At 45.5% G+C, this 144179-nt stretch overlaps 1 protein-coding gene across 1 annotated transcript; it reads right to left on the bottom strand.

Annotated features, from left to right (window-relative positions):
* Positions 1-23479: 23479 nt before the first annotated feature.
* On the bottom strand, positions 23480-86342 carry MGST1 (microsomal glutathione S-transferase 1). The gene is made up of 4 exons (XM_069628382.1): positions 86227-86342; positions 76206-76354; positions 46579-46673; positions 23480-24760 (listed from the first exon to the last, which is right to left on the bottom strand). Exons 2-4 carry the CDS (start codon positions 76329-76331, stop codon positions 24514-24516), a joined length of 468 nt encoding a protein of 155 aa, XP_069484483.1. The 5' UTR covers positions 76332-76354; positions 86227-86342; the 3' UTR covers positions 23480-24513.
* Positions 86343-144179: the final 57837 nt, after the last annotated feature.

Below are 144179 nucleotides of genomic sequence, written 5' to 3'. Positions count from 1 at the left end.
CAAAACTGTGTGTGGTTCTCAGGACGGTGGTGTGTAAAAAAAGTCATCAAGTACTTTGGGCACATTTGCTTGCTCATCATTTATATTTTAAACATAGGTAATGTTAAGGAGGTGCAGTGTCTTTGAGGTAGCCACAGCTGGGCAGGATGTTGCAGGTTGTCTAATACTTGGACCTGATCAAGTGGTTGGGTTATCATGCTTGGTCCTAGAGGTACTCCTGCTCCAATTAATTATTAAGTATGGATCATAGATTTGGGTACAAAGCAGAAAATGCATGCAGAAATGGAAAGCTTGTGACAGGATGATGCTGTTGGAAATAGGGGAGATAAGTATACTTATACTTGTTGTGAAGGTCCTTCTGATGGCAGGCGCCTGCCTGTACAAGTATTCTATAATTGGCCCCATCTCTGCATAAAGTAGGTCTTCACATAATGAACTGCTGGGTTTAAGGAGACCCTTAGAGATAGGCCTATGACAATGACACACATAAGCCACCAGTTTCAATCTCGATGTATCTACATCAGATGGATGTTCTATTATAATGATAATGGTGTTTCATAAATCCGAGATTGAACAGTTGACTATCGCTAAAGAAAACAGCCTGCTCCTGTCGAAGGAATTGTGCATTTTTGGTTTCAGAAGTCTGTCAGCACAGTCTCTCAAGAAATAATTCTGATATGTCTAGTAAATGTCTAAGTACTAGACTTGTCTCTGTAAGGATAGGGACATGGAATGCGTTTTCTTCTGTTGTTATTGCCTTCAAACCTAGAACAGAATGAAGTGGTATGATAAGAGACTGCTTCATGGCATGTATCGTCCTGTCACTGCAATTCAGAACAATGTAAAGGTTCTTAAGTGCAGCGGTATATTTTGATTGCGGATCTTCTGTGGCTTAGGTTTTCAATTGTGTCTGCTTGTGAGTAATGCAATATCAATTTGTTTTCCTGATGTGGTTCACCTGCACAATAATGCTACTAATTCGGATAGTTTTTTTCAAGAATTTCAACAAACTCCTACCTTGATTGCTGAACATTGGCATGCAATCAAGGAGGTTGTAAAATCGAACACGGTCAGGTTAAGACATGTAGTCCCTAGACACTCTAAGGTTTACTATGCTCAGTTGTCTTTACAGTTTCTCAGCACTGCATTTTGATAATGTAGCGAGCCTGAGTAAAGGATGCACGTAACACATTTCGTCAGGATCACACAAAACATGTATTTATCTAATCCAGATGTTTCTTGAGTAATAAAAACACCTAAAGGGATTATACCTAAAGGAGCTATGTCCTAATCAAAACAATGTATGAGGGGATATTCACACACATGTGGCTTCTTTTCATAAAGTGCCTAACACCAAGTTCCTTTCTAAGTGTGTCCTTTTTAGTCTTGAGACACCCTACTTTGCAACCGAAGGTTCCAAAGGATATGCCCAGTGGAAAGATTGGTTTATTTTCATATGGAGTGCAAAAGCCCACTGGGTACCTCTATTCTAATAACACAACAGTTCCAATGATGGGTCAAAAGGTAAGTTCTAAACCTACTCTTGAAAGGTCTATCACTAAACAATAGTCAATAATAGCCAGAAGTATGCTTCTGAGAAGGCCTTCAGCCATTACTCACAGACTTCTTCTCACTCCCACCTCTCTGCTTTCACACTTTCCTCCAGGAGTTCTTCCTCTCACTTTTGTATCTTTCCCATAAGGCTTGCATCTGCCTTGTCACTGTTGCTTTTGGGCTTCTACTAGGCCAGTGGATTCTCAGCAGATCTCTCCTGGTCCTAGTTTTAACAACAGGCCCTTCCTAGACCTTGACTTCCAGACGGTTTCATAATAGGTCCTTCCTGGACCAGGGATTCTCGACACTTCCCTCCTGAATATTGGCTTAACAACTGGTTCCAAAACACGCCCCTCCTGATCTGTGATGTCCCAGTATTGTCCAACGGTCCTCTCTACACATTTGCTTCAGTGTCACCCCTTCAGTGTTTTATGAAACATTGCTACAAACAGTGAGGTTTCAGGCTAGGAAAAGATCAAGGGCCTGTGACAAACAGATATTGAAGTGTCATTTGTAATGCGTCCTGGGAGCAGTTCAGGTTCATTCCTCACTTGTGGCTAGCACATCACAGTCCCTGTATTTCTTAATACACAGAGAAACTATCACAGGGAAGAGGATATTAAAGTAAAAGCTCACTAACAATGACAAATATTGGCCTTGTCTTAGAGAATCTGGACATTTCTCAACTGTCTTTAGCCATCACTTTGTAAAATGTTTCTCATCTGCAGTTTGGCCTAAATGAAATGAGATTCTGGATTTCCAACGAACAATTATACTTGGAAGCTTCATTAAAGGTGGAAGTCTAGTGAGACCATAGTAAAAAGGCAAGCTGACTGAAACACTGATTGGTGTAGCACTTTTAACTAATCCTTCCCATTGGAAATACTTTTCCCAACTAAAGTACAGGTCATAGTGGAATCAGATATATCTTATAAATGAACTTGCGTGTAGGGTCTGTGACAAATCACAGGATTATGTCACTTCTCCCCAGGCAGGAGCCTTTCCCTATGAATCTAGGGAGGTGAACCAGCCACACAATATCCTCCCTAGGGATTGAGTCAAGCAGGACGTCACCGGGAGAGACGCCTCCTTGAGGACAAGGACTCTCGTTTCAAAGAGGAACTCCCTATGTTACTCACCCACAACACACTTCCAATAACTTCTATCCAAAGAAGACATGAAGAACGAATTAATGGTTGCTACTGTGGTGTAGAAACCTTAAATCCATATCCATATGAGGAGGAAAATGAATATGATACTTAGAAGAACAAGATGGTCAGAGTAATGCAGAGTACTCAGACAACAGAGAAAAATTACTTTGACACTCTGCCGGGAAAGGCCCAGCTACGTGTCATAAATGGAGGAGGAGAACTCCTGTAAGAGAGAAAAGCTCTGGAGATTCGAATCAGCTGTGAAAGGAGTGCTGAACCGGACTGGGACGTGCATCTTCCAAGCCTAGAAGCAAGCTAGTGAGTGAAGCCAACCTAACAAACCGAAGCAAAGTGAGAAGAGCTGAGTAAAGTAAACCTCAGATAACTTACTGAGTTCTAAGTGGTGGCATGACCGAGAGTCGGTGGACTGCTAAGTTCAATACAAACGCTGACACCAGAGACCAGTTTACAGCACTGAGCAGGCATAGAGGAAGAGACAGAAGCCAGCAGCCAACCTGACAAACCAAAGCAAGGATCCCATCCTGATTGCAGGCCCGGTGACGCTAATCCCAAGTGAGAGAGGTAACGGATAAGGCGGGAAACCCGGGAGGGATATCGGATAAAACAAGTAAAATAATCACACTCGTCCCATTGAAGACCTGAACTTAATATTCCCTAAGGAGAGTGGGAAGCCATACAAGAACATTCATACTAATGAAAGAACAGTAAAAGCCAAGATAATCATTACTGGTACCTTAATACTCTTCCCAGTAATACTAAAGAAGTGGAGAAAAGCAAGAATCATTACTGGTACCTTCATACTCATCCTAGTAAAGCCAAAGAGGTGGAGACAAGTGAGAATCATTACTAGTGCCCTCAAACTAGTCCCAGTAAGACTAAAGAAGTGGAACCAAGTGAGAATCATTCCTGGAACATTCATACTCATCCCAGTAACTCTTGAGTGAAAGAGGAAAATGAGAGTTCTTTTGGGAGTCCTTGTAGCTGGCCAAGCCAGGGAAAAGAGTGGACACTGTGTAGAGAAGAAGCACCATTGAAAAAGACTCAGAGACAACTTGAAACACAGGAACAAAAAAGCTTCAGGGTTCTTTTGCATCCATCTTCTATTCCCAAAATACAAAAACTCCAACCTAGAGAGGAAAAGACCCATCTGCATCTTTATTTAGAAATGTGACATCCCAAAACCAAATGAAGATCCCACCACATTACAGAAAAATATGTTTGGACTCAGCTTGATAATGGGAGCAAGGAATGTGCCATTCACCAGAGACAGCATTCTTGAGATGGAAAGAGTCCCCCAAGGGACTGATACAATGTATTCATGGAGATATTCAAGATGACCCCTTTACTTCAATATTTTTGACCATCTTGGGAGAAACCTTCCATATAGAGGCAGCCATTATCCCCAACCCATCGAAGATGTAATTCTGGGCAGTAATGTCCCACAAGTCCATCGGTGGTTGAGCGCCAAACAGAAGTCTACAACTTATCTAATATTTTTAACCAATTAAATACAATCCCAAACTACAATAATCAGATCAGGGATAGAAACAGATCTCCCTGTAGAGGAACTGATAATCAATACCAACTCTATAACTTTGTGGTGAACAACTAATCTGTGATGCCATCTCAAGAGCTTGCTATTCTCCCTTACCCTCTTCGAAACCATCTAGCAGTTATTCAGAAGGACCCATCTGGAATGAGGAAATACGTAAGAACTCCAATGGCGAAGAGGAAGTCAAGCTTTCAATGAAAAGGGTATGTGACCAATAACAGGATTCATTCCCTTCTCTCCAGGGGCAAGCCTTTCCCTGTGAGGCTAGGGAGGTGCGCTTACAATGCAATGTCCTCCCTAGGGGTAGAGGCAAGGAGGATATCTCTTGGAGAGACGTGACCCTTAGGGACAAGACTCCTGTTTAGAAGAGGAACTCCCTAAATTACTCAACCGCAACCCCCATCCAACAATTTATATCCAAAGAAGAGATGAAGAAAAATTAATGTTTGTTACTGTGGTGTTCAAACCTTGAATCCATGTGGGAAGGAAAATGAATATGATACTGAGAAGAAGATTGTTCAAGTAACACAAAATGCTCAGACAACAGAGAAAAGGCACTTTGACACTCTCCCGGGGAAGGCCCAGCTACGCACCATTAATGGAGGAGGAGAAATCCTGTCAGAGACTGAAGCCAGGAAATTCAAATCAGCTGTGCAAGGAGAGTTGTACCAGACCAGCACCTGCAGTTTCCAAGCATGGAAGCAAGCTGGGGATTGAAGGCACCCTGATGAACCAAAGCAAAGTGAAAGCTGAGGGAAGCAAACCTTAGATAGGTTACTGAGTCCTAAGTAGTGGTGTGACTGAGAATCAGTGGACTGCTAAGTCCAATAGCAACTAAGAGAGCACAGACCTGTTCAATGCACAGCGTGGGCATAGAGGAAGAGAGAGAGAAGCAGAGAAGCCAAAAGTCAACCCGACGAACTGAAGCAAGGATCCCATTCTGATCACAGGCCCGGTGATGCTAACCCCAAGTGAGAGAGGTAACAGGGAAGGAATACCCGGGAGGGATATCGAATATAACAAGCATACTAATCATACTTGTCCCAGTGAGGGCCTCAACTTTATATTCCCTAAGGAGAGTGGGAAGTCATATAAGGACATTCATACTAATGAGAGAACAGTAAAGTGCCAAGAGAATCATTACTGATACATTCATACTTGTCCCAAAAAAATCAAAGAAGTAGAGAAAAGCATGAATCATTACTGTTACCTTCATACTCATCCCAGTAAGGCCAAAGTGATGGAGAGAAGTTAGAATCATTACTGGTACCCTCATACTCGTCCCAGTAAGACTAAAGAAGTGGAAACAATTGAGAATTATTACTGGAACATTCATACTCGTCTCCATAAGGCCAAATAAGTAAAGACAAGTGAGAATCGTTATTGGATTTGTCATCCCTTTCAGAGTAAATTTTAAGTGAAAACGTAAAGTAAGTGTTCTTTTGACAGACCTGAGCGGACATTGTGTAGAGAAGAAGAACCAATTGTGGTAAATAAAGAGTGAGAGAAGAATAAACTCAGACGGGGAAAACAAGGTGTTAAGGACACGATACAGAAATGGAAGAGCCCTATTTCTGAACCTTATGAACTGGTCAAAGTAGTTGCCAAGAACGACCTACGAATAAGTTACTAAAGTAAATGTGCTGAAAAGCATACCACAGACGAAGGGAGTCATTTTCCTGTGCCTAAGTTGTTTTGATAGTGGTAGGGACTGAACAGTTTAGCTTTAGACAAACAACAGATCTTCCTTTTGGACTCACCGATGACTGAGGAGAACCCTACCTAGTTTGTGTTAGGTACGGAAAACCCATAGATTAGGGGCAGTTAGGTCTTTACATCTTTTCATTTGGTTGAATAAAGTCCTTCAACAGAATATATCAGTCTCTGTCCTTCTTCTGACCCACCACTGGTGGCAAGGATCATTAAACATGTGTGTACCTATACTAAGGTGTGGAGGCCTCCGATATGCTTTCTTTCAGTATCAGCTCCATACTGATGCTGTTGATCTTACTGACCCTGTGACACCTGGAATTCCCATGAAGAGCTTGTTTTTCTTGCACTCATACTGCCCTGGCTTAAATAAATAGTACTTACTGTCCTTCGCTTTGAATCCATTATCTTTTTATGGACCCAAGAGGCACATGTAAGATGGTACTATTAGACCCCACAGGTGATATCCCACTCCTTGCCACCTAACAATGCTTCTAGATTTTGTGTTTACAGCCTTGAGCACTTTGACTTTTCTAAACCAGGACTGTTGGTGGTGTCTGAAAACCATAATTATAATCTTCCATTTTGCATATCTTCTCAGTTCGGAGATCACTTGGGGTGTGAATCGCTAGATTCCCTGACAACCTTGACTTTATTTAAATTGTAGTATATCCTATCAATGTCCTTGTGTGTGTACTGGCTTTAATGAAATGTCATATTTTATTATGCTGGGTTATGAATAATATTTTCTAGTATGTCACTGGTTTCGGCCCTTACAAAACTCTCTCCGATTAATTGCTCTTGAACCTCGTACACTTTGAACTGTACTGGCCTGGGATAACTTGGGATTCCTTCCCTTAAGTAAAGGTTTGGAATAGTTGAACAAGTTGATTTATAGTCAAATGAAAACCTTGTTGGACTCTTACCTTTAAGACTACTAAAAGGTCTTGTGAGATGGAAACGTAATCAATTATAATACTTTATGCTATCACATCCAATGAGCTCAATGGTAGTTATGATGCCTTTCTTCACACGCCATTGGCTTTGTTTTAGCATTTAGACTGCTTATTATTTTCTTCAAATAAAAAAGAAAATACTTTACAGCATGTTTTCCAAATACAAGGGTAATTGTAAAAGCAATTAGGTAAAAAAGTTAAACAGTGAATTGCGGCAAGTTACAAAGATTACACCAAAGTGATTTGGTATGGTATTTTGAGATTTAATACAGGACAGCCTGACACGTGTTTCGAGCGAAAGCTCTTCCTCTGAGGCTGTACATACATAATCAAACAAAGTTAAGTTGAGAATTACAGTGTAGTTATCGGATATGGTAATGGCTTATTTGTTTTTTGCTTTTAAAATGTTGTTTATAATTTTGTGTCATACCAAAATGCTTTATTTCTTCAATTTTTATATGCATTTGCTTATATATTGGGTTTTAAAACCGCCCTTTATGATGGTTCTTATGGTTTGGACTGGCATTACGTGAATATTCCTTATAACTACACTGTAATTCTCAACTTAACTTTGTTTAATTATGTATGTACAGCCTCAGAGGAAGAGCTTTCCGTCGAAACACGTGTCAGGCTGTCCTGTATTAAATCTCAAAATACCATACCAAATCACTTTGGTGTAATCTTTGTAACTTGGCGCAATTCACTGTTTAACTTTTTACCTAATTGTTTCTGTGGGTAACCAGGTCAAGGTACCCGCAACTCAACAGTTAAACGCTGCCTGTGTTAAAACCTTGATACTTTTGGCATTAGCGCTGGGTCCTTTTGTGGCCTTTTTGACCATTTCATTTGTAATTGTAAAAGCAGCCATAAGCCCATATTCCCAATCGAAGAGCAGAAAATACAATTAACTGGGCTTGTAACAAACATTTCATTCTGTTAGTGGCAATGATTCCTCAATACTGGTAAGTGTAATTAACTTTGTAAAAACAAAAGTCAATGGGCCTCATTACGACCCTGTCGGACCGGAAATAATAGTGGCGGTAAATACGCCACCACCGTTGTTTCCGAACCGGCTGATTCCGAGTTTTGCAGGCAGGAGGTGTCACTCCCGCCAGATCTGGCCTGGCGGTAGTAACACCTCCCGCCTGCAGACGGAAATGGAAACACCAGCTCCATCATAGACGGAACCAGTGTTTCCATTGTCCCCATCCCATGGGACTCCATGGAAATGGTCCCATGTGACTCCATGGAAATGGAGCTTAACAGAATTCTGCCTCCAGAATTACCGCGTCACTGGGGTTGTAATGCCCCAGTGATTCCGGCAATCCCGGAGACGGAATGGAATTACCGGTCCGGCGGCAGGCTGCTGGATTTTCCGGCACAGTTACCACCGGACTCTTAATGAGACCCGTTATGTGTGTAATCAAACAAATGCAGTGTCTTTGGCTTTGAAAAAGAATAAGAGAAATGCATGGAATTGCAGCAGATATATTCGTATTCACTATAGGCCGTTGCAGGTAAGCCGTGCACTAGGGAATGATATCTCAATTCTAAACAGATCTTCTCTTCATTCGGGTTTAATAGGATATCCTCCCCTGTCTAGAATTGAAAAATCACGCCCTAGTGCATGGCTTACTTGCAATGGACTATAGACCATATATTTTGTTTTTTTTAATTTTTATTGAAAAAAATAAAATGAAATATATAAAAATAGAGCATATACTCCAGTGGGTATTTCAATTGAATTCAGACCATTCCCCCTCAGTAGCACAGAAACCCAGATAATACAGTGTACATGCACAAGAATGAGGAGGGTGTACACCAACAAATTGGTGTTATCAGTAATGGTATGATAAGGGAATTAGGGCCAGTTAAAACCTTTGCGGAAATGCTCATGCACCCTCAAATCCTGTTTGGGGTATGAAGTAGTTGATTGGCTAAGTGAGACTACTCCGACATCACTAAGGGACATTGAGTGTATTCTGGGTTTAGAAGATACATTGTATACGATTAGGCGTAGAGTATCTAACCTAGCAAAGGTGGCAGGAGATCAGTTTAGTGACATGCATTTCATGAAAGTACTAAGATGTAAGATTGCTGGACTTGACTTGAAGGCAATTTCTATAAGGAGGACTTGTGTGATTTTGTGATGACATGTCATATAATACACTTACAGGAAACGTGGATGCTCTCAGACCTATGCATGTAGGGATATGCAGAATTCCACATTCCTGCAATGAAGGAATTAAGGGCAAGGGAAAGTGGGGGCTAGTGACATGGTTAGACGCAAGAATCAATTTTGATATTAAGTCACGTAATACAGGCTGGCTGGACGTCCAGGAGCAATACAAACACTTCCACTCTCCTTTCAAAATTTTATAATGGGTCAGGAAGTTCAAAAGGGCCCATAGCTACGAAATCTGCAGAGTCACAGAGAATATGAGGAAAGACTGCAAAAGAAAATTGCATATTTTATTAATAGGGGATATTAACCTGCAATTTGAGCCCTTAGGGATCTTTGATGGCATCCTTGAGAAAGAGGGCTTTGCTTCTGCAATACCGACCATAAATCTGTTTAACCTAAAATAGAGCACAGCCAAGCACTAGAAACAGCCCAAATACTTTAGAATCTAGAAATGAGGGCATCTAATGGCAGGTTGGTGGTTTAGGTGTGTTTGACCATCTGAGAACTGATCGCGGCAAACTGTTTGAAAAAAACAGCCTGCATGTGATCAGTTCTCAGAGGTTCAAACGTACTCGCACAAATCCCCCACCCCTAACCCCCCTTCCCTACTTACCTGTTCGCTCGCCACCTGGTTGACGGCATCCCTGTGGCGTCAGATCTGTCCCTCAAACGTGGGTCGGATCCACCGCTGCAAGTTCCCTTTTTCTTTTTTCTTTTTTTTTTTTTTCGGTCCCCTTCCTCCAATATTGAGGAAGCGGGTGAACTCCTGCAACCTCCCCAAGGCTAATACATACCGATCATAGGAACGGGGTACACCCCTGCAACCCCCCTCCACATGTTCGGTATGTATTTGCCAATTTGTACGTTTTTATTCAGTCAAATGGTACAGGCCAAATTTGGTCAAAATAACCATTCGGCTGAATGAAAACGAACATATTTCCTAATACCAGATGGGCTGGCGATCAAACTGCACGGTCAACCTGTGCATTTATTAATAAATACTGATGTATAGATTATGTATTGGTGGCAATTAGGGACTGGTACCATTTAAACATTTATGAAATCATTGACCGAGTAGAGAGTAACTATCAACCACTCAGTCTCCATATCGATCCAACAGGATGGTTCGTTATGAAAAACCCAGCCAACAGTAGTCCCCAAAGGTAGCATAACAATAACAGGTAATGCTAGACGATCAATTCAATGGACATACATGGGGGCTAATAATATTTTACAGCTCTTATATGATGGGATGCTTGTCTTGACTGAGAACATTTTAACCATTGTGAAAATAGGGGGGTTTTAAGGGTCTATGATGAGCTGGTGAAACGAAGCGGCTCATTCCTAACCAACACAAGGAAAACAGTGAAAATGAAAGACTATATCAGCAGAATTGGTACAATAAATAAAGTAGGGACATAAAACAGGAATTACTCACTGCAGTAAAAAATCCAGAAACTGTGCCAAAGATTGAGATCTGTAAGAGGAGGGCCAATTATAAAACATTAATAAACAAGAAAAAGAAGGAGAATGAGAAAGGTAAATGGGCTGGCCCCCAGGCCCCCAGGATGCCGTTGTGGAGCAAAATAGTGTTACATTCGGGGGACTGGTTAACCTAGGCAACACAGATGGAAGAAATATGATGCACGGCAATATCAGTGAGTATAGCAATTCTCTTAGTTATACTCAGAAAATAGAAAATTCCCTACTGGCCAATGTGATAAATATTGTAATAAATATGATAAAACCAGTGAAGTACTTCACTTGGCCATCAATTAGGTTTGAGTGGCTATAGTTAGTCAAAAGAGAGGAAAGTCTCTGGGGCCTGACAAAACCCTGTCGAGTTATATAAAGAGGAACAAGATGTGTGACCCCATTCAGTGTCATGTTTTTAGTACAGCCATGGAACTATCCCAAGTACCAGCATCCTGGACAAAGCCTGAAATCGTCACATTTTTTTAAAAAGGAAACAAGAGAAATCCAGCAAATTATCGGCCCATTTCACTGCTGGGTGCAGGGGGAAACATATTAACAATGTTTAACAATCCAGGTCCTGGATAGTGGAGTGTGTAATTAATAACCTTATACAGGCATTTTTAGTCCGGGTCTGGATCAGCAGGTGTGGCCTCTCTTCTGCTCCTCTCGTGACATGTTTGAACCGAGAACTGTTTCGGGTTACTTCCTTTTCTCCATTGGCGGCCGTTATCATGGTCCCTTTCACAGCAAAAACCTGTAGTGGCTCGGGTGAGAACTGGGAGTCTGTCTTTTTTCTTACAACCTGTTGTAACCACACTTCATCTTCTATTTGGAACTCCTTTGTTTGCGCCCTCCTCCTTTTGTCTATCTGTTCCTGTGTTTTTTCTTTTGTTTCTTCGTCTCTTTTGATGACTTCCTGGTCTGCCTCAGGTCATGATGTTGGGTTGTTGACCAGTCTGGTTCTGACTTGGTATTTCACCATGAGTTTTGTTGGTGGCCTCATGAGGCGTATTTCGATAGTCCCTCAGCATTCTGCATAGAGCTTGATGCGGGTCAGTCCCTTCTATGCATTCCCTTTGTATGGTCTTTTTAATGGATGCCATAAATCTTTCTGCCATACCATTGGCTTGAGGCCATCTTGGTGTTACTCTTTGGTGGCGAAATCCCATATGTTTTGCGAACACCCAAAACTCATGTCCGCTGAAGGGCACGCCGTTGTCTGATTTTATCGTGTTCGGTATTCCCCACTCACTGAAGACTTCGTCGAACGTGGCAGCTACGTGGGCAAACGCTGTGGATTTGACATGTTTTACGATAGGGAACCTGGAGTGTTCGTCAATGAATAGTAGTAGGTAATCTCCCACCTCAAGTGGGGCGTAGAAGTCAACTACGACTCTTTCCCATGGGTGGTCTGGAATTGTGGTCACTCTGAGTGGCACTGGGGGTTCTGGTTTCGCAGTGCATTGGCATGCTGTGCAGTTCTTGACCCATCGGTCGACCATATTGTCCATGAAGGGGAACCAGAAGTTGCACCTTAATTGTCTTTTCGTGTTTTCCGCCCTTCTTTGGCCTTTGTGGGCAGTTTGATGACATCCAATCGCAGTGTAGTGGAAAAGACTATCTTGCATCCCCTTAATAGAATGGACTTGACCTGGACTGCTAGTTCGGTATGTACTCTGGCCAGTCTCTCGAGCTCATCTCTGCATGCACCCGGGTTCCTTTGGACTGCTCTGCGGAAGTCTTTCCATTTATTGTTTTCCGTCATACTAATTGCTAGAGCCATGGAGGGGTCTGCTGCTGAAGCTGCAGCAATGGCTTCAATGGAGACGGCAGGGGGTAGCTCGTTGGCAGTGACATAGCTGATATATTCTGAGTCACCTGGCCTTGGAGTTGGACTGCCAAACGGGTGCTTTGAGAGGTTATCTGCAGGATTGTTCTTGCCCCCTGGTCTGTGGATGATGTCAAAGTCGTATTCTTGCAAGCGGATTCCCCACCGTTCAATCCTGGGGGGCATCTTTGTTCGTGGATTGCCGAAGAGGGATAATAAGGCTTGATGATCTGTGATCAAGGTGAATTTCTTTCCAATAATGAAATTATGAAAATGTTTGCATGCCCAGACGGCCGCCAGGCTTTCTTTCTCTGCCTGGGAATATGCTGATTCTGGAGCAGCTAATGCCCTTCTGGCATAGGCAACCACATGCCTCGGATGAGTGTCTTGTCCACTGGTCTGGGCAAGGATGGCACCCAGACCCATCGGGCTAGCATCTACGACTATTTCAGTGTGGCATTCAGGGCCAAAGTATGCAAGTTTCCTGGCTTCAGCAAGAGATTGTTTGATGATGTCGAAAGCATATTGGCACTCTCTGGTCCAGTTGAATGTGTCGTCTTTTTTGTAGTAAGTGTCTGAGGGGTTCGGTTATGTTTGCAAAATGTGATATGTATCGAGCGCAGTATCCGGCCATTCCTAGGAATGATCTGACATCAGCAACTTGACTAGGTTTTTGCAGATGAAAGATTGTCGAGAGTTTGTCGGGGTCAGGGGTCATCCCGTCAGCCGAAAAGATGTGGCCAAAGAACTTGAGCTTGGCCTTACTGAAGCGACACTTCTCAATGTTAAGGGTTAGTCCGGCCTCCTGCACTGCCTTCCACGTGGCTCGAAGGGTCTCATCCAGTTCACTGCGTGACCTTCCAAACCCAAGAATGTCATCACTATAATTTAGGGTCCCCTTGATGGGTCATATTATCTGCTGAATGGTTTCATGAAAGATTTCGGCAGCCGAGGAGATTCCAAAGTTTAACCGCTTATAGCGGAATAGTCCATCATGTGACGCAAAAGTAGTGATAGGTCATGACTCGGGGTGGAGCACAAGCTGGTGGTACCCCTGATTTAGATCTAACTTAGAAAAGAGTACGGCTTTATTCAGTTGGACGATCATATCCTCAGTTTTTGGTCCTGGGTGACGCTCTCATTGTATGGCGTTGTTGGAAACTCTCATGTCTACGCACAACCGTAGACAGCCACCCTCTTTTTGGACGATTACAAGAGGGGAGACCCATGGCGTTGAACCAGTGGCTGGTTCAATGATGTCATCGCATAGAAGTTGGTTCAGCTCTTTTGAGACCGCTTCTTGTCGGTGGAACCCGACTCTGCGTGGATGTTGTAGGACTGGGCAGACTGCTGGGTCAATGTGCAATTTGATTGGTGGGCCTTTAATTCTGCCTAGGCCTTGACACAGTCGTGGAATTTCTTTCACAATCTCCTCCTTCGTGATGGTAGCAGTGACAGGAGATTCCAGATCCATGTTGCATACATGTCCCTGTTTCCTAGTATGGGGTGCTAATGAACTGATAATGTCACCGTCCAGGACAGGTATGTTGATTAACCCTAGACAGGAGGCAGTTCTGCAGCTCAGCAGACATCGTCCTTTGGTGGGGCTCCGGATGACATGATTTGTCACCGAACGTGAGCTGTCTTTTGAATGATTCCACACTGTGCAAGGGGGCATCTGCGCCCCATTGATATATCTTAGAGGTTGTTGGGGTTAGTATGGGTTTGCTTTGGAGTAGTTGGAATTCTTTCTCACCCATTATGTTCAATGTCGCTCCAGAGTCAATCAGAAAACAGAATTGTTTGTTGAAGATGTCTATCTGTATTCTGTGTGCCTCATGTGCCTCCTCTTCGTCCATGATGAGGTTTACGAACTCATCCTGGGCATACAGGTCGTAGTGGTCCCCTTCATTGTCAGGGTTTCCCTGTGCTCCGAGGTGAAGTCCTTGTCGCAGCGGCTGTGGGCCGTCGTACTCGTCGCACATTTGCGTATTTGGTTCCTGTGTCTCATATTCTTGGCTGTCGACCTCAGGATATATTTCTTCTACCACTCTCACATATCTCCTCGGCCCTTGCTGGTATGGCTGTGACTGGTGAGATTGATTCAGAAATAGCCTTTGGAATGTCCTGTATTGCGGAGCTGCACTCATGCGTGGTGTGGGAAACGGTTTTCCTTCTCTACATACAGATTGAAAATGTCCTTCTCTGACGCAATTACCGCACTTTCGGGAGAGAGCGGGGCATGACCCGGCATGTGGGAATGATATCCCACACCTGTAACATTGTCTTTGCATGCGTGGGGTCGATGTGCTGCCGGGGGCGCTAAATCTTTTATTTCCTTTGATGTCGCTTGCATGGATTGCTGCTATATCACTTCTATCTTGCTGGTTGACTGCAGTGCTTGTCATATGTGTGGCTTGTTTCTCCACCCTCGCTAGTATTCATGCCATCTCACTCACTTCTTCAATGGTGGCAGGTTTTTTGAGAAGTTGTTTCTGTAATGCTGGTGAAACACACCCTTCAATTACTCTTAAGCGAATTGCTTCATCTAGCGAAAATGCACCAAATTGACAATGCGCACCTTTGACTCTGAGCCTTGTGATGAACTCATCCACTGTTTCATTGCTGCACTGCGTGCACTGGTTGAAGATGTATCTTCCTTAATCCCTGTTGGGAGCAATGACAAGACATTTGTTTAAAGCTGTTATCAGGCTTGCAAAGTCAGTGAGTTCTGCTGGTGGAATAGTTTTGATTAGTGTCTTTATTTCGGTGCCTGCCGTGTCAATGAACATGCTGCGCAGGCGTGGAGAGGCTTCTTCACCTGCGTCATCTATGAAGTTGTTGAAATCCTCGAGCCATTCCACCCACCTCGCTCCTTTGTCAGCTTGTGGGGTCATGGAGAAAGGAGGAGGCATGTGCCATGCTGTCGCTGTGGATCTCGTGACCGTTGGAGCTGGTTGTGAGCTCGAGCTCACTTGGTCAGCCGACGTGCTCATTGCTTGTAGGCTGGTGCCTGGCGTGGCACTGGTTTGTAGTGCACTTGGACAGCGGTATTCCCCACAATCACGTTGTAGTAGATTGGGCCCAGCTGCAGAACTTGTAGATAAGTAGGTGGTACCTGGATAGTCACTCCCTGGCACATGGAGTGGTTCGCACCTGCTGTGCACTGCTGGTCTGGGCCTGGGTATGTGGAGCCACTATCTGGTGGGTTCTGGAGGTGGGATCACCTCAGTTATTCTCTTGTGAGGCTGAAGAGTTTGTGTGGCGAAGAAGAGCATAAGAGGACAGGAAAAAACTTTTTTTTTTTTTTTTTTCAATGGTGCAGGCGGGCCCGGCGAGATCGTGCGTGTGGGCTCCTGGAGGTAGGCACACTGGATTGCAGCAGCAGCTGCGACTCGGCGGGATCGCGCGTGTCTTTGGATGGAGGATTTCCAGATGCGTCATTGCACGACGCTGGCGCATAGGCGCGCTGGCGGCTGGAGGAAGGAGGACCGCAGGCCAGTGGGATCACTGGCACACATTGGCAGATGCGTGGTGGGATCGCCAGGGTGTGCAAGGAGGACCACTGGTGGGGACGTACCTCGTCACCAAATGTTAGCGGGCTGGACCCCCCTAAATAAATACACGGACACCAGCGTGGATATTGCGTACCTTCTGTAATGCATATAACGTAGTAACTGCCGAAAGCCCCGGCACTTCCTTTTTCCCCCACGTCACTTCCTTCAGTGAAGTTTCCCTTTGCAAGGGCTGCCTTAAAGGGCTAGCCTCCCGTAACAGTTCACCTCAAAAAGAAAAATATCAAAGCCCAAAATGGTGAAACATTTTTCTCTTTAATCCCATTTTGTCGCATATATATGTGGGGAGAGACCCCACAGCCCCTCGCCTATACCCACACATATATTATCTCCCTAATCCCCCTGCCACATATATATGCAGAAAAATGAGGCCTTTAAAATTCAACATTTTGGGCTGCAGTATTTTCAGCCGCGCAGTGATGGGCTGATACCGCTTTCAACCAGGCCAAAGCACGATAAATCACAGCTTCCGTCTTTTCTCATTAATTCAGAAATATGTAGTTCTAAGGAAAATCAATCTCTATACTATTTTCGTGCATCTAAAAACTGCTTTTGTTGGGATGCCAACATCTTGTGCATTTGCTGTCCTAATCGAGGCAGGAATTCCCCTGAATTTACTAAGTGCTATAGAGTGAATTTATAGTAAGATGGAACCTAGAAGGAGATACAACTGAGACAATCAGGACTCAAAAATGAGTAAGTCAAAGCTGTGTCTTGGCCCCCAAATTGTTCTCTATTTTTATTAACAAATTAATTGTAAAGATTTTAAATGTAACCGCAGGGGCTAAACTAATTAAGCCATATTACTCTTTGCAAACAATGCAATTTTAATCTCTTTAATGTAAAAAAAAAACTGTTAGCAATTTTTAGCAAAGGATGGAACGCCCAAGGACTTCAGATCAACTGTGATGCAACAAAAGTAATGATCTTCGACCCCACTAAGAAAAAAGCCCCCAGGATCAAGATGGCTTTATAATCGACCAGCTGAAAGCTACAATTACTTAAGAATACGATTCATAAGTAACTGTCCCTGGTCTTAACAGTTAGAAATGTCCAGTTTAAGGTCGGAAAGATCTTCAAATGCGACTCTAAGGTTTTTTGCAAATCATGGGACTGGGGCTGTAGCCCCTGCATTTATAACCTACAGGGACAGCTATACTGTCCCTGTAGGTTATATACCTACTATATATACCTATTATATATATATACATATATACATATATACCTACTATACTGTATGGCTCAGAGCTGTGAGGGTATAGAAAGCAGATCAAATTGATGAGAATAGAAAATAAATGTCTAAAGATGATACTGAGCTTACCCAAGATCACTGAAAATGCTATGCTCCATAAAGAGCTAAATCAAAAATGTATCACAGATGACACCACATTGAATCCAGTGTTTTATTGGATCTGGTTATGGTCGTCTCCCCATCTTGTATATAGAGAAGCCATGAGTTGTCCAGGCATGAAGGCACTTCCATAGCTTGGTGTTTGATCAGTAAACATACTAGATCGGTTCTAACGACCATAGGGCTACAACATTTATGGTCCAATGCCACTGAGTTAAAAGGAGACCCAAACTGTCTTAATTCAAAGAGTAATATATGAAAGCAAATATTACAAAATGGATGTCATTATGTGTGAGATCACCCTTGATGGGCTCTTATAGGGTAAATAAACAGATGTTTTGTTATGGAAAAATATCTCGATGAGACTCTTGCTCCATTTGCCAGACAGAGCTGAGTTTATAATGCTATGTTTTGGAATAGAACATTTGGCGTCACTGCAACATGACTGGAATGAGGCTAACTTAGATACTTGCCAATGTTGTCTCATCTCAAGGGAAACACTTGAACATGTCCTCTCTTTGCCCTGAATATGCGCAACTCAGGAAGTGTTACCTGATACCTATGTTACAAGCTTATCGGATTTAATAAATTGCTGGGGCTCTGAGTTTGTGTAAATATACTATCAACATTGATATTATATTTAGAGTAAGTAGTTGCATTCAAAGGGCATGTTTAAGGAGGAATGTTAACTCTTTTTATATAGTTACAATTCTACATATACTGCGCCTCATCACGAGATGGGTGGTGGAGTAAACCTATGATTTGGGTGGAAAGTTGGAGGATTCACCTCCAGCCCTGAGCTGTAGGTAAATCCGTGGCCTTTCAACCGATTTTGGGTGTAATTACCGGAGGGGGAATTATCACCAAAGTAATTGAATGAAAATGCCACATTGAGACCAAAGCACTCCAAATAAACGGGGACTTAGTAATACTGCCAGATAAAGTGGCAGTAACGGTAATTGCGTTGGGCGGTATTCCACCTGATTTACACTGGGATACCGCCCAATTTGTATTGACCCTGTGTGTTAAATGTTAACTGTATTATTGGGTAGAAGCTGTTTTAATATTGATTAGGCTACTCAATAGATTTATGGCAATGACAATATATGATTAATGGCTTTACTGCTCAGTTATTTTAGTATTTACTAGCAATAAGTACACGTTATCTGAACGTGTTCTATGGACTGTGATGGGTCAGAAATGTGAGGCAGATAACTTTGTGAGTGATTTTCAAAGTTAGCCATTTTAATAATTTAAGCCGGTTGGTTAAACGCCTCACTATCCCTACCCTAGTGAGGATTCCCTGATTAAAATAAACTAAAGGAAACATTCTTTCAAAGATATCTTGCCATCACACTATACATTACAATAACATGATTAAGAAATACAATTGGGCCTCATCACGGGTTGGGCGGTGCAGTAGAAATGTGGCGGTAATCCAGTTATCGTCACATTACTGCCCCGCCCAACCATGAGTTGGGTGCAAAGTTGGGGGATTCACCTCCAGCCTTGAGCTGGTGGTAAATCTGTGGACTTTCCACCCATTTTATGTGCAATTATGGTGGCAGAATTACAGCTGCAGTAATTGCACCAAAAATGCCCTATTGCATCCAATGGACTCCAAAGAAATGGGGATTTAGACCACCACTTACAATCCAGCTGTAATTCAGCGGGACCAAGTGTCGGTCATGGTAATTGTGTTGGGTGGTATTCTGGTGGATTTATCACCAGGATACTGCCCAACTCATAATGACCCCCAATGTCATTTAGAAGAAAACATAATGCATCATTGAGTTTAAAGTATAACCAATGGGCCTCATTACACGGACGGCGGTAAGGGTTAACGGTCACCGTCAATGGCAACGGTGACCGTTAACCCTTACCGCCGTACTACGAGGTCCCTTTGCGGGTTGGAGGATTTAACGCCTGCTTCTTGCAGGCGTTAAAATCCAACCCGCTAAGGGACCTCGGAGCTAATTACGGCACCGCAAAATTGCGGTGCCGTAATTAGCGCCTTCCCCATTTCCATAGAGCCCTATCGGGCAGAAATGGGAATGGGGAAGGGCAATGGCGGAAAGGGGATTTACTGCCCCTCCAACCTTGGAATGGGGCGGTAAATCCCCTTTCCGCCAAGGCGGTGCCGGTATTTTACAGGCATGAGCCATGGCGCTAATAGCGCCATGGCTCACCGCCTACCGTGTAATGAGGCCCAATGTCTCTTCTGGGTGAATTTTCTCCTCTCCAGATTTGAGCTACGTTCTGCTCAACAGTTCCAAAAGTAAGGTAGGAAATCCTGATCCTTGTCCACAAAAGTTCTTGGTAAATTCAGTTCCACAATAAAGTTTTGTCACTTCAATAATACTTCAAAAGATGAACAATCTTCATGTATGTCTTTTTCAATTAACAACAATAACTGTTTTTGTCAGGATGATTTGTCAATTTAGAGGTTCTAAAGAACCACCAATCTTCAAAAGTCAACTTGTACAGTTCTCTTCTTGTTGTCACAAATACTATTGATTTCCACAATCCAATACTCCATCAACAGTTGCACTGTATCAATGGGTGCCTGGTGTACTCTCCTGCCAAGCCTGTAACTACCACAATACCTGGCTTACTTCTTCTCATACCAGGTGTGTCACCATAACAGTGGTGACATTTGGTTTCACTCGCCTGCCCAACTAACACTAAAGAAAAGGTACAACAGTGGTCCCTTCCAACCTGGGACCATAACAACTTTGCAGTGTTTGGCAACATATATTGTTCAACTTCTTTTTAGGGAAAACAACCTTCATCTGAGCCTTTACGGACACCCTCACAACTCTGCTCCTGTCCCTCTCGAAAACCTTCTCCAGAAGGGCCGCCTGGTTGCCACTTCCCTTTTCCTTCTGTACCAATAGACAAATAGTGACAAGCCTCCAGTTCCCTAAGGTTTCTATTTTGGCTTTGGCAATGTAGGTTTGTATCAACTACACATGGTGGTATCCCAGAATATAGTAGTGGTCTGTACAACCCTGGAATTTTCTAATCTTTTTCAAAATATGACGGAAGGTATTGCCACGTTTTCAGCCCATTTTGGTTGGGTATTGCTTGTGTGACTTAGATTTCAATGGGACTTCCCCACTGGGTTGTAGGAGTCTCTCGCAAATTGCAAACTCAGTTCTAGAGCTTTGCTGGTTCTGGTATTTGTAATATTCATCTGCACAGAACTCGCTCACTCGCGAGTGAAATGGTCTGCACGACACAAGCAGCCAGCATCAGAGCGCCCCAGAGTCATTTGTACGCTGCAGACTCACTGGATAAGTCGCACACGTGGGCCCCGTTCGATGTTTGCAGGACTGCTGTATTCATGGCTTCTCCCTGTCAGGCAACATACTCTGTCATCACCTTCGTGTTTGCCAAACCAAATTGGAGCACCGTGGCTCCTGAGAATTCTGAGTGCAACCCAGCTACCTGGAACCTCTTGGCTGCTTCTACTGCTTCTGCTTCCCGCTGTGCAATCCCTGCACAACACAATCTGCATGGGCAAGACTTTCCCTCTCACGCTTCTCGCCAGGTAGCCTCGGCAGTTAGCCATATTAGAGAACAGACCCTCAGTAACTTGCCCTGGTCCCAGCATCTTCTGGGTCCTCTAATCTTGCTTCCCAGTGCGTACACGGCCTGCACGTATTTCTCATCTTGCTTCCTCTGCTTCCCTCTTACCTGCACCTGAGGGGGCCTTTTAAGCCTCCGAGTCTCCCTCCGGTGTGGGTCATTATTAGCAATTAGCTGACCACTCCTGCATCTTTGTTCCTCTAGCTCCCTCTTCCTCATCTCAGTACTGGAGGAATTAAGGGACCTGAAGTCCCTGATGACAAAGTTGGTTTTCGCAACTATTTCTTCACCAGAGTCTCGGCTTCTACTCTTTAGGACGTTTATCAAAGGGGTGTCATCAGAGTTAGCCATAATACAGGTTTCAAAAGAGGAACATAGATCTTTAGTCATAAGGCTTTTAGTCTTCAATAACTTCCTTTCATTTGGGACGCCTTTGGGAGTTAGGAAAACTTCTATCAGTTTCTGAGGTTCTAAAAGGATGTTCATTGCTTTCATCATCATAGGGTTTTGTGGTGGATTCTATCCACATTCCACATTCAAATGTTTAATCTCTGGAGCCATTGGCTTACTTTGGCAACAAACCATCACATAATGTGGTAGCTGGAGAAACTCCTCCCTAAAAAGAGTTATATACTGTGTTTCTTCCCACGGGTACCATTCACTTCCTGACCCTTCTCTCCTCCCAGGAGATGCTCCAGCAGAACACCACCACCAAGGTCAGGATCAGGAAGCATCTGCCTTTCCTTGGCCACCTGGGAGGAGACTTTAGGCAGGGTTTCAGTGAAGAATGCATGGGATTCATCAGAGTACAGACATTAAAACAGTCATTAATTGTTGAAAATCAATGATCCTTTTGGTCGCTGCTCCGATTCGCTTATCGCATTATGTGCTTTGCACTCTGAAGTAAACTGCACTGAGAATGGGGTATGTGGCTGGCTGACATACCCTTGGGCAGACGTTGGGGGGAGACGAGAGTTGGTGTGCTGCTGCATACTGGGACCTATTGTGCCCTCTCCCTGCCTGTTGCCTCACCCTGGTGTGGTGCAGTTTGTTGGGGTGCATTGCGCTGCAGATGTCCCAGAAACTGTGCATTCTAGGGTTCAGGACTGGTCCTTCTACGCCACATTTATGTTTCACTGATTTCAGGCAACATCTCATGTGTGATGGTGCTGAAATCCGGAGAAAGTGATGGAGTGTATGAATGTCATGTAGCCAGTAATGTCCGGAGGGTCCTAACAGGTAACTAGGCAAAATGTGGTGCAGATTGGTGAAACGGTGTGGAATTGCATAAGGAACAACGCTTCACCAAGCCACAAACCCACACATTTTCCCTTTTATAAATATAGATTGGTATTGATGAATTGTTAATTAATATAGTTTTTTGCTTGAATGTATTGTTTTATGTGTATTGCTGTAAGACAGAATATTGCGTCAAGCATACTCTTGCCATTAGTTAACAGTGTGCGCTGAAGTCTCTTGTGCCGAGCCGGCAAGAAGAGCTGTGGGAGCCCCTATCTCCATGATACAACCTCTGCATGTGGTAAATCAAGGTTCACTCAGTGGTTTTCCAGTTATCGCTTGGATAACCATAAGGATAACACTCCATGGCGCCAGAAAGTAGACCGTCTGTGTCCGCAGAGAGAAATCCATCACCTAGGTATATCCAAAGAGGCACAAGTAGCCAGTTAAGGTGATGCTGGAACAATAATGAAGGAGGAAACCTTAGAGGAACAAGAATGTACACATCACAGGACATCCAGAGTTCAGAGAACCAGACCCATCCAAGGATCAAGAAGTGTACTCGGGTACTACGAAAATCCCTGAGATTTAGTAACTTTCTTTGACATTGTCTTGGGTGTGATCACTCAGGAACCATAACTTCATAAATAGAGAACAGGCATATTGGACTGAGGAGACTAGCTCCTCAGAGAGTATGCAATTACCTAAAATGTTCAACCTCTCTCTTACGTCTTTCATTAAAGCAAGCTTTCTATTGTATTCTGTTGTGTACTGAAAACACACAAAAGTCCCATAGACGTTCGATTTACAATATCTGTTCTCTGATGTCTGTGAAGGAAATTCCTAGGAACCCACGGCAAGCCATGTCCAGGGGGGAAGGGAGCCAAGGTCTATGGAAACCAGGGGTGTTTCTTGCCGTCGAGCTATCTGGTCTCCAGAGTAAGACAGGTTATGTGACCCCAGCAGGAAGACTTTTGGGTTGAAGTGACCATACCTTTTAGTTTGTCCTAAACCCCACTGCCACTGGCCTGCCAGTTTCACTATCTACAAGTTCATCATTAGGTATCCATCTGTTCCTCCCTCCACGTGACTGGTGTAACCAACATTTATTCCATTTACGGTTAATTCACAATGAATTGGAGTCACTTACAAAATAAAGATTTTTACACACCAATATCATTTAGACATTCTGCATTAGGGTGAATTACACACAAGTAAAGGAAAATCCGACTTTTAAAAATACCCACACAGACAGTGGTGACTTTTCTTTCGAATGAAAATGTGACAAAATTCTTAAGATTTTAAAATCTTTATTGTTTTAAACTGATTTCAAAAGATGCAGTCAAATAAGTATATGAGCAGGAATATTAGCAGCTGCATTGCAGAAAAAGACAATTGCTCTCAGGGCCTCATTACAGGTATGGTGATAACAATAAAAGCAAGTGGCATTTTTAATACCTCCTATTTTATTAAATTCCACCCATATACAGGCTGCCCTCCCGTGGGATGCTTACGGCATGAGCACCGTAAAAAGCAGCGCATGGGATAAATATTGGTTACTTACCATCATACAGATCCTTCTACGCTCCACATGCCATATATCTTTTCCATTGGACCCCACCTTGTTAAAAGGGAGATATTTAAAAAATAAAAGTAGGTTTTTAAAATACCACGTGTTTGTCATGTTTCCACCATACCTTTAATGAAGACTTGACTCTAGAACAGGTATCGACATTAAGATTGGGTAAGAAGTAGCTAAAAGCAGCTCCTCGGTATCCAACATTAACCAGTGACCAGAATCTACCACTGAGGAACGAGGAGCTAGCTAATAGCATTGCGTAATTCCAACTTGCATATAAGATACAAACCTATCCTTTTGTCTATTATTTAGGTCCCCTTATGCTTTAAATGTCTTCTAGGTGTGCCCGAATGTGTATTTATAGATTGTCCCAAAGGCACACAGTTAAACTCTCATAAGTGTGTTTGTTCAGCATTAGTTGGACTGGGGAGCCAAATATAGCTCCTGACAGATGGTGCCAAGCTAACCAGGCTCTTTGAGGCTACAAGCAAGCACTAAATAACTCCCAACTCCCCTCAATTACGAACCCTGTCGAATTAACTTCAAAATAACCCTACATGGAGAAATGCTTTTGTGTTTTTATAAAAATATGCTTGAATTACAGAGAAATAATGCTCACAATATCAAAAGTTGTGTGGCGATGTAAGTGCATGGACACGTTAGGAATCATTAAGTGGCATGCGTGTAAAACAGATCACATACGACAGAGTAAATCATCACATTTACTCCGCAGAAGCGGAACTCGCTACAGGTATAAACTAGTGCTCAGCAACCGGTAGGCCATGGAAATAGTGACACAGAAACCAACAAAGAAGGACAGCGCTCGGCACGGCTGAGGCAGAGGAACCAGGTAGGAGATGGAATGGAAGACTCTCGATCCCACGAAGATCCTGAAGTGCAGCAGAGCGGTGTACAAGTCCGGCCCGCTCAGAGCGTACAAGAGGCCGATGCCGAAGAAAGGGACAATATTCTCAAGATCATTCAGGTGACACCTAAAGAAAGACACCAGGCGGCTGGGTTAATTCTGATGGGCGAAAATCTGCACAAAATAGCAAATCAGGAAAACAGTCCCAATACGGATCAAATTAGATACAAATAGGATTGCCTCATTTAAAAATGATTCTTTCCCCATTTCATTTCTGACAGCTAAATCAGAAGGCTCATCATTTTGTTTGTAAAATATTCCATTTCCTTTCTCATTACATTACTCTCATATCGTTGCATTCCAAGTATAGTGTCCCTCCATCTCTTTGCAATAATAGTTCATTATATTTATTGGAAAAAATAAATTGGTAGATTTGCGCTGCTCATAAATATGATGGGCCAAAGGCACTAAAACAGAAGATGTAACAGCCCTCGGGGGGTTGGCGGGGACTGGCCATAACGTTTGTTTTTTGTAGAAAAAAGCAAAGCGCAAAGAGTTGTGCGAATGCAAACAGCAAACTAGGTATTGCAGGAGCAAACCAGAAGGAAACCCTAGCCATCTGTTTAACCCTCCGATTGCTGCAGATGTTTTAACAATCAATGTAAAGAGGTTTGTAGTTCAACGTGTAGGGATACATGTACTTACCTACCACGTGTAGGGATAAATGAACTTGCTTACCACGTGTAGGGATAAATGAACTTACCTACCAACGTTGGTATACCCCATTACCCTTTCCTTAAATTTGATGGAACCCATCTAATGCAAGTACTTAGGATAAACTATTTTACAATTGAATGCTTTGTCATTCCTGCATGGCCTTATGCTCCCAAACACACTATCAGACACCTAGATTTAGCAATTGTTTTATAATTTATATGTATTTATTTTATAATTGGTTATTTATAACAAGCTTAATACCCAGAGGTTTCTAAGTGTGGACCCAGGTATTGAACCTGTGTTGTTCCATGACGTCTTTGTGGCCCCTGAGCTATCCTCCAGTTCCGGGTATGCCTACCAAGAATGCCGAACAATGCATAGGTTGACAGACATCCTGGTTTTGCCGGCACTGTCCCGGTATTTGGTACTCTGTCCCCCTTTCTCAAGATTATGTTCCCATTGGAAACTGCAGTGGTCCCGGGTTTTTTGTAGTAGGGGTTCATAGCTGGCAGCCAGGAATGCACAATCTAGCACAGAAGAAATTCTGTATTTTACTATTTAAGATAGTGTTAGTTTGTGATAAATGAGTTATAATATGTGTTTCTTTGACCAGTAACACTTAAAACCCCCTCCCCTCCAAACGCTACTGAAGTGTAGTGCCTTTTACGGCACTTTCAAGAGTTAGTCCTACTTTTATGTTAGTTGCCCTGTCTTGGTTTTTACTTTTTAAATGCGGTCACCCTAATAGAGTCCCAAATTCTTGTGTTGGATTTGCAGAAACAGACTTAGCGTGTTAGGCCCAAGCATGGATGGCATTTGCTAGGGCAGCTGGGAGGTACTACCTGCTACCCTGAAAAGCTCACTGCTACCCCTGGCAGTGCCACTGCCACCCCTGGACAAAGTGGCACTGTCAGTGAGAAATGTGTGGCTCTTGGAGCCATCAAGATTGCTATAGATAGAAAAGGGCACCATCTAATATCCATCTTTAAAAAAACACTTACATTTATTAAAACGCTATAAAAAGGCTAATTTGCTTAAAATCGGCACGATTTTAAAAAAAACAATCCTACTTTTGCACTTCTTGAATGTGGACAGTCAACATTTCTGGAACTGAACTGGTTCCAGAGCATTGTTTTTTTTTTTTTAACATGATAGTGGTGGAATCTTTATTTTCATAGATTAGGTTAACAGACTACAACAATTAAAGGAATTCACTGTTTATGTACAGAAAGCAGAGGCACGCTTCTAATCATACTAACAAATGAATCTCCTTTCACCCCGACCTCAAATATTCTTTACATTCTAACAATTGCAGTTGTGGGTTTATAATATATCAAAATGTAAAGAAACAAGGATGGTCAAAGCATCCACACCGAACATGGGACAGCTTGAGCTGCTGCCATTTTTTCCTCTTGAATATTAATAAGTCTGTATGTTCCAGAAATGAAAGATATTGTATGAGGATATTCTTAAACTTAAGCAACTAGGCAACATATAAAGCATTGTGTTGAGGACAAACGTCAGCTTCTCACTCCAGCAGCTGCAATAGTTCAGTGAGTTAAGTACTCGCTTCAGTGGTATTTGCGGAGCCTGCAGTCATAGGAAAACATTTTAGTCCATCATTCCAAAGACGATACACTGAATATCATTCAATTAGGTACCAATGTCGCCTATCATTACAGAGCTCAGAAGTGGTACTGCTCCATTCTGCAGCACGGGATAGAAGGATGCATTATATTTGGTGAGATAGAAGTAAAGTGCCGTATGTGAGCTTTGAGGCACAATGATTTCACTGAGAAACCTGTCTGCAAATCCCTTCAACCACTGACATGTACATCCTCTTCAGGTAACAGGGGCTCAAGCTCCAGGCCAGGATGTATGGGTGCAAAGATATAATGGCAGTTGTTTGTGCATGGCTTAAATATGATGACTATACAACTGGCATGCAAGGCTATAGCTGACACTGGCTGTCAAGTATGCCGCTCTCTAATTCGTCATGCTGGGCAAGGACTCTTTCCTCCATGCTTTCCTACCAGTGCATGGAAGCCATCCATGTCTGTACAAGGTTCTACCAGATTATTTTAAATGAAGAGAATATGGGCATACTAGAAATAATCTCCTGTGTCACTCTCCAGAGTCCTTACTTCGGGCTTCCTGCAAGTGCTACGCCACTCAGCTTTCATTTTGATGACAACCTGTCCCTGATCTCCCGTGTCAAGTTTATTCCACCTCCATACCAATCACGAAGGTCAAGCATCCACAGCTTTCCTCCATATAGTATGCATCAGTAACAGACTCATCTACACTATGGCACTAGCCGCACCAGAAACCTCTCATCTGTACATACCAGAGAATCAAGAATACTGTATGTTTCCCCAACTCAGAAAATGTGTCCACTTCTCCGCTTCCTTGGCCTACTTGCACACACATCAAGTGGGCAAGGAAATTACAGTCAAATATCTTTGCATGATCTGCAGATGCCCTCCATCTCTGCCTCCAGGCTTTCATTCCAATGTCAGAAATGTCAGCACTGTGTTCTTGCCAAACTCCTTAGCTCTCCTCCCTTTCGTCTTATACTGGTCCTGCAAGTTGTTGGCTGTTGTGACGATTTTTCAGATGGTGTCACTTCTGCCCACGACAGAATCCCTTCCCATGAATCTAGGGAGGTGAGGCAGCTAACCAATAGACCCCCTATTGGTGTTTACATGCGGGAGGATCTCATGGGGATGGACTCCTCTCCTGGGGATAAGGATGCAATTGGGAGGCACAACCCCTGTGAAACCCCAACACAGAGACTGACGATAACGCCCAAATCTTATCAACATAAGATCACCTCCAAAACTAAAAGTTATTGTGAAATATTGAACCCGTCTGATGACAAAAGTACTGAGACAAAGAAGCACTCAAAACTACTACATTTGAGCGGGATGAATGCTAGAGCAGCTGCTGTCAAATGGAAAGACTATGTTCTTCGTCATCCGCTGACCAATTCTGAAAAGCTGGAAACTGATATACAACCATAGGGAGAACCAAGTGACCGAGTAGGCTGCATCATCAAAACCTGCAAAGGTGGTGCAGGACTCTGGGAGACTGCAGTGAGGCTAGTCACCAAGGCTTGGAATAGGAATAGCATGACGTCTGAAAAGTGTCTTGCGAGTCAGTTGGGAATGGCTCAGTATACTTGCAGCGACAGAGGTGGTAGCATGACCTGTAGTGGGTGGACTGTTCAGTCCGACAACAGTGCCTAGACCGCCTACCGTAACCTACAGTATTGCCACAGTCACCAGAAGAGAGCGAGAGACTGTGAAGGAGGTGTAATCTGTCATGGTGGCGCCGAGGCGGTCCACAATAACTGGAGGTGGAGAGAGGCGAGACGCCGAGGACTACTAAATGAAGAAGTTGAACAAAGAAGTGTGGTCCCACGACCCCTGATGGACCCGGTGAAGAGTTTAGCAAAATCTGACATTGTTCCTGGGATGCGAAAGCCCAAGCAAAGCTACCTTCCCCCATTATTTCTGTGCTCAGGCTCTCCATTTCAAAGAAAATTGCTTTCAAGCTTCCAGGATGAGAGGAGGGCTGTGTTCACGCGTGATAGAGCCATGTATTGGTGTAGCTGAGTCAACCTACAGCCAACCCTTAAATAGGTTGAACTCTGAACAACTCTTAAAAATACAGGGATTTAAATTCGAAATGTGATGTGGTCAAGATTTCAATGACAAAACTGGCTGGTTATGTTCAGAGCGCAAAGGTGAGCCATGAGGCCTGAAAGATAAGAATGCCTCCTACAGACTGTGACTGGCAGGACTGGTTAATGACTTTAATTGCAAGCTCATGTAAATAGATAGCAGGTGCCCAGAGCTTGTGGTCTGAGGGGAAACGAAAACAAACTTCAAAAAAACAGTGAAATGAAAGTTAAGAAAATCTAAATAAATGTTGAAGATTCCCATTAGTTTAAATGGACCATAAATATTGTTTGTTTCCTCAGAAACGATAAGTCACAAGAGGCCATTCAGGTGTCGTTTTAAAGCTTATTCCAAAATTCTCCTCAAAAATCTGAATTTTGGGGCTCTAGTTATAATTGGAAATGTGGTGGCTGCTTCTCAGAAATGCCACAACACGACACTCAGGAAGGTAGTGGATTCCGGAATCATGTACCTGTCTGTAAAGTTTGGTGACACTAATTTATATTAATTTTGTATAAATGACAACAAAAAAAACACAGTTCGCACGTGCAATATCTTGACAATATGAGAGTCATTTTGATGAAACCGCCATGATTAGAGGAACACAATAATGTTTATTTGTAAATTGCAAACATTTGTCATGTGATTTTTTTAGGTGAAAAATCTGAAAAGTGTAAATGGGAATTCTGGTGGGTGTACTTATTCCTCCCAAGATTTGAGTTTCAGAACTCACAGGGCCTATCGGCAGAGAGGGGTTGAACCTTGGGGAGGAGTGCGCTGTAAGGGGTCCAATGAAAATTCCAAACTCATAAGTTAACACCTCCCAATTTTAATATTTGGGAGGTGTGACTTAGGTGTTCAAAAGAAGCTGCACAACCCAGAGAGGGGGACTTGCCTCAAAATCATCTGGGTGAAATACTGAAAGAAGGTGGCATAATGTAACCTTACCAGGACAGCTGCCTGAATCATCTGGGAGATAATGGCCTGATACTACCTGGGTTGGAAAGGACTAGAAATTGCTGCAGGGTTCACTTTGTCTGGGAAGGCAGCAATTGGGAAATACTGGAGCTGACTGCACTCCATGACTAAGGAGAGCCAAATGAGGGATGGGTGCTGGTGACTATCTTTGACTGAAGTCCCAGACTATATCCCCGTGCTTCCCCAAAAGAGGAGCCCTGCTCACTTTCCTGAGCAGTAAAAACTGAGATTTGCAATGTAAGTAGCTGAATCCAAATGAAACCAAGTGTGTGGGGGATCTGCTTGCCTTAATTGCTTGCTCTATGCACTTCCCAAAGAGATAACCCTCCGCACTTAACCTGGCCTTCCTGGACTAGGCACACAAATCCCTTCTCCCATCCCTCGCCCTTGCTGTCTGCGTAGTTAAACTAACTGAATGCACATAAAAAACAGTAATTTCGATGTCTGTCTGCCCCTTGTCCCCCCAGCACTGTGCAACTGAAATACTTGTGTTAGTGGCACATCATAAAATGCCAAACCAACTTACCACTCCCCTCCCCTCCCCTCCCATGATCCATGCCCCTTATATTAAGATCTACTTTTGTGCATTAGCAAGAAATGTCCTCTACTATGGCTGTTGAGTTGTTACATGCCTCCACGTCCCCCCCCCCTTTCCTCATACTCTCACTACTTGTCACACACTTGCATTAATGTCAGTTTGTTATCCTTGTACCCCCTTGTCCTCCCCTCACGGTTTCCAACACTATCTGTTAAGGCACTTGAACTGTGGGATATATTGACCCACTGAACAGTATTGCCCCACATCACTAAGCAGCATTTGCGCAGAAACAACCACAAAAGGGTTACGCTGGCTCACTTGAGCGCCATGGCTCAAAACAGCGTTTTGCAACAACAACAAAAATGGCTGCACCATCCTGCCAAGCACACATCGGGCAGGATTGAACCAGGGAGCACATTAAAGGAGATTGCAAGTGTGTTCCAGCATCAACAAGTGGAAAAAGCAGTGTTGCTGTGCTACACAAGCCAAAATCTCTATTGAAAAGAAACCCTTTTTTCACCTTTAAAAAAATGTGGATTTGACGCTAAATTCCCTTTGCTCCTTAAAGCCACTGTGATTAATAAACCCTCCCAAGCCCTGTGTGTATCACTGTTCCTCAGCAAAACCAGGCATGATTCTGAATTGACAAGCCCAGTCAAACCAAAAAAAAAAAAAAAAAAAAAAAAAAAAGCAACCAGGAACTTTACTTTTACTTACACGGGAAACACGTTCATTTTCTTTGCAAAAGTATCAAAAACTCAGCTATTCTGAGAGAGACTCTAACTAGCTGAGCCATGTTTGTTTCAATGTTTCTGTGCTGCAGACCAACTCCAGCATTTCAAGAGAATAATTATAGCTGCAAGGCAGTGTGTGAATCTGCTGGAGATGAAAAGCTGAATTTAAGAAGGAAAGGCCAGCTGCACTATGTGTAAAAAAATGGGCTTTTGCAAATGAAAGAAAAACAACTGCCTGTGTTTTGAAACAGTACTCTGGTGAATGAAAGCCTGCCAGTCTTTAGCAATATGAAGGGGTTTGTTGTGGTGAGACTATATAGCATGGTTTATTTTATGCAAGCGGCTTGCTTTAATTCTGGATCTAAGATCAGAAATTATAGATTCAATCTATTTGGCTGGAGCTACAAGTTGAAAAACAGGGTTTCTGCTTGGAGGGGTGGCACCAAAAGGAGGGCTCTCTCTCAGCAGATACGGACAACCCCTGATAATTACAGGGTTGAACAGATGTTTGTCTCTGCTGGGACCCACAAAGAAGCTCCCAGGGAAGGAAGTCTGAAGGGGCAATATAACTTCAATCCAGGGAGAAACCCCCACCATGCTCTAAAGGAAATGACAATTGGCAGCTGTGAAGGACAAAAAAAATAAATCAACCCAAGAACAAAGATACTGCCATTTGGCCCCAAAGACTATTTCCGGAATAAACTTTAAAGACTTCTATCTTTGCAGCAAGACTTTGAAAAATTATAAAAATCAAAGTTTAAAAATTATTTTTTGTGCTTTCCTTTGAGACATGGTAGAAGTCGCTGACACATTGAGGGCAGAAATGGCAATGTATTGAGGATAAATTGAAAAGTATCAATGTTGCAAACATAAAATTTGGTACATACATCCCTGGGGATAATTCGCATCTGGGTAGAAAGTCATGCAATTTTAAGCCAATCTGTAATGCTAAAAATTACCAAAATGTATCAGAAGGGCGAAACAAGGTCTCACAGACTTGAGGATTAGACTGATATGTGCTGCACATAATATGTGACCTGTGTGTATAATTTACTAAGAGATTGCAGTTGTATAAATGTCTGTTTTTGGCAAAATCAAATTTTCAGTAAAGTAAATGTGAGAGTTTTTGGACATTGGAAACCTCACCTCATAAATCTGACATCATTCCCTTGGAAATCCAATCAGTTGAGAGCAAGGCAGAGACTAGCACCCCTTCCCAATACAAGTAGTTTATGGGTGTGCTTAGTTAACCCTGCCCAGCCTATACTTTGATGATGTCATTATTCACTATAAAGAAGGGTCGCTGGCAAGACTTTAGACAGACACTCTTCCTGATTTCCTGCACTGTGTTCCTGTACCTGTCATCTTCCAGATCCAGACCCCAACAAGGCCAAGCATGGCTGATCCTACTCCAGGGCCCACTGCAAAACCCAAGCAGTGCTGATCCCATTCCCAGCAAGGCCTCCAATATAACAAAAACTAAATTTCCCATTAACAAGGGGGAAGCTGTGGTACCATTGGCATCCTGATCCAGCCTGGCCTGCTACCACTCACTGCATGCTGCTGCAATCCTGATACCCTAATGACACATATTATCCTGTGACCAGAATTGCTAGTACAGAAGTGCTACCCGGTAACCAGAACTGCCCAGATGTTTGCCAGGCGCCCTGCCATGTAGTGACCAGAACCGTTGACTGTCCAAAATCCAAAATCTAAGTGGTGGACTGAGAGTGTCAATTGCCACCCCATCTAAACCCATAGCCTATCTTGTTTAGGTCCTTATCCCACTCAATAAGTCATCCTATCCTTATCCTGATAACTCGTAAAACTGTCAGAATCATTCTTGCGACCCTGCCATTGATTTCTAGTGCTAGCACCATCTCTTTAGTAATTTTGTCTTGTGAAATCCTAAGCCATTAATACTATTTTGGGTGATCGGACTGGTTCCGCCGGGGTGGGAGCGGGGGCGACATGGTTGAACTCGCGAATCAACTCTGGAGCTTACTGTGTCCCTCTTTGGAGGCATAGCCTGAATAATCTAGTGTAGAGTAAAATTATTCTTGTCACAACTGATTTTCTTTCCTTTTTAGCGTGCCTTCATTTACTCAAAGTGCACCTTCTTAGATCTTGCATAACTCATTCACGATTTACAATATTTCACCCATTTTTCAAAGAAACCGTTTTAGTAAATTTAAACGGAAAACAGAAATATTTGCAGTTTCCGTGTCATTTTTATTGTAAACTGTTTTAAATCTTCCATTCATTTTTCGAACTGTATGCTCTTGCTAATCCATTGCTTGGGATTGTTAATACCTTTACATTGTTGCTTTAGAAAAGAACTGTATTTGTTTCAAGGTTTTTGCACACATTATTCTATTCATCCATCTCTGAGTGTCCTTTTTAAAGTTGCAAGGGTTCCAAATCTGTTTTTCACTCTTATTTGGGGAGGAAAGGTCAGATCTGGATTCTGTTTTTCAACTTCTTATTCCTGATCACCTGCTCCTTCCTTATATCCATTCAGAATTGATTATTTGTCCTTATATCCATTCAGAATTGATTATTTGTGGGTTGAGGGAACTTTGCAGGGGGAAATCACACCTTGAGTGCTATCTGTCCTAAATCAAAAGTGCTCCTATTCTGTTGTGCTGTGTATGTACTCCACTAAAAAGTCAAACCCAGTGCATTGATCATATTCTCATTGTTACTATAACTCCATTGGTGATTGCTGCCCTATATTAAAAGTGTGTGATTTCTTTTGAATTTCAAATAAATAAATAAATATTGCATTTGACCAACCAGCCTGGTTCATGGTCCATTGTGACCTGGGGTATTTGAAAAGGGGGTGTGACATGAGTGCTGTAGAATCCCAAAATTGAATCCACATAAAGAAGGATAAAAGCACCTCAGTTAGGTGCTACATACTAGGCCGAGACCATGGTGTGCAGGTCGCTTGATTGAAATCCTTAACAGAACTAGGAGAAATGTTGACAGGCCTAGTATGCTTATTATTATTGTATATCATTCGGAATTCTCCAAGGCCATTTGAATGATTGTATCCCATGTTCCTGCCCCCCACCCCCGTCTTGGAGCGCTTTGAAACACTTGTTTTGTGTCTAAGTGCTTTATAAATAATAATACCATTAATAGGTTTCCCTTTATAGAGGGTTCGGGTAACCAGAGTAGACCCTTAGCATATTTTACAGAATAATAATAACTTGCATCTCACATATAGATTGACGTAGGGGGAGTTCGAAAACGCCACCCTCTTTACTAGCGGTAATTCAAGTACAAGTCATTTAAAGTAATTGGGTACACCTATTTTTCGTGTCAACCCCAGATTTCCCTTAAGTAAAGGGGTGTACTTGTCCAAAAACGAAATTCTTAACTGTCATCACTCCCCAGACCTGGTCTTTCAACAGAGGGATGCTGGATATAACTGAAGCCTGGGTTGTTGTTGCTCGGTATGAAATCAAGTGTGATTTCTAATTGAAAAATGCACCTTCTCTCCTGACAGTGAGTAAGTGACCCTGATAGAAGGATGATGTTGCATTGCTTTGGGATGAGGAAGGAAGGAGGGTACTACCAATCCAACGTATTCTCAAATGTCTGTGTGATTTTAAAACTGCTAGCATTTGTTTGGTTTTTTTTTATTATTATTTATTTATTTTCAAGATTTTCAATAAACAAAATATACATTACCAAAAGTTCAAACAGAGTATCAAACATAACACTCAGTGTTTCATAGGTACAGAAGCAAAACCAAAGTCCAAATCATGGATAAAAATTGAAACATTTCTGATAATACAAGACACATTTCGTATCAATCGCAATATAAGATACCTAATCCAAAATATTACGATTAATAAAAAAAAATTAAAAAAATAAGAATAAATAACACAACATAGAACTGGTAGCATTTGTAAGAGAGCAGGGAAATTGAAAATACAAAGCACTGCATGTCTGAAATAGCTTTTTAACATAGAAAATGTTGCAGTTGTTTTAAATCTAGCCATTATCAATAAATGCTAATACACATGATCTAGTAATGTGCCACAGTATTATTTAATTTTGATCTAAAAAGGGGTTTGTGGGACAAGAGGGTGACACTGTTATTTAGCCTGTGTTCCATGGTCAAAAGTGAAATTCAACAGTAACGTTCCCAAAAAGTGAGTTTTGTATTGAAGCGTTGTTTTCTGCCAAAGAGAAGGTGGCGTGTGTAAGCATTTAGTGCAAATATTGATTGAACCTAGAATGTAAATAAATATATATTCTCCCGGTGCCTCCGCTTGGTTCTTGGCTCATTGTTGGCACAGGGGGAGGGATCTACGTGGATCTATGTGAGTCATGTCCCGGGAGGATAGCTCAGTGGCAACGTGCATGCCTTGGGAGCAGGATGACAGGAAGCAACACAGGTTCGGTCCCCGGGTCCACGCTTAGAAACCTCTGGGTGTTTAAGCACGTTATAAATACACAACTAAGAAAAAAAAAACAATTACGCGACTAAAAAACAAACAATTCCTGTAACAGCGCCTTGATGCCTGTGGGATGTGTGAGCGCTTTAAAAATGCAAAATAAAATAGACAGGGCTAGCTTAAACCAGCCACTTCAAATCATTTGTTGCTGCAACCACTACCATTTCCTATACAGTTGCCAGGTCTGAAACCGGCTTGGTGTACGCGATTCTGCACTTTCACAAAGGATTGCAATTGATGTGCAGCCAACGCTTCAAATAACTTGCTTACACATAAGGATGCATGAAGACAGGCCAATAGTTAGACAGGAGGAAAAGATCTAAAGAGGGGATGGGCAGCGATCCTACATGACCCCTTACAGATCAGAGAGGGAAACAGGGCCAAATGAAGAGAACAGAGCAGTTGGGACCACCCCCACCTGCCCAGATCCTATCAAGGAGCCAGGAAAACTCCCAGAGGCTGACCCTTTTAGATCCTCTTGGATTTTTGCAATTTTGCCCAAACAAAATGGGTCATCTCCTCACAAAAGGTTTGCGAGGGGATGATGGACTTCCTAGGTTCTACTGTGGAGCGTGGCTCTGGCAATACTTTGACATGTTCTTGCGCTATATTTGGGGTTGAAAAAAGGTGATATAAGAAGGGACTCCGTTCAGCCTGGATGTTCATTATTTTTATTTGTTATAGATGTGCAGTGGGCGTTTGTTCACACCTTCAGCCCGATGGTCAATCTTTCCTCCAGGCCCTTTCTAGGAACACTACTTTGCTTTTTCTGATTTCAGTGAACTGGTACACCCCTCTTTGGGCTTACTACCTGAAGGCTTATGTTTTCTCAGCAACCCAGGAGCTAGGACCACTTTACTTGTCCATTATCAGCATGCGCGAAGTAGGGACAGTGCGCCTCTGACCAGGATCAACTGAGCCGGTCCTCTTACACAGGCAACCCAGAAGGCTCCCTTAACTACGCCACTGAAAGCGTAGCCGGAAGCGCTTCTACATAGCCACGGCAGACGCGGTCATCAGGCCCGGTTTACCACACAATCAGCATTCACCAGCAAGACAAAGCACTGCATTGAAGACCGTCGCATACTGAAATCAGTCCAAGACACACAGAATCAATGGAAGATACAACCCCTTCGATCCTTACAGGTAGTCCATATCGAGATCACACTGCTTTCAGCAATACGGTCCGGAGGAAAGCACAGAGGATACTATATACATTCTAACTGAAACCATGTTCAGATATCACTGTGCTGTAAACACGGAAAGTGTTGACTCTTGAATTGTGCTACTATTAAACACAACACGCAAAGTCACCTTAACTACTAAACTCACCACGTTGCACTGAAATGTGCCATACTGTGTTTAATAGACGTGAACGTACTAGAAATGCTGTCAGTTTCTGATCCATGTGTTATTTTAATTTCGTGTTCTCTTGAATTATCAATATATTTTGTTTTATCAGATTCATACTATTGCTGTTTTTTAATGACAGAGTGATCCTCACTTCTGCCCCACTTTTGGTTACTACCTGTACTATATTGTGTCAAAGGGAGGGGTAGCCTGGGCTCACCTGTATTTTGTTCTAACCATTATCAGCCCATACATAAGTAGAGCGGTAGGTGCTGGCATTACCAAGGCCACAAGAAGCAACTCTAACCAGCTCCATGTCTCTGAAGAATTTCAACTAATGTGTAAGCACTTTCCTGATGTAAGATCCAGGGAACCCAAGCGCTGTAGCATGGTTAATTACCCCTCTAGCTATAGGATATCTAATAGCAGCACACCAGAGACATTTCTATGCTAAGTGCATGCTAAAAACTGCTAAAATGGATGTCTAGATCCTGAAGTGCTTGGAACGCTCACTAAATTGGTCTCATCTTTTATCTAACCCCTTTCTGTATCTCCTCCTTCCCGCACAGACTTCCTTCTTCCCCACAGACGAAGGTCTGGAGACAACCAGGCAGGGTCACAATATGCCACCTCTCGAGCAAGGTCAGGTGCCATTTCGATCACTATGGTGGTGATGGGCGTAGTATAAATATTATATAACATAACAGATCATCAAGAAGCAAGAGAAGGGAACCTGCTTTCAGTGCTAGTTCGGTGCTCTCTGTGTGCGCACCTTGCTTCAAAATGCAGCAAAACCAAACAAAAGTAAGGAAGGATGTGTACAGTTATCCTAGAGGCTGGAAAATTGGGGCTCTCTCGTAAAATAAAGGTTAACCTTATCATATGAACTTAAGATAAGCTTAGGTCTTTGTGCCGTAGCAGAGGAGGTGAGTGGACAGCATATTTGAACTCACCTAGGCCCACCACACTGTAATTTTGTAAACATCAAGCCCCCAGCCCCCGTTGTCTGCCCTTGCATTGCTGTACCCTCTTCCTGGTTGCTGCTTCCCCTTCCCGCCTCCCCGACCCGCCCACCGCCCCTGATTGGCCCATTCTCTGTGTTGCCTGCAGGCCTTACAGCCTGCACTGCCTCGCGCTCGCTTCTTTGTGCCGTAGCAGAGGAGGTGAGTGGACAGCATATTTGAACCCACCTAGGCCCACCACACTGTAATTTTGTAAACATCAAGCCCCCAACCCCTGTTGTCCGCCCTTGCATTGCCGTACCCTCTTCCTGGTTGCTGCTTCCCCTTCCCGCCTCCCCAACCCGGCCACCGCCCCTGATTGGCCCATTCTCTGTGTTGTCTGCAGGCCTTACAGCCCGCGCTGCCTCGCGCTCGCTTCTTTGTGCTGTAGCAGAGGAGGTGAGTGGAGAGCATATTTGAACCCGCCTAGGCCCACCACACTGTAATTTTGTAAACATCAAGCCTCCAGCCCCCGTTGTCCACCCTTGCATTGCCGTATCCTCTTCCTGGTTGCTGCTTCCCCTTCCCGCCTCCCCGACCCGCCCACCGCCCCTGATTGGCCCATTCTCCGTGTTGCCTGCAGACCTTACAGCCCGCGCTGCCTCGCGCTCGCTTCTTTGTGCAGTAGCAGAGGAGGTGAGTGGACAGCATATTTGAACCCACCTAGGCCCACCACACTGTAATTTTGTAAACATCAAGCCCCCAGCCCCCGTTGTCCGCCCTTGCATTGCCGTACCTTCTTCCTGGTTGCTGCTTCCCCTTCCCACCTCCCCGACCCGCCGACCGCCCCTGATTGGCCCATTCTCCGTGTTGCCTGCAGGCCTTACAGCCCGCGCTGCCTCGCGCTAGCTTCTTTGTGCCGTAGCAGAGGATTTGAGTGGACAGCATATTTGAACCCACCTAGGCCCACCACACTGTAATTTTGTAAACATCAAGCCCCCAGCCCCCGTTGTCCGCCCTTGCATTGCCGTACCCTCTTCCTGGTTGCTGCTTCTCCTTCCCGCCTCCCCGACCCACCCACCGCCCCTGATTGGCCCATTCGAGAAGATTCCCCCCCATTACCAATCCTCCCAGGGCAGCCCCCCTGCCCGTGCAGCCCCTGTGGCTAAGGACCCGAGGCAAAGGACGGTTCCTACAGAAACGGCTCCAGATCGTATCTGCAGGTATCCGCAGGAGAAGCAAGAAGACAACAATAAGTAAGTGTGGCAAGGGCGGGGACTGAAGCAATTACTTCACGCCATACTACCCTACCACTCACATAACAAAGCATCACCAGTGTACATTCATTATATCTGTAGTATATTTGCATTTGATAACTCTATCCGATACATGTGAAAAGTTGATTTTAGAAATGTGCCCAATAGCCCCTCTGTGAAAAGTTGATTTTAGAAGCTTGCCCAATAGCCACTCTGTGAAAAGTTGATTCTAGAAGTGTGCCCAATAGCCCCTCTGTGAAAAGTTGATTTTAGAAGTGTGCCCAATAGCCCCTCTGCAAATCTTAGAAGTGTGCCCAATAGCCCCTCTGTGAAAAGTTGATTTTAGAAGCTTGCCCAATAGCCCCTCTGTGAAAAGTTGATTTTAGAAGTGTGCCCAATAGCCCCTCTGTGAAAAGTTGATTTTAGAAGCTTGCCCGATAGCCCCTCTGTGAAAAGTTGATTTTAGAAGCTTGCCCAATAGTCCTTCTGTGAAAAGTTGATTTTAGAAGTGTGCCCAATAGCCCCTCTGTGAAAAGTTGATTCTAGAAGTGTGCCCAATAGCCCCTCTGTGAAAAGTTGATTCTAGAAGTGTGCCCAATAGCCCCTCTGTGAAAAGCTGATTTTAGAAGCTTTGCCAATAGCCTCTCTGTGAAAAGTTGATTTTAGAAGTGTGCCCAATAGCCCCTCTGTGAAAAGTTGATTCTAGAAGTGTGCCCAATAGCCCCTCTGTGAAAAGTTGATTTTAGAAGCTTGCCCAATAGCCTCTCTGTGACAAGTTGATTTTAGAAGTGTGCCCAACAGCCCCTCTGTGAAAAGTTGATTTTAGAAGTGTGCCCAATAACCTCTCTGCGAATCTTAGAAGTGTGCCCAATTGCCTCCCTGTGAATTTTAGAAGTGTTCCCAATAGCCTCCCTGTGGAAAGCCTGATTTAGAAATGTACCCAATAACCTCTCAGTGAATTTAGAAGGGTGCCCAATAACCTCTCTATGAATTTAGAAGTGTGCCCAATAACCGAATAATCTAATTCCGTGCGTGCCTAGCTGAACTGACCAATCTCCCTAATAACCCTAATGTGCGAAGTGACTTTAGAATCATGCCTAATACCCTCCTGCATAAAGGCATTAGAATCCACTATTCTACCTAATAGTACCAAATAGCCTAATATGATCTCTGTACACAGTTGAAGCTACAAGTGCTCCTAATAACCTATTATCATCTCTGTCAGGAGCAGAGCAACTACTCTGCCCCAGACTCCAAGCCGCTTACTGAACCACAAGTAAAGGAGATGATTGCATGGTATGACGTTTAGATTCCATTGATAGGCCTCTCTCCCTCTACACAGGTCACTCAGATGTAGCTGAGATTCTGTCCCCAAATTGCATCGATGTTCTAGACTGCTTTGATAGGCCTCTCTCCCACTATTCAGGTCTCTCAAATTTAGCTGGGGTTCTGTCCCCAAATTCCATTGTATGTTGTTCTAGCTTGCATCGATAGGCCTCTCTCCCACTATACAGGTCTCTCAAATCTAGCTGGGGTTCTGTCCCCAAATTGCATTGTATGCTCTTCTAACTTGCATTGACAGGCCTCTCTCCCACTATACAGGTCGCTCAAATTTAGCTGGGGTTCTGTCCCCAAATTGCATTGTATGAGATCCTAGATTGCACTAATTGGCCCCTCTCCCACTATACAGGTCTCTCAATGGTAGTTGGGGTTCTGTCCCCAAACTGCATTTTGTGATGTCCAGACTGCTTTGATGGGCCCCTCTCCCACTATACAGGCCTCTCAAGTTTAGCTGGGGCTCTGCCCCCGACTGCATTCTATGGTGTCTAGATTGCACTGATGGGCCTCTTTCACACTAAACAGGTTTTCAAACCTAGCAGGGGTTCTGCCTCCAAACTGCACTGTGTGACATCTAAATTGCACTAATAGGACCCCCCTCCCACTATACAAGTCTCTCAAATAATCTAACTGCGCATAGCTTAGTACTCTATCAATCCCGGAAACCCACCACAACTTAACTCATTTAAGTCCCATTCCAGCAGACCGTTAACACCCTACCCCCCCCCCCCGACAGCGCACCCTTAGGAAACACACCCTACCCACCGACAGGAAAGCAACACTGAGCCAGAGAACACCCCAGTGCATCCAGAGAAGGAAAAACCGAGGGCGCTGTGACTACACAACATAGCATAGGGGACCAACTACCTTACTACGCCTGCATTTAAACTGGAAAATGGCCCGACCGAGAAAAGGACGCTGAGAAAGAGAAAAAGACCGTGCAACAAGGGGCGCGAACACACAACACCGCCAGAACCCACAAGAAGCAACCCCACTGGAAGGAAACACGCCCAACACAGCCATAACCGGATCAAAATCTACAAGAGAAAAATCCTTATACCTCACACCTTACCTCGCAACAACCATGGTACACCAACAACCCAACCCGGAAACCACGAAACATGCAAAGAACTTCCTGAAACATGTGGAAAAACTATGGGAGCACTCAACAAGAGAGTGGGAGGGTTCTGACCCCATCACACCTTACATCACAAGAACAGAGGGAAAACGTTGTTTTCCACTATATCCTGCACAATACGGTGAAGCACCGACAACCAGCAATGCTACCTCCCACCCAAGAATCGGACTCAATGAAGAAACCACCGCTGGTCTTCACCCGAACAGCATCACAGCAGAAACACCAAGAATAATCAGCCCTGTTACCAACCTACTGGACCGCTTTAATGAAGAAGCTGCCGTCGCCGTTCTTCATCCTACCGACACCAACGCGGAAACACCACAAACAGACAACCACAAACTGGAACAACAAATAACCTCCAAACAAAATCTCACCCAGAAAATCCACTGCAACCTAATAAATGCAAGGTCAATGTCCAAACACTCAACTGAAATATACAACCTCCTTTCAGAAGGAGGCATAGACATCCTATTTATAACCGAAATATGGCTAGACGACAACTACAAGATCACCCTCAACAACTGCCTGCCTGAAGACTTCAAATGCATCCAAACAAACAGTAAATCCAAAAGAGGGGGGGGACTAGCGATCATCCACAAGGAACAACTGGCCATCAAAATGGAAGATCCTCTAAACATCGAGAAATGCGAATCCCTAATACTACGACTCTCAGTAAACCCCAAAACTAAACTGAAATTCATACTGATATACAGACCACCAAACTACGACACGACTTTCATAGACACTTTCACGGAAGCAATCACTACCCTAGCCATCAAGTACAATCATCTGATCATCCTCGGAGATTTCAACATCTGGTTCGACGAAGAAACCACAACCACACAAAAATCCCTAACTGCCCAACTAGCAGCCATGAACCTACAACAACTAGTCAAAGGAGCAACCCACTCAGCAGGGCACACACTTGACGCAATCTTCGCCAACAAGGATCTCATCACCACGGCACCCCAAATTCAAATACTCTGGAGCGACCACTTCATCATCCCATTCATAATCACAATGACTGCCCCAACAAAAAAGCAACAAGAAAAACGACCCATCATGATGAAAAGAAATTGGAGAACCATAAAAAACTCCAACCTAACCGAACTCCTAGAACTCAGCAAACCACAAGCATCAACCATGGAAGAAGCAGATCTAGACAAAAAAGTGGCCCTACTTCATACCTGGATCGCAACAACCCTAGACGTCATCTCCAAAGAAAAGCCCTTCACCCCATCACGCAAGAAAACCACAGCGAAGTGGTTCACCCCACTACTCAATGCCATGAAAAGAAAAAAACGAAAACTAGAATCTGAATGGAGGACCAACAACACCTCCACAAACAAATTGAAATTCTTACAACAGATCCGCTCATATAAAAAGGAAATACAAAAAGCGAAGAGGAAACATTACGACAACCGAATCTTCAGAGCACCAAACGCCCAGAAAGAACTATTCAAAATCATAAACGAAATAAAAAACCCACCAGGCTGCAACAACATGCCAATTCCATCGATGAAACTCTGCGAGGACCTTGGAGACCACTTCAAAAACAAAATAACCTCCATCCAACACACCATTCAAAACAGACTAAGCGATCACAGCGCAAACCCCACTGACACCGACGAGGAACACGCAAACAAGCTACGAAACTTCCCAGAAATATCAGTTAAGGCTTTCGTCAAACTGGTAAACCAAAGCAACAAATCAGGCTCTCCTGAAAACCGCTGCCCCCGGACATATACAAAACAATTCTCAAACAAGCAACCCCCATGGAATACCACAGGAACCTCCTCAACCTCTCAATCTCAACAGGTAAAGTACCACAGGCCTTCAAATCAGCCTACATCAAGCCACTACTCAAAGACACAACATGAAATGTAGTGGACATATCTAAATATAGACCCATCTCCAACATACCTTACTTAGCCAAACTGTTAGAAACTTTGTCTACCAAACAACCCAAGAATTCATAGAAGAGCATTGCCTACTAAACCAGGCACAAGTTGGTTTCAGACCCAAGAGAGGAACAGAATCAGCTCTCCTCTCTATATGGGACTACCTAAAAACAAATGCAGACTCAGACAACAGTACCGCCCAGATTCTTCTGATCTGTCTGCAGCTTTCGACACTGTCAACCACACCATCCTTATAAAGAGATTAGAAGGACTAGGGATAACAGACACTGCCCCACTATGGATCAAATCCTTCCTAACAAACAGAACAGAAACAGTATGGTGAAACCTTTTAAATCCAAACCAAGAGAATCCACGTGCGGAGAACCCCAAGGTTCATCCTTCTCCCCGCTGCTATTCAACACCTACATGTACCTACTAATCAAACTCATCAAAAAACACGGCCTCACATGCTACAACTACGCCGACGATACTCAAATAATCTTCAACATACAAGATACCAGAGAAGAAAACACCACACTAGCGAACTGCCTTCGTGACATATTCAACTGGATGAACCTCAACCATCTCAAAATCAACCCAGGCAAAACAGAGATAATGATTGTTTCAAAAAAGGGAGGAGACATAAACCGCATCCCCTGGACAAGAGAGCTCGGCACCACACCAGAATCATCATCAACTGTAAAAAATCTAGGGGTCCTGATGGATAACAATGTCACTCTAGAGCCACAAGGAAACTCGGTAATCAAGAAATGTTTCTACTTCCAGCGAGCAGCTAAAATGATCCTTTCGTTCGCCAACAAAACACTTACTATCATCGCTCTGATCATGTCCAGAATAGACTATGCCAACAGCCTATACCTGGGCTTGCCCGAACGACTTCTAAAAAACCTGCAACGCATACAAAATGCAGCAGCCAGACTCCTCCTCAAGCTACCCCGAAGAGAACACATCACACCCGCGCTAAAAATACTACACTGGCTACCACTAAAACAACAAATAAAGTTCAAGTCCATGTGCATCACGCACAGAGCAATACACAAACAAGGCGCAGAATTCCTAAGCGACAAACTACGACTACATCAACCGACAAGAACACTAAGATCAAGCACTGACATACGCCTGGAACCAAAACCCTACAACAGAAAAAAACTCGGTGGATCCTCTTTCTCCCACCAGGCACCCAAAACCTGGAATGACCTACCTAAGAATATACGGAACACAACAAACCACCTAGCATTCAGGAAACACCTCAAATCATGGCTCTTCACAGGGTAACCACAACAGAGACACAGCAGAATATCCAGACATTAAAACAACGATGGAAATAACCCGAATCCCGGCCACTCTCAATCTGGACAAACACTCAGACCAAAGAACTAAACACCCGACAGAGCATAAGACATCATGGAAATAGCCACAAAGGAAGCCTCCAGAGACGGAACACATACTTAGACACAGGCGAAAGTCCTCAAGTGACTCGTCCACTCGCACGTACCGGACGCACCATATCCAGACCGGCAGACACATCTAGATAGAATTGAGAATATTAGCATGGACACACTTGGAAGGAGTTGTGGACATTGGCCTGCGTCTCATCCAGAGGAAACTTTGAATGCTAGCATGCCCGCCCTAGATGGAGAGGTGAATATTAGCATGTCTACATTTGGACAGAACGGAGAATGTCAGCCTGCATCTCATCTATCTCAGGACCATGAGCGCTGGTATGCCCGCACCTAGGTGAAAGCTGAAGACTAGCCCAGGCCACACCTGAAATTGTGGACATTAGCCTGCGTCACATATATACATGGGATCAATTGAAGGATAGCAAGCCCGCGCCTGGATGAAACTTGAGTGTTGGCGTGTGCCACACTTGGAATTGCAAACACCAGCCAGCGCAGCATCTGGATGGGGTTGCAATTGATAGCATGCCCAGACCTGGACAGATTTCAGAACGCTAGTTTACGCCGCATCTGGACGGGACTGTGAATTGTTGGCTTGCCCACACCCAGAAAGAATTCTGGACATTGGCCTGCGCCGCATCCGGATAGAGCTGTGGGGACCAGCTGGTGCCCCACTGGGACAGAACGGCAATGCTTGCATGCCAAAGGTCAGGTAACCCACTAACCAATATAAGCTCAAACTCTGCATACTTATCTCACTCAAACTCACACAACCATCTCTCGCACAACAAGCCGCACTCACTTCACAACACTGCAACAACACATAAACCAGACCAACAGCACACGCGGCTATCACAGACCCGATACCAGCACCAAAGCTCAGCACCTGGTGTATACCGAGTTGAAGCTGCCAACAGAACACCACTCCTCTCACTATCCTACTCCCTCTTCACCTTACTAACCCACCCCACCCCACCTTATCATTTACAGATCCGCCAGAGCGCCTGGGGACCAATTCCGTTGGTGATGGTGCGCGGTACAAATACCTTTAACATTTAACATTTAACTTAATACCAATTATAAACGTTGTCCATGCACACAAGAAACAATACAAAAGAGAACATTGGGAATGATAGTTGGGGTGATGGGCAAGTAACAGGAGTACGGCCCTTGCTCCGTCCAGTGACTGGGACATCAGCGATAGGGCAGGCTCAGCTGCATCACAAGGGACGGTATTGAATGGAGTCATGGGGCAGGAATGGAGGGGCACTACTCCATCCTTTCTTTGTCAGGAAGAAACATCCCACCTTTTCAACCTTGCACTGTAATTGACCCCCTGCTTCTCCCCTTCTGTTCTTGATTCTCGTTGTTAGTCTGTGGTTTTATGTGCTCCTTTGAGACCTATGGTCGAGTGACGCTATATAAAAATTTAAATAAATAAATAATTGTAAGTATGAGAAACAAAATAAAGAAATTACCTGCGTACTCGTTCAACATCTTGGTCAGTTCGCACATATTTCTTAGCCTGCTCCCCCTTGCCGTGTACACCAGCGTCTTCAGGGTTGGCAAAGGCCTATTGAAGCATCAAAGGACATCATTAGCGGTGTGTTTACAATCATCTGAACAATTCAAATACGATTTGCTGGGCATGCAGTGTTTCCCACGTGTGGATTCCCACAGAGTCCTTTGCAGTCTAACAAAATGAAGTTAGTTATGCCGTTTTTGAGCTGTCTATTATGATTGACAGGTTGTTCGGTTTACACTGTTGTTTAATTACTTCTAAAATGGAGGTGGGGTGAAAATGATTGGCACTAATTTGACAGCAGTTTTCATTTTATATCATCTATAAAAAAAAGACGTTGGCTTTCAAATGGTTCTAAGTTGTTTTATGGAAGTGAATTACTTCGTTGCTATTCACTTTGCCACAGCGACTTCACATTTTTTGTTTTTTAAATTTAGAATGGGTACCATCCATCCCCTCCATTAACACACAGTACTGCGCTGCTGTTAAAGGATGTACGCCCAAATGCTGGCTACCCACACCCTACGCTGCTCTCGAGCTAGGTCGGCACTTAAACAATTAAAGAAAAATAAAATGAAAATACTATTACCACCCCACCCATATACCCCTTGCCCCCAAACATGCATACAGTAATTACTTCCCCAAGAAGAAACTGCATCAAAGTGAGTTACAACTAAGCAATTCACTTCAATAAAACAAGTGAACAACGGTTTACATAGAATTCGGAGCGAGTCAAGAGGCTGGGAAACCCCCACCAAACTAGATAGTACCATGAAACCTTCGAAAGTGATGTGCCCGTGCCCGATAGAAGCAATATTCTGCTGAAGGGGACCCAGTGGCTATCTAAAAGTGTGCATGTCCTTGCTGCTTTGACAGTTTTATCCCATTACTCCATGTGTGCAAGCGAAGATCAGGTCATTCAAATGACTGAAATTATGTGCAATGATGCAGACAATTCATATTTTAGAAGTACCGTTTCCAGGGTACCTCCAAGAGGTATCTAGTGTTTCTATCGAAAGGGTTTCTAACAAAACCTTTTCCATCAAAACCTATCCATCGAAAATATATGCATCGAATGCATATATGTGATGGGTAAAGGGTTAATTTTCGTTGGGGTGGGTTTTTAAGGGTAAAGAAACGGGGAAATGGTGGGACCTCCCCTCCCCCCCAAAAAAAAAAAAAGATTGTTCGGTTTTCGATGGAAACACTTTCGTTGGAAAGTTTTAGATGGAAAGACCATAAACCCTTCCAAAACATAGGTTTTTCACCAGACATTCCAGAGGGCTGCAAATCTATCCAGTAGGCTCTCAAATAATCCCAGCTGCTAAAAATGTTGCAGCCTGGCAGTAGTGTCACTGAAATACATAAGGGTCCTCCGCATTGTGCCAAAGCTGTATGTGGTGCTTTCTTCTCAAATGTGCCATGGCTGGTTAATGTGCTGCTGACGTTGCCCAAAAGTCTCTGGGTGGCTCAGTGCGTCAGAAGTGCCGCTCAAATAGGCCACCGTGACTCACATTGCTCAGCAGAGGGCGTTGCTCAGCATTGCAGAGATAATGAATGATACGGGTTCCCCCTGGGATGTGGAATGTACATCCTCATTAAGCAGGCTTGGCCCTCAGGTTAGAGATGCTGTTATTGGCCGCAGCTTCTATATTGCCTTAACGTAGCGCACATTACAGTGCTAACTGCCACAATACATGGCTATGCCGGTTTCCACATTGGCCCAGCTAGACAAAGAGTGCCATGCCCGTCTCTACCATGTTCCAGTACATTACATTGACTTCTTCCCATATGCCAGACTGCGCAGAGGCAGAGGTGATGGCCACAAGGAAAGCCATTTTCCACAAGAGGAACTTGAGAGGAGCCTGATGCATATGCTTAAACGGGGTCACCGTGAACATTGTCAGAACCACGTTGAGTTCCCACGTCAGGACAACAGCCTTCACCGGCGGGAAAGATTGAAAAAGTCCTTTGAGGAACTCCTTGACTAGTCAATGAGACCACAGTGAAGATCTTCCTGGAGACCTGGTGCAGCGGGAGATAACCGCCAGATGCACCTTGATAGAAGCATGTACCAAGCCGGCCTTGGCCAAGGAGAGCAAGTATGAAAGAATTTGTGGGGCTGTGACCCTCAGCAGGGTAATCTTTTGCGACCATTTCCACACAGCAAAACGCTGTCACTTGTGACTGTAGCACTTCAAAGTCGATGACGCCCTGGCCTTGGCAAGGACCTCTCTGCAGTCCGCACACAACTCATATCCACCAAACACTAGTTCTGCAGGAGACAAGCCCATAGGTTCAGCGATCCTGAGTCGTGATGCAGGATTGCGCATTCTTCCCTGGTGAGAAGATCTGGAACTACCAGCAGCTTGACCGGGGGCAACGCTGACAGCTTGAGAAGGTCTGGATACCAAATCTGCCTCGTCCACGCCAGGGCTATAAGTATCATCTTGCACAGACATCGTCTGAGTGTGTTGTTGACTTGTAGCAGGACAGGGAACAGGCGCAACGTGTACAGGAACAGTCCTTCCCACTGAAAGGAGAACACGTCCCCCAGGCTCTTCAGTGGTAAAACCTGCTGGCAAATTTCTTGCACTCAGAGTTTGTCACCATCACAAACAGATCTATCTGGGGTCTGCCCCACTCGGTGAACACGTGGTCCACCTGATCCTGACAAAGCTCCCACTCATGGCAGGAGCGCAGTTCCCTGCTGAGGGAGTCTGCAATGGTGTTCTTGACTCCTGTCAGGTGAAGAGGGATGAGGAACATCTCCTGTCCAATGGCCCGATGCCACAAGTCCTGCCCCTCCTTGGAGAGTGCTGGGGGATCTAGTGTCCCTTTGTTTCCTGATGTAAAACATGGTGGTGGTGGTGTTGGCTGTGGATTTCCTTACCACCTTGCCTTTCAGGGATGGGAGGAATTACTTGAAGGCCAAGAACACGGCACATAGCTCCAGGATGTTGATATGAAGATCCTTCTCCTCTGGCAAACACAGGCCTCTGGCGTGCTGACGTCCGGTGTGCACGCCCCATCCCTCTAGGGAGGCATCTGCGGTGACCGTCTCCTGTTATGGCGGGGTCTGGAATCCCATGCCTTGGGTAATGTTGGAGCAAACGCCCCACCATACTATCGATTGCCGGAACTCGTTGAGCGAGAACTTGTCTGTGAAGCTTCTGGACACCTGTATCCAGCGCGCATCAAGGAATTCCTGCAGGGGCAGCATCACCAAACTGCAGAGCCGGACGAGGTAGATGCAGGACTACATCATGCCCAGCAACGGCTTGATGGTTCGCACCGTGGCCATCCTAGTCGGTGACAGCTGCTGCACCTTTCCCAGAATGGCTGCTACCCTCCCCCGAGGGAGATGCCAAGCAAGACAACATGTTGAGCCTGGCACCTAGAACAGCATGTTCTGTGATGGCTTCAAGCAGGATTTTGGATAGTTGACAGAGAATCCCAGATTCGTTGGTAGCCGGACGGTTGTCGCGTGTGCCCTTGGGCCAGCTCCTGTGAGCGCCCATGAATCAGCGAGTCATCCAGGTATGGGTATACGTGTATGACCTGCAGGTGTAGATGGGCCGCTACCAATGCCAGGCACTTCGAAAACACTCTGGGGTGGGGGGACTTCAATCCAAAAGGAAGGGCCTTGAACTGATAGTTCTGTCCCTGCACTACAAACCGTAGAAACTTCCCATGTTTCTTTTGAATGGGGACGTGGAAGTAGGCATCCTGCAGGTCTAGCAACATCAAGAAATCTCCTCTTTCCATTTGGCCAAGCACGTGTTGCAACATGACCATCCTGAATTTTTGGGACTTGAGTTATTTTTTCAGATGTCATAGTTCGAGAATGGGCCTTAAACCCCCTGTTTCCTTCTAACCAAAAAGTATCTGGAATAGACTCCAGATCCCCAGAGTCGCTGGGGAACTAGCTCTATCGCCCCTTTTTGCAGCATGGTCCGTACCTCCTCCAGGAACTAAGGGATGTGCTGCCCCTGGCAAGCCACAGGAGGGATCCGCAGACACCTGGCTGAAACTCCAGAATATGTCCTTGGGCGAGAGCGTGCAGCACCCATCTGTCGGTGGTGATCTTTTTCCACTCGCTGACGGACTTCGTCAGCCGGCCTCCCACCGGGGTGCATGGGTGGGGTACGACATTCTGGTCGGTTCAGGCTTGCTTGGTGCCGGCGACCTGCAGGACTGCTGCTCCTTGGACCAGCCATTCCTGGGTGAGGCATGACCCTGCTCGCAGCACAGGGCAGAGGCTTTGGCGTTCAGTCACGCTGCCAGTCTACTGTGCATATCCTTCATGTTTTCTTGGAGAATCAGAGGCATATCTCACACTCCAATTCTTTGTTGTCTGGATGCAGGCAGTAGAGGCAGTGCAGGTGCTGGTCCTCAACAAGCACATTCCATAGCCTGCACTTGGTGCATGGCTTGAAGGGGGACTTTCCCTCCTTCTCCTCCTTCATGGCCGGAGGGTGTGAAGTAGGCCTGATGGCCTTCTGGAATCTTTGACGATCTTTGCCCTTGAGGGCGTCGAAATTAGCTGACAACAGATCCCTGATGTCAGCAGATGGAGAAGGGAGCACACAGTCTCTTTTGGAATAAAAATAGAACCTGTTTCCTTCGACAAACACGAAAAAAACATAGAAGTAACTTGCAGAGCAAACTCGAGGGCTCCCAATACTGAAGCGTGTGGTAAAATTCTAAAGGTGGCTGCCAGAGGAGGAGCTTAGGGAGTGGACTGTCATTGGATGGGAGCAGTATGACCCAGAGGACAGTGATTGGTTTAAAGAAAGACAGTTTGTAAGTGAAAGTAACCGAGTATTCCCAGCCTGATGACAGGGAATATTCATGAGCATGTGAATCCATGCCCGACCCCATGCTGGAGAAGGCAGGTGCTTTCGAGGGGGCTTAGGGGGGAATAATTAAATAAATAAAAATCAGACAATGTTGGTCATATGGGTGTGGCTGATTGCACAGAGCTAAATAAAGTATTGCCGTGGCCGAGGAGAGCATAAAAGGGCATGTCTAACAAAGTGCAAAGTACGACTGAGATAAGGTAAGATGTGGGTCAAAAGACAGTGCTATGCACAGAATTTACTTCTAATTGCAGTCTCCTGGAAGTCGACAGAGGCGAGGCTTCTTAAATGACCCACGTATGGAGTCAGGGGGTTAACTCACAAAACCTAACCTTTATTTCTGATTAGGTTTGTTAGCACATGGAAGTTATCAGAATGCAGTCCGTAGCTGCTTTTATTGACTGCATTCAGATCATTGCAACTTCAGAAGCAGACATGCAAACATGAAAAACCCAATCACTGCATTCAAGAAACAGTCACGCATTTTCCCAACAAGATTTCTCCCAACAAGACACTCCTTCGCTGGGAGTGTAATCTTTCACTTCAACGTGACAGGCAGAATCCAAGGTCGCACAAAAGTGAAAATCTAAAACACGGAATATGCTTTCACTTGTATATGGTGTTTACTATCACATCACACCCATTATATGCACATGTTAAAACCGCTGCAGTACAAAAACGTTCACAATTAAAATGCTTACCGAATAAGAGAAGCTCGTTATATAACAAAATTCACATTTGCTTTACCACCGTGCCGCCAGTAATTAGGCCGTGTCAAGAAGGGATGGGAAACGCTCTCAGGTGGGTGGAGGCCCACCAGGGAGAAATGCAAAGCCAGTCCTACCACTCAGGAGGACGATGGCAGTTATGAGAGTCCCAATTCCTGGCCCCAAGGAGGATGAAAGGAGAGGCAGAGTGTGTAGCTGATTTGTTGACAGCTGAGGTGTTAGCTATGGAATAAAATTGGTTCCGCAGTTTGAGCGTATATGATGGCGTGCGAGTGAGTAGAAACAAGGTAGAGTATTGAGTGATTCTAAGCGAATGTACCAGTGTGAAGAGGATTAACATCAAAGGAGGGAGCCTAGACATAGGAGGAGTGAAAACATTGAAGGAATAGATGAGTGGTGGAAGGAGTGAGGAGGAGTGGACAAGAGGAAAGAGTAAGAATGGGAGATGTGATTGAGCGTGCTAGATGAACCCTGAATCAACCAGCATATTTGTATGGCCCATCCCATACTACCATGTTATCACTGACAACTGGATAGAGCAGGAACAGTTAGGAAGTCCGTGAGGGAGTCTAGCTGGCCGCCATTTATATCATCGTGTCTAGCACTAGCCAGCTTTTAGACAGTAGGGGGTCAACGTTCAGTAGCACTAACCAGGTTCACAGATCTCTGGGTTATTGAGGAGAGTCATAACAAGAGAAAGGGACAGCACTAGGCCCATCAAACGGAAATAAAAAAGCCTTGAACCCTCATTGGGGCTTGGAGTGATTATGATGCCACTTTGTCAATTTACTTTATGCACTATTCAACCAGAGGTTTTTTTTTTTTTTTACTTTAATACAACTCGAAAACGGCTATGTTATAGTAGCCTCGTAGACCTTCAAAGGTATTACTTGGGGAAATGACCCTTTTCTAATCTTGTGGTCCTTGGATGACCCCCTTCCTCTGTGTTTAAGGGTCTGTTTGAGGTGCACTGTATAACTTCAATCTCTTGGGGGCTTATTCGATGAGAACAAAGTGTTTTGTGTCTAGACCTCCAGTGCATGTTGGGAAGCAATGCTACTATTTCATACACCAAGAGGATTACTGCTAAGTGGATGTATTTTCTCAATTCCCTCAAACACATCCTCTAACCACCAACACTGCCACGACCTTGCTCTGAATGCACAGTGCTGAAGCATCAAGACCCCGGATTTACTTCCCATGACAAACCTATTGGCACATACATTCTACCATATGAATGACTACTACAGGCTGTTCCTACTTTACTGTGATGTTGCAAATAACACCTGGTGCACGATTCCCAGCCAATAAGCATCCTGAAACAGAAGGCTGAATGCCTCGGAAATAAGCCTGCAATCCAGCGCATTGCTGCACCCACGCACTACATACTCCTGTCCTAAACTCGGTGCCACATGCTGCCCGCATTCACACCTCTCCCCACGCTGACTAACTATGCATCGTCCAGATTGTGACATGCTGCGGTCTTCTCCCTCTAGAATGCATCTTGGATAGCGAGAAGGGACTCGCTTCCGAGCCCCTCGGGTGTATCCATATAGCCAACTTGTGATGGGCCAATACTCCCTTTGGTACACGTGCAACCCGCAGCACACACTCTTCCATCAAAGTGACCATCTTTTTAGACAGAATACCTAATGCTTTTGGCGAACCACAAATCATGACGGGTGCGAATAGTATTAAACCTCGTGTTCAGCGGTGGGCTTGGGTGGCAATGGGCCTCAGGCCTCGCTTTGTTCAGTCCTAACAAAGCACTCAATGTGGTCCACTACCGTCCAAGTGTACACATGAACCCAGGAATTATACCACAGTAATGTTTTTCATGCATACACACGTCATCAGTTTTAAAACAGTGTCCATGATGAATGATACGCCCTGAGAAAGTAAATCTAATGGTCTATGTGTTGGTTACTCATACTATCGAAGGTTATGTTACATAATTTCAACTGCCACTCGTAGGTTTGTGCATGCTACTTTATTTGTGGTACGATGACCAGTAAAGCAGTATTCAATTCTATTCTATTTCCCCATTTTTCTTCCAAAATATTGTCTTTATATCACATTAATTTAATAAAGTTATATAACTGGCCTAGTGCTATAAGTGCCTATTTTTATATAACATTCTTCTACCCCGCGTTTATACCCTTTATTCCACTATATCCTAAATGTGCTCCACTATATATGATTGCTGAGTAAGACTGAATTAGTTAATCTTCTCGCCTTTTTATTTGCTTTGACTTTGCCTTTTTTTAATGAATAATAACTAACTACCTCCTTGAGTTATCGGTTGGCTTATTATCATGTAAACCATTATGTGCTGCTGTATTTTGTAACAGGTTACTTACTACCATGTTTTAAAAGGTGATGGTAGACTACAATAATCCTATGTATTTGTGTACAGATTGATTATTACCAGCATACGATGTCACAATTCCAATACATTTCTATCTGTTTTATTATTTTAGTTTGAGGACTCAAATCTAGAAATGGGCAGTACCACTCTAACCACTAGGAAGGCTCTCCAAAAAAACTGTCAAACAATGGTCTCTCTTCTTGAAACGTTAAATCTGGGAATTGTGACAAATTGTGGGATTCCGTCACTTCTCCCCAGGGTGGGTAGCCTTTCCCTGTGAGGCTAGAGAGATGAGCCCGGTACGCGATACCCTCCCTAGGGTTAGAGGCAATCGGGACCAAACCGCGAGATACTCCAATCTCAGGAACAAGAACTACTGTTCCCGAGGAGGAACTCCTTAACCAACAGATCATTTCAACTTCAGAAGCAGACATGCAAACATGAAAAACCCAATCACTGCATTCAAGAAATAGTCACGCATTTTCCCAACAAGATTTCTCCCAACAAGACACTCCTTCGCTGGGAGTGTAATCTTTCACTTCAACGTGACAGGCAACATCCAAGGGCGCACAAAAGTGAAAAGCTAAAACACGGATGGGCTATAGATGTGCTCATCTATAGCCCATTTCTAGTAACATCAGCTAGAAGAAAACAAGAAGAACCGGAGACCTGGGAGTGAGTCCTTTAAACATTATTGGGCAAATCACACTTGTCCCAGTTAAAAGGAAGCAGTGAGAAACCTTAAAGCAAGCGATGCCTGGGAGTTTCAAATCAGATGTGGGAAAGAAGCTGAAGGAAATGAGGATGCATGGCGTCCAATGCTGGGAGAAAGCTGGAGTGCGAATCCTAGCATGTGGCACTCAGGAAAATTTAAGGTGAGAGGAGCCGAAGTACTGGCACAGTATCCGAAGAGCGACCGAGTAAGAAGTGGTGGCTTGACCGAACCCTGGTGGACACCACTTACCCAAAGGCACAAGAAAAGGGAGTTCTTCTGCTGTGCCTGATGTGAGGTGTCAGAAATGAGAGACAGACACAATATTGTGGTGTTCTCAACATCTGCCATGTGTATTAAGCAAAATGTGTGTGTCAGTCCAGAAAAAGTAGACACCCCTCAATGATGGAGGCAATGTACTTTGTTGGCCGAAGAGCAATCGCCTCATGTGTTTAGTATTAGAAATACATAGCTATAAGCTTGACTAAAATGCGGCCATTTTGAAGCGATTTAAATCGCCATTTTGTTCTCTAACGTTTGCCTCTTGCCTTCTGTTAAAACTGCTTTGCTGAAAACTTATTCTGCTCCACTAGTACATTATTGTTCATGCATAGAGCAAGGCCGCGAGAGACTTGCAGAAACATGACGCAGCAAACCAAACAGAAATTCCCGGTCTCCTCCCTCACAAGTCCTTGGAAGTAAGCAGCGAGGCATTTAATCAGTACACAGGTGACAGCTAGTCTTGCTAATGCAGTAGAAATGTTAGAAGTGAACATTAAATTGCTTGAATATGCTCTTCTTTGCGGCCCCCCTTTCCTGAGCCCTGTAGAGCGAGTTGAACCCCAGTACACGAATAGAAACTAGGAGATAGCGAGGCCTGGAATGTGTCTCTCCCCTGCACGCAGCTTGCTTGCAGAGAGCAGAAGCAGTGTGTTCTTATAACAAAGAATTGTGTCTGCAGGCTCATGAAATTGCAAACTGTTGCTAAATAAATGTCTGAAGGTGTCATACTCGTCACAATTGTCAATCATCATACCCAATTCAAAGGAAATACATTATGGGCGGCATTGAATGTGTCACCACTGATTGTAAGATGGCTGCTTTGTATATATGTAACTGTTGTACGATTCTCACTCTCTTGCGTCCCAAGGGGTCTGGAAAAACACACGTCGCGGGGCATGGGACCCAGTTGGCCAACTGTGACTATTTGCTTTGCAATAAACCCTAGCTTTGGGAATACAACCTCGTGTCTGGCGTATCAGTTCGTGTGAGGTGATTGTGCCTTGTCCCCTAGGGGCCCCTTCAAGATTGCGCCCGAATAGGGACCCTCACCCACTTGATCCATTGTGTATGTTGTAAAATAAGGAAGGCGGAGAGAACAGCGAGGACGGGACGATCGAGCAGGGATCAAGAGGTGTTCGGGGCGCCCCTGTGAAAGTGATGAGACTCCTTTGCAGATCTGCACACAACTGATCCCTGATCAACGTGCCCGGCCAGAGAACAAGGAGGCGAGGGTCCTGAAATGAGGCAGAGTGAGCCAAAATAGGCAGACACAACGATTATTGGTTGTGTCAGTATACGGACGAATCGCGTCTTGAAAGACGATTTGATTGATCAGGTGAGTCGTGCCCCGATTCGAAGTAACCCTGATATTGGTTGAGAGTTGATTTTGCAAAATCAAACACCCAGTGTAAGGTTGATTAGCCGAGGGTAAGGTTAAAACATGCCTGGGCTATTGTCCACCTTACCAGGATTTTTCCGCTGTGGTAGACAATCTTTGCAAACTGGCCAGGTCGCGCCACCCGAGGGGTCGCTGGCGTATGAGATGTATGTAAAGTATGGTGTAGGGGTGATAATGTTTTGTGAGAGTTGGAATAGGCAAACCAGAAAAGAGGAAGATCTGCAGTGGCCAAATCACGGGAGTTTTGATATTATGAGGATAGATTACTTGGAGAAGGTGTTGATGAAAAAGAAAACACGTCCTGCGGCATTTGATATCCTTAGGGACTGGAAAAGGAAAGCTACGCTTCGTTGGAAAAGTAGAGAGAAGAGCGCACGCAGGCATAAATCGAAAGCAGAAAGAGTGAAAGAAAAGCAGGAGGAGGAGTGGAATGATAGTTTGAGAAAATCGAATAGACGTGGTCAGTTGAGTATAGATAAAATATACCCACAACAAGAGTTGCATTCATCAGATGAATTAATAAACAAAATATTAACTGATACAAAGCGAGGCCCAAGGAGAGAGACTAAAAAGACAGCGCCAATGACTATTGCTCAGCCCCCTCCAGTTGCTCAACCCCTCCCTATTGATCAAACCCCAGCACAGCCACAGATCCTACAATCAGCGCCTCCCATTAGCCAATCAGTGCTGCAACAGTCACTTCCCGTTCCCGTTGTCCCATCTGCACCTCCCTCCCAAGAGATTGTTTCTGTCCCATCCGCCCCTCCAATAAGTGAACTTGAACTCATTGAAACGAGAGAGGGGACCGGACAAAGTGAATGCGCTAGAGTGACCCGTAGTGCGATCAGCAAGGAGAGAAAATGAGAGTTGCAAGAACAGGCAGAGATGTATATAAACGGGAATGATGAAACGTCAACGCTAGCTTCGATGTATGATGTCAGGAGGAGCAATGAAAGACAGGTATTGTTGGAATGCATGCAGGAATATTTAACGGGGAGATGGAAACAGTTAATTCGGAGGCTACCGCTGCAACAGTTGTTGGATTTGAATGCATTAGCCCGTTGTAGAGAGAGAGATGAAGAAATAAGGGAGCATGTAGACAGACTTTTTGAATTTAAGAATTAGCTTGATGATGAATATGCTGAAATGTTTGCCACACGGGGGAAGAGGAATAAAGATATTAGGAGAGATAGGAGGGAAGCAGCGACACCATATGTACAGCGGCGATGTCTGCCGTCGCCAAGACAAACGGATGATTAACTAAAAGTATGTATACGAGAGGCGTTAAGATGGATTTCAGATCCTAGTATTCCCACAATGGAAGTACATGAGATATTTGATGAATACCCCTTGCGCATGAAAAGAAAAGCACTGCAGACAATGGTTGAATTTTCGATAGACAAAGATATAGATGAGAAGAAAGCCAGCCCCACCCCCGAAATGATGGCAGTATACAAGGGAGCACTAGAACGTGGAACAGGTGAAACATCCTTATCAGTAGATTTAGGAATAGTATTGCATATGAGAGAAGGGGGAGGAACAGTGAGTGTGGTATTTCCCATGAGAGAAGTCCCACCTACTTTTGTGCCTAAAGTAGAGATTCCTGCAACAGGGGGCCAACCAGCGCGAGTAACCGAAGCACATTATACAGCAGAGTATGTGCATGTCCCCTTCTCCAGACAGGAACTGAATAATATAAAACAGACGGTTCCTGATGTAAGAAAGAATCTGGCGGGATTCTATAAGGAAATAGAGTCCTATTTGAAATCGTCAATGTTCACTATGGATGATATGGATCTAATATTCCCAGTAGTTCTGCCAGCAGACATATGGAAGCAAATAAGAAAGGTGGATGATGAGGCGGCCTATGGCGCCACTTGGGCGAATTTAGTAAGGGAGGATAATAATAGAGAAGCAGGAGGAAAACCAGCGACAAATATGGCGGCGTTACCAGCAGGGATAATACAAAGATTGAAAGAAATTGTTCCAGAAAAAAAGAATTTTATGGAACTAATTGACTGCATGCGTTCAGGGCAAGGATGAGTTATCCACAGATTATTCTAAAAGATTTGAGGAAGTATTTACAGATTTTAGTGGACAGGATGTAAGCACAGAAGCAGGTAAAATACTATTTGTAGATAAGTATGTGAGAGGGTGAATACCTCCAATCCAAACCTAATAATGACATCAAAAAGTGCATGGCAAGCAAAAACGTTGAGCGGAGTATTGCATATGGCCCAATATTATGAGAACAGAGTCAATACAGAGAAAGAGGTGAAGGATAGGGCAAATTTGAAAACAAGAGTGCTACTTCAGCAAGTGGCGGGACACAATAGAGGGAGAGGAAACGCACAAGGCAGAAGTAATTCGAACATGCATGGAGGGCCTCTGGGACTAAATCAGTATGCGTACTGCAGAGAGGAAGGTCACTGGCAAGCGCAATGTCCACATTTACAAAATAGAAATGGGTATGGCCAGAGAAGACAGCATAGGGGGCACAGAGGAACAAATGGGCAGAATAGAAGCCGCATGCGGCAGAATCAAAATGGTCAAGGAAATGGTACCCAGAATCAGAACCAAGCTCAAAATCACACTGCTTTTAGCCAGAATCAGAGCCAACAGAACACGCAAAATGGAAATAGAGGAAGGGGCGGGAACATTTTTGAAACCCAATCAAATACGTACTATAGTGATAGTATTGATTACACATCGGATGATGTGTTATTTCCTCAACAGAACAGCCCAAGACAGGGGTCGGAACCAGAGTCTATTCCCATGAATCAAAAAGGACCCTACGTAGAAATGAAAGTCGGGAATAGAGAGCATAGCTTTCTCGTAGATACAGGAGCGCAAAAGTGCTCGATAGACCATCACTTGGTTCCGGAAATACCACTGTCAGGGCAAAGAAATATTTCAGTAGGGTTTGAAGGTACCCCAGTGATCAATCCAGTGCCCCAACCAGTAGCAGTAACATTAGGTCCATTCACTGAATATTGTCAATTTCTCTTAACAGAAAATTGTGGGGAAAACCTTTTGGGGTTACATCTATTGAAAAAACTGAGTGCAGTTTTCCATTGCACTCCCGATGGAGTGTTCTTGACAATTTCGCCACAGAAAGTACCAGTATCTGAATTTTTGTCCAAACCTTTGCCAGGAGAATTGGGTGAAGTGCCAACTTGTATATGGGCGAGGAATGACAATGATGTTGGATGCCTGAAAATAGAACCAGTAAAGATTGTTTTAAAAGAAGAAGTAACGTTACCGCGTATTCCACAGTACAAAGTTTCATCAGAAGGAGAGAAAGGTTTGAAAAGTATTGTTTCTGATTTGGTAAAATTGGGGGTGATTGAAGAGATTACATGCAGTACATGTAACAGCCCCATTCTCCCGGTATATAAGAAAGGGGGTAATGAGGTACCATATCGTTTCATAATTGATCTGCGCACATTAAACAAAGTAGTAGATCCTCAATTCCCATTGGTTCCAGACGTAACCACAATTTTGACAATGATTCCTGCCTCGGTAGAGTAATTTAGTTTTATTGACTTCAAAAATGCCTTCTTCAGTATTCCAGTACACAAGGAAAGTAGATATCTGTTTGCCTTCACATTAGGAGGACGATCATTTACATAAACGCGCATTCCACAGGGCTACACAGGGAGTCCGAGTATTTACAGCAGAGCATTGAAAGAACAGCTAGATATTCTAGAATTACAGACAGGTTGTGTATTGTTACAGTATATAGATGACATATTAATCGCTGCTGATACAGAAAAGATTTGTAAAAACAGTACTGTTTTATTATTGACACATTTAGCAGCACATGGCCACAAAGCGAGCTTAAAGACATTCCAATATTGTCGAAAGGCGGTGGCTTATTTGGGCTACCTACTTTCGAGAGAGGGGAGAAGGCTGACCCCGGAAAGGATAGAGAGTATTTCTGGTATACCTATTCCAAAGACACAGAAAGGAGTCAGAGCTGTAACAGGCATGGCTTCCTATTGCCGGCAGTGGATTGTGAACTTTGCATTGATTGTGAAGCCAATGGTGGTATTGAGGAAAAAGGATGCTGCAATGCCCTTGCAGTGGAATGAAGAATGTCAGAGAGCATTTGATCTGCTCAAAACTGCATTGTGTTCTGCTCCAGTTTTGGGCACACCAAATTATGAGAACATTTTCAGATTGTTTGTACATGAAAGTGAGGGCTGCGCGTTGGCTGTTTTCACAGAGGAACAAGATGGAAGAAATAGGCCATGCGGCTATTTTTCTTCTGTGCTGGACCCTGTAGCGCGCGCAGTACCACGTTGTTTGCGAACTGTTGCAGCGGCTGCTGCGTCAGTAAAACAAACCGAAGGAATGGTGTTGGGGCACACCTTGATTTTGATGGTGCCACATGCCATAGACGTTCTATTAAATAGAACGCAGATGCAACACCTCACCTCTGCTAGATTGACTAGATACAAAATTGTCCTCTTTGCGCCACACATCCAAATTATGAGGTGTAGCGCTTTGAATCCTGCAGAATTAATGCCACTGCCCATGGAAGAACTAGGTGAGAATGAATCACCTCCCCATGATTGTTTAATGGTTACTGAGGAATAAACAAAAGGAAGAATTGATTTAACAGATACCCCACAAAAAGAGCCAGATGGAGAACTGTTTTGTGACGGCTCCTGTTTTAAATTACCTGATGGCACATCAACTGCTGCCTATGCTATCACTACGTTTAAGAGTATTGTAGAGAGTAAAAGAATCCCCTACAACTCTGCACAAGCCGCAGAGATAATAGCTTTAACCACAGCCTGTGAGATATCTGAAAATTTGAGTGTAAACATATATACTGACAGCCAATACGCCTTTGGCGTGGTTCATAACTTTGGCCGACTCTGGGCTGAGAGGGGTTTCTTGACATCACATGGGGCCAGAATTCAACATAGCCCTTTGATTGTACGATTACTATCTGCACTTACGTGTCCCAAGCGCCTAGCAATAGTGAAATGCGAGGCGCATAAAAAAGTAACATGTAAAGTGGGAGAGGGAAACGCATTTGCAGACAGGATTGAGAAGCAAACTGCTACTGATTTGAATACTAAAATGTTGACAGTACAGTCTGAGGAAGTGCCTTGCATGATAGAGGATGGAATTGCTACTGTCAAAGAGATGCGGGCAGAGGCCACTGCTGACGAGATACGATGGTGGGCTGAGGCCTCTGCTGAATTAGATCTAGAAGGTTGCTGGGTAGACAAGAAAAGTAAAAATTGGATGCTGCCCAACTCTTATGTAACTGCAATGGTCACGATGGCCCACAGTCCCACACATATTTGTGCCACAAAGATAGATCAGAATCTAGCTACAGTATGGGAGAACACACACATAAATAAAAATGCCAAGAGGCTGGTCCAAAATTGTATCACGTGCCTACAACACAATGTGGCAAGGGAACGGTGACTCCAACAAGCAGTTTCGGCCCTCCCTCTATACCATTTGAGGTAATCCATTTTGATTTCATAGAGATGGAGAGGTGCCAAAACTTAAAGTACGTTTTAGTGGTTATATGTGCATACAGTAAGTGGGTGGAAACATATCCATTAAAAGACTGCACCGCGATGAGCACTGCAAAAGTAATGTTAAAGGAGTATTTTTCCCCGGTTTGGTCTGCCCCTTGTCATATGGTCAGATAATGGCCCGCATTTTGTTGGCGCAGTGATACTACAGATTTGCGCAGGTCTCCAGATTGACAAGAGATTCCATTGTTCTAGGCACCCTATGAGTGCCGGTCTTATTGAACGCCACAACAGCATTTTAAAGGCCAAAATAAGCAAAATTTGTGCAGGGAACAAGTTGAGCTGGGTAGATGCATTACCGGTAGCGTTACTGTGCATGCACACATCTGTGCAGGCAAGAACTGGGCTCTCCCCATACAAGATAGTGATGGGGAGGCCGGCGAATGTTTGGCGTGCACCACAGCCAAAACGGTTAAAGGAGATTGAATATCCTGTGCTCAGCATTAACTGTAATCTGTTCATTCAAAAATTGTGTTTGATTCATCAGCAGGTGCAGGAGGCTCTACCCATCAGATACACTGGTCCGAGGCATTCACTGGAACCTGGAGAATGGGTGCTGGTCAAGAATTTTGAGAGAAAAACATCACTTGCACCTAGATGGCGTGGACCCTACCAGATACTTTTAGCAACACAAACTGCCATCCGCGTGGACGGAAGGAAAGCGTGGATACATGCAACGCACGCTAAAAAGGGCCCATCACCATCTGAAAAGCTGCCTGATCGAGACGACCAGAAAAAGATACAGTGCCCCCCTCCTATACTGTAAATTACAGTCCACGCTCTGTCCCCTTTTGCCTGCGAAAAAAGGGTTCCTATTCATTGGGGACATTCATTAGATGCATGAATATAGCATTCCTTGATAAAGAGGGAGAGCCAGTTTATGTAGGTGATCCTGATTATTTTATATGTGGAGAAAAACATATCGCTGGTTACCTAGAAACTGGGGAGGTACTTGTTATTTGGGATTTTTGTTCCCAGGGATATTTCTTTCAAGAGCAGCAGATATAGCAAAATTGGCCAGGTCAAGACCACGGCGAAATGAGGAAGGAGGTTTGATCACAGAGGACATGGCAAAATCATTCATACCATTTTGGGGCCAAGCAATAAACTCCTATAATATAAGACAACTGTGCAGAATATTAGAGAAAACAATAAATGGAACAACAGATATATTATACATTATGACATTAGAGGAAAAAGGAATTAGATTAATGACACTCCAAAATAGAATGGCTCTTGATGTAATCCTGGTTGATCGTGGGGGAGTTTGTAAAATCGTGGGATCAGCATGTTGCGTATTTGTAAGCGACTCCTCCCCTATGATTTTCGAAGCGATAAGAAAGTTGCACGTTTTAAGCTCTGACCTTCACCGCCCTGAAGGGAGTTGGGGAATTGAACATAATCTCCTGGTTCTGGGAGGTATTACGCTCATGGGGATGGAAATTATTTGCGATCCTAGTAGCAGAGCTAGGAATATTCATGACATGTTGTTGCATACACTGCTTACCTATAGTGTGTACTGAAATAAGTGAGGAGTGTGTACAGATGGTAGCAAAAAAGAGCACTACTAAATCAGGTACTAACGGTAATGATGAATTGAAGACAGTAAAAGAATTCATGTCAATCAATATTGATGACAATGAGGACGAGGAGGAGATCAGTAGTATGCAAGATTCAGAATCAGATACTTGGTCGTAAGAGGATGCAATGTACGGATGAGGCGTTTGGCATACGGCCAAAAGGAGGGTTTGTCAGTCAAGAAAAAGTAGACACCCATCAATGATGGAGGCAATGTACTTTGTTGCCGAAGACCAATCGCCTAATTTGTTTAGTATTAGAAATACATAGCTATAAGCTTGACTAAAGTGTGGCCATTTTGAAGTGATTGAAATCGCCATTTTGTTCTCTAAAGTTTGCCTCTTGCCTTCTGTTAAAACTGCTTTGCTGAAAACTTATTCTGCTCCACTAGTACATTATTGTTCATGCATAGAGCAAGGCCGCGAGAGACTTGTTGAAACATAAAGCGGCAACCCAGAAAGAAATGCCCGGTCTCCTTCCTCACAAGTCCTTGGACGTAAGCAGCGAGGCATTTAATCAGTACACAGGTGCCAGCTAGTCTCGCTAATGCAGTAGAAATGTTAGAAGCGAACATTAAATGGCTTGAATTATGCTCATCTTTGCGGTCCCCCTTTCCTGAGCCCTGTAGAGCCCTGGAGAGCGAGTTGACCCCAGTACACGAATAGAAACTAGGAGATAGCGAGGCCTTGAATGCGTCTCTCCCTTGCACGCAGCTTGCTTGCAGAGAACATAAGCAGTGTGTTCTTATAACAAAGAATTGTGTCTGCAGGCTCATGAAATTGCAAACTATTGCTAAATAAATGCCTGAAGGTGTCATACTCGTCACAATTGTCAATCATCGTACCCGATTAAAAGGAAATACATTATAGGCGGTATTGAATGTGTCACCACTTATTGTAAGATGCCTGCTTTGTAAATATGTAACTGTTGTATGATTCTCACTCTCTTGCGTCCCCCGGGGTCTGGAAACACACGTCGTGGGGCATGGGACCCAGTTGGCCAACTGTGACTATTTGCTTTGCAATAAACACTAGCTTTTGGGAATACAACCTTGTGTCTGGCGTATCAGTTCGTGTGTGGTGATTGTGCCTTGTTTCCATACGTGAGGGTCCGCTAGGGGCCCCTTCAGGTGGGAACCTATCTGTCCCTCTCCTAACGAGAATGCCCCTACCTATGAAACAAACTAAAGCCAATTGACCTTGTGTCACAAATAGTATCTGACCCTCACACTAGCATATACAAAAATGTGCAAGGTAATTGTCTCTGACTCCACCACAATAAATGATAATGTGAAAGTTCAAAATAGGTCATTCCAATAAAGACAATCCTTGTATTCAGGAGTTGGCTCCATTCCCCTGAACCAATTCAGGAAGCCTGGTGAGGTTAGGTAGTGACAACCCATAGTATAGGGAAAGTAAGGAGTTTTCACTTTTCTTTTAATTAAGAATAACCATAAAATGTAACGACAGAGTCTGTGTCCTTCTTGTGACCCGCCACAGAATACGCACATGGCCTAATGCTGCTTAAATGGAAAATGTTTTTCCCCCATTTTTGATTTCTCCTCATTGAACGTGGAATGGACTCAGTTTTGCTCCAAATATTTAGCATTTTACTGAATCCACTCACTTCCTGGGCCTTAATAGAAACAGTTGAAAATACTACCTGGGAGCGGTGTGAGTTAGTGTTTAAATGGATTCTAGTGGTCGAGGTCTGGTGTCTGCTATCCATCCCAGTTCCTCAGAACCCAAACACCTTTTACCTGTGATCCTCTGGATGCATCCCATATGCACAGATCCCCATTGCTTCCTACCTACGGTTGCACTTTATAAACCCAATACATACGTGAAATGAAAGAGAGAAAGAACAAAGGGAAGAGGGCTAAAATATTGGAAAGAAACAGCATTCAGGCAGAATTCCACAGCAGGGTGGTCTGCTGTCCCATATTATGTGACCCCTAAGCCTTATGTTTTTTACCACCTTTGGGTTCTAGGATCTCCAACTTATTTTTGTGGTAAAATTTACTTCTGTTGAAATCCCCTTGCCACTTCAACCCTTTTAAAGTTTTGCTTATTGGATGGTGATTAATCGGTTTTATGTGATATTACCGCATTTTGAAAGTAAAATACCAAAAAGACAGATTTATTTTGGTCGATTTGGTGTCACGTTCGAAATGCTGTTGTATCATGTTGGTCCCGGACCCTCGCTGTGCCCTCTGTTTTTAAGGTATTCAGGGGTGTTTCACCCCTGAGCCCCCCCTTTCATGCCCCCTCACCCAACCTGTCCCGCACCACACTTTCCTGCCACACACTCACAAGATTCATTATAACTTGTGCCCCCACCCCCACCCGTTCCCACTATATATATTCACACTCCTCTCCCTCACATACATTTACACACAAATGAACACACCCAAACACTTACCTTACTTCCATGACATCCCTCGCCCGACCGTGCCTGTCAGCCCCTGCGCGCACTCGTGTGAATCTCAGGGAGCACCTGTCATTCCCAAAATGGCAACACACAGAGAGTAGGACAGAATCGACAGAGCAAGGTATGTGTGGGTGGGGGGGTGTTGGGGTGAGTGGAAATGGAGTTTGAGGTGGGTGAGAGAGGTCTTACAATCGATTTAGAAAGACCAAATATTTTATTTTATTCGGTCTTTCTAAATCTATGGTTTTTGGGTTTGGTCTGTAGAAAACTATTTTTTCACCAATGACCGATTAAACATCACCTGCAAGCCAAAACTACTGCACTGGAGTAGAACTAGAAGGGCCACAACATCTGAGAGGAACACAATGCTTGTGGGATTTTAGTCTATTACCCACCCATTGAGTGCCAATGGCCATGATAATCCCTAAATCCCTATGGTGCTCAAATGCACTACATTCCCTTCCCTACCCAAAGCACATTCGCTTGGGATCGCTTTCAAGCAGAAACACATGTTCCTACATTGGTGATCCCTCAACATGACCTCCACATAGACAGTTTTCAGAAATTGAATGCACATCAAATGAAGAAGAGGTTGCTCTCCCAGCAGAACAGAGAATTACTTCTGAGCAGAATTAATAGAAACTTATCATGACATTCCAGATGAGCATAAATTGTTCAGTAGGATATCAGTCATATTCACAGCCATATTCATGCCAGGAATTCAAGCTGCAGCCAACACCAAGTGGTTAGAAATCACAAGGTGGGAGCTGCTACAAACAATTAACATAACAATAAAAGGATTTAATGCAAATAAAGAAGAATTGAGGGTCATCGACTCATGACCTTCCAGAACAGGTATGTCCTGGACTTTATTACAGCAATTGAAGGAGGCATGTGCGAAACGATCGGGCCTTCTTGCTGTACATACAAACCTGCCCACAATGGAGAAAATTGATATACGTGATTTGGCCGTGGCAGAATTTTTCGCTGCGGAATTGATCGTAGTCAATTTTGCTGTGAAACCAATATTATTGCGGCCAAACCCTGCAAATCTATGACCTCCAATACATCCCCCACTTACCTTTTGTAAGTCTGCTACCTCTCCTGACCCTAAAGCGTCTGTTCCGTCCCTCTAACGCGGGTCGGATCGATGCAGGGCCCTTTTCTTTTTTGTCCCCCACCTCCGATCCTGAGGAAGCAGGGGTTACTACCCCCCCAAGGCCATCAATACCAAACATGGGGATTGGGGGACACCCCCCGACCCCTGCTCCCCATGTTCGATATTGATTACCCAATTTGATGGATTTTAATCAATCAAATGGTACTGGCCGTATTTGCCAAGATCTACCATTCGATCAATTACAAATCAATCAAATTGGGTAATACCGGAGAAAATGGAACCCTGACAGAAACTCTGTTGTCAACCCTGCACACAAAAATGGTGGAAGAAGTAGATGAAACCAAAGTCGAAGACTGGTTTTCACCTCTGTTCTCATGAGTTCCAACCTGGCTGGAAAATGCCTTCAAAATATTGGGAGCAATACTAGTGTTGTTATTGCTGGGATTATGTCTTATAAGAATAATCATAGGACAATGTAAGAAGACAGTGAAGAAAGAAATTGGTATGAAGATAATTATCGATGTAAATGCTGTGACTGACGAACATAGACAGACTGAGAACACCACCCGTGAGCACCTGAAAGGAAGCCATATGACACACCCCCAGGAATGGGGTTTATTATCCCAAGGATCATAAGAACAAGGTAGGTCATTGGGTGTCATGTTCCCTAACTAGGCAGTGCTGCCATATGACCTGGAGTGTGGATGAACACATAAAGAATGTAGGTGACCTGAGGAGGGTGACAAAGATATGGATTCCGAAGAAACCACTGTGTGAAGAAAAGATAAAGATGATTGAGGAGGTGGTTGAGGGGGGCTTTAGAGAGGCAGATGTATACGTCACTCCTGGAGCACACACCCTCACTGCGTCACACTGGAAGAACAGCAAGGAAACACTGTGCATGACACCATGTATCATCCCAATAACACACTGAAGATATGAGAGAAGTTATGCGCTCAGACAACCATAGCGAATGCACCCCTGAACTGATGTGGTAGAATGAAGTCTACAGACACCACTGGACATAGAAGAACTATAAGTGAAGTCTGTCAGATGTAAAGTGAAATCATGAAGAGGAGAAGACATGAGGACACACTGAAACTAGCACATGGACATGTAAAGAATGAAGATGTGACTGAAGTAACAAGTAAACATAAATGTGAATACGAAGGAAAGCACATACACTAAGAATATAAGTGACAAGAGATGCAATGAATGTATATATGCAGAAACACAAGGTAGAAATAGAAGCTTGCTAAAGTATGATATGATATGAGTCATTAATAACATGCCTGCACGCATATTTTTCAAGGTGCAAATTAGGAAAAAGAACGTGAGTAAAGCAGCCATGTTGAGAAAATAAACGTTGCCATTGTATAATAATAAGCGAGAAGCTTTGAGAGGTGAAAGCTTTGAAAGACCAAGGCTGCAGAACCGACAGGCACTGGAATACAGATTTGTGCAATAACAAAGGGTATTTGCTTGGATCAAAATCAAGGATACCACATCAAGAAGCAACTGCAAGGCTTGAAAGGAATCAAAGAGGATAAGCTACATACACAGGACATCACTCTTTTAGATTAAGTAAAGGAGTGAACACTTGCGAGTGCCAAGTATTGCATAATTAAAGATGCAGAAAGTACACGCAGGATGGGGCAACCAAGTCTCCAGAGGCCGAGGAGAGTAATAACACCCAATATAATTTTATCAAATAGCACTAACAGGAAGGGCAAAATGGACAAAATCATGGACTCCTCACACATGGTGCAGGACCAGAAAACGAAGGGCCCATTCCTAAAGGCCCAGACGAAGATAGCAATGTACCTTCACTCACAAGATCTGAGGAAGAGAACATTCCTCAAGGTCAACTGCAAAGAAGAAGCCTTGGCGTAAGGCCTAACTGATGAGAGATGGTAGACTAATTAGCTTAGAAAGGCAGATGCCTGACATTGTTCCCCAAACCTGGTTTTCGCTGTTTACGTGCTGCTAATGAGCCGAATGTCTAAGGTTGGTGAGAGAGTGCCAACCAATCGGAGGTCCTATGTAATAGTGGACCATACATTGTTGCAGAAGCCTATCCAAGGCTCTTGTTATACTATAATCTGCATTTAACTTAGCGGTGTATCAAGGCATGCATACCAGATAAGGGGCATTCAATAATGTTACTAACCCATACATATCCTCTATGTATATGTTTCCCTTAACCAATCCCTCTGTTCAATAGGTTTTAACAGTTAGCCACGTAGAATGACGTCATAGCTGACATATGTCGAGGTATAAAATCATTTGTGTAACTGAAATGCATTGAGAGTGTGGTAGATCAGATCCGTTTTTGCTCACCAGGTATCCCTACTTTATTGAACTGATAATAAAGTAGTATTTTGCCATCTTCTTTGAGTCTGTCTGGTTATTTTGGCCTGAGATCATTTATTGGTAATCCCATCTGTAACTGGAGATGCTCCAGGTGCTATTGCATACAATTGTGCCGCATTAGTAACCTAATGTAACCTTTTGGTAGCTATTGGGGCGCAGATGTATTTTTTAAGTCCAACTATTGTCTGATTCTTTTTTGCGCCTTTCCTTTGTTGGGAAAGCAACAAGGCCAGCCTAAAAAGACTATATGCCCACTATGCACCCTGTATTGGTTTGGACTGGTTTAGACCAGTCGCTAGTCTTAGATAGAGCATCCACATGTTGTGCGGGTGGAAATGGGTCTGGCAGATTTTAGGGCCAGCCTGATTAACCAGCCATCAAAACGTTTATGTGGGTTCCCGGTGTGTAATGGAGGGATGTCTTAGCCTATCCCATGAGTGTGATGGTACATATAGGGAATATTTTACTCTTGCCTAATCGCTGCTCAATTCTGCAAGTTTACTTACCTACTGTAGGATTTTGACACAAAGCTGTGATTTCTGTGATTGCTGCAATTTTACGACCAGGTGTGGCCTACTGGCCAGGTCCGGTACCCTGACCCCTAACTATGGTTTTGTGCCATATTCCAGACATCACTACCCCACCTCTGCTGTGGTTGGAAAGTGCCGAACAATTGGTGGTAACAGGAGAGGATCATCTAGAGACAGCTGGTAAGCAAGAGGAACAGGAAAAGAATAGCAATGTTAGAAAATACAACTGGGCATGCTTTCCCCAAAGCAGGGGGTTGGGCTGAAGCCCCGATCTGAGGGGGCTAAGCCCATAGTCGGAGGGGGGATCAAGCATGTGGCATGGCAATGAGGATTGCAAATACAAGTGCTGGATTAGGGAAGCAGATCACTGAGTAGATATTTGGACCCTGAGAAGGGGGAGAGGTCCTCAAACCCTCCCATCTGCTACCTGACCAGGAAACCCAATGGAGATCAAGCTACTGTTACACCGTGCGGTTGTGAGAAAGCAACTGCTGGACGTGGCAACACCCCAACATAAGGAAAGTTGATCAGGAGGATCTGTTGGGAACCACTTAAGGAGACCGAGTCCTGGAGGAAGCACCCCTTCAACAAGGCCAGGTGAACATTTTAAAGAGATTGTGGTTGTTTCTGTTTCAACTCATCCAGCAGAAAGAAGACCAATAGAACAGCATTTGGACAAACTAGTGACCCCAAAAAGAGACGGCTATGGACTGTTGGAGAAAGGTTTGTTTTTTCCTTTGACCAGTTATCCCTCCCAAGAGGCAGGTCAGAAAGGGGTAGGGGAGAAAGAAGGAGTTGATTGGGGTGCCTCCAAAGGTCTCATTTGACTAACATGCATCACAAACTAAGTCTGGCGTACCCCAAAAAATGAAATGAATTGTTGAAAACTAAAAACCAACTGTGATCCCATCCCTGCGCGATGTCCATGGCAGGATGAAAAACAGCCATGTAGCAGACAAGTGGCTAACAAACCAGTACAGAGCACGAGTAACATATTCCAAAGAGGGGAATAAACAGAGTGTAAAATCCCCATTGGAATGCTCTTTGATGGAGTCCCAGGATGGGTTTAGGAAGCAGTCCTGGGGTTATTTGTTGCTCTTAACAGCATTTCATTGATTTTTTTGGTTGTTCCACAAAGACATTACTAGTGTGTGAATCGATTGGGTTCAAGAAAGCTGCCCTAGTGTTAGTTTAGCTTAGGGAGATTGTCTTCTCCATTTCTTTTAGGGAGGCGTTGCACCACCGTTACCTGGGGACATTCACCTTGTGTGCAGGGACATCTAGTGCTTCTGATTTGGGCTCAGCACTAGTTTAGTGTTAGGTGATCAACACACGGTTGAGTCATTTTTCCCCCAAGACATAGCGGTGTGATACGACTGTTTTGAAATTTTGGTGTCAAGGATGAATAAAGATTTGCCCTCATATTGATTTTGCCTGTATGTTGTTCAATTCCTAACAAAGCCCGAGCACAACCTCAAGTAACCCAAATGAATAACTAATAACTTTAGCCCAACTGTCAATTACCTCAAAAATATCTTGCTCTGAGAATCGCACAACATATATAAGCAAATAGATTACGTTTTTGTGAAACTGCACCACTTGAACAAAATACCAGTACTGCACAATATCAAGACAGGGTCATGATTGCGCTCCACCGCTGTAGGTATGAGTGTTCATCTTCCTCTCTCTATACGCCACCAGACAGGATTTCATATTCCATCCATTCCTACCGCAAAATGCACATAGAGGATTTTGTCTAAATAGCCTTCCTCACTGCACCCAGCATACACCAACAGCATTAATACCTGACCTGAGAGTTACAAGGGTGTAAAGATCAGTCCCACACACCCCCAACCCACCAATCTTACTTGTGGACCAATAAAAAGAACGTCCCTCACATCCCGCACCTTATAAACTATGAATAAATATGTGATGAAGGGGGTGTTACCAGTATGATAACTGACCGCCCTCCATCCCCCCCATTATGTATGTTGGCAGAAAGCTTAATTTGTCATCACAACTGAATGGGACAGAGTTTAGGCTTTGCAAGAAACATAAGCAATATACTTCTGGGATGAAGAAATAAGTGGGTCAAGGAGGGTCATTACATAGACTTGGTAGCACGTGGGTCAAGGATGGTCATTACATAGACTTAATAACACGTGGGTCAAGGAGGGTCATTACATAGACTTGATAACACGTGGGTCAAGGAGGGTCATTACATAGACTTGATAACATATGCATCTGCACAGCAAGTAGGGATTACAATGTTAACATAAACAACTGTTGTAGCTGGGGTTTAAGAAAATAAGAACATGTTCTGAAAATGTCTGGCACATATCAATAGTAGCCAACCTGGATGGTATAGCTGTTAGGCCAGCTCAGCAAGGAGACATTGATCAATCGCTCCTGAGGATTAATGCATGAGCTACAGCTCGCAGGAGACATTGTTAAATGAGTACCATTCTTAGTTGGGTAATTAAATATTTACACACACAGACACACAGTACTCTAGGAATGTCTGTGCTTTGGAACTGAACATGTGCACAGCCATCCTTACTCTGACACCCGGTTTCCCCCTCTCAGCCCCACCCCTTGTAAGCAGTTGCACACAGAAAGGAAATACTTCTTCCAGATACAAGAATTAGGATGCCTAATGCATCAACTTATTAAAACATCCTCAGCACGTTTGTTAGTGCCCCGTGTCTCGTGTATGTGGTCCTGCTTCATGTGGTCTGCACACATGTCCACTATACCTGTTTGTAAGGCCTGCTAGCTCACAAGGTCTGCCTCTCGAGTCCTCTGGACCCTGCCTCTGATTATCGCTCCATGGGCATGCATGGGTTAGACTCATGGGGGGTACTCTGTAGGAGAGAGGGGGGTTTCTCCCAGACACTGAGTCATGTCTCTTTCACATCCACCTCAGATGTGTATACCAGCCCTGTCTTAGCTACAGTTCCATTGGTCACACAAGTCATGCTGTTCCTGTACAGATTGGTGTCAGCCAGTACTAAGTGCTCTGGCTTGCCACTTCTCTGACTGTGAAGCAGTTCTCTATTGTGCTCTGTTTTGGGACTGCCCTATCCATCACACCCTTGTTGGCACTGGGTGCTTTTGTCGCCCCATTTCAGTTCATAGTTACATCAAAACTGACGTCATTTGATTCCCATAAGTACTTGGTTCATTAGGTCTGCCATTTCACCAGGTGCACACCAAGATGTACTACTACTATCCCCCTACCCCCTGACCTGTCATGCCCACTGGCTTTAGGAATGCATTGTTCCTTAGTGGTTCCACTGCAACCTCGCTTGCATGTCCTCGCCAGCACTCAACTCTCAGTATTAGGTGTTCTTAGGCCGGTTTACCCTTAGAGATGACATCCATGTAACCTTTGTCTTTGTCTGCATTTGTGACTCATGTTCCAATGTACACTCCACGCATGTTCGTCCCAAACAGTACCTTGCAATGCACCTCCAGCACACACCTCATTACGGAGTCACCTCACATATCAGACATCCATCGCAACATAGCTGAGAGTGCAGCTTATAACCTTGTTCTTAAAAATGCAGTGGTGTAAACCTTAACCGGGACAAAAGGCTAATAGCAGATGTAGCACATACCTTTTAAGAACAGATACTACACTTGAACTTAGCCAAAAGGATGAGAAGCGATGGAATGACAAGGATAGATGCTATGGCAAGTTTATTCTCAAGTCAAAATCTTGAGGCATTTTCAATGTGTACATATGTGCTCCAAGGTTACAAACACTTTAATGTTAGGGTGAGCGTTGTGAAACATGAAGTGAGCACCAAGCTCAGTGTGCTTTATGTACTTAGTGATTCAAGCATACAATCCTTTCATCCAATTTGAAGACATGTAGTCATTATGATGTTGCCAAAATGCGATTTACGTATATGCTTAGCAGCCAGGAACCCTCATTGGTGCTCTTGCCATCTTCCCTTTTATTATACAGGTAATTCAAAAGAGTACATTAAGAATATGTCTATCTTGGAATGGTAATCTAAAATATTTGATATGGTTATTCTAGGTTTGATGAATTACTTTGCTCAGCAGAACAAGTGTGTCCTTCTTATTAGAATTACATAGAATTATGCTGGAAGCAGTCATTAGAACTCAACATTGTGAAGTTTTAAAAAGAGCCACTTTACAATGTTAAAACAATTAAATAACGTACTTTATTTTTAATAGCTTATTTTGCAAGAAATAAAACCTGTTTCCTCTTTCAACATATCTATTTTCTTCTCTGGTCACGATGATGTACGCAATGGCTGGGGTGGCTCCATATAACGCACATCTGACAACGTGACTCTCTCCCACATAGAAAGAGATAGAGTGAGACAGCAAGAGAGAAAGCGAGGCAAAAGAGCAGAGTGAGAGTGTGAGCAAGAGCACGAGAAAGCCAGGGCGCAAGAGAGGCATCGTAAGTGAGAGCGTAAGATCAGCAAATTATATGCCCGGGACAGCTAGTTAATACATACAAATCATACATGTAAAGCATTTAGAAAAGAACTAAATAAGTGACAGATTATCACTTTACCAGCTCTTCCTATGTTTCAGACGTAGTAAAAAAATCATTCAAGCATCTGATTACTTTCTTTCTGGTGATTTTAAAAGTGTGTTGCTGATGTTGCAATACACTTTGGTCTGTATTTCACCTTCTCCCTTTCCTGTAGTGTCTTAACCCTTTTTGCTTTGCATTCTGATGCAGCGAGTGCCACGTTTTACAGGTGGTATTTGATGTTCCTCGCTGCATTCTTTCTTACTCATATTCAAGGCAGAATCGCCTGGGCTTCCTTACAGTCTCGGTGCTTCCACATTCAGCTTCCCAGCTAGTTAGTATATCCATATTGTAGTAGGTCAATTGAGGTGTATTGGTTGTTGAGGTGAATCGAGTGACTTACAGGGGGTCTGCAACCGTTGACTCTCCAGATGTTTTGGACTACAACTCCCATCATCCCTATCCAGCATAGCCAATGGTGAGGACACTTAGGCATCCTACTTCAAAAAGTATGCAGAGAAAAAGGTTGCAGAACCCTGGTTTAGGACAAAAATTGACACAATACTCCCCAAAACTGATGCATAGCAGGAAGATACCTTACTGACAGATTCATATCGACAAAATGACTCGAGTTCAAATCAATAAAAAAGAGAAACACAAATTGCATGACCCTCATTTCCAAAACTGAATAACTTCAAATAAAAAAGTTTCAGTGAATTTACTTAAATTATGTACTAGACGAACTAATAATATCAGTGCCAAGAATCACCAAGCCATAAAAATTGGCATATTAAAAAGTTGAATTTAAACTCCCCAGAATGACAGGGTGCCCACACTAATGCAAAGAATGCCTCCTAACAAGTACTAGATATAAGAGAGTGGAACACACTAACCAGGGCCAGCGCACCAATAATTGTGTATGAAGGACTGACTCATAATCAAGGTTGGCATCAAACTCAAACTGGCAAATTATAGTCAGGACCCTCGTGCTAAGAAAAGCAACAGTGGCTCATTGTTTTAACAAATCCAGCCTCTGAAAGGCAAAACCCACGATGTCTTCAATTTTCTGCGCTGCACCTCATTGGTTCCGCCACGCAATTACCTTCCTCCCTTCTTACCTTTCTCGTTATTCTGAAGTATGCAGTGCACGGGCTCATTAACATCATTTTTAGGAGGACGATTGCTGCGTAGGTGCTGTAGGCCAGGAACACTTCACTGTCAATTAGTTGGGTGAGCTCTGCCATTTTGTATGCAAGTTTTGCAAGTTCTGTATGAAATAAGGAAAAAAGAGAACAAAAAAATTGGCCAAAATGGAGTGCCATCTTACACTATGAAATCCATACAAAAAAGTGACCATTAACTACCACCAACATTAACAAACGCCACTTATCCCATATAGAACACTTGGCTCTACTGAGCGTCGCAGCATATAAAAGCATTTATTTTACACTGCAAGTTCATCTTGACGTCATCAAGTGGGGATAGAGTGCTTATGAATGAACACAGTAGTAAAGGACTATGAACCATAGGCACGTTGAATTCACACAACGCTTTTCTGAAAAGGTTTTTTTTACGTTTGAGGTGCGTTGAAGGGATTAACCCTTTTGTTGTGCCAGGCAGCGCTCAGAACTCATATACAACCAGTGTGAAATTGGCTTATCAAATTAACAAATATATTGAAGCAAGGCGTTCTAGAACGATATGATTGGACAAATGCAATGTTTGATACTTTACAACTTTTAACACTTTGTGGAAAAAATACACGGTTGACTACAATTAAAATGTGCCATTAAAGGGAATGATGCTTAGAACACCAGTTGGTTAGAAAACTAGTTTAACTCTTTTGGGTTTAGGTTTTGCCTGTAGGTTGTCCTTTGAAAGTCAGGGTATAGCATTGGTCTTAAAAAAATCGAATCCTGCGAATGCGATGCTAACAAACTGACTCCACAGAGCGGGGCTACCATGACGCACTTAACGCCAGTGCGTCTATGACGAGATCACTCCGTATCCCGACCATACAGTGCAAGAAGCAGGGACCGGAAACCGTGCTTTTGAAACATTCTGCATACACTGCACATAAAACTATGCTCGCACTTTATTAACAGTAAATCCGGTTATAGTTACACTATCCCACTGAAATTTGAGCAGCCCAAGTGCGGCTTTCTCTACATTTGCCAGGTATTGCTATACTGGTATTAACTGGGCTCAATGGTAGCAGCTGCAAAATGGTCTGAATGCCGGGGCATATAATAGCAGTGCCTGGCAAATGCCAAATACCTATACACAAGCCAAAACTATTGTCTTTGCCAATGCATGTTTTTAACACGACTTCAGCACTATGTACCAACATCCTTCTGTTTTGCCAATGGGGTCTTTATTAAAGATCAAAAGATGCAGTAAAAAAACTAAATCCAGTCATATGTTTGCTTTGAGATAGGTGGAGACAATTGGATTCGGTGGTATCAGTAAGGTGTTTAATTCGAAGTCTGGGCACACCCATTTAGCCAGGCTCTGAATAAGCCAAATACTAAATGTTTTCAGAAATGGCCAAACATCTAAAGAGGTCAGGGTACTACTTTGTCAGGCTACAAAAGCCCAGGCTCGTCAAAGGTATAGCAGCAATATCCTGAGAAAGCTAGCAGAGGAAGTAGTCCATTGGTGGTTATGATCGAGATTGGACTGAGAACTAAAATGCACGTGGCGGTGGTGATTTGGCCTAGGATTTTTGTAAAACTGCATTTAACATAACATCAGAGAGAAGTGACTTTTACAAGGGTTTTTGCAGTGCCGTGTTTGCCTAGGGAAAGGGTTTTGACTCGCAGAGTACCATTTGAAGGCCCTAGACCTAGACACTTGATTGCGGAATTTGTGGTTCACTGAAAAGAGACAATCCTTGGCTGCATGGTGTTACAACGAAGCTGATGGACACTGGAAAATGGAATCAGAACGGAGTTAACAACAAATAGGTTCTGTGTCATTTCATCGATGGGTGAAATATCTATGGGGGTTTTTCGAGTATGTTTTACAGAAAAAACTCATCAAAATGTATTTTTTTATTTTTGGGGGTTTCCCCCTCAAGCTCCCATCCCCTATTGTTTTGTACCTATTCCCACCCCTCCCACCCCTTATAGATACTTTTCCAAATCCCCTCCTCCCTATATATTTAGATGAGTTTTTTCGGTAAAATGTACTTGGAAAAAACCCATCAAAATTATACCCATCTATGAAAGAACGCTATACCAATAAATCAAAAGTCATGGCAATTGGGTGTGACTGGGAAGTGTGCCCATCCAGGGAAAGGAAATGAAGTGGAGAATAGTTAAGATTTGTTTTGCTATTGGGGGAGGAAATTCCAATGATTATGAGCAAGGAGAGAAAGAATGAGTATCGATAGTCATCATCAGGGTAGGAGACAGCGAGTTTGAGTGGGGGTCTGGAACGCAGGATGTGAGGTAGGGACTAATGGGAAATTAAGTTGGGCAGATTGGGGTGGGTGATCCCATAAATGTACTTAAAGACTAGTAGCAGGAATTCAAAGAGTAACTGTTGATACGTGGAGAGACAGTTGTTGTGGTGTTGGTGACCCGACATAATATGTGTATTTGTATTTCTTTATTTGTAAAGCGCACCTGGCCCAAAAGAGGCTCCACCTCCTTAGCTCATATGCTGGTAAAATAGCTCAGATGCTGATAAAATAGCTCAGTGGGTTAAGTGCTCACTGCTGCAATCTGTGTGTGATCTGCAGTTTGAATTTCGAGATATTTGACTCAGCTTTTTATCCTTCTGAGGTTGATAAAATGAGTTCCAATTTCGATTGGGTAGTAATCATTGTGCATGCAAATGTTCTATGTAAAGCGCTTTGGATATAAATGGCAAATAAAAAATGTTTTTATTTTTTAAAAGGAGTGTGGGAAATTGTTCAGGGTGTGGTTAACAAGCTTAAGAGTTTTCTTAGAGGCTGGGAAAAGAGAAGTAAAGGCTGCGGCGAAAAATGTTGCAGTATAACTCTACTGAGCACCAGTGTGGAGATCAGAGTTTAGATGAGTAGTAGATGAGGGAGGAAGATTTTGCAGGTGTTAAATAGGTTTAACCCAGCCATGGTCAGAGTTGATGATGTGGATTGGTGGAGTTTGAAGTCATGGTCACAGCGAACCCAAAGGTTATGGGTCTTGGGGGATGGTGAAAGAAGAACAAGAGAAATGGAGGGGGAAGAAAGGAGTAAGAGTCAGTAACAACATTGCTGTGAAGTCAATGACTTTGGTCTTGGATGGGTTGGGCTTCAGAAAGCAAAGAGCTACACAGTAGCAGATATCCTCAAACAGAGGTATGAGAGGAGAAATCACGGTAAAGGTGGGCCAGGAGAGGATTGTCTGGGTATCATCTGCAAATAAGTGGTAGCAGAGGCCAAAAGATGCTACAGGTTTACCCGGAAAGAAGTTGTAAAAGGTGATGGGAAGTTTAACAAGAATGAGAAGTTTAACAAGAATGGATAGATGGGTGGGTTCAGAGTTAAGGGCATTGCAGAAGATGGAGAAAGATAGGTCAGAAAGATAGAAGCAACCCAGGCAAAAGAACTGCCTAGGATGTCAAGTTTCTATTTTGTAAGAGGTAGAGAAGTGGGGAGGGTCATTGGGTTCAAAGGCTGCTGGGAGGTCGAGGAGGAAGGGGCCGTTGTAGAAAAGTTGGTGACGTGGGTCAGTGCCATTTCAATGGGGTGACAGATAGAGAATCTATATTAAAAGGGGTCATAGAGATGGGTAGCTTTAAAGTTGGTGGGGATCCAGTTGAAGTCCATGTATTCAGGAACTTGAGTCGGGGAGACGAGGGGTCCGGGGAGGTAGTTGGTTTGGACGTTTGTGTCAGCCGAGGGTTTCTTGGGAGGTGGACAATACAGTGTCAGTCTTGATTGAGGACTGGAAGATCCCAGGTTTGACTAAGAGGTTGAAGAGTAAGGAGATAGGAGGTGCAAAGGGGTCTACAGAGGTACAAGACAGATTCGCTTTCAAAGGAATGGGTGAAAGAGCAACAAGAAAGGTAGGGTGCAAAGGGAGGAAAGAGTAGGAGAGAAAAGAACAGCTAAGACTGAGTTGGGTGTGAGAGGAAGGAGTTAAGGCTGTCTCTGATCCTGGAGAACCGTGAGGAGAAGTAGATTGCAAAAGTGTTTGCAGACATAGAAGATGTGTGGGGTGTGATACTGGAACAAAGGATGGAGATAAGGTAGGTGTCTGGGCTCAGCCCCTTTCAAAGCAGTAGACAGTGCAATGAAAGTGGCCTTCTAGGACAGGAGTGAAGGGGATGTGGCTTTGTGCCCTCGTCTTAGCTTAGTTGAGGATGATGGTTTGAAGACAGCACATCTTTTGGGAGATTTGGTACTGGGGAATGGGGCTAGAAGGGCTACATGTGAGTCAGGTAACAGTGTTCATTGGGAAATCTGAGGGCTGTAGTACAGGCCTTCAGATGATGCTAGGTCACACACATAAGTAGTCTAATTTACTAAAGACTGTCCAGCCCAAGGGGGAGGGGGATGCTCGAGGCCACAGCTCCTGATAGACCTGCTGGTCTCTCTCTCTCTCATCTCATTTCTTTTTCTTCAACTGACTTTTTTTCTTTGACAATTCCTTTTGGAATGTATGTTCAATCTCCCCTGCCCAGGCCACACCTGGGTAGGGTAGTTCAGTGCTTTCATTTTTCTCCCCCTTCCCTCCAGCCCCAAAGTGGGCAGGATGGTTCAGTCCATGTAAGTCATAACTCGAGTTGTGCGAAGTAAAACACAAACACTATACACACATTAAATAGCATATCCTATTTTAAAATATGTTACCTACAGCCTGCTGTCTGTGTCTTTATTGCATAATCTCCCTCATCGGGCAAGCATGTGGCCCTACCTAGCCGGGCCCAATTTGGGCCACAGGCTACATATTAAAAGGCTGCCAGGTCTGGTGCATCACTTTCAGACAAATTGCAAGACCGGTCTGACTAGCACTGCCCTCCCCTACATGCATTTAAGAGACACTGGACTATTAGCAAATGTACTCTTTCCTTAGAGGTGACAAAGACCCTATAGCCTAGGGAATATATGCAGTCTAATATCTATGTTAGTGCTGTTGTATCAGGTGGACTGTATTTGAATGTCGACTCCAACAATAGACAACAATGTATAATCCAGTGGTATCTGTTTATCTTCCTAACCAGTCTCTATTGCCCAAAGGTGGACGAGAGGGACCTTTATGGGTTAATAGTATCTTTCAGCTGTTCTTAGGGTGAGACAGCTTTGATCTGGGTTTTGAGCCATGTTGCGTGCGGGTCGAACCAGGTTCCGTTGTGGCGAGTCATGTTGGATCAAGCCGCGAGCAAGTGTCTAGTCAGTTTGAATGGGGAGCTTGGCCTCGACTGCAGCATTCGGGTCATGAGGTATGGATGGCTCCGTAGGGTTCGATCTGGAGTCGGTCCAAATCGGAGTCAGTTCAAGACATTGGTAATTGCTGGTTTGGAACTGTGTGTGAAGAGATGTTCCATCAGGTCGAGTCCCGTAGGTTCGATGCAGTGAACCTGGTGATCAATTCAACAAAGAGTTCCAAGAGGCAGTGGTTTGAGTTGTTTCGCAGCAACAAGCAGGTTGTTCGAGATGAAATGGAGACATGCTCCGCTTGGCAGGATGCAGTGGTGAGGCTGTTCGATGGTTGCAATGCAGAGGTAGTTTGAAGTTTGGTGGAGTACCTAAACCATTACCGGCAAGTCACTCCAGTTTGCGCACAGTGAATATGGTTCAAATGAGGTTATACTGATTCTATGCAGCAGAACAGGGAGTTCTGACTGATCTGGACCTCCTGATGCAGCGAGACCCACTCCAGGGGCTGTAGGACAGGACAAGTCCATTCAGGTTCTTATCTCCCAGCCAAAGGTTGCTTTGTGCAGTGTAGCAGGTCCTGGTACTCAACAAGTGTCATCCCCAATATGCCCTGGGAGTGGGTAAGGAGCACAGCTTGCCTCTGCCTTGGACTGCACTTTCTTCACCTCAATGGCTGGGAGCTTTGGAAAGTTCTTGAAGTCCAAAAGTGAATCAAAGAAGGAGTGCAAGGCCTCCTCTTTAATAGATAAAAGTACACTGTGATTGGACAAAACAGGCCTATCCACGGTAAGACACCACTGTATCTATCCTCCTCTATTCAATTCGATAAGCCTTCTCGTAATCTCCCCTCTGCCTACTCAACTACCCTTGTGGCTCCTCGCCCTCTCTTTGCCTCCTCCCACTTCTGCTCTTTCTCTCTTCTTGCTCGACTTGCATGGAATTCTCTTCCCCAAGACCTCTAAGAAACAGTCCACACGAATTTGTTGAAAACCAAACTAAAAGCCTACCTCCTTGCCTCTGATGTACCCCCTTAACCTACCTCTCATCTGCCTTCTAGCTAACATTTCTCTCTCGCTCCTAACCTTCATCTGTCTCTCACTTCCTCTGCCTCCATTCTAGCACTTCATCCATCCTGATAAAGTCCCGAGCACAGCTGGGCGTACCATCTACCTGCACTTAAAAATGCACAATGTTGGTTGTCTTTATTCTATGTATGTCCACTTATGTAATGTCCCCAGTGACTGTTCCATTTACTCCCCTCCATAACCTGTCCCTCAAACTCACCCTTATTGTAAGCAGCTCACTGCTCCCCAACAAATCTGATTTCTTATCAATTGTATGTTCTTTTGTGATCAAAATAGCATTGCTCCTCCTATATATAAATACATAAATAAATACTTTTGTAATGGTTTAAACCCTGTTCATGTTGCAATTCGGCTTTGTCTGCTTGCATCACACAAAAGTGCTTTGTGCTAAAGGAAGTGGAGGAGGCAGGAAAAAAATGATAGAGAAATTAGCTGGTGGAACCTTCATCCAATTATGTTGATCTCCCTCTGTCTACACTAACAGTGTCCCCTTTCTTTGTCCATTGACTCAAAGGCACTTCTAGTAGTACCCTGGTGTGAGGCTGGTTATTTTGTGGAGGGTGTGTGCTTTGATTCCTGTTTCAGGACAACCCCTGCTGAAGGGTTGTTTTGCAGGAGAGAGGCGTCACCTGAATCTCACAAAGAATCAATGGAGAGGCAGCTCCAACTGGATCTTGGCCTGCTGTGTGCCTCAAGACAGCCAATATAGGGTGAACGCATATAGGCTTTTCATGGCTGGGCACAGCTCACAGGGCTGACATTAGTATGATACCAATGTGATGTGGTTTTAATAATTATGAGAGATACTCCCTTGAACTCAGATGTGGCTTATATTTAAGTGTAAGTGTGACTGAGCCACAGAGACCCCCTGAATTCCACAACCAGTGGTTGGGCAACCTTTTGGGGGAATGTGCATGGGCATTGTGGGTCCTTTGGATCCTCAGGCCTCCTCAGGGAACTGGTACATCATGGCTGTGGTAGATCACACCACCCGGTACCCATAGGCTGTACCTTTACGGAGCATCAAAGACCCTGTGGTGGCAAAGTCCCTCAATGGAATATACTTGCATGCGGGATTCAGTAAATAAGTTATTTATGTCGAGGAATCTAACTTCATATCTGCATACATAAGACCATATGACAGCACTCTCCCATCAGTGCCAGGCAACATCATTTCCCTTCCATTCTGCATGAAGCATGTTTGGCTGTATGTGTCTATCATGCCAGCAACCGGACATGGGCAGAGATTTTGATATGGTCCCTGTGCCCTGCACATGAGGAATGGCATTGCTCTAGATGATATTACTGGAACATTTTAATCTCCACCGGGAATATGAATACATCATCTCCATGTGTGCCTGTACCTTGGATACAATGACTACAACAAGGCAGCCGTGCAGTTATTTAGCAATTGATGGCATGGGAGGAGTGAAGCTACACTCAGCGTGTAAGTGCAGTATCCTCGTTGCTGTTGCTAAATATATTGTACGTTCTGGATATTTTTTTTGTTAAACAAGTTGCACAGGAACTCAAATGTGCATTAATTGTCTTGGTACACCATTTAAAATGCATGTAAGTGATATGACACAAATATGGATCCCTCTGGTGCATATCTTAGATGCAGCCCCTGTGACTAAGCGAGCACAATGTTTTATTGGGCACATACATGACCTGCTGCTGTGAAAGGTAGCCGTGTCCTACTGGGGAGCTAGCATCTAAAACATTGGGATATTTTATGTGTTCTCATCACAGGACCACCTGTACACCCTACAGATTTTCACCCAACTTGTACGAAATACTGTGCTCCAAAATGCACCATTTCACCCAATCGTTTAGGGAAGGGCGAGGGAGAACCAACCCCTCCCAGAAACGTCTGGGATGGGTCAGGTATGCTCGCATCAACTCGCCCACCACTTTAGAAGATCACAGGCCACCACTGCTTGTGATGGCGTTACTGTCTGCTGCCTCTTTTTTTCTTTCTTTCATGTACCCGCCTAGTAGGGTAAATGTGTATTCAACCCAGGGGAGTTGCTAGGTCTGGAAAAGACTCGGGGCTATGCTGATGTCGGAACTGTTGGGACTGGGGGCTAGCTAGTCTTTTGGCTGTAGCTCCTGAGATTCTATCCGGGCTACAACCAAAAGATCAGGGGCTATAGCCCCCTTAGCCCCCCCTAGCAACGCCCCTGATTCCACCCACTTTCATTGGTGTGTCTGAAGAATACATAACTTTTAGCTAAGCGCGACATGCATTGCCTTTAGCGAAGAGGCCAGTGTTCATTGCCCCTGTCTTGCAACCACACCTGATAAACCGGCCGGAAAAAGCTGCTATAGCCCAGGGGGGATTATGCAGCGTGAGCAGGGTCAATGCAAACCTCCCCCACACACGTACTGCGCAATAAGCACCTGCTCCCACCCGTGCCTGTGTAGCTGATACTGCATGGGCAGCTGCCGTCAAAGGTCCCCAAGCAAAACAAACAGGTAGAGCACCGGCAGCATCCGCGCAATATGCACACACACACGCACGCACGCGCGCGTGGCTTGCCCTCATTGGAGGCCCCTGCTACAACCCGCAATTATCATCGCGTCACACGCAATCTACCTTCTTCCCTCTGAGGAAAACAGGCGTGGCGCAATACCCCTTCGCCTCTCCCCTTCCTCCGCCCTGTGCAGCTCCCAACGACATTCTTTGCGCTGCTCCCTTTTATCCACAGAAACTGTGCACCGGTGCAAGTGGAAAGTCGGGCAGTTTGAGCGATGGCCCAAAAATTGCCCAAAAGAAAATTCTTTCAATGCATTCATGCACCAGGGAAATGTTTGCCCCGGTGCTAATCACACTGCGCCTTTTGGCAAGCATTGGCATGGTTCCGCGCCCCCTTGCTTGCTGCCAGCACAGCAGCCATATGCAGACACTCTTCAATACGCAGGTGGACATCCCAACTCAGCCGAAGCCAATGGTTTCTTCCGACACCTGTGCTGATACGTAGATTTCTGGACATAAACTGAATTTTTGGGAAATAATACAGTTTAATGATAACACTGGTGCTTAGCAGCGCCTGTTTGCAATTGTATCATTAACACGTTTTTTTTTTAACATGGAGCGTTATCCACTGTATAAAAAAAAAACTATGCGTAAATGGACACCATTTGTAATCACCAACTGACATTTTGACAAGCTACTTTTGAAAGAATCTAAATATTCGGGACTTTACTGGAAATTTACAAATAGGGCAACAATGTAGAAGACACTTTCAGCAAAGTAAGTTAGCCTGTGATAGGTAAGAGACTGCAAACGTCTTCGTACTCCCAAACAAAGTGTCTATTTTAACTTCCCACAAGACAATTGGTCATTCCCGTTACAGCGCATCCGCAATCTATGCTGTACAGAACGCAACATACAGGACAAGGGCACTCTCTGAAATGAAAAGTAAGGACATCCTCTCCCTATCGGAAGAAAATCTTTCACAAGTCCTCTCTCCAACACGGCAAAGAAGTCGCCGTGGCAGCTTAGCCGGGGCTCGGGCGTTCCCGTGCCCTCTGTGGTGGACAGACGCGCCCCTACCATTCCCCGGGGCAGCTGCAGGGAACCGTAGCTGATGCGGAAGAAACTAAGAATGTCACCGCGACGGGGGTAGTCGCGTTTTGTGTGTGTTTGCTGCTCCTATCTTGTCTATTACACCCTTCTCGCGCCACGCTACCAAAACGCACCTTCAGTGTTCAGTGTCCCAGCGCTGAAGTAAAGTGTGTGTGAGTTTCTCACACTGCCCCTCCCATGGGCGTTATCTCCCTTCTCCTGGAGCCTAACAACCCCTCCCTCCTGTAGTTTTGCCTTCTCCCCTCCTAGCTTTAACTCCACCCTCCAGCATCCCCCCCCTCCCTCGCCATTCTTGCACCCTGTCCCACGAACGACGTCATTCCAACCGCTTCACTCCTCTCTTGTGTTAAACCGTCTCCTGCCCGCCCCTAAATCCAACCCACAACTGCATTTCACCCTGACCCTACTGCCAGAAGTTTCACAACTCCTAACCGTTCAACCTCATTCTTCTCTTGTCCCCCGCCCCTCAACACCCACTCTCGCTCCTAACCCCCTCCCGAACCCCTCCCAGATGTATTGCTTCAGCCCTGCACTTCGCCAATCAACGTGACTAGGCAAAACCGCCCTTGCGTCGTTGCTTCACATCTGCTTGTAAAGTGGTGTCAATTACAATAGGCGTTCTTGGTACTGAAAGAATAATTTAAGCGCAGTTATCAATATTACATAATCCATAGATTATTTTTTTTAACTACAGTTCTTACCTTCATGTTGTATAACTATAAACAGTGTGTGTAGAAGAGTCTTCCCCATGGGAACATGCTCGCAGAACTATTTGTCAGACCTATTTAAAAAGGGTCAGATTTAAACAAGGTTCAAACACGGTCAATGGGTAGGTATGGGCAGACATTGTGTTACAATTTTATTTTAAGACAAGGCATTGTCTAGGCAGTGTAGCTCACAATGTACATGAAGAGCACCCATTAGACTCTTTGCACAAGATCACACTGCTGCATTTCAATGCGCAGTGAGGAAAGCTTCCCCCTCCACAGGTTAGCAGTACGTTGATAAACAAGGCTTTATATGTGTGGTTCTGGGCACCTGTAATAAAAGGGCTGGGGGTGAGCCCCGTGCAAGAGCTCATTACCACTAAGATAACACTGCTGACCAAAGCTACCATCTAGCCCCTCAAGCTCCCAACAACCACAAAAAGAAACTGGAAAACCGTCAAAGCAAGCAACCTAAAAGAACAACTGGAGCTGACCAAACCTTCCGTGACAGAATAGTAGAAGGCAGACCTAGACGGGAAAATGGAGCTTCTCCATAAATGGATTACTGATATAATCGAAAACATCTCGCCGGAAAAACCGTTTACTCCCTCAAGAAAAAGAGCAATGGAAAAATGGTTCACCCCACTACTAAGCACCATTAGGAGCAGACCATCGCAAGGGGAAGAGAGCAGGAGCCCCCTCCTCCTCCCAGGAATAGCGCCCGCAGCCTGCAGCAACAGAGCACGAGATGGAGCAGCCGAGCTCCCTGGCCCCACAGACGCAGCTGCATCCTCTTTGCCCACATTATCTACGGTGAGGAATGAGCTAAGCTCCCTCTCCTATCTCCCAAAGTGCCTTACTGATCTGCGGAACGACAGATCACCTATCTCCTCGAGCCCTGCGTTCGGATCGCCGTGTTTGCTGTGCCTGACCATGTCCCCCTGTCGTGCCTGACTCAGGCAGGGCGGGCGCAACGCGGCACGACAACGAGGCTCTACCTCGTTTCCCAGCAACAGCGTTCCCTTTTTGAATTCCGAACTTCCGCCGGCAGGCGGACACGCCGGCTGCAACAAAGGCCAAACTAAGGCCCTGTTTGCCCCATCCAGCATTAGGAGCAGACCATCGCAAGGGGAAGAGGGCAGGAGCCCCCTCCTCCTCCCAGGAATAGCGCCCGCAGCCTGCAGCAACAGAGCACGAGATGGAGCAGCCGAGCTCCCTGGCCCCACAGACGCAGCTGCATCCTCTTTGCCCACATTATCTACGGTGAGGAATGAGCTACGCTCCCTCTCCTATCTCCCAAAGTGCCTTACAGATCGGCGGAACGACAGATCACCTATCTCCTCAAGCCCTGCGTTCGGATCGCCGTGTTTGCTGTGCCTGACCATGTCCCCCTGTCGTGCCTGACTCAGGCAGAGCGGGCGCAACGCGGCACGACAACGAGGCTCTACCTCGTTTCCCAGCAACAGCGTTCCCTTTTTGAATTCTGAACTTCCGCCGGCAGGCGGACACGCCGGCTGCAACAAAGGCCAAACTAAGGCCCTGTTTGCCCCTGTTCGCCGATGGTCGGCGCATGGCGATCACTGCCGATCATTACATGCCCATGTAGAAGCCCCCTAACGCTGTCCCGCTGTGATCCAGCCACCCGAGTGCTGAATGCGAACGCATACGCATCCACTTGTCCACTGTCTGGAAATGGAAGCAGACCGAAGGTGAAGGGCCGTGGAAAGGCCTGCCCGCGTCGGGCCGCAGTGAACTGAACACTTCGTAAGTACCTTGTGACTCCCTAATTCGAAAAGCACGCTGTCTTCCATGACTACCTGTAATATACCAATCTAGGTCGTCAGAGAACACTGTGACACTGTGTTGTGCCCTAAGGTCGCTTACAGACCATATCAATTGTGTTGTGCCTTATGGTCGCCTACAGACCACTGTATTATGCCTTATGGTCGCCCAACGACCACTGTGCCCTAGGGTCGCTTACAGACCATATCAATTGTGTTGTGCCGTAAAGTTGAAACTAGCTGTGCCTTGATTCGCATTCCGCATCTCCCTATCTTCAGCTTAACTGCTAATGCCAACTCTAACTGTGCTGCTATCTGCGCACTAGATTTAGTCAGCTAGCATGTACTCTACAAAACCATACAAACTAAGCATCATTGCACTAGATAGGACAACTAAGCTACCTCTCTATGTCGCCTCCCTCATCACATTAGTGGTATTATCACTCTCCTACCGTACCATGCCTACTTCTACACAAACCATGGGACTTACAGCAAACCAGTATCAAGATGATACTACCACATATAGGCCCTGTAGTACCTCAGACAGAAACCTCAAACTTCGCGCTCGCCTACCAAAACTGTACGAACTACCAGCAAAGCAAATTGAACAAATCAACTTCCTAAAAAAGAACATACAGCTGAAAACCACTGCTGAACTCACTAGGAAAGTTCATACCCCTAAAAGACCCACACAAAAATGCTCCAAACCTACCATTATAGCAAGCACCATGCTCACTAAACATCACCTTAAAGGTGCACTCATAAATGCTAGGTCCCTAGTCGCCCATGCTACAGAAATCTCAGATATTATTCTCGGACACCACCTAGACTTCCTAGCCATATCAGAATCATGGCTTCACGATGCAGCGAGTCCCGCCCTCTCTTTAGCAGTTCCCGACAATTATACTATCATACGAGCTGACAGACATACCTCCCGAGGCGGGGGTCTAGCCATTATAGCCAAGATCAGTCTTGACATAAGTCTCCACATCCCCCATCACGAAATCTTGTGAATGCCTCTCGTTCAAAATAGCCACCGCCAACTCCGAAACATTAAACATTGCCCTGCTCTACAGACCTCCTGGTCCTATTGGAACCTTTGTCGAGGACCTCTCCACCACCCTGTCCAACAATTTGAAAAACACCTCCCAAACTATAGTGCTAGGTGACTTCAACCTAGGCTACAATGATATTAAAGACACCCAGTCTACAGCTACTGCTCAGATCCTAAAAGAGCTGGGCTTTGCCCAAAGAGTCACCTGTCCCACTCACAATAAAGGTCGCATCCTTGACTGGATAGCTGAACACAACTGTGGAGTAACCATTACAGACACTGTTCCCCAGATCTGGACGGACCACTTTCGTCTACTATTTACAGTAGCTACCAACTTAGCCACAGCTAAGTCTACACTTGCCCCTCCTATACCCACGAGGAACAAAAAACTAATAACCACGGAAAAACTGTTGCCAATCATATTACCCCAACTAAACTCGCTCCCAGCCAACACGGAGCCTGAAATGCTAGTTGATCAATTCAATGAAACGATGAACTTAGCCCTTGATCACATAGCACCGCTCAAATTACGGACTAGCAAACCGAAAAAACATCTCAACCTATGGTTCACTCCCCATGTAAAAAATCTCAGGTTAACTAAAAGAAAATTAGAATCCAAATGGAGACTGACTCCTTCAGTAGAAAACAAACTAAACCTTGCAAAGATATCAGCCCAATACAAAAAAGATATCCTACTAGCCAAACAGGATACATACAATACCAGAATATCCCAATCTAAATCAAGTGTCAGAGAACTGTTCAGCATCTTGAAAGAGCTGGAAACACCCATCATTCCCCAAGAAAACTGCACCAAGGACAAAAAATGGTGCTCAGATATTCAGTTTGCCCTCACTAATAAAGTAGCCAACCTACAAACAAAAATCGCCCTCAAAAAAGCATCTCTCACACCACAGGACGCTCCAACCCCAGCACCTATACTTAAATCTAAACAAACAACACGCTTCTGCTTCTCCAAGGTATCTACCATTGAAGTCGAAAAAGTGATCCTGGGACTTAAACCGTCCAACTGTAAAGGCGACCAATGCCCTGCCCAATTAATTAAGGATGCTGCGAGAGAACTATCGCCATTCATAACAAAACTCATTAACTCATCCTTCGCCACCGGCATTGTACGAAAAAATCTTAAAGAGTCGTGGGTCCTGCCACTCCTAAAGAAGCAAACCCTCGACCCCGCCATTCCCACCAATTTTAGGCCTATCACGACCGTGCCCTTTCTTCTAAAAATCTTAGACAAAGTGGCATACATGCAAATACAAAACTTCCTTGAATCCAACCACCTGCTCGGAACCCGCCAATCTGGATTCCGGCCCCAGCATGGAACAGAGACTGCCCTTATTGATCTAAAGGCCCAAATAGATCAATGTAGGGACAATGGCCAAGCAGCCTTACTCCTTTTGCTAGACCTCTCAGCAGCGTTTGATTTAGTCGACCATACAGTCTTATGCAGCCACCTAGACTCCGCTGCTCACTTCTCAAAAGAGGCCATACTATGGACCAAATCCTTCTTGAATAACCGCACTATGAGAGTCTTCTCTCCATCAGCCTCAGCTGACCCGATCCCTATAACGTGCGGTGTACCCCAGGGATCTTGTGTATCACCAACCCTCTATAACATATTCACAAAGCCGCTCTTTGACGAAATGGATCATCTGGGTATCGCCTACACCAACTATGCAGACGATACCCAGATCCTCCTTCCGCTTTCAGGAGATTACGTCGAGGACCTAGCTTTAGTGAATAAAATCTACGGCATCGTTCAGGCATGGATGGCCACACATGGCTTATGCCTGAACGACGACAAAACTGAGCTCATAATCCTAGGCTCTCCGACATACATAACTAAACTTAACCCCGACTATGCCAGCTTCATTATTGATGGGAACAATATCAAAGTAGCAAAGGAAGTCAAGACCCTAGGCTTTTACCTTGACGCCACCTTAAACTTTGGCAAACAGGTCAACTCCCTAGCCTCTTCCACAGCATATACTTGCAAACTCATTAGAGCCAGCAAGCAATTCCTCTCTACAGACAGCTGCATCACGCTTGCCAGAGCCCTTATACTGTCCAAACTGGACTACTGTAATGGTCTCTACATTGGTGCTAACAAACAGACTATCCAAAAAATCCAAGTCCTACAGAATAATGCACTGAGAGCCGCGCTCAAGATCAATAGGAAAGAGCATATCTCCTCTATAAGAAGAGAACACAAATGGCTATCTACTCAGGACAAAATCCATCTCAAAATTGCCTCCCTTACTCACAAGTGCCTTAACAACATGGCACCATCCTACCTCATGGACAGGCTACACTTAAGAACCGCACCTAGACCAACAAGAACGGTCAATGCGCATTGCCTCTATGTACCTCGCTTTAAACGCGCCACTATTGGAGGACACAGCTTCGAAGTCAAAGCAGCACAGCTCTGGAATTCCCTACCACATGACATAAGAGAACCCCAGCCTTTCGTGAAATTCAGGCAGAACTTGACCAATTGGCTGAGAGCCAATGACATCTAACTAATCTGACCTGCCTGACCTGACTGTCCCGACCGGCGATCCACTTGCATGCCTAGCCCTGTTACCTCGGTCTCCATTTACACCATTGTATATTACCGCACCTATTCCACTATATTTTATTCCCACATTGTTAATTATTCCTACACCTTTTCACCTTCTGTTGGGACCTAGCTCCCTTAGCCCTGTTCATTCTAGATTATTGTATACTGTATTTGACCATGCACATATACCTGTTCATATTTTATTTATTGTATAATGTACTATGATTATGTAAATGTACCTGTAACGAAGTTGAGCATATTCTTGTCTTGTGCGCCCTGATGCTCCAGGGCATGGCGCGCCTTATAAATAATAAACTAAACTAAACTAAACCATGAAAACGAGCAACAAGTAGCTGGAACTAGAATGGAGGAAACAATATGACCAAGATAAGAAACCTCAGTTCCATAGAAAAATTCGATCGTATAAGAAGGAAATTCAAAAGGCAATGAAAAGGCATTATGACGACAGAATAACCAAAGCCAGCAACACACAAAAAGAAATGTTCAACATCATAAACGAAATGAAAAACCAACCAGGTTGCGACAACACTCCAATACCTTCACCAAAACTATGCGACAAGTAGATTGATCCGAGAGGACTAGTTTGCACCACCAAAACTGAGATGTAGGGGCTGGCCCAAAACAAAGATAGAAATGCAAAGACTAGCTAACTTAACATAATGACATAAAGATGAGAGACAGCCTTATCATGTTGAAACTAGATCACTGAAAGGAAGAGAACCTTGTCTAAATCCCGAAAGACACACAAAAGGGTGTGCGTTTCTCGGGACAACAAGGCTCCTAACCAACTGTACAAAAACTTCTAAAACCTCACCCCTCTTCACACACCTCTCACACCCTAAACTAAACACAACAACACCTCTTAAACCACAGCAACCCGCACGCACTTCACAACACCACAACAACAAACACACCACACAGACCCTCACACAACAGCACATGACGGACTTGGACCGTATACCACACCAGAAAGCTCAGCGAGCGATGTTAACCGAAATGAAGCTGCGAACAGTACTTCATAGCTCTCTTGCTCCTCTCCAAACTTTGTCTTACAGGGGACCACTCCGGTGGTGATAGTGCACGGTACAAATATCCTTTAACATTAACATTAAAACAGTTATGTTTTTGCCAACTTCCTGAGTCAGTCTTATTATTGGTGTAAGAGTAAATTCTGCATCCCCATCCATCCAATAAATTACCTTGCTTAAGGGGCCTACGGGTTCACTTGACTCAAATTTTATTACAGATTGAGGGGCACTTTCCGTTAACATTCTATTGAAATCCTCATATAAGGAGTTATGAGGTGGATCCAAAAACTTAGAGTAATTCAATAGTAACCTCCAAAGGAATCTTGACAACAGCGATATAAGCCCCAATTCATACCTAATTATTGCATTAGGTAAAGAGCTAGAAAACCCAAGGACCTCTTTCCATACGTGTCCCTGAATGCAATTCAAGCATTCACCCATATCCATGAGGAATATGTCCAAACCATAAAGTAGAATTGGTTATACCTTAAAAATATAACATTCAATTACTGGCAGCACAGAGAATTTACAGAGCCTGTTGAAAAGGCATTTCATCTGAGACATCAGACTGACTACTAGAGACTCCTTCCACATAATACGGGAAGAAGAGTTACACAGATTATAGCCAACATATCGTAGTTGTGAAACTTGTTGTATTTGCTCTGAACCTAGGGTCCAAGTCATGATTTTTATTTTCTTGGTTCCTGAGAACACCACAATTTGTGGGCATTCGCCTGTAGTTTGTGATTAGTTGTATATTGCATGAATAAATGAATTTTGGTTTGTAACCCAACCAGAGCATAATACACCCTCACAGGCCATTTGAACCTCCACACTTACTCCCTTGCCTGCCTACCCGTACCGTTATGTATTATACTTGTATATATTCCCTTGTGAACGTTGTCTAATGGAACACAACTGTATTATGCTGCCTTTTTGTGAATGTTCTCTTCTGACTCACTGTAAATGTATCCTGCCATTCATGTAACGTTGCTATGTAAACTATGCGCCCGGTTGCCCTAGGGCCTTGTGCGCTATACAAATAAATAAATACAAGTAGAGTTCTATCAAAGAAGATCAGCAAATGCTAACCAGTGAAGTCTCAGTTTGCCTAATTTTACAAGAGTTATTCTTTGACCTTGCCATGTCCCATCCATATCACACAGATAGAGATTGAACAAGGTAGAAGCCATGTTGAACCCTTGTTTTACTCCCATGTGTGTTTGGATTGAACGAGTAAGAGATCCTTCCTGGCCTTTATTCATGTCCTTCTTTCTGGTTCTTCTCAGTCATCTTCATGTTATGCTTTTGTCCTAGTGCTTCTCCCTTCTTCTAGACCTAGCTTCTCCTTCAGCCAAGCCCTTCATCTTATTACCTCTCCTTTATCCTAGTCTTTCTCTGCCTCCTCCTATTCATTTGTCTTTCTTCCTAGTTCTTCATTCTGTTCCATTTTCCACTTTCATGCAACATGCAGCCTCTATCAGATGTGGACATGACGGCCACAATTTGCTACTTTTCATTACACTGCAGAGACATGCAGCCCAGCAGGAGCCAAGGATACTGGCTCAGTAAAGGCAGAGGAGACATGTGATGAGAAGACAACCCATACCACTTGCAGACCCTTCCGCTGGTTACTCATCAATGAATAATCACTCTCTATCAGCTTAACAGGGGCCCCATACCAGACCTCCTCACCCTGCTACAGGTAGACCTCAAGAGTAGGAATCACATAAGGATTTCCATCCCACTCCTGCTGAAGCTGGTGGTGCTCCTCCATCTCCTAGGAAGGGGTTCAGTTCATCACAGCTTCAGAATGCAACATGGGCTTTCCCAGGCAACCTTTTCTAAAGTGCTGGTACAGGTTTGTGAGGCAGTAATGAAACATTGTCGAAATCACATTTGTCTGTTCACCGCCCCATCAAAGTTGTATGCCTCCAAGACACGTATCTATGCATCAGCCCGCGTACCTAATGTGATTGTGATTGCTGCAGTGAACTGTATGTCTGTGGCATAGATTCTCCCCAGGCAAAGGAGAACATCTAGTCCAATAGGAAGCAATACCAAACCATGAACATGCACATTTGACATGATCCTGATCTGACAATGACCCACTGCTGTGTCCATATGCTGGTTTCCACCCATGTCACCACGGTCTTGCGGAACAGCTTCCTGTCAGGATACATGGACATTGTGATGAATCCAATGGAATTATCACGGTTTCCCAAGCTGTGACATCCTCCCATGTGGCCTGGGGATGGCGGTTGCTACCTGATCTTGACCCTGGGGGCGGCTTTATGAGGAAGGATCGCATGGGAGAGATCACATGGGAGAGAACAACTACCTGAGTAATGTCATGACTTAATTGGACAAAACACAGTATTCTCCCTTTCCCATGAGGATGACCGTCTAATACCCAAATCCTTGTTCCTTTAGGAAGCCCCTAAAACACCCAAGACCCTAATGGATTATTGTCAGGCACATGTTCCGCCCATAGAGGAAGTAAAGAAACCTCTTCTTTGTGTTTTTCTGGTCAAGCACCCACCTAAAGCATAAATATGCACAAAACTCCAACACAATAACTTTTGCTCCTAAGGTTCCTTTATGTAAACAATTTGAAAAAACTCCATGGGCCTCATTACGAGGTGGGCAGTAAGGGATTAACGGAGCCAGCAAAAGGTGCCAGAGACGTTAACCTCTTACCGCCCTATTACGAGGTCCGCTCACAGGACCCGCTCTGGATGCCTGGTTTTACCAGACGTCCTAAGCGGGTCCCGCGTGCGGCCCAGCATGCTAACAACGGGCCCATCATTAACGGGCCCGTTGTTAGCATGCTCCCCATTCCCATTGAGCCCTATGGGGGCTCGATTGGGAATGGGGATGGGTTCCTGGAATGGGGAAATACTGGGCCCTCCAAGGTTGGAATGGCCCGGTATTTCCCATTCAGGGAACCTGGACCCGAGATTGGAGGCAGCCATGCCCTTATTAAGGGCATGGCTACCTCCAAACTCGTAATGAGGCGCCATGTGTCCAATGACACATACAGACTTCAACTTCCAGAATCCCTCAAGTACTGATACGAGGAAGATGAAGGAGTTTGAACAAGGTGACAAGCACTTGAAGTATAACATGCAGTCTAGTTGATTTTCCAAAACACCTGTACACGCGACATTTAAACAAGGCATGCACATTAATAAAAGAGGCCCTGGCGTTGTCTCCTGTATGAAGGTTTGGGAACGTGAAGATTAGTTACCTGTGTGGCGGAGTGGAGAAGAACATCAAGTCATAGAGGGAGACACTGTGCGAGATATAGAAATTCTGTGGACATGCTGTGAGCCAAGAAAGAGGTCCTGGGTGTTCAGAAGCTCACAGAGGTGGCATTATCCATTCGGGGACCTGAAGGGAAGCAGGCATGTGATTGTGGAACCGCAAAGGAAGAAGGAAGGACGTCTGCTCTCTCCAGTGTGAAAAGTAGGTGAAAGCCTCACACTACAGAAGTACAAACTGGCCCAGAGATGCTGGAGAAAACCAGTGAGTCTACCCAAAGCCAGTGAGGATTCTGTTACGTGCCAGCAACCACGCCAACAATGTGACTCTGTTGTTAAGACCACAAGAAAAGTATTGGAATACAGTAAAGGCATAATACAATCCCCCATGAGCCATGGATGCATGAAATACAAGTATGGGGCAAAACTTGAAGAAACCGTCCGCAAACATATATACCAAGCCAAGAGCAATATATCCAGTATTGGTGAGATAGAGAAGTTGTGAGATACATGAAAAGTCCTGGTAAGCCAAAACACCAGGCAATTGAACTGTATGAGAAATCGGGGGAAGACAAGATCCCAAGTATTTCAAAGCATAAGAAGTCCTGGCAGGGGAGTAAACCAGGCAAGTGAAAACCACAAGTGAAGTCCTTGCAGGAGAGTACACCAGGAAGTTGGCATTATACAAAGAGTCCTGGCAGGAGAGTACACCAGGCTTTTGGAGCTGTATAAAAGGTCCTGGCGGAGGAGTATATCAGGCAATTTGCAAATCTTCCAGAGATGTGAAAGAAAGACAGTGGGCCTCATTCCGAGTAGGGCGGTAAGGGTTAACGGTCACCGGTAACGAGACCGGTGCCGTTAAACCCTTGTCGCCCTACTACGAGTTCCCTTTGCCGGCCCTTCCTTAACGCCTGCTTTTAGCAGGCGGTAAGGACAGGACCCGCAAAGGGAGTCCGGGGTCAATTACAGTACCGTAATTTACGGTACCGTTATTGCCGCCTTCCCCCTTTCCATTGAGCCCTATGGGGGCTCAAATGGGAATGGGGAATAGCCCTGGTGAATGGGGAATTACCGGTCCCTCCGACCTCGGAATGGACCGGTAATTACTCCATTCACCAGGCCGGAGTTTGGACGAGTTCGGAGGCAGCCATGCCGCAAATAGCGGCGTGTTTACCTCCGAACTCGGAATGAGGCCCAGTGTTTTCTAAACCAATGGGACATTTGTATTAAAGAATTACTGATGCAGAAATTGTAATCAAGGAGAAATATTTTCCCATTCCATTTAAGTTGAATAAAAGTGTATAACCAAAACATGACCACTTTGTTTCCCGCTTTCATTTCTGACCCCCAAAACATCCACAGGGGATATTGTACATGGATATTGTATAAGTGGCAAGACTGATTATGTAAAGAGTAGGGGATGAGATATTGGCATGTACAGGTCTACTGCCACACATGTCATGCATCCATGCCAACAGTATTGCCACTGTATGCTGTGTATGCCAAGAAGAAAGCAAGATCATATGGTCCAGACCTCTCACAACTCGTAAGTGTTGGCATAGCTGAAGTGCTATGCATAGAACCCAGGGTCAGATAGGCCCCTCGGCCTTTTGGCCCGTGGCCGGGCCAAAAGCGTTCCTGGGGGTGGTTTTTGGTCATGCCTGGGCCGTTTTAGAAAAAAAAAAAATGAAAACGTATTTTTTTTGTTTCTCAAAAAGCCTTTCATCCTTCTTAGCTACCGGCATCGTTTACCGTCCCGTCGCATTCCGACCCGGTATTAGCAGCACACTAAACAACGGTGCCGGTAATAGCGGCATAGGCGCGTACACGCGCACCTTCAGAGAGCAAATACCGGCCGGTAATAGGGGGTAATTCCAACCCACGCATACATGCAAATACCGGCATCACGAAGCCGGTAATCACGGGCTGCACGATGCCGGCCATACAGGCATCGCGGACCACCCACAAACAGCAAGCAGGATACAAGGCAGCTGCCACAGGTGCAGACAATCCCCACAGGTGAAGTCAATGGAGGCTGTGCCAGTATAAACTGAGCACACCCACACACCACAACCCCCCCACAGGTGTAGGCAATGTTGAGTGGCCCAGAACAAAAGGAACACACCTACACACCACCCCCCTTCCTACACCAAAATGCTACCACTAGCAGTTGCAATCATGACGCTGGAGGACATGCCTATACTGCTACAACTACAGCAACAACAGCAACAACAACAACTACAGCAGCAACAACAGGCAGCACAGATGAGACGCAGGAGGAGAAGGAGGGTGAGACAGGCCCAGCAATTACCACCAGCGCAGCCAACAACCCCTTGCACCAGACCCAGCCCATTCAACCTAACCCCTGAGCAGATCCACACCCAGTACCGGTTGGACCGTGACACCATCACCACCATAGTGGACATGATACAGAACGACATTGCCAGCCACATATAAATACGCACTGCCATTCCCCCACTACTTAAGGTGGTGTCTGTGCTACACTTCCTGGCCACAGGCACCTACCAACACACAGTGGGCCAGCTGCATGGCATTTCACAACCACCATGCTGGACCACGTGCCTGGCTGCTCGGTGAGTTGCACAACAGGCCAATGGCCATGCTGTGGGGTACTGATGTGCGCGGATGCAGAAGGGGGGCCTACTGTACCCGGGGATAGTTCACCAGGGTGGGAAAGGGGGGGAATAGCGCACCTGGGTGGCAATAGCCAGTGATTGGAGAATGCATGCAGATCTAAACACACCTCACCTGCACTAGCCAAACGGAACATGACATATAACTGGGCCACATATCTCAAATAATATCTCAAATAATGCATATGGATGACTACAAGTAGGTGGCACAACCAGGGCACCATGGTGATGGCAAGCAATGCATGACTGAATAGGATGGCAACTGTGGCAATGCGGCTAGTGTGACCATGCATAGTAAAGAATACACATCATGAATTGGAGGCTAAACATTGTTGCACTACCACTGCACATCTGCCAGAGAATGCATGATTACACCCTGCATCATCTATTGAACCCCATCCAGTGTACCGCACCTCTTTACAGTATACACTGCATATAGGTGACTATTTTGTACATGTACTGGGACATGTGCATGCCCACACCAAATAGTTGCTGCCATGACTGTGCTCCCTGCAGGTGGCAGTTCAGAGTGACACACACCTATTTGTATCTGCATGCAGGTGATGGAGGATATCCCTTGAGGCCGTGGCTACTTACCCCTGTGCGGAACCCGCAGAACAGCCATGAAGAGGAGTACAATCGTGTGCACACTCATACCCGTGTTGTGAATGAGCAGATCATTGGCCTGTTGAAGGCGCGGTTCCGCTGCCTAGCAGGTCTGGTGGGGCACTCCTATATAGGCCTGAGAAGGTGGCAAAGATCACCATGGCCTGTGTCATACTGCACAACATGTGCGTCCAAAGGAATGTACCACTGCCACCTGACATTGACATGCATGGGCCGGGTGAGGATGAAGGAGATGGAGACGGAGGCGAAGGAGCCCCCCTGCCAGTACGTGATGCATGGGATGGCCATGCTGTACGCCAAGCACTAATTGACGAATAAGTTTGAAACGCAGGGACCATGAAAGTAATGTGCCTGTGACCCACTGGCTGCATGTGGACATGCACACTTGTTTTGTCAGAAGTGCCCCACTGTACACCATCACACATTAAATGTACATGCACAAAAAGAAGTATGTCCAGCCAATGATTTTCTTGCACACAACGGGTGTATTTTCCAGACACGTGATAATGTGAACATAATCCCCTCACAACCCCCAGTGAACTCCCACACCCACCCTACAAACCCCAAAAATACCCAAGTAAACTCCCTCACCCAACCTACAAACCCCCCAAATGTCCCCATATGTACAACAAACACTGGTCCCTTGACCAACGTACATTTTTCAAATGTCATTGTCTGCCCACTCTATTTCTTTGGTTTTTTGGGATCCGAGGGTGCCATGGTCAAGCGCCGTGCACTCCTCCGCGTCATCCACACGGGGCTCGATTGGGCCGAGGTAGAAGGGGTTGGGGCAGTGGAGGTGTCGATGGTCAGTCCCATGCCTGCCCCAAGGTGTGGGCGCTGCATATGAGGCAGGTTTGCAAGCAGGGCCTGTGTAAGTGCCCCCAGACACTCCCTCATGGCACTCGTGGATGCCTCAACAGCAGCAGTGTTGGCTGCGATGGCAATGGCCCTCATGGAGTCATTTCCATATTTCCATCTGATATTTGTTGCCGCATCAGTTCAAGCATCGACTCCTGTTGTGCCTCAACCCTTGACAGGCGAGCCTCGAAGGAGTCGTTGGCTGCAGGAGTGCTGGTGACCGGGGTGGTTGTAGGCAGGGTGGTGGTAGGCAGGGTGGTGGAAGGCACTTGTGTGGTGCCCACTTCCAGGGCACACTCCTCAAAGAGGCATATGTCTGACTCATCAAGGTCCGAGTCGTGGAGGTAGGGATCGTACATGCTCTCTGCCTCTGTAGGGGTAGGGATGCTGGTAATGGGTCTTGGGGTGGGTGTGCCGGACATGATGTCACCCTCTCCACCTCTGCATCCACAACGTCCGCGGTGGTTGGCGGAACATGAATAGAAACACCTCCCACTATTGTGGGTGGCTGCTGCTGGACAGTGGGTGCAGGTGTTTCTTGCAGGGTTACTGCCCGGTGTGGCACACTGCCTGTTGCTCTGGGCAGTTTCTTGGGCTGGGTGGTGGCGGAGGCCCTGGTCCCTTGCCGTGCAGTGGATAAACTTGCACCCTTGTCCTGCATGCCATCTTCCTCATCGGTGCCTGGGGGATAGAAGAGATGCAGGTCATCAGTGATGGTGTCACATGGCAGTGATAATCCATTGCGCTGTGATATGTTCATACATTCATGCATGAAATTATTTTAGGGGTGTGGCAGTTGGTGTTCTGAGGGGGCATGTGGGCAATTAATGCATGGCTGGTGGCATGGCATTGGTATGGTGGATGTGTGGTGAGTTCCATGGGCACGGTTGGGTCATGGTGCACTTGTGTTGGGATTGGGATTGGCACTCAGCATGCGTGTGTAGCAGGGTGTGGCACACATTCTTGACTGGATATGTTGATGTGGGCCTGAGACATGCATTGCCTTGGCTAGTCTCACTTCCACGTCACTTGTGCCACATCATGGTTTAGCCTAAATGGATGTGATGGGTCACTCACCTTCTTCTGTGGATGATGCGGCGCCCACCTCCTGGTCTCCGATTCCCTCTATGGATTCAGGATCTATAAAGGTACTGGCTGTCTCCTCCGATGCAGTCAACTTCACTGGGGAGTGTGGGCCTTCGCCTGTCGCCATTGCGGCCCTCCTGTTCTCCGACAGGATCTTCCTCACCCTGAGGCGGAGGTCATCCCACCGCTTACGACAGTCCTGCACACTCCTTGGGGTGGTTCCCACTGCCGACACCCTCTGTGCGACCTCCTGCCACACCTCCTTCTTTTAGGTCTGGGCCGCATGCTTCATGTCGGTGCTCTTGATGGTGTCCGCATGGTGGGCCAGGGTGTCAGCGAGCATACTTAGCTCATTGTCTGAAAAACGCTGGTAGCCTTGGACATCCCGCTTCTATTCTGCCACAGCACAACACAAAAGAACTGGTGGTTGGGGAGGATGGCAATGGATTGTGTTTTTAAGGATGGCCACCGGCCCATTTCCCGTTCCTGCGCGATGATGTAATTTCCGGATCAGTTTTTTGTGAACACGGTATTACCATGCCGGTATTACCATGTCGGTATTTAGGGGTTGGTATGAGGCGGTATCGCTATGGGCAGGTCCAGCGATGCCGGTATGGGGGTTTGGAGGGCCTTTAGCGGCATGCCGGTATTACCATGGGGTCTTGCGCGTGCTCGCACACTCGTAATCACCCGCTATTAGCGGGTTCATACGAGCATGGACCCGCTCTTACCGGCATGCCGGTAATGGACCCGTTGTTACCGGCCAACTTGTAATGAGGCCCTAGGTCTCAAGAGGGGTGAGAGTTACTGAAAGCCCGCAATGAGCACACAAAGCAAGGACACTTACAAATTACTCCAAGCAGGTGTTATATTAAAAATATAGACACATTAATTACAAGGCCTTTGTAACATTGACCGTAGCGAGAAATCACAATAAAACTCAAGTAAACCAACACATCACAATCAAATACAATATATATACAATTACCAACGAGTTAGACTCACAAAATGTGCAGACCACCTAGATGGGGAGGAAAACAAGCAGTGCGAATAATAGTTAGACCCAGTCCGCCTTCAGAGGCACCTAACTAGAAGGAAGTCTGAGCCCTACGAAGAGTGGAGCCTTGTGCTCAAAAGTACCTGCACACGTGGGTGCCAACGGGCAAAGGGGGGGTCTCCTCGAGGGAATCAGGCAGTTCAGTTCGGTGCTCAAATGAAGATGAACAGAGCTCTGCGACTCAAGCGCAGCCTCCACTGTGGGCAGAAGCAGAGCGTGAGTACGAAAGGCATGCTGTTTGACACAGCGGGGGAAAGCTATGGGCTACTGCAGGAGGGCGACCAGTTCCTAGCGATGCTACTCACCGGTCCCCGATGCAGGCAGACCCAGGCTTCTCCGCGTCAGTTTTTTTTTTTTTTTTTTTTTAAAAGAATTTTTTTTTAATATAGTTTTACAAAAGAAAACTTTTATAAACAAATATTGTGTGAATTTACAAAAGAAAACATTTACAAGCCAAAAAATATGTAGTTTTACAAAAGAAGACTTTTACAAACAAAATTGATGTAATACATGAACCTTATGAATTGTAAACATGATGATTAAAATTTCAATCGACGAGAGTTAAAAAATATTGGGTTCCTTAACCATTTCTTTAGACAAACTTTGCTACATTACAATCAACAAAACATAGATTATAGATTGAATTCATCACCCATTTCTTTGCTCAAGCTTTTCGTTACCAGCATCATAATTTAATCTACCCAAAAATCGTACCTGAAAAATTGTTTATACATCATTTTGGAAGAAAGATGTTCAGCTAGAGTTGTTTAGGTTGTCATTTATGCTGCCCAATACAGTTTCGATTTTACTCAGCAAACGCACTAATGAAATAATAAGTGCCATGCTCCCACCATACATACAGCTATCCCAAAACGAAGATTTCGAGATATCTGTGTCCTTTGGGGCAAATATCCCCAGATAGTTTTTTCTATCGTGTTCAAAGAAGGTGCAGTCAACTACTAGATGTTTTAAGGTTTCAGTAAACCCACTATCGCAAAGGCGACAAAGCTGATTAGTGGATACACCTGTACATTTACACCAATGATGAATTCTCTCAAGTGTGTGGTATTGATTCAATTTGAACCTTAGATAAGCTCGACGAGTCTTACTTGATGGGCATAACTCCAGATAAGGAGATCTTAACACTCTTTTACGTGGCCATCTAGCATATTCCAAATACGATTTGTATGAATTATTACAATCCAAGGTTGCAGACCAGTCACGATCGTAGAGATTCCTTTTGACTTTAGGAAGCTGCATAACTAGATCTTGAATCGTGCAGTCACAGTCATCTAAGATGAAATTCATTTCATTAGCAAATATGCTAATAGATTTTATTTTTGGCAAAGCAAATAACCCATTTAGATCCATGTATAGGGAGTTTTTGTGAGGCGCCATAATATCTGCATATCGTGATAGTTTTCTCCAAGACCATCAGGCAGCTAGAGAGGATATACCAAGTTCATGTCTGATAATAGAGTTAGGGATTGATTTAGATAACCCCAACACACTTTTCCATACATTTCCCTGTATGTGATTTAATATGCCACCCACATCAAGAAGACACATATCCAAGCCATATAGAAGGATTGGTTCAACTTTCAACATATAGAAATTAATCAACGGTAGCAGCGAAAACTCACAGATAGTTCTTAACAAAACCTTCATAAATAGATATTAACGGACGCACCTTCGTCTTTAAATATGATTGCCAAAATTTAAGAGAATACTGAACATTTAAGGGATACCCAAGATAACGAATTGCGTTTTCACATACAATGATGTTACCATTTAGTTGCCAGTTATATGATTTGATTTTTCTAAAATTGCAAAAAACAACAATTTGTGATTTCAGACAGTTTGGTATTAGGTTATGAGATGCAGCATAATTAGAGAATCTGTCCAGTTTTTATTGTAATCCACTTGGAGTTCGATCAAACAATAAAATATCGTCTGCAAAACATAACCACGATATTTTCAAATCCCCTAGTTTCACGGGATACATGCCACTTCCATTCCATATCATATCCATATCACAGATGTATAAGTTAAATAATGTAGCGGCCATGTTACAGCCTTGTTTGACTCCTATCTTGGTCATAATAGGTACTGTAAGAACACCGTCTCTATTTATCCTTATTTGATACGTTGTGTGATTATGCAACATTGCAATTAGTTGGACCATTCTTTTTGGGAAACCAAGTTGTATAAGTTTAGTCCATAATATTTCTCTTATTACTGAGTCAAAAGCACTACTCATGTCCAAAGCTGCCATATAGACAGCCCCGTAATCTGGAATTTTGGTTTGTGCATAAATGTGTGATATAATGAGAGCATTTAACGAAGTCCCCATATACTTTCGAAACCCCGTTTGAAACTTTGAGAATATACTCTTTGTTTCTATAAAATTTTGTAAACGCTGTAGTAAAATTATAGAAAAAACCTTTTCTGATGCATCCATCAGTGCAATTGGCCTGAAGTTCTCAGGCAATTTGGGATTCCCCTTTTTGTACAAGGGAATGATTATGGCATTAAGCCATGATTTGGGGATAGAGTTAGTCGAAAGAATATAGTCAAACTTTGTATAAAGAATGGCGCCCCAAAAATATGGGTCGTTTTTTAAAATACAGGCAGGCAGACCATCCGGCCCAGCCGCCTTGGAATAGTTAAGATGGTTGATTGCATCAACAATTTCTTTCAGGGAAAAGAATAGGTGTTCTTTACAATCGAAATCAAGAATTCCTGAGTTATATGTTGAGAATTTCAAAGGCAGACTATATTTACATTCAAAGTATTCAATCCAAGTGGACGAGGCAATTGGTGAGGCCATATCATGCAGCGACACTCCTTTTTTGTTATTTAATACTGCCCAGATGTCCCTGGTGTCATGTGTGATGAGATATTTCATCATTTGTTGATTCGCGACAAGCTTCATTTGGAATTTTATGGATTTTAGTTTGTGCCTGTGATGATTCATAATCTTGTTTTTGGCAACATAATAGTCTATGTGTTGCTCGTGACTCTTCTTCAAAGCACGCAGACAGCGATTCTTTTCCCTCTTAACCATTGCTATTCCAGAATTGTCACCACTTTCGACGGATAAGTTTAGGACTGTCGCTTTTTGGGCAAGATGTTCAATATGATCTTTAATTATAATCGAATTCCATTCTTCTCTTCTGCGTGCATTAATGAAGAGATCTGTGGTACTAGACACACGAATTACATCTCTTTGGACCAGAAACGATAGCTCTCTGCACATTTTCGGATGCCATCCTACAGAGGTCTGTGCTCTTTCAGGGGTCACCAATCCCAGAGCAACATCTTTATTCAGGGATGCCAAATCGCATTTTACACTTGTACTTATCGGGTAGTGATCGCTCTGGGTCTGTGACATTGTTTACCAAGGGCATACAATTGGAGGAGACAAAAAAATAGTCAATGTAGGAGGATTGAGACCCCCTCTTCCAAGTCCCCTTATGATCACCGATCTCATATTCCAACAATTGAATGTTCCATTGTTTGAAATAGGAGACCCAACCCTTTCCCAGAGTCACTGAGGTACTTGATAAGGACTTACACCTATCAACTGGCTTAGAGATTGAGGGTACACAAACCGCATTAAAATCGCCCCCAATAACAATCATGTAATTCGAATTTCTGATCGTTGCCTCCTCAAGTAGTTCATCCATATTATCGAATGCGGCCTCTATCGAGACATTTGTCGGATTGTAGTACAGGCATACAATTAAAAATGCACAGGTCGATACACCAATGAGGATGCACTCAATTGCCAACATTCCATGTTTGGCAAAAATAACCTTCGAATTGTGGTTTATGGCATTATTTATAAGTATAGCAATACCCCCATACGGCCGACCTGTTGCACCTCTTATAGCTGGTAAACAGTAATTAGAAAATCCCTCCATATTCAATTCATTAACACACATAGTTTCCTGTAAAAGTGTTATCGTGGGAGATCCCATATTTACAAAGTTGGAGGCCCAATTTTCTAAGTTCCTTTTCCCGCAACAATTCCAAGACAGTATTTTAAGACACTGAGCATTTAATGCTGAAATGTTTTTTGCCTATGGTTTGCTTTGCTTATTAGAGAATTCAAGGATAGATGTCATCAGAGGAGCAAGCCAAGGAATGTTAGAAGTGGCACCCACCAGTTCTGATATTTTAGAAAATAATTCAACAGTTTGTGCAGAACCGGCTGATAAGGTGGCGTGAGTGGCCCCCATTTCTGCCTCCGGTTTTAAGACCTCGTTTAGGAATTCCTCAGACTCTTCAATAGTCCTAAACAGGTGTAGTGTCAACCCACGGGCGTTAAAGTCATCTCTATGATCCCACAATAGCCTGAGTATCATTGGTGAGTGTGGAGCACAGATCATTCTCAGATTATTATGGTTTGCCAGTCTCAGCCACTCAATGTCATCCATGTGGAGGGTTCCCAATTGAGGACTATCCTTAAATATGTTAAACAAAAAAGATCTGTTTATCCTTTGTTTGCCATTGATTGCCTGATCACTGGACCAACCCAGAAAATACCTTATATCTCTATTGAAGACATATTTAGTTTCCTCTTTTTCATCACTACCTCGGGAAGGAGATTTACTCTCAACAGATACTCTGACTTCTATAGCTTCCCTTGCCTCAGTAGTGGAATCCCCCCTCACAATCAATTGAAGCCGCCAGATTTTCTGGAAGTGGAATGTGACTTTCAAAGTCCTCAAAGTCCTCAAAGTCCTCAGTGGATTGAATATTGTCCATATTCCTAGAGGAGTTGGTTTTTATCTTTACGTCACATGCCTTTTTTTGTTTAGGAACTGCATCTGGATTAATTTCAGGATTTTGATCCTTTATCTGTCCTAACACCGTGGTTTTTTTTTCAATGAGAGGATAAAATGTCGATAGGCGTCCTTGAGACAACTGTCCCGAGTCACCCTTCTCCATATTATCCGTCGGTTTCCTCATGAAAGCTCCCTTTTTTTTTGTTTGTGGGAGGGAGCCAACTGATGGAACCACATTTAAGACCACCTTTGATTCTTCATTCAGTTGTGTTAGGTCAATTTTTGATTCATTTGCAGAACCTAAAAGAGAGTTGGAAGGTTGCGTCTCAACCTCATCATCAGCAATTTTCATTCTTTTCTTATTTTTATTGGAGTTTTTACTGTTATCCTGTTTCATTTTTTTTGTGACCACAGATATTTGATCATTAGTTAACTTTTTTATTTCTGTTTATTTTCTCTTTTTATTGCCCTAACGTGAGCACGCTTCATTTTACGTGACATAAACATCTGATTTCCCTCAGATTCGTTGTCCTCACGATCACTGCTCGCAGCACCTCCTTCTTCTCTTAATTTGTCCAGATTCTCAGCGATAATAAAGTCGCTTCTAATTTGTTCTGCTTCTGCTTCGTTAATTACATTCACTAAAGGTGAAGGGCTATTGAGTGCAATCTCTTGTGGCAGAGGCATTGAACTAATTACATTGACGAACTCCTCAAGTCTCCCCCCCCCCAAATTTTAAATCCAAGTGCTGTCTTGTTAGTAAACGAGATAACTCTTCCAATCTACATGAGTTTTGCTTGACTTCATCCAATATAATAGATGACACAGGACGTTCCATAGGAGAGTTTTCCTCCTTGGGGCCATCCACAACAGCTCTCGCATAAGTACGATGCTCTGATATCACAATGTGGGTAGATGCAGTAGTTTGGGTGGATTGATTTCTGCACGTCTGAACATTAGCTGACAGAGCTTTCAATAGGCATGCGTCAACAAGTGCTTGTTTCTCTGAATGAGCAACAGATTGGGAGAGCAACATACCCTCAATTTTAGATACTTTGTTGGTTAAGTCCAACACCACTTCTTTTAGTGAATTGATGTGCATGTGCGTTAGATCATGACCTTTATCTAATATATTTAGAAGGGAAGAAATCACAGGAAAGTTACTTAGATCATCTTCATTGTTCAGGCCTTGAGATTTAGATTGTGTGTTTTTGTCTGGAGTGGGACACGCCCCTACCTCGTAACACATTTCTTCATCGAATGTTTCATTCACCATTTGTGTCGGTGCAGGGAGAGACCCTTGGCCATTAGATATTTTGCAGAGTATGGGAGAACTACAAGAGGGTCTCTGCTTTCGTTCATGATGGTAGGGTTCAGTACTAGCACATGAGTGCATAGAGTGACCCTCCTGAATGTTATGCAAGCAGATCCGTTCAACTTCCGATAGTAAGAATACTACCGGAGAATTCGGAGTGAATGAAATTCTGCATCGTTTCTCCCATTCGCCAATCAGTGCAGGAGCCAGGAAGGAGACATCAGAAATGATTTTCGGTACCACACAGGTTTTATCATCTTGATTTGCAAGTGCCGCAATCCCAAGTGACTCTATTTCTTTGTTTTTTTGAGTTACTACAGCCAAAGCTTTTACCTTTGTGGAAATTTTAATAGAATCTTCATCAGCAGTTATTACATTAGGTGTGCAAAGGGGAAGATGTTTGTTTGTGTCATCATTAGGTTCTATTGCCATTGATTGCAAGCTATATGGAATGTTGTTATTGTCATTTAAACCAGCATCTAATGCCGGTAAGTGAGGAGCAATTGTGTTGGATTCTAGGTCAGAGTCATGTAATAGTACCGGATTTGTGGCATTCATCCCTATATGAGAATTCCCTTCAGCTAGGCTCTTGCTGCTACGTAGACTGACCACCATTTTGCTATTTAAGACCTAGCAGATGCCTGCAATGGTATTTATTGAATTAACCACCTCAAATTAGCTACTAAGAGCTTATGAGTAGTAGACTTGAAAGAATAATATGGTAATATAAATGTAATAATATCAGATTGAAATACAAGCACAAGGTTGGTAATACAGCAGAACGTACAGTTGATTCAGACGAGAACAGCAAGTTCAATCTGGAATAAAAGATTCACTGAGTTTAGTACTCAAGAGGACCTCAAGATCAATTTGAAGGTACTTCCTTCAAGAGTTTACTACCTTCTAAGCTTCTAGGGTTTTTTCCTGACGCCCTGCCGACCCGCCGAACAGCCAAACAGCCCAGCACACTTAGACACACTTTGGTGCGCGCGCGGTGCGCGTGCCAGTGTGTTTTGAAGCGGGTGTGCTCCAATCGTACGAGGCGTGGGCGGGGCCTTCGGCGGGATCAGACAGAGGCTGTAACAAAAAGAAGGGGAAATCAGAAGCTAAAAGTCAATGCGGAGACAGTCACTGTTGTGCACAAAGTGCACACCACAGTATCCTCTTTCACCAGTAAGTTCGCTATCGGCAACGAGTACCTGAAAACAAGTCCGGTTCGAAAGTGGAAGTAATTCCTCAGGGCCACACAGTCCAAACGTGGTGCGACAAAACGCAATCTTCTCCTTGCCGACTACTTGTCGGAGAGCAGCGAGTACAGCCAAACAGCCCAGCACACTTAGACACACTTCGGTGCGCGCGTGGTGCGCGTGCCAGTGTGTTTTGAAGCGGGTGTGCTCCAATCGTACGAGGCGTGGGCGGGGCCTTCGGCGGGATCAGACAGAGGCTGAAAACAAGTCCGGTTCGAAAGTGGAAGTAATTCCTCAGGGCCACACAGTCCAAACGTGGTGCGACAAAACGCAATCTTCTCCTTGCCGACTACTTGTCGGAGAGCAGCGAGTACAGCCAAACAGCCCAGCACACTTAGACACACTTCGGTGCGCGCGCGGTGCGCGTGCCAGTGTGTTTTGAAGCGGGTGTGCTCCAATCGTACGAGGCGTGGGCGGGGCCTTCGGCGGAATCAGACAGAGGCTGAAAACAAGTCCGGTTCGAAAGTGGAAGTAATTCCTCAGGGCCACACAGTCCAAACGTGGTGCGACAAAACGCAATCTTCTCCTTGCCGACTACTTGTCGGAGAGCAGCGAGTACAGCCAAACAGCCCAGCACACTTAGACACACTTCGGTGCGCGCGCGGTGCGCGTGCCAGTGTGTTTTGAAGCGGGTGTGCTCCAATCGTACGAGGCGTGGGCGGGGCCTTCGGCGGAATCAGACAGAGGCTGAAAACAAGTCCGGTTCGAAAGTGGAAGTAATTCCTCAGGGCCACACAGTCCAAACGTGGTGCGACAAAACGCAATCTTCTCCTTGCCGACTACTTGTCGGAGAGCAGCGAGTACAGCCAAACAGCCCAGCACACTTAGACACACTTCTCCGCGTCAGTTTCAGTGCTGGCAGGTTCAGATACGAGCAGGGGACGTCTCAGCATCGTGTAGATTCCACAGCAGCAGATGTTAGAGTTGAGGATGTCCCAAACGCAGTGAACCCGCACAGTTTGTTACCACAGCAGGGCAACGGAGCGGCCGTGTGTATTTCAGCCCAATGTACACTGCTCACTTCAGACCTGGGAATGCCAAGTGTACGAATCGTGTGAGAGTGGCAAGGACTCGTAATACAACACAACCTGATGGCGGTTACAGAGCAAGACTCCTGGGTAGGCTGGTCAGTCCACTGGATGGCCCAGAGACACTTCCGAAGGTGTACGTGCAGGAGATGGTGAAGATGCCGAGAATAGTTGTTCCCACTATTCCAAGGGGTCGAAGTAGCAGTACAGGCCTTCTTGTTCGATCAGAGGTAGAAAGGGTTTCACAAAGCGACAGCAGAGCAGAGGAGCAGTCCTTCAGCGGGTCACCAGCGATTCCTCGGTTCAGCCTCGTAGTTGCAGGATACTTGGCTCTTGTATTCCTTCGTTCGTGAGAACTCAGGAGATCGACATGGTAGTGGTGTTTCCAGCCTCCTCTTATCCACGGTTCCCTTCGCGCCAAAACGGAGGGGACCCAATGGGAGATTGTCAAGACCGGTGGGGGGTCTGTACTTCCGCTCTCTATATGGTAGAGGAGAGGCACAGAGGACCCCAGCCAAGATTCTCTATTATGGTAGCTATGGACGAGCAATCAAGGCCTAGCTTCTCAGGAGGTGATGCAGGCTGGTTCTTAAGTACAGTGTATCCCCAAGCCCCCACAAAGGAATGTCCACACACTGTATTACTGAAAACACAGTCTTTATATAATTAATATTCAAGGGTCATGTACACTTATCACAACAACGCACTTTGTGCTCAGGAAAATCAATAATGGTAAATATCTACAATTCTAAAGTGGTACCACTAATATTAGACCTCATTAAAGTACATTCATAATACTGTAAAAATGGCACGCAGATCAATAAGAAGGAAACCAGCAATAGAGAGAGGAGAGATAACAGATGGTTGAAACAATAGGCAGAAGACTGGCCCTCGCTACTGGACACAGTTCTGTGTGGAGATCCCCCCACCTGGGCAACCTGTAAAATAAAGAGATATAACACAAGCCCAGTCCATATATTGTTCAATAGTCTTATTCTCTCCTACAATGTTTTTACCCCCCCAATGTACCTGGTGGAGTCGAGTTCTTCGAAGAGGCGTCGACAGATCCTTCTTGAATGACCCCCTTTAAAGCAGGAGTCACGGATCGTCGAGAGGCGTCGAGAAGCGTCGAGGAACTCGGTGTTCGGTGTCGGGGAACCGACGGCCCTTCTTGAGTGCCTTCCCTTTCAAGCGGGAGACACGGGGCGTCGAACGTCCGACAACAAACAGGGTAGAACGGCGTCGATGAGGCGGCAGGCTTCGATCCGAGCGGTGCTCGTCGGCGTCGAGACGTCGGCGTCCTGCGAGGAAGAGGCGTGCGGGGCACCTCGGCGACACTAGTTCTGGACCGCAAAGATTGTGAATGACGGTGGCCCAGCAAGGGCGTCGAGTCGCTCGAGTCTTTGGGGTCGTGAGGTGGCGGGAAACCCACCGGCGGATTCTCCTCGGCGCGTTGGTCGTCCTCGACTTTCTCCGGCAGGATAAAGCGGTCGACGGTGCGGACGAGGGAGTCCTTCGATTCGAATGTTCTTAGGCAAGGAGCGGACGGCTCGGGTCGTCGGCGGCACGGCGTCAAGTGGTTCCCACGGCTGGGCAACACAACTTCGACGGGCCTCCAGCGGTTACACAGACCTGCGAACCCTGGTCGACGGCGATGGACTTCGACGGCGTCGATGTCCGGGTGCTTCACTTCGATCTCCTCGGCGGTCCCCTTCTCCGGTCGGCAGCCTTTCGATGGTCTGGCGTCCAGGGAGCTTCGGCGAAAGTTCAGCGGTGCTCGATGGTCCCTCGGAGAACTGGAAGAGGGCGCCTAGCCAGGTCCTCTCTCGGATCAGTCCTCGACGAATTCGGCAACCTTCAGATCTGTCGAAGCAAATGCAGCAGCAAGTCTTCTTCTTCCAGCTGGACGTCGAGGATCAGCAGTTCCAGTTACTCTTGAGTGGAGACTCAGCTTCTGAACGCTTCTGAACGATTTCCAGTGGTGAGAGGTCCCCAGATATACTATACTGTCTCTCATCCACACTGCTGGCACACACACAGCAGCCAATCACACAGAAGGGCATTCATGCAGTCAGTCAGCCAATCAGGCACACAGTGCATTCAGGCCGCACTCCTCCCTTTCAGACACTCACAACAAGGAATGTGGATTGGGACAAGTACCCAGCCATTCAACACTACACACTGCATTCAGGCCAGTTTCGGGCAGGGCTGTCTCAGTCTTTGTCTCACATGCCAGAAACCAGACAACCACAACAAGGAGTGTATATTGGTCACCCACTCCATTCACCCAGGTCCCACCCACAGGAGGTACCCACAACATACAGTGAATGGGAAGGCTCCAGTCAGTCTAGCTGGGCCTTCACAACAACACCATATATGGAACTTCCACCCAACAGCCAGTCAGGGGGAAGGGACAGAGTCAGGGCTTCCCAGGACTTTGGGAAAACAAGGTAAGAGGCAATAGAAAGCAAGAGGCCACAGGGGCCATCTTGTTTTCCATCAGGAATCAACTGATTCCAATGGCAGGGCCTGGGTATCCCAAAATGGAGGACACCCAGAGCACCTGTCAATTTCAGCATGGAGCTGCCACCAGCCCATACCCTGCTCTGTGGGCTACCCACAGGTGCCCAAAAACATACACTAGGGGCACAGGGTTGTACCCCTACCCATGGGTGCCATAAGGGTATCCCATGGGTCTGTTCACCAAACCAAAAGAGAGCTGCACTGCCAGGAGTCCCACATGGACTCCTGGGCAGAAAACACGACAGAACACACGATAAAAAACAGTAAAGGACAAGGATTCAGAGGTCCTGTCCCTCTGATGCATTTCCAGCATCACAGTCGCCCCCCCCAGACTGAGGTGGAGGGTGCCTAATCTCCCACGGGATAGACACCCTCATCCAGACGGTCAACATACCTTCTGGAAAGGCCATCTGCATTATCGTGACTCTTCCCTGGTCTGTGCTCTATGGTGAAGTCTAGCCCTTGCAGGCTAATGGACCACCTGAGCAATTTCGGATTCTCACCCTTCATCTGCATAAGCCACTTCAGGGGCTTATGATCTGTTTGGACCTTGAAGGTGGACCCCGTAAGGTAGGGCCTAAAACGCCTAAGGCTCCAAACTATGCTAAAACACTCCTTTTCAACAGTAGCCCACTTAAGTTCTCTACCCTTGAGTTGTCTACTGATGAATATGATAGGATGTTCTCTCCCTTTGTCATCTAACTGGGACAAGACAGCTCCAATTCCGGTGTCGCAGGCATCCGTCTGGACGATAAAGGGTCGGCTGTAGTCAGGCGCACACAACACAGGTGCCCTACACAGACTTTCTTTCAAGCCCTCAAAGGCCCTCTGACAGTCTTCTGTCCAATTAACCTTCCTAGGCTGTTTGGGCGAAGTTAGAGCTGTCAGGGGTGCAGCTATGGTTCCATAGTCTGCCATGAAATTGCGATAGTACCCAGTGAGGCCCAAAAAGGCTCTGACCTGGGTTTGAGTAGTGGGAGTCTCCCAGTTCTGTACATCCTGTACTTTACTGGAGAGAGGTTGGATTTGACCCCCTCCTACCTCATGACCAAGATAGGTAACTTTCCCCTGAGCTATCTGGCACTTGGTGGCCTTGATAGTGAGGTTAGCCCTTTTCAAGGCCTGCAACACCTTATCCAGATGTGTCAAATGCTCTTCCCAGGTGGAACTGTAGACGGCAATGTCGTCTAAGTAAGCCACACAAAAGGCTTCAAGCCCACTGAGCGCATGGTTGACCAATCTCTGGAAGGTGGCAGGGGCATTCTTCAACCCAAAAGGCATGACCCTAAACTGGTAGAGTCCCTGAGGTGTTGAGAAAGCCGTCTTTTCCTTGGCATGGTCCGTCAGAGCTATTTGCCAATAGCCTGAGGTAAGGTCAAAGGTGCTCACAAATTTGGCAGCACCTATGGTGTCCACGAGCTCATCAGCCCTGGGCAATGGGTGCGCGTCAGTTTTGGTGACGGCATTGACTCCTCGGTAGTCCACACAGAACCTCCAATCTTTGGTACCCGCCTGGGAACTTGCCTTGGGGACAAGGACCACTGGACTGGACCAGGGACTGGTTGAGGGTTCAATAACACCCAGATCCAACATCTTGGCGACCTCAGCCTGGATGTGGTTCTTGACGGTATCTGACATACGGTAGCACCTGCTTTTGACAGGCACACTGTCACCAGTGTCGATTTCGTGCGTACACCACGGTGTAAGGCCCGGTGTCAGTGAAAACAGAGAGGCATACTGCTGGAGCAAAGCCCTGCAGGCCCTCTGCTGCTCTGTTGTCAAATCGGGAGAGAGACACACTCCCTCCACTGAGCCATCCTGAGGGTTGCTATGCAGCAAATCAGGAAGGGGCTCACTCTCATCCTCTTCTTGCCCTGAAGCTAGCAAGAGACATGAGACCTCTGCTCGCCTGTGGAAAGGCTTGAGCCTGTTGACATGGAATACCTGAGGGGCTACCCCAGAGGCACCCATGTCAACCAGATAATTGACTTCGCCCATCTTGGAGATTATCCGGAAGTGTCCAGTCCATTTATCGGCCAAAGCTCTAGGCTTTGTAGGCTCCATCACAAGGATTTCCTGCCCCGGAGTCCAATCCACTTGCGAAGCTTTAAGGTCATGCCAGTACTTATTCAATTCCTGGCTGGCCTTGAGATTTGCTGTTGCCTGACCCATCATTTGTGTCATCCTCCGCCTGAGGCCTAACACATAGTCCCCCACTTGCTTGGCGGGACCGGGAGGGGTGGCTTCCAAGCCTTCTCGGATCAAGGCGAGGGGCCCCCTCACGGGATGTCCAAAGAGTAACTCAAAGGAGCTGAAACCAACACCCTCTTGAGGTACCTCTCTGTAAGCAAACAGCAGGCATGGCAGGAGGAGATCCCATTTCCTCCTTAGGGGTTCTTCCAAAGCCCCTAGCATGCCCTTGAGAGTTTTATTAAATCTCTCAACCAGACCATTGGTCTGGGGGTGGTAAGAGGTGGAGAACTTGTAGGTTACCCCGCACTCTTTCCACATGGTTTTCATGTAACTAGACATGAAGTTGGATCCTCGGTCAGAGACAACCTCCTTGGGGAATCCAACACGGGTAAAAATGCCCAGGAGAGCCCTGGCAACCACCTTGGCAGTAACAGTCCGAAGGGGTATTGCCTCAGGGTACCTGGTGGCATGATCTACCAAGACCAGGATGAACCGATGTCCACCTGAAGTGGGAGGGTCAAGGGGACCGACGATGTCGATGCCCACCCTCTCAAATGGTGTGCCAACCACTGGTAATGGCTGCAGTGGGGCAATGACCCTGCCTCCAGTCTTGCCAGACAACTGACAAGTGGGGCAGGTCCTGCAGTGGGACTCCACCTCTACCCCCATCTGTGGCCAGTAGAAATGGGCAGAGAGCCTCTGCTTAGTCTTCTTGGTCCCAAGATGACCAGCCAAGGGCACCTCATGCGCCAACTGCAGAAGGAAGGGCCTGTAAACCTGGGGTACCACCAACCTCTTGCGGGCACCAGGTTCAGGCTTAGTGGGCTCACTAACAAGGAGCTCACCCTCCCAATAAATCTTGAAGGTCCTAGGCACTTCTCCTTGTGCCTGGGACAGGGCCTGTTTCCTCAGACCCTCGAGAGAGTGGCACTCCCTCTGTCCCCTACAGAAGTCTGCCCGGGAGGGTCCCCCTTCAGCTAACAAGCATTGAAGGTCGGGATGATCCTCCGGGTTGAGAACCTCTCCCACAGGAGAGTCTTCTGCCTCTTCTCCCAAAGGAGTTGAGTTTGGGTTTTCCACTGGACCCAGCCCATCCGGAGCATGGATCCCAATGGGTGCAGCAGGAAGAGAAGGTGCTCCCTCCACAGAGGTGGCCTTCTTGGTCTTCCGCCTTCTTGCCTTAGGCCTCGCCTTTGGCTCGGGTATCTGACCCACAGCCAGACCCGGTGTCACCTGTGACCTAGTGACTGCAGCAGCAGTCATGGGAAGACCATCCGAGATCAACCCCAACTCTACTAGATCATTTCCTAACAAAATGTTAGCAGGGACATTGTCCTGAACCAGGACAGGAAGCTTCGCTGTCTTGTCTCCAATCATGAGTGTGACTAAGGCTACAGGCGATAATTTGGGAGGCCCACCAGCTAACCTGGTGGTTCTCAGAGGAGCACCTACATAGTCCTCTGGCTTGAGCAGGGTCCTGTCCACCACTGTCATGCTTGCCCCAGTGTCTCTCAAGCCAGTAGAAGGCTGGCCATTCAAGAGGACACTTCTCAAAAACCTACGGGTGTTCTGCGGGATAGTCGCCAGTACTTCTGCGTACTGGTCCCAGGCCCCAAGGGACACTAAGGAAATCTCTACAGGAGCACCAAAGGTGATTCCTGTAGAGGAGGGGAGGACAGTGGCCTCCACCTCAGGCGTGGGGTAAGGGTAGCTCAGGCTGACAGCCTGTACTCCAAGTGCCTTACCTTTACACTTGGAGTCACCCCTTTTGTGATCCAGGGCCCCACAGTCCCAACAAGTGCCAGGAGTGCGGGGTATGGTACTGGAACCACTGGGAGCCTGCTTTGCAGCAGGTGGACCACTACTCTTATTCCCACCCACAGATGACTTATCCCCACTAGGTTTTTGGGTCTTAGGAGAGGAAGGTTTTGGTTTACCCGACTGTGATTGCTTTTGGGACTCCTCAGCTTTCTGAGAGGTCCCCTTTTCTTTGTCCTTGTCCTTCCCACTGGAGTCCTTAGGGGACACCCGGTGGGAGACCCACTTGTCAGCCAACCTAGCCAGCTTAAAGGGGTCCAAAATGTTCTGGTCAGCCACATACTGACGCAGCTCTGGTGAACAGGCTTCAGAAAAATGCTCAAAAAACAACAGGTGGGATAATTCAGCAAAAGTTTTCACCTTGTAACCATCAATCCACCCCATCATGTTCATGTGCGCAGCACTCACCCAGTCAACCCAAGACATATTCTCTCTTTTCTTAAAATCCCTGAACCTTTTAAGATATTGGGTAGGTGTCTTGCCAAACTTGGCAATTAAAGCAGACTTCATACACTCATACTGACCCCTTTCTTCCACACTCAGCTTCAGAATACAGTCATATCCAGTTTGAGGCACTCTGCTTAACAAACACTTAGCCCAATCTCTTTTATCCACATCATGAATTGCACAAGCCATTTCAAACGCTTCAATCCATTGGAGGATATCTGAACCCTCCAAAAACACACCAACCAAGTCTTTCATAAACTTGGTGGCTGGGGACCTGACACTCTCACTGGTTTTAGCTGAAGTCTCCACTCTAGCTTTCTCTAGCTGGATTCTCTGACATTCAGTGTCCTTGTCTTTGAGCGCAAGATCCCTATTCTTGAGTTCCACTTGCTGTGCCAGCTCCTCTTTCTTAAGCTCAGCTTCTATTTCCAACTTGCGATATTCAAAGGCCAATTTCATCCTTAATAACTCAAGTTCCATGGAATTGCTGGGGTTTGGAACAGAGGCAGCAGGAATGGTGGCATTCCCAGAAACAGATTCAGCGACAACCCCAGGGGCAGAGTCCTCACTGGTTGCATCTCCCCCTTCATCAAGTGTTTCACCATCAGTCTGGTAGTCCACCAGGGCAGCTATTAGCTCAGCCCTAGACTTATCCACAAAGTCTAACTCCCTGGCTTCACAAGCACTCTGGAGAGCCTCTAAGCTCATCCTAGTCAATTTACCATTCGCAATGGGCTCCATTGCTTGTAATGCAGTTATTTGGAACACACCCAAACCTTAATCTAATAAAGTGCGGATATTTTGTAAGTGGCACGGTTATACACTGAGTCTTAAAACCATAAGCATCCCACCGCTGCCACCAGCTTGTCAAGACTGGTGGGGGGTCTGTACTTCCGCTCTCTATATGGTAGAGGAGAGGCACAGAGGACCCCAGCCAAGATTCTCTATTATGGTAGCTATGGACGAGCAATCAAGGCCTAGCTTCTCAGGAGGTGATGCAGGCTGGTTCTTAAGTACAGTGTATCCCCAAGCCCCCACAAAGGAATGTCCACACACTGTATTACTGAAAACACAGTCTTTATATAATTAATATTCAAGGGTCATGTACACTTATCACAACAATGCACTTTGTGCTCAGGAAAATCAATAATGGTAAATATCTACAATTCTAAAGTGGTACCACTAATATTAGACCTCATTAAAGTACATTCATAATACTGTAAAAATGGCACGCAGATCAATAAGAAGGAAACCAGCAATAGAGAGAGGAGAGATAACAGATGGTTGAAACAATAGGCAGAAGACTGGCCCTCGCTACTGGACACAGTTCTGTGTGGAGATCCCCCCACCTGGGCAACCTGTAAAATAAAGAGATATAACACAAGCCCAGTCCATATATTGTTCAATAGTCTTATTCTCTCCTACAATGTTTTTACCCCCCCAATGTACCTGGTGGAGTCGAGTTCTTCGAAGAGGCGTCGACAGATCCTTCTTGAATGACCCCCTTTAAAGCAGGAGTCACGGATCGTCGAGAGGCGTCGAGAAGCGTCGAGGAACTCGGTGTTCGGTGTCGGGGAACCGACGGCCCTTCTTGAGTGCCTTCCCTTTCAAGCGGGAGACACGGGGCGTCGAACGTCCGACAACAAACAGGGTAGAACGGCGTTGATGAGGCGGCAGGCTTCGATCCGAGCGGTGCTCGTCGGCGTCGAGACGTCGGCGTCCTGCGAGGAAGAGGCGTGCGGGGCACCTCGGCGACACTAGTTCTGGACCGCAAAGATTGTGAATGACGGTGGCCCAGCAAGGGCGTCGAGTCGCTCGAGTCTTTGGGGTCGTGAGGTGGCGGGAAACCCACCGGCGGATTCTCCTCGGCGCGTTGGTCGTCCTCGACTTTCTCCGGCAGGATAAAGCGGTCGACGGTGCGGACGAGGGAGTCCTTCGATTCGAATGTTCTTAGGCAAGGAGCGGACGGCTCCGGTCGTCGGCGGCACGGCGTCAAGTGGTTCCCACGGCTGGGCAACACAACTTCGACGGGCCTCCAGCGGTTACACAGACCTGCGAACCCTGGTCGACGGCGATGGACTTCGACGGCGTCGATGTCCGGGTGCTTCACTTTGATCTCCTCGGCGGTCCTCTTCTCCGGTCGGCAGCCTTTCGATGGTCTGGCGTCCAGGGAGCTTCGGCGAAAGTTCAGCGGTGCTCGATGGTCCCTCGGAGCACGGGAAGAGGGCGCCTAGCCAGGTCCTCTCTCGGATCAGTCCTCGACGAATTCGGCAACCTTCAGATCTGTCGAAGCAAATGCAGCAGCAAGTCTTCTTCTTCCAGCTGGACGTCGAGGATCAGCAGTTCCAGTTACTCTTGAGTGGAGACTCAGCTTCTGAACGCTTCTGAACGATTTCCAGTGGTGAGAGGTCCCCAGATATACTATTCTGTCTCTCATCCACACTGCTGGCACACACACAGCAGCCAATCACACAGAAGGGCATTCATGCAGTCAGTCAGCCAATCAGGCACACAGTGCATTCAGGCCGCACTCCTCCCTTTCAGACACTCACAACAAGGAATGTGGATTGGGACAAGTACCCAGCCATTCAACACTACACACTGCATTCAGGCCAGTTTCGGGCAGGGCTGTCTCAGTCTTTGTCTCACATGCCAGAAACCAGACAACCACAACAAGGAGTGTATATTGGTCACCCACTCCATTCACCCAGGTCCCACCCACAGGAGGTACCCACAACATACAGTGAATGGGAAGGCTCCAGTCAGTCTAGCTGGGCCTTCACAACAACACCATATATGGAACTTCCACCCAACAGCCAGTCAGGGGGAAGGGACAGAGTCAGGGCTTCCCAGGACTTTGGGAAAACAAGGTAAGAGGCAATAGAAAGCAAGAGGCCACAGGGGCCATCTTGTTTTCCATCAGGAATCAACTGATTCCAATGGCAGGGCCTGGGTATCCCAAAATGGAGGACACCCAGAGCACCTGTCAATTTCAGCATGGAGCTGCCACCAGCCCATACCCTGCTCTGTGGGCTACCCACAGGTGCCCAAAAACATACACTAGGGGCACAGGGTTGTACCCCTACCCATGGGTTCCATAAGGGTATCCCATGGGTCTGTTCACCAAACCAAAAGAGAGCTGCACTGCCAGGAGTCCCACATGGACTCCTGGGCAGAAAACACGACAGAACACACGATAAAAAACAGTAAAGGACAAGGATTCAGAGGCCCTGTCCCTCTGATGCATTTCCAGCATCACAGAGATCTGCTCACAAAACACTCACACCATACGTGGACCTATCACGGACCACGGTGGTCCCAGGCATTCCCGACACACTAGAATCTCTGGCACCCAGGATGTGCATTGGGACCAGACATACCAGCCCACATCCTGGAGGCACACACAAGGCCTGTAGAAGCCCGCGAAAGCATCTGTGTTTCGCGGGAAAGTACATGCCCAAATAAGGAAGGCCCCGGGTCGGCTCGACCTGGGGAAGTTGAAGGGGGCAAGACGGTCAGGGGGCAGGACAAAGAGCCTCATGGTTTTGGGAGCCAGGCCACCATTTTGGGCTAAGCGCGAGAAACATGCTTAAACGCCAAAAGGAGCTCAAAAACACAAAGAAACAATTGCTGCCACCAGTCCCGTCTGTGATTCACTTGCACCGTTCATTAACAATCCAAAGAGAGTGTCTAGGGCCTGTAGAAGACTAGAGACCCAAGAGAGCAGTAACGTAGCTTACAGTACCCTCTTGTGTCATGTTGCGCGAAAGCTGCAACACGATAAAGAAACTATGGAAAACAATGTTTCCCGGTACTGACTGTCTTAAAGGCATGTCAGTTTCCCCGTAAGAATGGAGCAAAAGCCCAGAGGAGTGCGGCAGAAGGCTGCACTTCGCTGGCAAAGTCTAGATCCTGGTGAAAACAACAGCAAAAAGTTTAGGGGTTGCCACATGGAAGGAAAATTACCCACAATTAAGAAATCTTTCCTAACAGTGCCCCTTCGCATTTTTGCCCTGCTGTGATGTTGCTTATAGATGCTCCACTGTCATTTTCTCCAGCTGTGACTTTGCTCTCAGCTGCCTCAATGCAATCGTTCTCCTAGGTGTTACTACTATGATTTCCCTTCTGAAGAGATATGTCTCTGCTGTTGACGTGCTTCCCAATGCTGATTACTCCCCTATGCCCTCCCTATCTTTCTCAAATGTGATTCAGCATGCTGTCTGCTGCTAGGGATGACAGCCATTGCAGGTTGGCCCACAATTGGTCTACCAGAGGCGCTACACTTTCAGGATGTTCGCACAGCCATGCTGGATGGGTGTCAGAACTTGATAGTCATGAAGATTATGAAAGCCTCCGTCCCCAAGTACCACACAGAGAGATACCAATTAACTCCCTGTGCAATCCTTGAAGCCACAGGTAATAGGTACTGGAACGCCGGATCCCTGGAGCTCCAGAACCCCCAAGCCGCTGTAAGGTAAGCAAGCAGTTAGCACAGAACCAAGCAAGCAGTAACAGATAAGGACATAAACTATGAATCACTAGACCGCTTACCTAGTGGTGAAAGGGAGGAGGCTTTAACCAAACCGTGGGCTCAGGGCGAATAACGTGATGGCCATTCTAGAAGTACCCTCAGTGTGTGGCAAGAGGCGGCAGCAGTAGGTTGTAGATGGTTGGTCGCCACTTTTGTTGTAAAACGTGGCACACACTGGAAATACCTGTGGAGGCACTGTTGTTTCAGCCAAATTGGGTGAGGGAAGAACTTGAAGCGTGGTAGCAGAACTGGGAAAGCCAAAAACAGTCCGTGCAACAGATCCGTGGTCGAGTGTTCCAGAGAGGCAAAGGGTAGCAACACATCCGAAGGGTATATCCGAAGAAGTCCAAGTACAAAAGTCTGTGGGTCGAGATACCGGAAGAGCAGGGATGTAGGCAAACAATCCAAGGAATAAGCAAGGGAAATCCATAGTCCGTAGTCCGTAATCCAGAAAGCCGGTAGACGAAGTTCGTGAGTACGCCAAACAGTGCTGATTAGAACAGCTGTGAAGCACTGAAGGGCACGTAATCAGAGCACGTATCCTGTCGCTATGGGAATTAAATCACATGAGCTGGTCTTCCGTATCACGTGATCCATGGGAATAACATGTGAATGGGTCTTCCGTGTCACGTGATCCGGAACAGATCGTGGTTGCCTAATAACAGGATGCTTAGTCCCGCCTGCACCAAGGCGCCAGGGAAGCTGCCAGTGAAGGAACAGACGTAAGCGTCCCGGGTGATGGTATCTGATGCCAGTCCATGAGCGATGCCAACGGGCACCGAAACGCTACCACCCTATTTGAGGACCAGTGGTAGGAGTGGGTATGTGTGCGGGAGGGACAGCGGAAGAAGGGGAATCAGAATGCATGACAATGGGCTTCTGAAGTCCTATTGACGTCTCCACTGAGCGCTCTCCACACTTACTGTCTCAGATTGTAACTTCAACATACACTGGGCATAACAACTAAGCCACACACACATGGCAATTGAACACCCCTCTCAATAGACATCAAACATCAGAACACTACACCTCTCCAACCAACTTATGTATCACAGACCAAACAAAGGCAACCTCCCACAACAGTCACACAAGTCTCCCTCTGGATGCAGTCCTCAAGTTCTCTCAACATGGACCACCTAGAAACAGTCACACCCAGAGTACAATGATACTCCTGAACAGCCCATGTCAACACAACAGCAAAGCTCTCTTTCCATGTCCTTCTTTCCTAACTAACCAAACACAGATCCAGTCTCTTTCAGATTTGCTAGTGCACCAACTCATTCTAGTGGACGTACACTAGATTGGTTATTTACATTAGGTATCCCTGTGGATCTTCTTGAAATTCTACCATGTCCATGGTCTGACCTATTGTATTCACCTGTGGGTTATTTGATCTCAATCCACGCATATATCCATCTCATGAGACATTGTCGAAATGTTATCTCACTAATATTACCTCTGAGTCTTTAACTCAGATTATTGAACTTCCATCTCTTAGCCCTTCAAGTGCTTTTTCTACTAGTGATTCAGACTCTTATTACAACTCCTGCCTCCTGAAAGCTTTGAACTCTCTTGCTCCACTGAAGTCCAGTAGGTCTAAGGGGGCAGTTAGATGCTCTGGGTCTTGGTTCATGAAGGATCTTCATGGTCTGCTTGTTCAGAAAAATAATGCATATCAACGCTGAAAAATATACTCTCCTCAGTTGATGAAGCTGATTTTAACTGACTAGCAAAACTATATAAGAATGTTTTGATTCTATCTAAAAAGAATCATTAGAATAACTGTTTTGCTGAGACTCCCCAAAACCCAAAGAGACAGTGATCACAGACAGCAACTGGTGCACCAATATCCAGAATGCTATGTTTGAGAAGATTCTGAAACGTAAGGTGAATATTTTTTCATAAGTTACCCCGATTGGGACGGGTATGTCCTGATGTGGATCTCGAGCCTGTGGGACCTAGAGACCCAAGCTATTCCTCACTGATGAAGCCCAATGAGGCCAAAACATGTCTGGGGATGCTTGTGATCTTGTGCAGAAGGCATGTGACCTAACAATTCAGGCTGGACTGTGCCTTTTGCGGTGGGACGAAGCCTGATTTCCTTATGGTCTTTCCCCTACTATAATGGCTTGGCAGTCTGAAGAACGATGGTCTGGAGGGTTGCCTAGAGCAATGGCAAATGTTAGGATCATTCCAAACCTTCCAGTCAACACCTCTTTTGTTTTGGATATTGCAGAGAAACAATTAATGTTACCCCTTTCACCTGTCGCCAATCATATACCTTCACTGCATAAACCCTCTTTTGATTTTAAAACAGTGTCTGTGCAGGATGTGCAGAATTTTATCTCTGCACTTAAACCAACACACTGCCCCAGATATCCCTGTCCATTAAAAATATGAAGAAGTATGCTGATACTCTATCATCGTTGAATTTGTGAAGTCATCCTTCTTATCATCTAGGGTTACTGCCTGAATCAAATAAGCATGGATAACCCCATTACTAAAGAAACTTTTGCTTGATCCAGGCATTCCCACTAACTATAGACCCATCACCAGTGTCCCTTTCCTGCTCAAGATCCTTGATCGAATAGCTTATTTACAACCCCAACAGCACATTGAAGATTTTGGTCTTCTAGGTGATATACAGACAGGATTACTGTATTTTCATGGAACAGAAACTGTGTTCTTGGATTTGAAATCTATAATGCTTCAGATCATGGATAGTTGCAAGATGTCTCTTTTAATCTTATTGGGTTCATCTTCAGCCTTTGATATGTTGGATTTTAATATTTTATACGAGAGAGTACAGCCATACGTCTTTTTTACTGATTGAGCATCGGATTGATTTATCCTTCCTTGTGGGCCGTCAAGTTAGAGTTATTTACAATTCTCAGAGTGCAGCTCTGGTGGAGTTACACTGTGGAGTGCCTCAGGGTTCCTGTCTCTCCCATGCCCTTTTAAATATTTTTTTAAACCTCTTTTTGATATTTTAGATGAGCATGGCGTACTGTATATTTATTACGCAGATGATATTCAGATTTTAATCCAGCTCACATGGTATATGAAGCTGAATATGTAAACCTTAATGAGATTTTTAGCCTTATTCAAAAGGGATTACCCATAAATAACTCGCTCTTAATAGTAGTAAGACAGAGTTATTATTGGTAGGAACGCAGCAAAAATTGGGTAGCCTGCCAAATCAGTATCAAAAGTTTACTATCTCAGACTGCACTATCCAAATTCCTCCTAAAGTTAAAACTCTTGGAGTGATTCTTGACTATTCGTCTACTAAAAAGGATCATGCTAATGAGATCATGTCATCATCAGCATGTTATCTAAAATTATTAGGTCAGATCAAACCTATCCTTTCCCAAGAGAATTGTGCTACCATAGCAAGAGTCATCTTGGAGGCGAAGATTGACTATTGTGGGTGCCTTCTTGTTGGTTTTGCTTTGAAGTGTATAAATAAGGTGCAAGTCCTTCAGTATAGTGCGGTCCACATTGTTGCTCATATTGTCCATAGGGAACGCGTGAAAGAAGCCCAGCAAGCTCTTCATTGGCTCCCAGTAAAACAGTGGGCCTCATTACGAATCAGGCGTTAAGGGGTTAACGGCGCCGCAAACGGCGCCGACCCTTAACGCCTGATTACAAGGTCCCTTAGCGCCATGGTGATATTAGCGCCTGCTTTTTGCAGGCATTAAAATCCGTGGTGCTAAGGGACCATGGTGCTAATTACGCCACCGTAATTTACGGTGGCGTAATTAGCGCCTTCCCCACTCCCATAATGCCCTATGGGGCAAAAATGGGAATGGGGAAGGGTAAAATGGGAAATGGGGATTTACCGCCCCACTCACCTTGGAATGGGGCGGTAAATCGGCCATCCACCATGGGGTAAACGTAGTTTACACCATGGTGGTAAGGGTACGACCCAGGCGGTAACTTACCGCCTGGGTCGTAATGAGGCCCAGTGTCTCTATTTTCCATTCACCATTGTGCATAAATGCCTTTTTGGCAAAAGTCCTGCATATATGTCCAAAAGAATTTGTTTGAAGAAATCTAGCAATGGTAATCTGCTTGAGTTGCTAATGATTAAATTGGTGAGGATGGGTACATATGCATTCGATTTTTTGGTACCATCTCCTTGGAATAAATGTACAGCCGAGCTCAGACTAGAGACCTCACTAACGGTCTTCAAACAAAGTCTGAAAAACTTTCTTTTTTACTTGATTTTAGCTAGTCTTACTGGATACTGCTCTGTTTTTACCTTGTTTGTATGGCCTTTTAGTTATTATGATTCTATTATTGGCTGCTTTTACTGTTTTTATCTGATTGTATTTTTGTATTATCCAATTTTAGCTGTGTTTCCATTTTTTTATTTGTTGTGTTTATGCTTGTTTTGTCTTATCTGTAGTCCCGTTTGCCCTGGGCCTAATGCACGCTAGAAATACATTAAACATAGACATAAACATAAATAAGAGACTATACAAATGTCAGCAGAGCAAGCTAGAAAAACCCAGTGACATAACATATCACTGAGGAGTTATACAAAACCGTGCATGGTGATAATGAAGATGAGGATTTGGTCCATTTTGTTATGTTTTACGGTAGTAAACCAGTTCCATTTTCACAACCACCACATCACATAACTAAGCCCAACCTGTCAAGTGCCAGTGATTATGTTCCAAGAGTTATGTTTATATCTCATCCGATTTATAATTTTTATTGCAAAACAGGATTTGTTACATATTCTTGGTCAGAAAGTACTATCCTCAGGATGTTTCAAGACTGCAAGGGCCAATGTGCAAATGTATTGACTTACAGTTATGTGTGACTGCAAATATTACTCTGATATCATCTTAGACTACCTGAGCCTATTGGGCTGATTCTTCTGGATGAATCCCTGCAAGTCAAAGGGAGTGTCCAGGTCCACCATCAATAATGATCTAATGCAAAAGCATATCATTAACATGTATGCAAATGTGAAAAGGTGTCAGCATGCAAAGCTTGCCTGGATTTGTGCAATGCTTTTTACATGAAAGGCATAACTTGACACTGGCAAAAACTACAAAAGTGTACGATATCTCTGTAATGGCTGGGTATAACTGTACATCTCTAGAATTCCTGGGTTGAAATAAGGATGTCAGATAATGGTTGATATCTGCATAATTGTTAAACATGTTAAGCAAGGGTTGCATAATGGCTCCAATTTGATTTAATGTATATATATCAGACTTAACCAAGTATATGGTAAGGGATGGAACGGTTATACCATGCCCAGGCTACATTAACAACAATTATTTCATTGGTCTGTACACCAATTGGTGTGCAACAGTCATTGAAACCTTCGAAGTAATTTGGCGGGACACCTAAAATGAAATCAATCAGAATAAATGTAAAGAGATGAATTTTCAGAAAAGACAAATGTTGGGCACATTTAAATACAAATTAGGCCAATCCAACTTGGATATAGTGGAACACTAGCAGTACTTCCTGTAGGCACAACATTTAATTACTTTCAGTTTGATAAACCCAGTATACTCCCAACTTGCAGTGCCAGTTGGCACAACACCAGAATCCCAAGCTTGACCTTTACAATGGGCCTCATTACGAGGTGGGAGGTAAGGGATTACTGGCCCCGGTCCAATCCCAGTATGTCCCCAGTTTGTCCAACCAAAGTATATACCCACTTACACCAGTATATACTTGGACAATCTTAGTAAACTACCAGTTTGAAAACTTGGTAGGATCTTAGTTTGCCCAACCCAGAACATTCATAATTTGTAAAACTTCACTAGCACAGACGGAGCAACCACTGTTAATGCTCTCATCATTGGATGTGACTCAAACACACATCTTTGGCAGGGCATCCCTGGTATTTGTTGTCTTTCTCTCCCCAACACCTGCTTTCATCCAGCCATCACTGTGCGCCACCCACTCTGCCCCTCCTGTCATTAAATCATATGTTAGTTAACCTTTTCCTTCCCCCTCTCCCCCGCACCTCAACATTCCTCTGGGTGATCCCACCATTGAAATAAAAAAGGAAGTTATTTATTATCGCCCTTTTCTTTTTTCATTGGAAGTCATTTTGTGTTGGTAGTTTGTTTCTTCTGGTTCTGCATGTGCAAAAAAAATCTGAAGAGTATTTCAATCAATGGGCCTCATTCCGAGTACGGCGCTAACCAATGGCGCTATTAACGCCTTGGTTGACGCCGTACCCGGACCGGCAGCGCCTTGGTGGATGGCGGAATCACCGCCCCATTCCAAGGTTGGCGGGGCGGTAATTCCCCATTCACCAAGGCTCTTCCCCATTCCCAAATGAGCCCCCATAGGGCTCAATGGGAATGGGGAAGATGCAAATAACGGTGACCGTTCATTACGGTCACCGTTATTGGCTTGGAGGCCCCTTTGCGCCCTCGACTTTAACACCTGCTCAATGCAGGCGTTAAGGGCGAGGGCGCAGAGGGAACTCGGAGTATGGCGGTAAGGGATTACCGCCACTGGTCTCGTTACCGGTGGCCGCTATCCCTTACCGCCATACTTGGAATGAGGCCCAATGTGTTTTACTGTCTTAAAAACATTCAGCATGTACCACTTTCTGCTTTTTCAAAAAATAAAATCCACTGCCAGTTTAGCATATTCCCAATCCTTACAAACTACTCTCATGGCAGATTATAGAAATGTAGCCAAGGAAAAGTCAACCAAAGCCTACTTAAAAGGTTATATATCAAAATAAATGGCAATATTGAAAAAAATGAACATGCAAGAAAAAAAAGTGCAAATCACAGGGCTAAAATAAAATTCAATATTATAGCAATGATTTGAAACGTGCATGAATCATATAACAACCCAAACAAACAATATATGAATTGTAGTGAGGGCTGACTTGTTCATAATGGGTGGCAACCTGCCATCTGTATGTCCTTTATAAAGTAGGAAGTATCACAGAGAACAGCTCACAGGATTGCTGCCTCTCCACACAGAAATCATGCAGGTCATTCTGGCGCATGATTAATGGCCATGACTGGATTGCATGTACAATATGTCAGGCATTTAGAGCCTGACATATTGAGGGCTCTATTGTCACAAAAATTGTTTAAAATGACAATTATGACATATTGTTTGCAATGGGGTCAACATGCGTTTTACAGTGGCAGTGCCGGCATATTCTGCATATTCTGCATACTCTTGGTGACAAGGCATCTATTGGAATGTTCCATGTGTTACATTAATTACTTTATTTATTTATTTATTGTGCATTTGTAAGGCGCTTATACATCAAGGGTAGCAGGGAGGGACATGGGAATGAAAATCAAATATAACAATGAAAGAAAGAGGCAGACCTACTAGGCCTTGTGAGCATTCAGAACGTGTAAGTGCAGAAGAGAGAGAAGGGATGAGGGAGTGGTGGGGTAAGTGCTAGGTGTATCAAGAGGGAGGTGCTAGGGAGTGAGCAGCTGTAAGTGCCTAGGTGGAGTGGTCAGCTGCCAATAAATAAGTCCAGGCATGTGGTGGCATAGGCTAGTGGGTTCGTAGGCTGGTCCTGGGGGCCGGCAGATGCTGTAGGCAATTGGGTGTTGGAGGCCAGGACCCAGGAGGACACATAAGAGCCCTGGTCCCCAATGTCTGCAACTGTGGGATTAGCAGAGGAGGGAGGAAGGGAAGGAGAAGGTGAACATTCTTGAGGAGCTTCTGGAATTTGAGGAGATCTGGCTCAAGATGCAGGGGAAGGGGGAGGCTGTTCCATAGGAGGGAGCCTGCAGAGGAAAGAGATCGGCCACCAGCTCGCTGTTTAGCAAAGAGCTTGACACACAGAGAGTTGGTGCTGGAGGAACATAAAGATCTGGAAGAAGAGTATTTAGTCAGAGCAAGTTGTCGATAGCGTGGTCCCCGGCTCAAGATGGCCTTGTGGATGATGCAGAGGGATTTTAATTTGATCCTTGCAGCAACCGGGAGCCATTGGAGAGTTTTTAAGGCTGGAGAGAGATGCGGTCCCTGGTCTTGAGGCCAATGATAAGTCTTGCAGCCCTATTCTGGATTAGCTGGAGGGGTCGTAGAGAAGAAGAGGGTAGATAAAGGAAAAGGCTATTGCAATAGTCTAGCCTAGAGAGAACCAGAGCTCTAGAGACATTGAGCTTTTGGGGAAAAGTGGAGAAAGGAAGAATTCCTTTGAGGAGGTGGAGTTCAAAGTGGGACTTCTTGGCAAGGTCTGGAATGTGAGGGAGGAAGGAGAGAGAGAGGATTTGAAGATGACTCCAAAGTTTCTGGCCTCAGCTGAAGTAGAAGGGGGAGAGCCCATAGAAGATGGCCAAAGTGAGGGGAAGAAAGAGGGAGCAGGAGTCCCAATAGGAATGAGCTCAGTATTGCTGGCGTTGAGGCAGAGGTAATTGGAAGTACACCAAGACTGGGTTGCAGATAGGAAATCAGGGATGATGGATGAGATAAGGAGAGGGTCAAAAGGAAGTTTGAAGAAGAGTTGTGCGTCATCTGCATAACACTCGAAGTTAGGGTAGAAGGTGGAAATGAGGTGTGCAAGCAACGCAAGATAGGTGTTAAAGAGCCAGGGAGAAAGGTTGGAACCCTGCGGGACACTGCAGGTGGAGATAGAGGTAGGGGAGGAGAAAGAGCCGAGAAAACCCGAGATGGACGGTTATTGAGGAAGGAGGCCAGCCAGTCCAGTGCCCGCTCCAAGATACCTAGGGCATCATGGAGCTGTTTTATGAGAAAGGAATTGTTGACTGTATCAAATGCAGAGAAGAGGTCAAGTAGAATGAGAACAGATGGAGTGCTGGGATCAAGAGATGTGAGCAGTGGTGTTCAGAAGAGCAGTTTCCATGCCCCTGAATGCTCGGTATCCAGATTGATGGCTGTGGAGGCAACCAACGAGTTCAGGAGTTTGGAGGAGACCACCATGAAGCGGACAACTCTGATGACCTCATCAGGTGTGACAGGAGAGAAGGAGGAGAGAAATGCAGATGGAGGATGGGAGGCCATAGAAGGCAGAAGGGTGGGGGGGAAGGGATGCAAGGGTGCTCAGGATGTCCTGAGCTTTTGCAGTGAAGTGTGAGGCCATTGTGTTGCAGAGGGCCTGGGAGGGAAGAGGTGAGGAGAAGACTGCGGAAGGGTTGGCTAGTCCCCTGTAGATTTTAAATAATTCAGCCGTGTTGTTAGATGCATCAGAGACGCAAGCCTGGATGTGGGTCCTTTTCCTGGCACACATGGAGAGTCTGTATTGCCTTTGGTGTAGGCGACAGGCCAGTTTGTCAGAGGGTGAGCCTGAGGTTTGCCACTTCTGTTCCACAGCTCTGCACTTGTGTTTCAGGGCTGCAAGTTCAGAGTCTTACCAGGTGTTATGCTGGAGGCGTTTCAGGCGGATCCCCATAAGCGGCGCAAGAATATCAAGGGTATTAGTAATGGAAAGATGGAGGTTGCTGAGAACACAGTCGGAAGTAGAGTGTGTAGTGGGGGGAGGCGGGGATGAAGGTAGATGCAAAGGCATCAGCTGACACTTGTTTCATCGGATGGATGTTTGTGAACGAGGTTGGCAGGGCTGGGGGAGGTGCAGTGAGCAGGGTCGGACTGGGACAAGAAATAGGCCCGGACACTGAAAAAAAAGTGGCCCACCCCTCGCCTCACAAAAGTGGCCCACCCCTCGCCTCAAAAAAAGTGTCCCTCAAACCATCATCTGTGAATCGTGTCAATTGACGACTTTACAGAAAATGCTACTTATGGAGCGTTCATGAGTTTCCCACATTAAATCACAGCTCATAAAATATCGTAACTTTGCATACAAGAATGGATCACGATATGTATCATTAATATCTGTGTGTATAGATCCATATTGTCAAATTACTGTGAATGCAAGCAGACGTCCAAGGCCAAATGATATGTTATTGTATAGCACTGCTCTTTTTTATAGAACAAATTTGCATACAATATCACCCAACCTGTGTTGGTAATCATTTATCGACCTAAGAAGGATGAAAGGCTGAGATGGCCTTGCTGGGATTCACACCTGCAGATCACACACACATCGCAGTAGAGAGCGCTCAACCCACTGAGCTATCATATCGGATATAGTAAAATGAGCAATTATTATTTGATGGATACCATTAAACTGGTAACTGAGATTTAACGGCAGACCAGTTAAGTTCATCTGCAGGTCTGGTGCAAATATGTCTGCATTTCGAGCCTGTGTGCATCTACTTTTCAGGCTACAGATCAGAGGTTGGCAAAATAGGCAAAGCAGCACACTCACAGGACATCCCATACTCTGATCACTCATTACCTCATACATGCAAACAAACATCCTGAACAGCATGCCAGAGATGGGAAAAATAGACACATTACAACAAAGCATTCATTCATTGTGGACAAATAAAGACTAGTCAATGGCCACTTGATGTGCTATTGTCAAATATTTCTCATGTAGTCCGTACGGTGTATTACTACTGTAAGTCATCAGTTATCATTTACATTCGCTAAAATATTATGGAAAATGCATGTTTTTTGCAAAAATGTGAGCCGTTTTTCGAAGGAATGTTTCTTGCTTGGGCCCATTTATACTGGAGCGTGTTTACTAATCACAAGAGAGAGATACCACATACATGAAGATCTGTTGAACACATGTGTCCTCATTGATGCATTTAGCAACACCTCTCTGCGGCTTGTCGTTTTAGTGTTAAGTGGATGTAAAGACCAGGAAACTGGAGCTCGCCTGTGTAAGCAACAGGAAGGAGAAAGGATGAGAACTCAGGAGCCAATAAATCACGCTTTTTATGGCTGACCCACTGACCGACCACCCCGGCGAGCAAACAAACACCGAAGAAGGCAGAGCTGCCAGGGTGTTGCAAAAAATAACAATGTAGGGCACCTTCGAACACATCCAACCCCCAGTGAAGGATGTAAGGAGGAGTGTCTCCTAATGTTACACTTGGACTAGAGCGCAGGTCCCTTCCCTCCACCCAACAGGCCGCCTTTGTGCTGCGGTGCACATCCACCCCGTCGAACAACAAACATGAATGACCGTGGTGGCCCTTTCAGTGTTGGCCTTTTATGGGACAGGACGGAGAGCCAATGACCCAAAGCATTTTCTAGAAATTAGTTCACACTCACAGCCTCTGAAAACATCTTTTTTTGGCAGGCAAATGTTGCTGCGTGCTTTCCAAGTGCGGCAAAATCTTTACCTCAAACCACTTTGACGAATCTTGCCCCAGCTGCATTACATGGACTGGTAACAAATCAAATATCATACTTGAAATGCTTACATTTGGAGCACAACATTTCTTAGCTGTTAAATATGCATGCATGGCAAGCACTTATTGTCAGGTGAAATCAAGAGCTTCACACATCCTCAAACTTAGTCATTGTGAACGGGGACGGGGAGTACCCTCCTCTGGCAGCACATTGTCATCACACAAGCAAGACTGGAATGGTTACTAGTATGATCTCACCTCCTCTCAGCAGGGCCGTCTGCATCTCTCTCCGCTGCCAGTAGCAGCAGGCAGGCAGCCTCTGGCGCGGGCCTGTGTGGTGGTGGTGTTGGGCTGTGGGGTTGATGATGGGTCCCTCACCTCTGTGCCAGCAGGCTGGCCTGGGTGGCTGGTTGCTGCCTGAGTGCTGCTCTGTGCCCTCCTGGGCTGACTGGGGGCGGTGGCCCACCCCAGACCATCCCAGAACACCGTACATGCACCCAAGCCGCCGGAGGAGAGAGCCAGAAGCACCAGGCACACCAGCGGGATCCTGAGAGCTGCCATTCTTGGGCTCCTAGAGAGAAACGTCCATGAACTTCATGAAGGGGTGAGCAGGGAGAGGTGACTGGCGCTGCCTTCTCCGCCCCCACTGCTCCGAGTTCGGGTCGTGCGCTCTGTACCTGGACCATAAAGGCAGCACCGGGGCGGCGAGGTGATGCCACGAGAGGGGAACGCGCGCCTTTTCAATGAAGCCCCCGCTTCCTCCACCACCCCATCTGCCCAGCTAGAAAGGGACTTCCCTCCTCTCAGAGGAGAGTATTACCAGTCTGTGCCCAGCGTGTCCTGCGGGGCCAGTGCATGGCAGGAGCCCAAGGGTGGGAACTCCACAAACTCCCTAAGGTGCCGTGCAGGCAATTTTTCAAAAATGATATGCCCCCCACGCAATACGTTGCAGCCTGGCTCCAGTGTAATACAAAACACTGGGAGGGAGCAGGCCGGGCTGAGGCAGATCCGCCCAGCATTGCCGCTCCCTCCCAGTGTTTTGTAACACTGACTGCTGCTGGCGCCAGGGTGTCGCGGCCGGGCCACGGCAGTTGGCCGCCGGCCCGCCGCATTTATCAAAGAAAGGTAACACTTCAGTGTTACCTTTCTCTGCATCTGCGGCGGGCTGGCGGCGGCGGGCGCAGGGCTGCAATTGCAAAGGATCTGTAAATTGCTTACTTACAGATCCTTTGCAACTTGCATCCATCCGTCCGGCGAAGCTGAGGCCCTGGGGGCTGGTTCCTGAAGTGTGAAGGCTTCACAATGAAGCCCATGCCTGGGCCGAAACCGGCCCACATGGTCTTAAGGAACCGGCCTCCAGGTCTCCAGCCATGATTTTGCATCGGCCACGGGCCGATGGGCCGACAACCCAATCCGACCCTGGCAGTGAGAGGAGAGAGTGGTCTGCCCAGGAGAGTGGGGTTATCACTGGGGAGGAGAGTGAAAGATCAGTGTGGATGAAGGCATGAAGAGTGTGTCCAGCTGAGTGGGCAGGATGAGAAGGGAGAATGGAAAGGGAGAGCGAGGTGCAGAGGTCACGGAAGAGAGTGGATGCCGTGATTGAGGAGTCAAGGTGGATGTTGAAATGCTTGTGAGAAGGAGTTTAGAGGTGGTTTTGAGGACAGAGGAGGAGAAATCAGCCCATTCAGAGAGTAACAGGGTGGTAGAGTCAAGTGGCCCGTAGATAGTGGCAATGGGCAGAGAGGAGGTGGTAGAAATAACCAGCTTGCAAACCAGGCTCTCGAAGCAAGATTAAGGCTGGATGGGTATGAGGGAAGAAGGAACCAACTCAGTGAAAATCAGAGCAACCCCACCGGCAGCGCAGTTAGGGCGAGGCTTGAAGATGATCTTATTGTCAGTTTCCTTGGTTTCTTTCCCAGAATCCCAAACCTCCTCTTCCTCCTCACCTGAAGTACTGGTGTCTGTGCTGTCCTTCACCAAGTGTCTTCAGGATCTGCAGTCCTTCTTATTTTTTATGAAGGTAGGGCCTACCCTGAGAGGAAGTCACAGTGGCTGCCTGTATATGTGCAGACCTGTGGCCCCTCTCCCGAGATGGGCAAAATGTGGGCAAAAAGCCTCACACAGGCATATAAATACCCAGGTAGCAGGGAGACTGTTGGGGAGGCACGTTCTTTGATGGTACTTCAAACAGATGACAAATGGCCAAAAGGATCTCAAATAGAAGGCAGGCTGGATGTGCTCCGAGAAGGAATAAGAGCACTATTTTGCTCTCGGGCAGAGATGTCTGTGATGGATCTGCACAAGGGCAGAAAGCTTCCAAATCGAATCCATCGAGACGGAATGCAAATAGGCTCCAGAAGGTAAGGCAATGAGTGGGGGGAGCCAGGAGAGAGTATGAGAAAACAGAAGGAGGAGGGCTGAGAGGTGCGGAAGCACCACCGGAACACAGCGGAGCAACTAGGAGAGAAAGCAAGTGATGCGGAGACCGGGAGAGAGCCCCGGAAAGCAGAGGGTGTCAGGTGCGGAGCGAGGAGGAATAGTGGAAAGCAGAAAGAGAGAAAGCGAGCCCGAAACGGAAGGGCGGAGAAGCCCCAGGCGGAAGGCCTGAGAGAGGCTAAAGGAAAGAAGATTCCAAAAGGGAACAAAGAGCAAAACTCAAGTGCAGCTACCAAAGCAAGGAAAACAAACCTCTAGGGTTGCAACACGCCAGCCGCCGGAAGGCGATGAGCTAAGTACCTCCCAGCAGGTAGCCATTTTGGAGAACAACTAGACCACAGCATGGAGCGCGAAAATGAACGTAGTGGAACAGATTAATGGTGGCCCAACCTCCATCTCTGCCACAGGCATCACCACAGGCATCACCAAACCGGGCGCATAACAGTGGAATTTCCTGACTAAAGTTGGGGCATTTACAAACCACACTGGTTCCTAAGAGTCCTCTGACTGCGAATAGCCCTTCCAACTAACCATATACTGAAGGCGACCCCGGCAGTAGCAGGAATCGCATATTTGTGACACCTCGTATTCAGCGAAGGCCCGCTCATGGCAAGAGTCTTTCTAGGGATGGGCTGGTTGCTCAAGTCAGGAATGGCAGGCTTAAGGAGGGAAGAATGAAAAACAGGGTGTATGCCATTAAGACTCAGGGCAGTTTAAGCCGGTAGGCAACAGGGTTGATCTTGGATAGGATGGTGTAAGGCCCTAGGAAGCGTGGGGACAATTTAGAGGGCCAAACACAACGGGGCAAGAGCTTGGTGGATAGCCAGACCCGAGAGCCCACCTTCCAGTTGGGACTCTCATTGCGATGCCGATCTGCTTGAGACTTGTAAGTACATTGGCTTTCTTCGAGGCTGAGTACCGCAGCCTTGTGTGGCTCTTTAATCTGGGATAGGGTTGTTTCAATGGCCAGTAGGTTGGATGGACTGATGGATGTAGGAAAAATGCTGGGGGGATGCCGTCCATAGGTGCAGTAGAAAGGGGTCAGTCCTGTGGTGAATGGCTGGAGTTATTATACGGGAATTCAGCCGTGGGTAGCAACTTCACCCAGTTAACTTGTTGGTTGTTGATGTAGCATCTAAAATACTGTTCTAAATTACTGTTGAGTCGCTCTATCTGGCCATTAGTTTGAGGATGGAAGCAGACGAGAGAGATCGCTCAATACCTAATTGAGCACATAAGGCCTTCCAAAACCTGGAGGTGTATTGGCTTCCCCTATCGGATACTATCTCTTCAGGTAACCCATGTAGACGAAACACGTCCCTGATGAATACTTCCACCATTCCCACTGCCAATGGTATACGGGGTAATGGGGAGAAGTGAGCCAGTTTAGACAGTGAATCGATGGTGACCATTCTGCAAGTACAAGATTGTGAAACTGGTAGGTCCACAAAAAAATTGGTGGTAACTTGACTCCAGGGTCGAACAGGCAAGGGACCCTGTTCCAGCAGGCTGATGGGTTTGGTGGTAGGATGTTTGCTTATTGCACAAGTTGGACACGACCTTGTGTATTCTTCCACATCTCTCTTCAGGTCCAGCCAATAGAAATAACGTCTGACCAGCTCTAGTGTACCAGCCTGTCCGTGGTGGCCTGCTGTCTTGTTGTCATGGCACCAGGGCAGGACTGACTGACGGAGAGGGACCATGGGAACAAACAGCCATTGTTTATGAAACAATAGACCGTCTTTGTCTTCCAGTGAGGTGGCTGTTGCTCTAGGAATGGAGACCTTTTCCCGGATCATGGCTTCTTTAAATCTCTGTAGGAAGGACGACACATGGGTTATAATCCGGTTCGTAGGAAAGAACCTTTCGGGTTGGTGGGTGGATACGAGATCGTAAGTGGCTTTGCGAGAAAGGGCATCTGCCAGTGTATTCTGACTACCTGGTAGATACGTAAACTGGAAATCGTATCTCGCAAAGAAATGTGCCCACCGTGCCTGAAAGGAGTTAACACACTCCTTGGACTGAAGCACTTGCAGGTTCTTATGGTCTGTCTGAATCAGGAATGGATGCAAACCCCCTTAAAAGAGGTGACGCCACTCCTCAAATGCCAGCTTCATAGCTAGGAGCTCCTTCTCTATGACCAAATAGTTGTATTGACTGGCAGTGAGGGTCCGCAAGAGGTATGCTATCGGATGTTCCTAATTGTTGTGTTCCTGCAACAGAAGAGCACCGATCGCGGCGGCTTAAGTGTCTGTTTCCACTATGAAGGGCTTCCCTTGGTCGGGTTGGCACAGGATGGGAGCTCTGCAGAACATGTCCTTCAAGCGGTTGAAACTGTCATCCGCCTGTGTAGTCCAATGAAACGGTGCAGAGGATTTCTTCAGTAGAGTAGTGATGGGTAGGACCACTTCTAAGAACCTTAGAACGAATCGCCAAAGAAAATTGGTTAGCCCTAAGAATCTTTGCACCTCCTTGATCAAGTTTGGAGCGGGCCAGTCAAGAATGGCTGACACTTTTTTCCTGTCCATCTTAACACCTTGTTCTGAAGGGATAAACCCAAGATAGGGCACTGAGGTGACACCAAATACACATTTCTCCTTTTTAGTGAGCAGGTGATGATCTTGAAGATGGTGCAGGACATTTTATAGCTGGTAATGGTGATCCTGGAGAGAAGATGAAAACACTAGGATGTTGTCCAGCTGCACAATCACTGATAGGTACATCAGGTCATAGAACAATCGGTCCACAAACCGTTGAAAAATGGCTGGGGCGTTGACCAGCCCGAATGTCATCACCCAATACTCGAAAAGCCCGAATGGTGTTCTAAAGGCCGTTTTCCATTCGTCCCTCGAGCGGATCCTCAATAGGTGGTATGCGCTGCGAAGATCTAGCTTGGAAAACACCTTGGCACCCTGGACCACCTCAATGATGTCGGTGATGAGTGGAATAGGGTAACGGTCTCTGATTGTAACCTTATTTAGGCCCCTGTAGTCAATGCAGTGTCTGAGTTCTGTAGAGGCCCGTTTTGGTATAGAAAATTGGGAAGCACCTGCAGAGGACTTTCACAGATGAATGAGGTAACTTCTGAGAACCTTCTTCTCGACCCCAGAAAGTGAAAACATTCTACCAAAAGGAACCAGTGCATTAGGTACCAGCTCAATCGCACAATCTTACGGTCTGTGAGGTGGCAGCTTCAGTGGAGAATGGTCATAGAACGCTGCGTCGAAGGGTGACAGATCAAAGGCTATAGAGTGAACCCCCACCGTGTTGTCTGAGGGTGACGGAACCGTGTGTACTGTTTGGTACGAGAACCCTGAAAGGCATTGTTGTTTATAAATGGTGAGTCAAACTCCAGTTGGTTCTGGGCCCAATCTATCCTCGGGTTATGTTTGTGTAACCATGTGATCCCGAAATGACCGGGAAGAGGGCTGCCCGGATTATATCAAACCTGAGGACCTCTGTGTGTTGTTTAACTGTGACTAGTAGGTCTTCTGTAGTCTGGTTGATGGGACCAGAACTGAGTGGGCTACCATCGACTCCTTTGACCTTCTGCCCTTCTTTGCCTATGAGTGGTCGGAAACCCACCTTGTCTGCCCAGAAAGTGTCCACAAAATTCCCTGCTGCCCCGCAGTCCAAGAGAGCCAGGGCATCGATCTTGTGGTGATCTATGCAAACTTGTATGCCCAGTACCATCAGGCGGTAATCCTCCTGTATGTCGGAAGAAGAAATGGACAACGATACACAGGGACATCCCTCCTAGGGCTGAGGTCATCCGTTTCCCAGATGCTGAAGGGGTACTTCGGAGCAGTCCCTGAGCAGGTGTCCATCAGATCCACAATAGGCACAGAGCCCCTTCTCCCTCCGGGGTTTCTGCTCTTCAGGCATCAGTGAAGGTCGAGCAGAGCCGATCTGCATAGGTTGTTCTCGGGTGGAACACTGAGTTGAGGAGGGAGCAGGAGATGGGAAGTTGCTGCAAGGAGGGTTACCCTGGATTCATCTCCTCTCAATCCACCTTTCCTGCAAGTGATACTCAATCTGTAAGGTCATGGAATGTAGATCCGAGAAGGTGGGGGGTCTCGGAGATCGAGCTAACTCATCTTTGATCTTCTCCCTTAAACTGCGGCGGTAAATGGCATATTGTTCTTGTTCGGGCCAGCCCGCTTCAGTGGCTAACATCTGAAAGGTAGTGATATATGATAAATCCGTCATGCCTTGACGGACATCCAACAGTTCTTTACACGCAGAGTATGTGATCTCTGGTCTTTCAAAGGCTTGTTTAAGTTGTGCCAGAAAGCCCAGGCCAAAGCATTACCGGTAATGTTGGAGATCATGAATCCAATGGTGGCGTGTTCCGAGGTATAGGTGGTTGCCCGGAACATGAAGTGGATCATGCAGGCGTCTAGGAACTCCTTGAGTTTCTTGGGTGTACCGTTGAATTTCCCTGAAGGCAGGGCCATGGGGGGTAGTTCCGCTGGATGGTATTCGCAGGCTGTGATCAGCTGACGCAACACTGTGTTTTCGGTCTTTAAATTTTGCACCTCAAGAGTCAGGCCTTGGACTGCTGACAAAAGCTCCTGTACATGTTTGGCGGTTGCCATAACTGTCTTTGGACATTGCAAACTGTCAGTTTCCTTGGTTTCTTTCCAAGAATCCCAACCCTCCTCTTCCTCCTCACCTGAAGTACTGGTGTCTGTGCTGTCCTTCACCAAGCGTCTTCAGGATCTGTAGTCCTTCTTTTTTTATGAAGGCAGGGCCTACCCTGAGAGGAACCCACAGTGGCTGCCTGTATATGTGCAGACCTGTGGCCCCCCTCTCTCGAGATGGGGAAAATGTGGGGAAAAAGCCTCACAAAGGCATAAAAAACCCAGGTAGCAGGAAGACTTTTGATGAGGCACATTCTTTGATGGTACTTCAAACAGATAACAAATGGTCACAAGGATCCCAACTAGAAGGCAGGCTGGATGTCCTCCGAGAAGGAATAAGAGCCCTATTCTGCTCTCGGGCAGAGAGAGATGTCCGTGATGGATCTGCACAAGGGCAGAAAGCTTCCAAATCAAATCCATCGAGACAGAATGCAAATAGGCTTCAGAAGGTAAGGCATTGAGTGGGGGGAGCCAGGAGAGAGTGTGAGAAAACAGAAGGAGGGGGGCTGAGAGGCGCGGAAGCACCACCGGAACACAGCTGAGCAACTAGGAGAGAAAGCAAGTGAAGTGGACACCGGGAGAGAGCCCCGGAAAGCAGAGAGTATCAGGCATGGAGTGGAGAGGAATAGTGGAAAGGAGAGAGAGAGAAAGTAAGCCCGAAAGAGGGGTGTAGAATCCCCGGCGGAAGGCCTGAGAGAGAGAGGCTAAAGGAAAGAGGGTTCCAAAAGGGAACAAAGAGGAAAATTCAAGCGTGGTAACCAAAGCAAGGAAAACAAACCTCTAGGGTTGCAAAACGCCGGCTGCCAGGAGGGGATGAGCTAAATACCTCCCGGCAGGCGGCCATCTTGGAGAACAACTAGACTGCAGCATGGAGCATGGAAATGAACGTGGTGTAACAGATTAATGGTGACCCAACCTCCATCTCTGCCAGAGGCACCACCGAACCAGGCGCATGGCACTTATAGCCATCAGGGAGAAGGGAGTCACAAGCAGTGATTGAGTTGACATTGTACCACTTCTCAGTAGGAGCAAGGATATCGAGGTCAAGGTATTCGAGGAGGAAGCAGAGTGTTTGATGGCAGAATGAGAATTAAGCGTGGCTAGATGCCAGAGATCTCCATCTTTGAAGGTTTTCTGGGGAGAGGTACAGGGGCATGGTACATCAGTCGGAGGGCGGGGACAGAGAGAGTCGAAGGAGGAGTAGCAGGTGTCAGATCATATGGTGTTGTAAATCGTACAGTGTTTTGCCCAATTTCTAGCAAAAACAATGCTCTTAAATTTCACCATTTCAATCCATTATTGAAAGTCTGAAAATCACCTACCAGAATTTGAAAATATGCATACAGGTTCCCCACAGATCTCTGTATATCTCCTTGTTTGTGTACACAGACAAAGGGGATGAACCCTATAAATTGTTCTCCCATCACATGGCTCTCCTCACGGTTCTCTCCCTCTATTCCCCACCCTGTTTTGTACAATGCTCTGTTACTTCGTAACTAGGTTTAAGCTATATTAACCCTATACATATCAAAATATATGCATGCAAACCACTGCTCACTTTATTCACCTAATTACTTAATTTGTACTCTTGTTTCGTAAAACATAGGCTGAAACAGAACTCTCAAGTCAGGTTTTTTAAATCCTGGCATTGATAGCACTTCATTTTACATTCCTGTTTAGTTTTATAAATGTAAGTGAACAAGCACCAGAATGCAGTGCAGCTAGTAGTTTTCCATGTTTAATTAAATGTAAAATTGCTGTTAGCGCTTGAATTCATGTATTGGGAACTGCATAGAGGTAGACTCCTATAGATGAAGGCAAATTCCATCCTAAGTAGTAGTAGTCATCATTTATATAGCACCTTTTCCCATTTGTATGGCCTCAACGCGCTTGTGGTGGGAACGCCCTCGGGACAGAAGTCCAGGTGTGGGAAAATTCTTGGACAAGGCCTACGATGCGTGTGTTCATTTGGTCAAGATCAGTACTTAGGTGTGCTGGCTAGGCTCCAGTAAGCAACCCAAGATGTCAGGCATGTGAATGTGTGCTGAGGAAGGTCATGACAGTGCACTAGTGCAAGAGATTTGTCATGTGACCAGCTAGACCGAATATTTTCGTATATTGTTGCTGTATTCTAATGGCAGAGGTGTTGAGGCAAGTCTGGTGTAAGCTGGCAAAAACCGTTGTGTCCAGCTAGACCGAATCTTCGTAGTCATAACTGCATTTTAAAAGGCGTGGATGGAAAGCCGTGCATACCGGCAGCAGATGTCCACCAAAGTGGAGCGTCTATACGTACCTTATGCTCAAATTAAGCTTATCTTTGATCACGTTGTGCTGTCCGGTCGTCTGTGTGGAAAGATAAGCTACCCACATAGGCTATTCTAGGTAATAAACACAAGCTAACCTCAAAGTCCTCTAGACGCAAATAGACTGACAATCTTAGTAAATCTCCTACAAGTAGCAGAGCAGGCTAACTTCGGTGTGAGGATCACAGGATTCCCAAAGTGCAATAGACACGCTACCCTTATAGTGTTGCTATATATTTTTTAAGTTCCGTAAAGGGCTTCCAAGAGACATCTTCAAAGGCAATATCAGAGCTAACATTCATAATTTCTATTAGGGCAGTACATGTCCTAGCCTTCACAGTTCTTAATGTGTAATTGACTTTGTAGTAGTTGAGTGCTTAGGTCATCTGGAAAGGCTGCATTATCCCTATTGGAACAAGACATGCATGCCTAAAACCTCTTTTAATCATAGTAGAGAGGCTGTTGTCATTGAGCTTATGAACCCCAGTTCGAGTATGTTCTGAATGTTTTATCAGCAATCCCCATAGCTCTTTGATTGTTGATATGCTAATGGTATGGCTCCTCAAAGTGTGTAGCCAAGGTGGGATCTAATGAATGGGAAGGCTGTGTTGAATTGTGTGCCCTGGGCGGCTATCATAATACATTTCTCTGGTGAAGTACCGGCTACTATCAAACTGTCAGGGCGCACAATTCTAAGAGAAGGCGGCCTGGTGGGCTGTTGTGTATTCGTGTACACTGGGTGGTGTGTGGAATAAATGTGTAGGGCGGGCCGCCGCGACAGCAGCAGGCATTTGCCTGTGGGTGTTTGTACATGTGGCTTGCTGGTGTATAGATGTGAGTGAGACCGATGCGAGCGAATTATGCAGTGATGGTAGAGATT

The sequence above is a fragment of the Ambystoma mexicanum genome, chromosome 12 (assembly GCF_040938575.1).
Source record: "Ambystoma mexicanum isolate Mex_15411 chromosome 12, UKY_AmexF1_1, whole genome shotgun sequence".
NCBI lineage: Eukaryota > Metazoa > Chordata > Amphibia > Caudata > Ambystomatidae > Ambystoma > Ambystoma mexicanum.
Note: the sequence above shows the minus strand (reverse complement) of the source record. Positions and strands in the feature narration are given on the sequence as shown.

Excerpts from the sequence above, each read along its gene's own strand:
- MGST1 (XM_069628382.1), bottom strand. The coding sequence starts at position 76,331 with ATGGCAGAGCTCACCCAACTAATTGACAGTGAAGTGTTCCTGGCCTAC. Across the intron at positions 46,674-76,205 it reads ACTTCAGAATAACGAGAAAG|GCCTTTGCCAACCCTGAAGA; the intron begins GTAAGAAGGGAG and ends ATGCTTCAATAG. Across the intron at positions 24,761-46,578 it reads GATGTTGAACGAGTACGCAG|GTGTCACCTGAATGATCTTG; the intron begins GTAATTTCTTTA and ends GTCTTTCTTTAG.